General features: G+C 38.9%; 3 protein-coding genes across 5 annotated transcripts; all 3 read right to left on the bottom strand.

Moving 5' to 3' along the window:
• Nucleotides 1-2914: 2914 nt before the first annotated feature.
• nipsnap1 (nipsnap homolog 1 (C. elegans)) lies at nt 2915-12335 on the bottom strand. Of its 2 annotated transcripts, none has more exons than XM_079814469.1 (10): nt 12185-12335; nt 10601-10728; nt 10030-10075; nt 8815-8909; nt 6898-6968; nt 6666-6806; nt 6529-6560; nt 6354-6448; nt 6185-6268; nt 2915-3501 (listed from the first exon to the last, which is right to left on the bottom strand). In XM_079814469.1, the coding sequence occupies exons 1-10, from the start codon at nt 12262-12264 to the stop codon at nt 3437-3439; spliced, it is 837 nt and encodes a 278-aa protein (XP_079670595.1). In that variant the 5' UTR covers nt 12265-12335; the 3' UTR covers nt 2915-3436. The 2 variants fall into 2 exon arrangements, with proteins under 2 accessions (XP_079670595.1, XP_079670596.1); XM_079814470.1 differs by having other exon boundaries at nt 12208-12283.
• Nucleotides 12336-13597: 1262 nt separating this feature from the next.
• On the bottom strand, nt 13598-38483 carry lrrc74b (leucine rich repeat containing 74B; the record flags this gene model as incomplete). Its single annotated transcript, XM_079814220.1, has 10 exons — nt 13598-13711; nt 13795-13890; nt 14039-14117; nt 14467-14582; nt 17123-17232; nt 21543-21749; nt 29261-29393; nt 29957-30099; nt 33195-33381; nt 38325-38483. The coding sequence occupies 10 exons, from the start codon at nt 38481-38483 to the stop codon at nt 13598-13600; spliced, it is 1344 nt and encodes a 447-aa protein (XP_079670346.1).
• A 14273-nt stretch (nt 38484-52756) lies between these two features.
• On the bottom strand, nt 52757-120710 carry nos1 (nitric oxide synthase 1 (neuronal); the record flags this gene model as incomplete). Of its 2 annotated transcripts, none has more annotated exons than XM_079814275.1 (27): nt 52757-52879; nt 53042-53236; nt 55251-55399; nt 55911-56032; nt 56120-56207; nt 58189-58399; nt 61194-61363; nt 70524-70717; nt 71237-71315; nt 71813-71951; nt 73474-73648; nt 74795-74911; nt 75186-75244; nt 75514-75618; nt 78548-78692; nt 81041-81126; nt 83327-83521; nt 85825-85926; nt 86634-86808; nt 88470-88609; nt 89108-89249; nt 92299-92390; nt 92736-92898; nt 93598-93743; nt 106289-106426; nt 116655-116781; nt 120004-120710. In XM_079814275.1, 27 exons carry the CDS (start codon nt 120708-120710, stop codon nt 52757-52759), a joined length of 4284 nt encoding a protein of 1427 aa, XP_079670401.1. The 2 variants fall into 2 exon arrangements, with proteins under 2 accessions (XP_079670401.1, XP_079670402.1); XM_079814276.1 differs by having other exon boundaries at nt 106289-106423.
• Between the last annotated feature and the right edge of the window lie 537 nt (nt 120711-121247).

Genomic DNA, 121247 nt, shown 5'->3' with positions numbered 1-121247 from the left:
TTCCTGCTCTGATCTCTGTTTCGCTCTTACAATGTTACCCCTGGCAACCGATAGCGTCGGATCCCGGAATGGTGTAGGGCTCAGACTCCGCCCACGACCATGACGTATCTCCTCATTCTCAATATTTCGCTTCAGCAAACATTCCAGGCAGTAATTTACACATGTAAAAACGACATGGAGAAACTGAGAAAAACGTTTGTTTTAAAATAGGATAATTATTATTTTAATCCTTCGAATCTTCGCGAAGCCCCGCCCACCTCGAGAAACCTATTTCCACGCCATTTGTCATTCTACCAGTTCATTTTCTTCGACTTGTATGGTTCGGCAGTTGTGTCACACGCCCCCCTTGTTCTTAAAGGGACAGCAGCAGCTAAGACGGCTAAGACGAAAAAAATAGTTGCTCATGAGGGGCATGAACTGTTAATATGTTCAGTTCATATTTTAAATATGAGTTCTCTAAAATTGTAGTTAAATTATTTGATTTAAAACAAGGCATTAATAATATAATATCCTCCACATTTTGTGCTTATGCAATATCATTAGCATCAAATGAAACGATTGTAAATCATCGTTTAATATGTTCAAAAGTTTTTATATACAGTAAGTGAACTCCAAACCCTGGAATTACTATGGCTTTCATTTAAACCTGCAAATACTATACTTTTTTTTTTGTGTGTGTGTACAGAAAATGGCATTTTAATTTAAAGAAATTAAGGGGATTTGGGGGAATAAAGAAGAATGGATAAGTTTCAGCACAGGTCTAAATATAGCCTATGGTTGTGATGTAGTCCCGTAAACTCTCTGCAAATAATATTTTATTTAAAAAATATGCACACATTCACTCTTGCTTGTACAACCCCAAATCAGAAAAAGTTGGGACAGTATGGAAAACGCAAAAAAAAAAAAAAAAGAAGTGATTTCTAAATTTACTTTGACTTGTATTTCATTGCAGACAATATGAACACAAAATATTTCATGTTTTGTCTGGTCAACTTCATGTCATTTGTAAATATGCATTCCTTTCCTGTCATTCAGACCTGCAACACATTTAAAAAAAAGTTGGGACAGGAGCAATTTAGGGCTAGTAATGAGGTAAAATGGTTAAATAATGATGTGATTTGAAACAGGTGATGTCAACAGGTGATTGTAATTATGATTTGGTACAAAAGCAGCATCCAAGTAAGGTCTAATCCTTTAGGAGCAAAGATGGGCCGAGGATCGCCAGTTTGCCAACAAATACGTGAGAAAATTATTGAAATGTTTAAAAACAATGTTCCTCAAAGAAAGATAGGAAGATATTTGGATATTTCACATTCAACAGTGCATAACATAATTAAAAGATTCAAGGAATCTGGAGGAATTTCAGTGCGTAAAGGACAAGGGCGCAAGCCTAAGCTGAACAACCGTGATCTCCGATCCCTCAGGCGGCACTGCATCAAGAATCGTCATTCATCTATAAGCAATATCACCACATGGGCTCAGGACTACTTTGGCAAACCTTTGTCAAGGACCACAATACGTACATCCACAAATGCCAGTTAAAACTGTACTGTGCCAAAAGGAAGCCCTATGTTAACAGTGTCCAGAAGCGCCGTCGACTTCTCTGGGCTCGGAGGCATCTGGGATGGACCATCACACAGTGGAAACGTATACTGTGGTCAGATGAATCAGTATTTCAGGTATTTTTTGGGAGGAATCAACGCTGTGTGCTCCGGACCAAAGAAGAAAAGAATCATCCAGACTGTTACCAGCAACAAGTCCAAAAGCCAGGGTCTGTCATGGTATGGGGTTGTGTCAGTGCCCTTGGCAAAGGTAACTTGCACTTCTGTGAAGGCACCATTAATGCTGAAAAGTACATAGAGATTTTGGAGCATAATATGCTGCCTTCAAGAAGACATCTTTTCCAGGGACGTCCATGCATATTTCAACAAGACAATGCAAAACCACATTCTGCACACATTACAAAGTCCTGGCTGCGGAGGAAGAGGTTATGGGTACTTGACTGGCCTGCCTGCAGTCCCGACCTGTCTCCAATAGAGAATTTTGAAGCGCAAAATGCGACAACGAAGACCCCGTACTGTTGCCCACCTTAAGACTTGTTTGCAGGAAGAATGGGACAAAATTACACCTGAAACACTTCATCACTTGGTGTCTTCAGTCCCTAAACGTCTTTTAAGTGTTGTGAAAAGGAATGGCAACATTACAAAGTGGTAAATGCTTTACTGTCCCAACTTTTTTTGAAATGTGTTGCAGGTCTGAATGACAGGAAAGAATGAATATTAACAAATGACATGAAGTTGACCAGACAAAACATGAAATATTTTTTGTTCATATTGTCTGCAATGAAATACAAGTCAAAGTAAATTTAGAAATCACTTCTTTTTTTTTTTTTCGTTTTCCATACTGTCCCAACTTTTTCTGATGTGGGGTTGTATGTCTAATATGACCATTTAAATATCATATTTTCAATTCAAAATGGAGAAATTACATTTAAAAAGTAGTTTTCATCACCCTATGTTACTGGGTCATTAAACATATCCATCATAAAACAGTTGTCGAATATTAAATGTTTAGACTTATGTCTTATCACGCACACACTTTGCACTGTAAAAACTAAAAGCGTTGTGTTGGATTTCACACTCATCTTCAGTGACTAGTTAGCCCCGCCTTCTTTGATCTGATTGGCCATCATTTTGACATTGACAAGCACTGGACCGCTGAGGGCAGACCAGCCTAAAAAACGCTAATGTTTAAGAAGAGCAGCAGCATTAAGAAATATGATATAGCCTATTGTGGTGGACAATTTGACCATTTCCAATTATTGGGGGGACTTGCTATGGTAGTTAAAACTATAAAAGTATTATAAAATCATCATAAATAAACATAGGATTTCCTTCAAGAAGAGACTGCAAGTCAACAGAAATGGATTCATTTATTATTATCCACCAAAAAGTTCAATATCTGTGCTCCAATTAAGGACATCCAAATAAAGTATTCGCATAGCTGCATTCAATTGAACAAATATGTTTTAATTGTAGATGTAAAGCTACCGACAGGCACTAGCATTTCAGATAAAAGTTTCCTCAAAAACAGGCCAGACGATGCACCAGAAAAGAGAACAATGACTAAAAACAAGACGGTAATTTATAAATTATACATAAACTACAAACAAATCTGCATTACGGTGTTAATTTTACACTCAAACAGTCTCATAAGGCAGTCATTGGAGTTTGTCATTGTAGTTCTCAGAATGGCTTCAACACTTGCATTTTGCTCTGCCTTCTTGCGAAGTCTTCTTCAAGAGGACCTGGAGACCTTGATCATCTGGTTCAGATGCGTTTGCGTCAAGTCAGAACAAAACTCTACATGAAATTCGATTTCCAGATGCATTGTCTACCCATTGAGTATCATCACCACAGGTGAAACACTGTTGATTTTACTGCAGAGGGGAGTGTTCCATTGGGATCATAATTCTCGATTCCATCTTTTGGATGAGAGGCACTGTCAAAAGAACAGACAAACAAATCAATGTACTGATCAAAAGCTTGTGCATTGCTTAGATGTGATGTCCTGTGGGTGAACAGTTCTACTGGAATTCACCAGATGGCGCCATTTACAAAGAAAACACTTTGATTACGCTTGGAATGGCTGTTCCAAACATTACAGAATATTGTGTGCAGTAAGCAAATTTCTGTATGCTTGGAATACTTTGAATTTCCTACAATTCCCAAATCTCCTTTCTGACTCAATTTGGTCAGACTGCCAAAAGACATTTTTACATGATTTGAAAAGAAACAGCAAAATATTTTATTTCAGAGATAATAAGTGGAAAATGTAGGATACCAACATGTACAGTTGCATATGAAACATACACAACTGTTCAGAGGTTTGGGGTTGGTAAGATTTTTTTTAATGTTTTTAATAAGTGTCTTAAGCTCACAGAGGATGTATTTATTTGATTGAAAAATACAGTAAAACATTAATATTGTAAAATATTATTACCATTTTAAATAAGTGTTATTTGAATATATATTTTAAAATGTAATTTATTTATGTGGTGGCAAAGCTGAATTTCCAGCTTCATTACTCCAGTCTTCAGTGTCACATGATCCTTCTGAAATCATTCTAAGGGGCCGTTCGCATTGAAAGCGTTTTTCCATTCCACTGCGCTACTTTTCCATTGTTTTTCAATGTAAACACACGCTAGACGGACATCTTTAACCTTTGAGCTCTTTTTTTCTTCCATTTTACTGACCTAAGAACAAAAAAAATCGAATGGTGTGAATGGAAAGCTACTTTAAAATGAAATGCATTGTGAAAAGTGCAATACAAATAAACATGACTTAACTTGGCATTCTTTTTCATACATAATGTATAGGCAGTATACACTATATTAACCTCTTAACTGTCACCCCCCTTTTTGAGAATAGTCACGAAAATGCACTTTCTAAAAAAAAAAAAAAAAGAATGCTTTGGAATATAGAGCTAAGTTTGGCCTTGTTTTAAAGAAGACACTCTGCAGATTAAGTGAAGTGAAAGCATTTAAAAATATGAAATAATTTTAAATTTACTGTAAATTAAAAATACTGTACTAAATATTTTTTTATTTTGTATAAAATATCTATTTTACAAAAAGTTTTACTCTAAAATTACTATAAAATCAAAGCCATATGTCTAACCAAGTTGTGTTACAAATTTGAAGTTGATATCACAAAAATTGAAGTCCCCATGAGATTTTGTTTAGGCGCAATACCAAAAATAGCCACTGGGTGTCACACATTCTATTGATCTTTAAAAAAAAGAAAAAAGCATTTTCCTGTAAATTTCTGTCCAAATATCAATTCCATCACAAAACAGTCACCAAATTTGGAACCTTGAGACTCAGACCTTTCCGACGATATGTGTTTTGCCAAGATTAGAAAAGATTTTGATTATAAAATAATACATTTTGTAATATGAAACATGACACCGCCCACTAGAAGGATTTAGAGTACCATTCCCATGGTAACGCAACATCTGATTTCAAAACGGTTTTCACAGGATGAATTTTGAGTTCGTAAGCTTTCGAATGATAACTAATTTATAATTACTAAAATATTTACAACGGGACATTGACAGTTAAGGGGTTAAAGGGATAGTTCACCCAAAAATGAAAATTAGGCCATGATTTACTCACCCTCAAGTCATCCGAGGTGTATATGTCTGGCTAATCCAAGCGTTATTATAGCAGTAATAGTTGCTCTGTTTTTGAAGTCCATAAAAAATGCATCTGTCCGTCAAATAACGTGCTCGACGCGGCTCTGGGGTGTTAATAAAGGCCTTCTGAAGCGAATCGATGCGTTTGTGTAAGAAAAATATCCATATTTAAAACTTTATAAAGTAAACTTTCGGCCGACCGCCTTCCGTGTTCAATTTATGGAAAAGTGTTGAAAGTGCCTCTGCCGATCGAAAGACTAACTCAACCAGGTCCGCTCGTCATGACGTCTCGTACGCATCTTGAGTTTCACTTTCAACATTCAACACTTTTCCACGGAAGGTGATCAGCTGGAACTTTACTTGATAAAGTTTTAAATATGGATATTTTTCTTACACAAACGCATCGATTCGCTTCAGAAGGCCTTTATTAACACCCCAGTGCCGCATGGAGCACGTTATTCGATGGACGGGTTCATTTTTTTATGGACTTCAAAAACAGAGCAACTATTATTGCAATTATAATGCTTGGATTAGCCAGGACTTTTGTAATATAACTCTGATTGTGTTCGTCTGAAAGAAGAATGTCATATACACCTAGGATGACTTGAGGGTGAGTAAATCATGGGCGAACTTTGGAAGCGAGATATGCGCATCCATGCGGATGAAAACGAGGCTGTGAGGCTGAGACCTACAGTCTTTACAATAGCATTCACTGCATAAATGTCCAAGATCATGTCATTTTCACAACTTACAACTTTTAAAACTGTTTCATGGCGTTTTTGTCTGCTGAAAGTTTTCATTCAGAGAGATGTTTCGCCAGCTGATCAATTGGCATGTTGTTAAACAACAGTGCAATCCATGGAACGCACTGTACTTCTATTGCTCAGCCTTGTTTTCATTCCCAACAAAAATGAAATATGGCGCCACCCTGACTAAGGTCTATTATGCAGTATGCAATAATCAGTATGCTAATATTTTTTTTACTCACTTGTATAGTGCACATTGACATCCCAGCCCTCTTTTAACCAAGCTGTGTTTCTGGTCTCTTCTCTGGACTGCATATCTTTATAAGCTAAAACACATTAAATATATTCAGTCAACTATATGCCACTTATTAATATGCAATGATCAGAAGAAGAAGAAAAGAATGTTCCTACCCCACAAATGATGAACAACATACAAATCGCCGATCTGTGAGAAGAAGCCGCCCACCGCTTCATTGTTTCGCTGTCTATATTTGATTGCCCGAGCCCTGGAACATGATAAAACACGATTAAATATGCAACATGGGCATATATATCAATATTTTTCACAAATCACACACAAACTTACCAATGATTTCCCCATTCGATCATTGTGCCAGGCTTGATTGAGACATTTCAGGACAAACAAAAAAAGGAAAAGTACGTAAAAATACGTCAAATGCAATGCAATGTATTATAAAAAAAGAACAACTAAATGGCCTTTACTATAAGTTGATATGATCTCAGTTCATAAATGTTGGGGCCAATCCTGGGCGCAGGCTCGTTCCAGAAACTAAACTCCAGAAGAAGCTGGTTGCGTCGAGAGAGCAACATTTTGCTCCTTTCTTTTCGAAATGCAAGATACATCTGTACAGAAAACATTTTGGTAAAGGACACATACATGGATTGTGACATTATTAAATCCAATTTTTAAGAGCACAGAGCATGTGTTAAATACCGTATTGAGATTGAGTTTGCGCAAACACTCCATAAGAGCAGGATATCCACCAGAGTATCTCCAGAGGTGCACTACAATCACAAAACAGCATGTGTCACTCTAGTACTGTAACATCACACACAAAACATCCAGATGGTGCTGGAAAAACACTAACATTAAAAAGAATAAAAAAAACTAAGTCATTTCTATGTTAGTACTCAATTAAAACTTGTAGAAATTAAAGCGTAAATGCCAACTTTATAAAATTAAGTAAAACCTACTCAACACTCTCATACTGGTTTTCCCATCATGCACTGGGGCATGACAAATGAACAAGGCTGCATTTTTCACTGTTTTCCAGCTGTATTTACACTGTTTTATCATTGCTTTTGTTGTTCGGTTTAGTAACGTGCTGTTTTGTGACATCTGCTGTGAGTTCCTTTTCTAAAAAAAAATCACACATTCATACTCAAAAATTATCCAATGAATGTAACCGTTATTGTGCATTGTGTACCGAGTGAGGTCTTACTGTAAAAAGTGATCAGTTGACTTAACTTAAAAAAGGGAGGAAACCAGTTGCCTCAAAATTATTAAGTAAATAAACTTTGTTCTTAGTTATGTGGAATTGTCAAGTTCACATAACTTAATTTCTTCAATTACGTATGAAGTTTATTTACTTAATTTTAAGGCAGCGGGTTTCCTCACTTTTTTAAAGTAAGTTAACTAATCACTTTTTATAGTTTGTGTTCGAGTGTTATATTGTTTGAGTAAAATGTACTAGGGTATTGCAAAATAAACTTAAACTAAGTAGAAATTACCCAACAAACTTTAACTGGCCAAGTTAAAGTTACTTATTTTCTTTGTTAATTTTACTTAAGTTAGTTAGTAGATTGTACATATGTAATTAAGTACATTTTACTTTTAAAAAATCTGTGTGCTTAAAAAATTAAGTACATTTTATTTATTGTTTTTTTTTAGTGTATGAAAGTATATTTATAATGTTACAAAATATTTATATTTCAATAAAATGCTGTTCTTTTGAACTTATTAGTTATCAAATAATCCTGAAACAATGTATCATGGTTTCCACAAAAATATTAAGCTGCATAACTGTTTTCAGCATTGATAATAATAAGGAATGTTTCTTGAAATCAGATTGTAGAATGATTTCTGAAGGGTCATGAAACTGGAATAATGATGACTGGAATAAATAATTTACATTTTTGGGTTATATTTTAAATTCCAATAATATTTCACTATATTACTGAAAATTAATTCGGATTTGCTGAACATTAGAGACTTTTTCCAAAATATTAAAAATAACTGACCCGAAACTTCTCAATCTCAATGGTATATACAAAAATAAATTGTATTTAAAAGCACTGTACTGTACAACCAAACTTAAATGGATAGTCCAACCAAATAAAATGAAGATTCCGTCAATTTTCTCACCCTCAAGTTATTCCAAATGTGTTTGAGTTTCTTTCTTCTACTGAACACAAAAGAAAATAGTTTGAAGAATGTTGGTAATGATGGTCCCCATTGACTTCCATAGAATGGGAAAAAATACAATGGAAGTCAATGGGGACCATCAACTGTTTAATTACCCACATTCTTCAAAATATCCTCTTTTGTGTTCCACACAAGAAAGAAACTCATACAGGTTTAGAACAACTTGAGTGTGAGTAAATGACAGAATTTTCATTTTTGGGTGAACTATCCCTTTAAAATAGACATTGCCGACATAAGAAATTGCATATAAACGATATAGACTGCAATGCAATAAACAGAGGAAGCATCAAAACACTTATAAGATGTTCTACCTTGGACTCTAGAAGCAGTAGCTTAGATTTAAATTCAGATTCTGTTGAAACTGTTGAGACTATTCCACAGTTTCCCAGCAATGGAAAAAGCAAAATAGTTTGTTTTTCATCTCACCTGCTTGATCCTGTTCACCATACCAGGTGTTCCAGCTTCCAACGACTTCACATGGATAATCTGCATCACGATGGAGTTCTTTCTGTACCTCATCCCTCAAATTAAAAAGTGGGAGTGATTTTTAAAAACATGGTTATTAATCATACACTATATTGCCAAAAGTTTTGGGACGCCTGCCTTTACATGCACATGAACTTTAATGATATCCCATTCTTAATCCGTAGGGTTTAATATGGAGTTGGCCCACCCTTGGCAGCTATAACAGCTTCAACTCTTCTGGGATGGCTTTCCACAAGGTTTAGGAGTGTGTTTATGGGAAATTTTGACCATTCTTCTAGAAGCGCTTTTATGAGGTCAGGCACTGATGTTGGACAAGAAGCCTGGCTCACAGTCTCCGCTCTAATTCATCCCAAAGGTGTTCTATCGGGTTGAGGTCAGGACTCTGTGCAGGCAAGTCAAGTTCCTCCACACCAAACTCGCTCATCCATGTCTTTATGGATCTTGCTTTGTGCACTGGTGCAGTCATGTTGGAACAGGAAGGGGCCATCCCCAAACTGTTCCCACAAAGTTGGGAGCATGAAATTGTCCAAAATGTCTTGGTATGCTGAAGCATTTAGTGTTCCTTTCACTGGAACTAAGGGGCCAAGCCCAACCCCTGAAAAACAACCCCCACACCATAATCCCCCCGGCACCAAACTTTACACTTGGCACAATGCAGTCAGGCAAGTACCGTTCTCCATCGGATTGCCAGACAGAGACTGCATTGCACTTGGTGATGTAAGGCTTGGATGCAGCTGCTCAGCCATGGAAACCCATTCCATGAAGCTCTCTACACACTGTTCTTGAGCTAATCTGAAGGCCACACAGAGTTTGGAGGTCTGTTTTCACGAATGGACTTATTGCACAGGTCAGGTGGCAACCTAGCACGGTACCACGCTTGAATTCACTGAGCAACCCATTCTTTCACAAATGTTTGTAGGTGCTTAATTTTATACACCTGTGGCCATGGAAGTGATTGGAACACCTGAATTCAATAATTTAGATACTTTCGGCAATATAGTGTATATAATATGGTGAATAGGCTATTACGGTCACATGGGACAATCAAAGAATCAAAGTACATCAAAAAAAGTCTCATACTGAAAACAAGGCTACATACGAAGAAAATAGACTTGATCAGCATGTATATGATTGCAAAATCTTAAGAAAGCTTACGACAGTTTGTTGTAGGCCTCCATGCACTCTGGCTTGACATTGTGAACTGAAAGAAAAACAGGATTTGAAGAAGTCAGGAAAGACAAATAAGGCATTTCTTAAAATATGTCAGTGCCATTGTTTTGTCTCAAGATGCACACCAGTAATGTTTTTTTCTAAGGCACGTTTAAAAAAGCGACTTAAATGTCCTAATTAAACTAAGGCCTAACCCTGGCTTAATCGAAGCCCTGAATTTAGTGAAATCCCTTGTGATTTTATCACTCAAATCAACCGTTTTATGAAATATCACCCTCATTTTTCTAAAGCCAATTTTCATTACAATTCTCCATACAGCTGGTCTCTTGAAAACAAATGAATTCTTCAAATAAACTCTTTGGAGGCTGATTTATTAAAGCAATTAGTATAAAACAAACAGTTTAGGCTGTTTTTCTGGAGCGAGACGACAAGAAAGCACATCATTCATGCATGGGAATATTTTTAGCAATTCCTATCAACTATATGTCATGCACAATTTCTCCCAAGGCCTGAACATTTGAGCGCATCCTAGAAGGTTTTAGATGGATTGGCTCACATTGAATCTTGTAGAGGTTGCTGGTTTCTTTCTTGGAGAGCAGATTGGAGTGGGCATCTCTCCTGGCATCCACTTTGTGTGCAAACATGGAACTCAACCAGCCTTCATCACTTTTATTTGCAAAACCTCTAAAGATTCACAAGCAAAACTGTTTCAGCAAGTGTTTAATAAATATATAAACGATGCATCAGTAGTATAAAAACTTGGGGGTAGCTGAGGTGACGTTTCAACGAGTGACAGCAATGACACGCTAAATTCCATCTAAAATAATTATTATGCGCACATGACTTAATATGAACTTTTATAGCTAAATAGCTAACCTCCCCCTACAGTGCATGTGTGGGTCAAAATTAATTATATGCATAATTTTACATAACATTTATTTTGTCAATAAAAACACATTTAATGATAATTTACATGTGGAGAGCTTACTTAGCTATACTTTGGGGACAAATTTGCTCCCAGTGGAGACCACTGAGTCATGTTTTATTAAATCATGTTTTTTACACTAAATATGCAAAAGGTTTTCTTTGGTAGAATTGGCCTTTTGATATTATTATTACAGCTTTATTTACAGGCAATGGCAGTCTATGTACTGTATATCTTCATTTAGATAGGAAAGTGTGTGTGTGTGTGTGTGTGTGTGTGTGTGTGTGTGTGTGTGTGTGTGTGTGTGTGTGTGTGTGTGTGTGTGTGTGTGTGTGTGTGTGTGTGTGTGTGTGTGTGTGTGTGTGTGTGTGTGTGTGTGTGTGTGTGTGTGTGTGTGTGTGTGTTTCAGGTTAACCCTATGGTAAGGGGACAAAATATCCTCACAAAGACAGCAATATCCGAAATCCTTGTCTTTGTGGGGAAACTTTTTTGGTCCCCATGCATGAGGAAGTGATGGGAAGGTTTAAGGTTAGGGGATAGAATATACAGTTTGTAAAGTATAAAATCATTATGTCTATGGAAATTCCCCATAAAACATGGGAAACCTGTGTGTGTGTGTGTGTGTGTGTGTGTGTGTGTGTGTGTGTGTGTGTGTGTGTGTGTGTGTGTGTGTGTGTGTGTGTGTGTGTGTGTGTGTGTGTGTGTGTGTGTAACCTCAGGTTGCTCCAAGCATACTGTAAATTGCTATGGTTAAAAGCATAATAATATAAAGTTCAACAACAATAATAATCGTTTTATGATTATACAAGCTCAAGTTGCAGTTGCAAACTATGCATGTTAAAACTTAGTGCTCAAAGAAATATTATTGGAATGTCAGAGGAAAATATTTTCTGTGAATAGGCTAATCTAGCAATATTACATATGCATTGTGGGCGCAAATTCAGAGAAGGCTGTATTTAATTTTTTGCACTCTTAGAAATTCCCTCGTCAAAACGCAGGAATTTCATACAGCACTAAAACCTACTTTCACGTGCATTTTTAACATAAAACACCTGAGGTAAAAATATACATTAGGCTATATATCAACTACCCACACACTGAATATATGACTGAATTGACTCTAGATCTGAGCTTTTACTTGCATTGCTGATTAACTTTAACAAGCAAAGTAGCCTATCGTGTTACATGCATCTCTCAGTGACGAATGCGCATTACCTGGCCACCCATGCTGAATGCACCTTGTTAAGGGAATGCTGCTGTCTCTTGATGATATGTAGAGAGCGTTGTGTCGCCATTATTCTCGATGTTGTTTATAGGAGTTGCGCGTCTATATGAAGTTGCTGGAGTTGCGACACACTCGTTTCTCGAGTTAATGTTTGACAAACTTTTGGACTTCAGCTCCATGTGCGCCTTTGATTCACGAAACTTTTTTAGAAACTCATTAATCATGATGATTAATCTGTTGATTTGCTCGCTAATGTAATTAAAATACAGTAAAAAAAAAACAAAAAAAAACAACAACAACAAAAACAGACTGAGCTGTTTTGCCCATCTTAACTTGTCTGTAGACTAGTTTTAGTGGGATTTGAAAAGTGAATGAAAGCGGACCAAATGCAATAGGCAAGCACATTTGCTGCCTGAATAGGCTACCATAGATATTATGGTAAACATTTGTAAGGAATATGTGACACTGTTCACTTTAGTCTTAGTTTTAGATATACAAATATCACTTTACAAATTACAAATATGTAATCTCCAATGTATTATGCCATGAAACTGCATGTACTCGTCTCCTACCGTTCAAAAAGTTTGGGCAGCACAGTGTTTTTAAAGAATAATTGTGTGTTTTATTCAAAGAAGAAGGATTATATTGACCAAAAGGTACAATCATTTATTGAGAAACTACAACAACTTTCAAATAAAGGCTGTTCTTTTTGAGTTTCAATTCTGCAACAACAACAAAAAAATCCTGAAAAATGATTAAAACTTGTAAGCAGAACAATTGTTTTCAACATTGATAATAATAAGAATTTGAAATGAGCATATTAGAATGATTTCTGAAGGATCATGTGACACTGAAGACTCAATGATGCTGAAAAATCAGCTTTGCCTTCATAGGAATAGAAATATTACAATAAATTACAATGCAAAACAGTTATTTTAATTTGTAATACTATTTAATAATAGTTACTGTATTTTAAACAAATAAATTCAACCTTGGTGAGCATAAGACTTCTTTTAAAAACATAAAAAAATCTTGCAGACCCCAAATGTTTTTAACGTAGTATAAAGAAATTAGATAAATGTTGTTTACAATAATTTTACCCAAAGTCTAGCTTGTCATTGCTCCACACGTCATAAAAACCACCCATTTTGTTGGGTATGCTTTAAAGTCTAAGGTCACTAATGCCATCAATCCTCTTCTAAACATCATTCTACTGAAACATTGTTCCCTTAACGCCAGAAACCGATCCATCAACTATGACTTGATCCAATTTACCATGTGGAGGAGTGTGAGGCTAGATTCAAATCAGTTTAGTCTCAGCTGTATGCAAGTTCAAAAATACATTTGCAGTTTTGCATGCCTATATGGATTATTCAGAATGATTGTTTTTTTGTAAATAAATTTCAGCTCTTTTTAACTGCAGCATTCATTTTCCCACCATGTTTCACTTGGAGGTTTGGGAGTGTTTCTTTGGTGCTGTTGAGTAAGTCTTCAAATTCTTGGTCCACGCAAATGTCCTACAAGAAAACGGATGTTAAATAAAAGAAAACCTATAAATATCAAAGGAAATGTGAGAAATGAATGGGTACGAGTAACTCACAGAGAAGTCCAAGAACTCGACTGCAGATTCTGGGTTTGCTTGAACTGATTTTAGAATGGCGAAGCATCCCGCTGACTGCACTGGGTTCCTAGACATCTGGATCACACCGAAAACCAACACCATTAGTCATAACAAATATAGAAATGCTATAAATCTCTTCTGACGCAGACTTGAACGTTTACGCTTAAAATCCACTTTAGTACTTCAATAATTCATCTGCTGTTTCTATTCTAGTGTTTCGTACTTTGAGAATCCGTACAGTTGCGTTCACTTTGAGGCCCAGCGCAAAATGGATGGCTCCTTCAAAGGGTATGCGATTATTGCTGCAGACAAAAGAAAAAAGACAATACTGAAGTATTTTTTGGCAATGGAAGTAAAAGTGTTTATGAATGCGCTTGACTGTTTGCTAAATCATTTCACCACTGCAAATAAATCATGAATAAATGTGCATTGTGATCATTCAAACAAATTTAGCAGACAAACACTGAACAATTTTCAGTTGTCTATACCATCTCATAATTACGGCAATAAATCAAGACAACTGTCCACGTGTACACGTAAAAAAGAATAAGTGAGGGCAGTTTGTGCCTTCAAAACATTGACTCTGTAAGCACATCCTGCAGTCCATAAATACAGTTATGATATATAACCACCATACTATGACAACAGTACCTAATGTTCAGATCCTCCAGTGTATTGTTGTTTTTGAGTGCTTGCTCCAGAGCCACGGCTCCTTCTTTGCCCAGGCCGTTGTATGACAAATCCAGGGTCCGCAAGAAGATATTTCCCTTAAAAAGGTAAATCCAACAGACCGACTATAATAACATATGTGCAGAAATGAAGTTCTCCTTTTTAAAGGGGTCATATCATATATCATAAAAATATATTTTATTTGTCTATTTTTGGGCAACTATCTAGTTCAGTCATGAAACTCTGGAGGGCGCAGTCCTTTACATACAATCTGTAAGCAATCGCATCATTACAGACTGTCCTCCAAAAAAAAAACAGACAGTCTCTAGGTCGTTTTTCAAGCACCTTATTATGACCTTTATTTACGTTTTAAGATCATGCGCCCTCTAGCTGGTGAAAAAATATTGACAGTGTCGTGTTACGTCTGTCGTCATCATGACGTATGACTGTTACCTATCAAAATGCGTGTTCATTTAAATGCAATGTGTGGACTTTTTATCACCATTTGTCATATTTCCATTTAGCACAAATATTTTTTTATTAACAACTACATACCCACCCCACCCCTAAACCTACCCAGTGATTTATAGTGCATATACACTTTATGAGCACATGTGTTCCCTGGGATCGAACCCATGATTGCATGATCACATAATTACATGATGTTGTATTCTGCAGTGCTCTATCAATTGAGCTACGCAAAACCCGAAATATGACGCAAATAAAAGGAAACAGCATTAAAATGAAAGTGTCCTGTTGTCGATAGGGGCACACATTTAGTAAACGCTCCTATGGGTCGTATTTCATGAATTAAAATAAAAAAGTGTCCTGTTGTCGATAGGGGCGCAACTTTGGTAAACGCTCCAATGGGTCGTATCGGTATTGGTTGGAGGACATGTTGCATCATTACCACATGGCACAAGCTGATTGGCCTCTGCTGACCCTGCAGCCAATGAGATTGCTTGCTCAACATTTAAACAGTCTGGTTCATTGTTTGCTAAAAACTAGTCCTGAAGCACGCAATAAGAGTTCCTCTGAATCCCTCCACCTCCCCAGCTCCACCTGCCTATATCTGCTATGGGATTTGCTGTATGTATGTCTATTTATGCAGCATATTATTAGAGTGTCTGTGTATCTATTAGCAGTATTCATACTTGTTCATACTTATACTTGCAGCAATAATCAGCAGCAGCAGCAGCGACGTAGCAGATCTAGGGTCCGTTATTTGTATCTCAAAGATGATTTGAGAGATGCCAGATCTTCTAATCGTGATAACTGATCTCTGGCTGATTTGGAAAGAATTAGTGGATTTGATTAAAATATCTGGATTAAGTTGTCTGAGATTACTGCGCATTCTTGTGTTCATTGGAAAGGTCAGATATATCGATACTCGAAACCATGATCAGCAATGCAGCGATTTGCTGGTGGCAAAAACGCAACGTAAAGAGCTGGGAGGTGAAAATGTTTTCAATTTGAAGATCAAGGTAAATTGTACTTATGTTGGGTTCCAGGCAGGTTTTTGAGCCCGTAAGTTACGACTTCAAACCACGACTCAAAGTCACGCCAAACTGCCTGAGCGGTAGCTAGATGTAAACAAAGCATGGCGGACATTTGCGGATAAATAACGTTAGAGCAATACCTTCACCACTTTCACGGGTGGAAGGTTGAAAAAACACGGGTCACGAGTTGCCTGGAACGCGGCATTAGTTTGTCTTCCGGGAAACATGTAAGTATCTTCTGTTGCTTCCAAAGGGTAGTAATAAATTAAATCTTCATCCTGTTCAAAAGTTTTCACCCCCCTGCTCTTAACGCATCGTGTTTCTTTCTGGAGCATCAGTGAATGTTTGAACCTTTTTTACTAGTTGTGTTTGAGTCCCTCAATCGTCCTCGGTGTGATAAGATGGATCTCAAAATCATACAGTCCCTGCTAGAGAGGGTTCAAATATGCACAAGATGCGGGAACACTGAAGAATTTGCAGGACCTGGAGGATTTTTCTGAAGAACATTGGGCAGTTTAACTGCTCAGGACAAACAAGGGACTCAAGAACAACCATAACAAACAAAAAAAAAAAAAAAAAAAAAAAACAGTACTCCCCTTTGTGGTCCGCTGCAGATTTCTACCCGACAGTCAAAGCGGCGTTACGGCACGGAAGTGCAGAGTCATAGAAAGACCTCGAGTGTTTAGGGTGGGAGGGTTTAGTTTATGGGTGTCCCCCATTTGGGACAGGGCCTAAGAATCAAGGGTACGTCAAATTTTGAACAGGGTCATTTTTATAAATCCAGCTATTTTTTGTTTACATATTTGGACTATATGTAAACATCTTTTATATAAAATATCTTATTCAGGACAGTACGAAATAAATAACATGCATTTTTGTATGATCTCTCTTATTTTCGTAAAATAATTAACATTTTGCAGATTCTGCAAGGGGTATGTAAACTTTTGTGCACGACTGTAACTCTTTTATCTCAAAACATCAAGTAAACTTTGATTCCTGCATGATAAGACCCCTTTGCTGCATAGAATGGGGGATTTAATGTTGTTAAATGTCGACTTGATCAATGGGTTTTAGGCTAAAGTAAATTCTTAGCATGAGTGAATGACTCTGGCAGAGGATGGACTTTATTTTTCTCTTACCCCCAGGCCTTCAGCAAATGCAATGGCTCCTTTTCCTCGAATGCAGTTCCAAGCCAGATTGAGTGACTTCATTCCCGTGTTCTCGGCAATAGCAGCACCCAGGATTTCCCCTGAGGGGAGGAGAAAGATGGAGAAGAGCAACATGGGGGAGTTACTGTTATTAATTCAGTGTATTGTTGTGCCTTTCACTTATAATTTGATTTCTGCATGATCTAACCGACTAGTAACAAGTAATTTAGGCTCAAAATATGGTGGTGCCCTTGTGAGTGACCCTCTTCCTTAAATATAATAATATATGTATATATATTATAAATATGAGTCAAATGTGTTAAATTAGACTGTTTTTTATTTATGGCCACCCATAGATTAGGCTACCTTTAGATGCATAATCCTAAGAGAAATAAAATTCAATAATTAAATTTTTTTATATATAATTGAGCAGTCTCTAAAAAAATAAAATGGGTCCTGATTTGATGCCCTTGATGTAAAATCAAGGGTCCTGAAGCAAAACCAGTTGAGAGGCACAGATTTAGTTGAAACTTTTATCCAAAGCATCTTTAAAAATGACATAGACAACCCCACTGGAGTAACCTGAGGTCAAGTGCTCAAGCATGCAATGGTGATCATTTATATTTCACTCATTGCTGGGATTGAACATGCAAACATGCAGTTCTGAGATTTAGCTTTTGGCCTCCACCATTCAAAATAAATTAATACTTTTATTAAACAAGTTTGCATTAAATTGATAAAGAGTGACAGTAAAGACATTTAAGGGATGTGAAATACAGTCATGCAGAATAAGGCATTAATATGTGCTTTATAAAGTCCTAATAAACAGCCAATATCCAAGTAACATGCATGCTAATAAGCAAATACTTAATTGCAAGAATTGAACCCTAAAATAAAGTGTAACCATTATATCTATTTTTTTTAATGCTATTCTTTTTAAACTTTCTATTTTCCATTCAGCGAATTCTGAAATAAATATAAACAATTATCCACAAAAATATTAAGCACCACTGTTTTCCACATTGATTGGATATTAGAATGATTTCTGAAGGATCATGTGACTCTGAAGACTGGAGTAATGATGCTGAAAATTCAGCTTTTTCATCACAGGAATAAATTACATTTGTGAATATATTCAAATAGAAAATGGTTATTTTAAATAATAATATTTAATAATATTATGAACAAATTTTGAACAAACAAATGCAGCATTGGTGAGCAAAAAAAATCTTACAGACCCCAAACGTTTGAAAAGTAGTGTATTACGTACACTCACATAAAGGATTATTAGGAACACCTGTTCAATTTCTCATTAATGCAATTATATAATCAACCAATCACATGGCAGTTGCTTCATTGCATTTAGGGGTGTGGTCCTGGTCAAGACAATCTCCTGAACAAACTGAATGTCAGAATGGGAAAGAAAGGTGATTTAAGCAATTTTGAGCGTGGCATGGTTGTTGGTGCCAGACGGGCCGGTCTGAGTATTTCACAATCTGCTCAGTTACTGGGATTTTCACGCACAACCATTTCTAGGGTTTACAAAGCAGCAAAGCATTTGTGAAGCCACAACACGCACAACCTTGAGGCGGATGGGCTACAACAGCAGAAGACCCCACCGGGTACCACTCATCTCCACTACAAATAGGAAAAAGAGGCTACAATTTGCACAAGCTCACCAAAATTGGACAGTTGAAGACTGGAAAAATGTTGCCTGGTCTGATGAGTCTCGATTTCTGTTGAGACATTCAGATGGTAGAGTCAGAATTTGGCGTAAACAGAATGAGAACATGGATCCATCATGCCTTGTTACACTGTGCAGGCTGGTGGTGGTGGTGTAATGGTGTGGGGGATGTTTTCTTGGCACACTTTAGGCCCCTTAGTGCCAATTGGGCATCGTTTAAATGCCACGGCCTACCTGAGCATTGTTTCTGACCATGTCCATCCCTTTATGACCACCATGTGCCCATCCTATGATGGCTACTTTCAGCAGGATAATGCACCATGTCACAAAGCTCGAATCATTTCAAATTGGTTTCTTGAACATGACAATGAGTTCACTGTACTAAAATGGCCCCCACAGTCACCAGATCTCAACCCAATAGAGCATCTTTGGGATGTGGTGGAACGGGATCTTCGTGCCCTGGATGTGCATCCCACAAATCTCCATCAACTGCAAGATGCTATCCTATCAATATGGGCCAACATTTCTAAAGAATGCTTTCAGCACCTTGTTGAATCAATGCCACGTAGAATTAAGGCAGTTCTGAAGGCGAAAGGGGGTCAAACACAGTATTAGTATGGTGTTCCTAATAATCCTTTAGGTGAGTGTATACAGTAGCTAATAAATAGCATTTCCTCAAACTGTTTCCATTTTCAAAGCTCTTAAATAAAAAAAACTCAGTAAATATCATATTTGATTTATATAACTATATCAGGCATTATTGAGCACATTTCCAATGGTCACCAGGGTAGCCTGCCAGGAATAAGCAAGCAGCGTGTGATTATAAAAATAAAGCCATCACCATATGTAATATGAACAGAGAAGTGCCAATGGAATCTGTTAAGGATGTATGAATCATGGCAGGTCATGGAGGAGTTCCTCTTGATGATTATTTGCAATATTTTATTGAGGCAATTTCCCTATTTTCACACTCTGTCATTCATGCTGACAGCTATGGGGCCTTAGGACTATATTCTATATCCCTCATCATCATACCCTCATAGTTTCTGATCATTTGAGATCCAGCCCTCTGGATATCTCAGATGCTTGCAAATAGGAAGATATTGTGCTTGTGTTGAAGCTGAAAATCATTTCCAATTTGCATTGCAGTTAAGAAGAGAGCACTTAGCTATAATAAAAAAAAATTACATTATTTAGAAAAATTGCTTTTCCATACATTCTCACAGAAAGATAATCTTTGGTGAGCCAGATGTGTTTGAAAACAGCAGATTTGAAGGGATTCATCAGCAGATTTTCCACTCTGACGTAATATCTATATTTGTCAAAATATAAAAAATTATTTAACAGTGTAGGTGAAAAAAGCTTTAATAAGATAACTTGAATGCTGCTGTTATATGCACTGGCGAGGCGATAAATATGGTGGGCTGCAAATGCTGGGTTAAAAACAACCCAAGTTGGGTTGAAAATGGACAAACTCAGCAATTGGGTTGTTTTAACCCAGCGATTGGGTTGTTTTAAGCATTTAACCCAACCGCTGGGTTAAAACAACCCTTTCACTGGGTTAAAACAACCCAATTGCTGGGTTTGTCCATTTTCAACCCAACTTGGGTTGTTTTTAACCCAGCATTTTTAGAGTGTGTGTACAGCTCACTGAGGGCGGGGTCTATACTAACAGGACAGAGTCCGTCAGCATCGTGGGCGGGGCCTGTGCAATGTGACACATTGTATAGCAAACGGCTTATTCTGAGACACTGCTTGTGATTTATGGGGATTAAAAAAAGGAGTGGGTGGATTTTTACCATTATAGGCGTGGTTGTGCACACACACTGCCGACACACATTTATGTTCAAACACTATGTAAAAGTGAATTTTGCAAAATAGGTCCCCTTTAACGTTCGCATAAGCAAGTTTTCACGCAGAGTTTGCGCTGAACTGACTGACAGCTTCAGTAATTATACAGGAAGCGCTATTTACTCACTGTGTCATTTCAGAAAGGTTAAAGAAAAGGTTTTGTTATTTAATGAGACTTTGTGGCGTTTCCTACATACTTATGTACTAAAGTGACAAAATGATACGATTTTAAATGCTATAATAGTGATTTGATAATGTCTAAAAATAAATTTGCAAATAAGTGCTCCCCTGATGCCATCTACTGGTTATAGTGGTAATTTTTCATTTTAAAATACGTTTTTGTTCTTCATACGTGCTCGTTTTCATAACTTAATAGGAACATTAGCTAAATGTTCTTAGAACATGTTTTTGTTAGCTGGGTTTATCCACTATGGAGAGCATCTTCAAAAAGTTACGTTTTCACTCAACAAAAATGTTCTCAATGTGGACAGAAAGCCAAAATGAAAAAGATGCTTTTTCGGATGCACCCTTGGCTTGGATATCTTTTGCCTGGTGATTTGAAACGAAATCATCCAAATTTTGCGTCTAGACATTTTATTTTATTACACTCAGGAGTGCTGTGGTTAATGTGTTTCTATTGTTATGCATGTTTTAGGTCAAATCTCAAGATGTTTTCTTCTAGTACTTGTCCTACTAAGTGGCCATGCAATAGTCTTCCAGTTCAAGTGTTATGTGCAACCATTCAACCTTGACAACCTGTCAAATACCACTAAATGCCCAATTAAAAGCAAAGTTATTATAGAAGAGATCAGCCGTAATCATGTCTAAGCTCAAGGAGTGAACCTTTCACCGCAAGCTTTTCACATCATCTCACACCTGCTATATCTCCCAATCTATTGTGACTCAGGTCGAGGTGCTGAAGTTTCTGGTTGCCTATCAGAGCTGGAGACAGGTGTCTGGCCACTCGCTCATCCAGATGGTTCCCGGAGAGGTTGAGAGAGGATAGGGTAGTGTTTTCCAACAACATGCTGGACAAAGCCCTGGCTCCATATTCTCCCATCCGGTTTTCAGACAAATCAATTTCTGGGAGGGAAAAACACAATCAACTGCGCAATCAAAAAGGTTTTACTTTTAAACTGACAACATAATATCTCATTTACTTTTTCAAATTAGTAATGCAAGTTACTTTTGACCTCATCCTATTCTTTCCTAGACTGGGTAATCCCAGTCCGATCTGCCGGCGATTTGATTTCGCCCTGCAGCTCAGGCTGGAAACCTGTACATATTTTTATCCTGCTTCTGTTACAAATTTGCGGGGACCAATCACAAACCCACCTGGCACGCTATTGGTGGGTTTAACACAATGACGGATAGAGAAGCGATGGATCGTTGGTCTGATTGGTTGAAGGACTATCCAATTGCATACAGAGTCATTTGAACTATGCTGTTGATCATGCCTCTTGTGCAGTAGAAAATACAGAGCAGACTCCCCAGACTAATGTTCAATCTTAAAAGATTGAGCTTGGTCTGGTGTTAGCCAGACTAATTCTTTCCCATCCAGCTGAAAAATTAGCTTGAGCTGCACCCTCTACTGTACAGCCGTGAATCTGCATTTCCTTCAGCCTGAGGCCTGTTTATTTCACTTTTGGTGAAAGGGCCTTTAAATTTGCCAAAAATAGAACTTTTATTTGTTATTAAAAAACAAGCAAGCAAGCCCGGCCTGGGTAAGAAAAAGTAACGCAAAAATAATTTAACGCATTACTTTACATTAAAAGTAACTAACGCAATTAGTTACTTTTTTTTAGAGAGTAACTCAATATTGTAACACATTACTTTTCAAAGTAACGCTTTTTGACTTTCTCAGTTTGTGTAAATCCAATTGGGGTTCAGAGTATTTATTTTTTCCCTCATTAATTGCACACATGTCTAGTACAATTATGTGGTTTTGTTTCATTAATATAGTGTATACTTTTTTATTGATTTACCCCGAAAGAATGGAAGTGAAATGTGACAACATGCCCCATAGGTGGGGTACATTGTAACATGTGGTGGGGCACAACGTAACATGACCAAATAACAGCTTAAAATGTTATCTGATATAATCGAAAAAATATACAAGACAAACTCAACTTGTCAATAAAATACAATTATTAACTTTTTTAAATAAAATAATGGCATTTTTTAATCATTAAAAATATAAGCATTTTTGAGTTTGACTACAAATACATTGCTAAATACAGCTATACAGCATAGTTCAAAACATAATAATAATTAATAATTTCTGAACATTAACTCTCAGTCATTATTCACACTTTTCTCATGGTTTCTCAAAAGAATTAATAAAAGTATAGAATATAATGGCATATTTCTAATAGGGGCTCATTGTAACGCAGTGTTACAACGCACCCCAGCTGCGCAACTGGGATTTAAACCGCGGCTCGTGTCTTCTGCTGGTTAGATCAGCATTAAAGAACTATCTCAACTGTTAAATAACAGATATAAGATTACAATAATATCGGATTTGTCTTATTTTAAATAAACACAAAAAACAGAGATGAAAACTAAACTTAAGTAAGAAATTTACTTTTGCTATGGTTAAATACATGTTCAGTAATATCTTCCAGAGATTTTTTAATTTTGGAGCAATTTTTTCTCTAAATAATGTTGATATGGCAACTAGTAAATACACTCAGTTCCCCTTCGAGGGAACTCGAACTGCGTCATCGTGACGACACTCTGGGGAACGCCCCTTCGCGTAAAGCGTCTGAAGAAACTGTAGAATCAGCCCAATCCGATTGGTGTTGCGTGATGACGTCGTATGTGACGGCATACCCGGAAGATACAAAGAGACGTCTGAACGAAACAGAGATAGCTTTTTTGCTCTTCAGCGTGAGCGCTCTGTTTGTTCAGTCTGAAGGTGTTGTTGCAGTGAAAGTAAGTGAAATATATTTACTATGGCGAGCGAGCGTTTCAGGCTGTGTGTGCACCCGTGTCCGCGCTATATTACGGGCACGGACACACATCAGCTTTGTGTGCAGTGTCTCGGCGTGCAGCACGCCCAAGCCGCTCTTGAGGGGGCGGCTTGCGGTGATTGTGAACTGCTGCCGCTGAGGGTGCTGCGCTCGCGGCTGGCCGTCTTTGAGGAGACCGGTCAGCCTCGTGAGCCCCGCGGTTCTGGGCCTGCGTCTGTTGAGGCAGCGCGGCGCCGTAGATCGTGGGGCTCACAGCGGGATCTGTCAAGAGGATATGGGACTGCTGAGGCATCCTCCCTATCCTCCTCTGACGATTCTGATATCCTCCCGCCCCGTGTGGAAGCCCGCGATGCGGCTTCTTCCCGCGGGGCGGAGGATCCGATTCTCAGGCTGTCTGATTCTGAGGAATCAGACAATTTGAGGATCGAGGTGGATGATGTGGGGCTTTCGCCACCCCACACACCCGCTATTGAGGAGCTAGTGGAGGTTTTAGTCCGCGCTGTGGCCAAACTGAGTTTGGATTGGCCACAAGAAATAGTGGACATCCAGCCACCATCTAAGCTGGATGAACGCTTTTTCAGGCGTCGGGTTCAACCTCCACGGCGGGGTCTTCCTTTTTTCCCCGATCTGCATAACGAGTTGTGTAGATCGTGGGAAAAACCCTTCTCAGCCCGTGTAGCTAATCCCCCAGTACTTGATTTTGCTAATGTGCTGGGGACGGCTGAGTTGGGGTATGCAGCGTTGCCACAGGTGGAAGAGGCGCTTGCGGGCCACCTCTCACCCGGGGCCGCTGCATCATTGAAGGCTCCGTCGCTGCCCACTAAACCTTGCCGCGACACGTCCAAGTTAGTCGGCAGGGCTTTTAGTGCGGCAGGTCGAGCTGCTGGTTGTCTGCACACCATGGCGGTCCTGCAGGCATACCAAGCCGACCTCCTCAAAGAACTGGATGAGGGCGAGGGACCATCTCCGGATGACTTCACTGAGCTCAGGAAGGCAACGGATTTGTCTCTCCGCATTACCAAAGAGACGGCTCGCGCTGTGGGCCGCTCTATGGCTGGAATGGTATGCGTTGAGAGGCATCTCTGGCTGACGCTGTCGGGAATCAAGGAGAGAGAGAAACATTTTCTCCTTGATGCTCCGATCTCGCCTTCTGGCCTCTTCGGCGGGGCAGTGGATACTGTCGTCGAGAGGTTTCAGGAGGCGAGGAAGCAGTCAGCCGCCTTCCAGAAGTTCTTCCCTCGCCGCTCGGGCTCTGCAGTTACAGCAGGCCCGGGTGGGCAGCCCGGACCCTCATCCAGCGCATCACACCGCGATGCGCAGAGGCAGAGTGTCGCCTCCCGCGCCCCTCCCGAGGGAGCTTGGCAAAAGAGACGGCGCTCTCGCAGGAAGCCTTCTCAGCCTAAGAGCGACCTGAGGGACGTTATCCAGGCTAAGAAGGCTCCCAAGCGGTCCTAGCTTCGGCAGGACCGCTGAGAGTCGTCCCCCACAGGGTGGAGCGATCGAGGTCGTTTCCACTCTGGGACTCTCGGGGAATCGTTGCTGCGCTCCCGCCGTCCAAGACGTTTCGGGCCGCATCGGTTCCCTGCGCGCGCGCACTGAACCAGTCGCCTCCATTAGGACTTGCGACAGTTCAGCAGCCGCGTGCGCCTCACGGACCTCTTCCCCGACGACACCCTGCCGGTCAGCCGCTTCAGGGCGTTGGGGTAGGGGCTCGAATAACACCCGAGGCTGGCCTCGAGAGGCTAGTTCCCTTAGTAGATTATCTCGGCGCATGGTCATGCCTTCCGAGTATATCTGCATGGGCCCTGCGTACTGTGGAACGGGGTTACAGACTGCAGTTCGGTTTCCCTCCCCCGAAATTCAACGGGGTGGTTCGAACTGTGGTCGGTCCCGAGCAGGTGCGGGTGATGGAGCAAGAAGTACGCTCTCTGCTGGTCAAGGAGGCTATAGAGTATATTCCTCCACCAGACAGGGAGTCCGGGTTCTACAGCCGGTACTTCATAGTTCCCAAGAAGGATGGGGGGTTGCGTCCAATTCTAGATCTCAGGCACCTGAACCGGTCTCTGAGGAGATACAGGTTCAGGATGCTCACAATTCCAGCCATCGTGACTCAGATCCAGTTCGAGGACTGGTTCGTCACGATAGATCTGAAGGACGCATACTTCCATATCTCCATCCTTCCAGCTCACAGGAAGTTCCTGCGGTTCGCTTTCGGGGGCAAAGCGTACCAGTATCGGGTTCTTCCGTTCGGCCTAGCTCTCTCCCCTCGCACCTTCACGAAGTGTATGGATGCAGCACTGGCTCCGTTGAGACTCCAGGGCATCCGTATACTCAATTATATCGACGACTGGCTGATTTTGGCTCAGTCGTACGATATGGCGGTTCGACATCGAGATGTCGTTCTAGCCCACATAAGGTGCTTGGGTCTCAGACTCAACACGAAGAAGAGCGTGTTGACGCCCTCCCAGAGGACCACGTTCCTGGGGGTTGTATGGAATTCGACTCTGATGCGGGCACAACTGTCCCCCGCACGCGTGGAGTCCATACTGGCGATGGTCTTGAGAGTGAAACTGGGCCGCAGCCTCACTGTGAAGCAGTTTCAGAGACTGCTGGGTCTCATGGCAGCAGCAGCCAACGTGATTCCGTTCGGTCTGCTCTACATGAGACCCCTCCAGTGGTGGCTGAGAACCAAGGGGTTTTCCCCCAGGGGGAATCCTTTCCGCATGATCAGGGTAACGCGCAGATGCCTTCGTTCCCTCGTCATGTGGAAGAAACCTTGGTTCCTGTCCCAGGGGCCAGTGTTGGGAGCGTCGTGTTGCCGGAAGTCCGTTTCAACAGACGCTTCCCTCACTGGTTGGGGCGCGGTCATGGAAGGCCGCTTTTCCAGGGGTCTGTGGGGGACCCGGCATTCTTCCTGGCATATCAATTGCCTGGAAATGCTGGCGGTCTTCAAGGCTCTGAGGAGCTTTCTCCCGGACCTCCGCGGCCACCATGTCCTGATACGATCCGACAACATGTCGGCGGTATCGTATCTGAACCACCAGGGGGGCCTGAGGTCGCGCCCTCTTTGCAGACTGGCGCATCAGGTCCTTCTGTGGTCCCAGGGGAAGTTGTCATCCCTCAAGGCGATGTACATTCCCGGGGACCAAAATCAGGGAGCAGACATCCTGTCGAGGCAGGGGCTGAGGCCCGGGGAATGGCGGCTCCACCCCGAGGTGGTGGAGGCTATGTGCGAGCGGCTGGGCCCGGTGGAAGTGGATCTATTTGCGTCTCGAGAGACGTCCCACTGCCCGCTGTGGTTCTCCCTCACTCATCCGGCCCCTCTGGGGCTGGATGCCATGGCACAGACGTGGCCGAGGCTGCGTCTGTACGCTTTTCCCCCGATTGCTCTGCTCCCGGGAGTTCTGGAACGTGTCCGCCGGGAGGGCGTCAGCCTTCTCTTAGTAGCACCCCGGTGGCCCACTCGAGTATGGTTCTCCGACATCATCGACCTGCTGGACGGTCCCCCATGGCAGGTCCCTCTGAGGAGGGACCTGCTGTCTCAGGCCAGGGGTACGATTTTCTACCCCCGGCCAGAGGTATGGGATCTCTGGGTCTGGCCCCTGAGGGGGCTCAGTTCCTAGCAGAGGGCCTGTCGGCAGGTGTTGTGGAGACCCTACTCAGTTCCAGAGCTCCATCCACCAGGAGGTTGTACAGCCTAAAGTGGAATGTATTTTCCACTTGGTGTAGAGAGCGGGAGGTGAACCCAGTTAACTGCCCAGTGGCTTCAGTGCTGGAGTTCCTTCAAGACCGCTTCTCCGCCGGTCTTTCCCCGTCCACACTTAAGGTGTATGTGGCTGCCATTGGGGCTTTCCACGCACCTTTAGGTGATGCGACGTTGGGAAGGCACCATCTGGTTGTACGTTTCCTCCGTGGGGCTCGGAGGATGAGGCCTGCGGCTCATTCCAGGGTCCCAACCTGGGACCTGGCAGTGGTGCTCGAGGGTTTGGCTGAGGCCCCCTTTGAGCCGCTGGAGTCGGCTGAGGCGAGAATACTGACCTTCAAGGTGGCTTTTCTCCTTGCCATCACTTCTCTGAGGAGAGTGGGGGACCTCCAGGCCTTGGCGGTCACGCCGACTTGCCTGGAGTTTGCCCCTGGCATGGTTAAAGCCATCTTGCATCCCAGCCAGGGCTACGTGCCCAAGGTGCCATCTAGCAGGGCAAGGTCAGTGGTTCTCCAGGCATTCCATCCTCCACCTCACGTGACGGCGGAAGAGAGCAGACTTCACCTCCTCTGCCCCGTGCGGGCATTGAGGATTTATCTGGAGAAGTCTGCTCAGTGGAGAAAGTCAGACCAGCTGTTGGTGTGTTTTGGTTCACCCAAGAAAGGGCTGCCTGCGTCAAAGCAGACGATTAGTAACTGGATTGTCCAGGCTATAGCCATGGCTTATCGGGTGCGCAACCTGCCTTCACCCTTAGCCGTGAGGGCCCATTCTACCAGGAGCATGGCCTCCTCGGTAGCCCTCCTTTCTGGGGCCTCTATGCTAGACATCTGCGAGGCAGCTGGGTGGGCCACTCCTCACACCTTCATTCGTTTTTATAGTCTGCATCTCCCTGAGACGCCTGGCGCGAGAGTGCTCGTCCCCTAGTTGTGCCTGGTTCCAGCTTCACACTGGGGTGGGTATGATTGGTGCGGGATAGTTGGTACTCGTTCCCCAGAGTGTCGTCACGATGACGCAGTTCGAGTTCCCTCGAAGGGGAACGTCTCGGGTTATGACTATAACCCTTGTTCCCCGAGAAGGGGAACGAGACACTGCGTCTCGTGTCCACCCAATCATCAGAGCGCTCGCTTCATCGCAAAGAACGCTATCTCTGTTTCGTTCAGACGTCTCTTTGTATCTTCCGGGTATGCCGTCACATACGACGTCATCACGCAACACCAATCGGATTGGGCTGATTCTACAGTTTCTTCAGACGCTTTACGCGAAGGGGCGTTCCCCAGAGTGTCGTCACGATGACGCAGTGTCTCGTTCCCCTTCTCGGGGAACAAGGGTTATAGTCATAACCCGAGACGTTTCGTCATTCTGGGATGTGTGGAAAGGGTTAAAACATGCATGTTACAACTAACCCCGCGTTAGGCTGTGCCCCGCGCTCCCCTACATTTTACAAGAAAATACTATTTCAGTCTTTCTACTTAATACATGTTTAATTCAGTGTCTTTCTTGCCATTTCTTTGTAATAATTTGTGAAATTTATTAGCTATTTCTGAGTGAAAATGGTTTCAAAGTTTTTTTTCAGTGAAAGTGTGTGTTTTTTATGACATTACTATTGTATGCTTTGGGGGCTACATCCACACCAACAGAATTATCGCCATTTTATTATTTGTATAATTTGAACTGGATAATTTCTATCAAATTTTCACCAGACAACACCGTTGTATGTTCGCTCAGATATCACAATGTAGGACTGAAAAATTCCAGACTATCCAATCACCATGTTCTTCTCGTGACTAGACTTTCTCACAGATGAGATCAAACAGACTTGAAGTTCACACTTCTAGTGAATCCCAAATAAAAGTCCAGCAGAAAACAAGGCAGTACTGTGAAGTAGAAGTAGTGTGTGGGACGAGGCTGGAGAAAGTCACCTGTGATGTAACAATTCTCTTTGAGCATGTCAGCGATGGCAGCCGCGCCCATTCCCTCCATACAATTATCTCGCAGATTCAGTTTCAGGATGGAGGTGTTGGTTACCAAGGAAACCGCCAAAGCTTTGGTACCCTATAGAGGGGAGTTTTTCAAATGTTGAACATTGTTTTGTTACCCCTTAGGCCGTGTGTCCACCAAAGCATTTTTCCCAAGGCCAGCTTATTTTTATGAATTGTTTTAGTTTAAGTCCCTATGAAATCAAAATGGCCTTGTTTTGGCTTTTAGTATGAATATGTTAGTCTTACTGTTATCTATAAGCTGGTGTGTTTCAAAACAATGACGCAATTCGCATTTAGAAGATAAAAGCATTCAAAACTTACAATCTCTCACTTCCTTTAACTTTAACTGTCACAGAATGGATTGTTGGATATCAAAGGCAGCGAAGGACTGCTTTCAGAAAGGGTTTGGATGTGCCTCGATGCTTTCCTACCTTGGCTTGCAGCCTCCGAAGGTAGGATGAGGCTGAGTTTACTAATGAAAATAGAAAATGGCCAATTGTTGAGACCCTTAATTGTTTATCATGGCTTTTAACTCTTCAAAAACATCCTATGGGAAAAATACTTCCTGAACCATTATAATGCATTATTTCATCACCGTTTTAAAGTTTGACATTAAATCTGCTTCTTTGCTCTTACCTGTGAGCCCAGTCCATAATGCATCATGTTGAGTTCACTCTGGTTCATATTTCGGAGGAAGTAGGATACAGGAATTACGTTCAGCATTTTACAAGCCTCTCTGTAGCCAGACTGGCCTGTAGGGTCATATTCTTTTTTTCCATCTAAAACACAATCAGAATACCTCTCATTCTCAAGATATCTCTTGTATAAATAATGCAAATTGGTAAAATATTTCTCAAACTTCGCATTGTGATGTGGTTGCTAAAGTGTGTGAGTGGTTATTTCTATGTGGTTATAGGGTGTTTACAAGCCCAAGCAACGAGTCAAGGTTTGGATAGTTAGCATTTCTAGTTAGCCCTTTCGCTTAATGGGTTAGTTCACCCAGAATTCTGTCATCATTTACTCACCCTCGTGTCGTTCCAAACCCGTAAGACTTCCGTTCATCTTTCAACACAAATGAAGATCTTTTTTATGAAATCGGAGAGATTTCTCTCCCTCCATTGACAGCTATGCAACTACCACTTTCAAAAAGTGGTAGTTCATAAAGAGATCGTAAAACGAATCCATATGAATCAAGCATTTTAGTCCATCGCTTTATATGATGAACAGATTGAATTTAGGCTTTTATTCACTTATAAACATTCATCAAAGCACATCAGTTGTGGTAAATGGAAGCTCAAGCATGTTCGCTTGATTTTCAAGAACCTATGAGGTTCATTTTTGTGTTACGCATCACGTTTGAGCTTCTGTGAGAACCAATGAGGTTCATTCTCGTGTTACGCATCACGTTTGAGTGTCTGCAAGAACCAATGAGGTTCATTCTCGTGTTACGCATCACGTTTGAGTGTCTGCAAGAACCAATGAGGTTCATTCTCGTGTTACGCATCACGTTTGAGTGTCTGCAAGAACCAATGAGGTTCATTTTTGTGTTACGCATCACGTTTGAGCTTCTGCGAGAACCAATGAGGTTCATTCTCGTGTGTTACGCATCACGTTTGAGCTTCTGCGAGAACCAATGAGGTTCATTCTCGTGTTACGCATCACATTTGAGCTTCTGCGAGAACCAATGAGGTTCATTCTCGTGTTACGTATCACGTTTGAGCTTCTGCGAGAACCAATGAGGTTCATTCTCGTGTGTTACGCATCACGTTTGAGCTTCTGCGAGAACCAATGAGGTTCATTCTCGCCTGTTATGCATCACGTTTGAGCTTCTGCAAGAACCAATGAGGTTCATTCTCGTGTTACGCATCACATTTGAGCTTCTGCGAGAACCAATGAGGTTCATTCTCGTGTTACGTATCACGTTTGAGCTTCTGCGAGAACCAATGAGGTTCATTCTCATGTGTTACGCATCACGTTTGAGCTTCTGCGAGAACCAATGAGGTTCATTCTCGTGTTACGCATCATGTTTGAGCTTCTGCGAGAACCAATGAGGTTCATTCTCGTGTGTTACGCATCACGTTTGAGCTTCTGCGAGTACCAATGAGGTTCATTCTCATGTTACGCATCACGTTTGAGCTTCTGCAAGAACCAATGAGGTTAATTCTCATGTTACGCAGCACGTTTGAGCTTCTGTGAGAACCAATGAGGTTCATTCTCGTGTTACGCAGCTCGTTTGAGCTTCTGTGAGAACCAATGAGGTTCATTCTCGTGTGTTACGCATCACGTTTGAGCTTCTGTGAGAACCAATGATGTTCATTCTTGTGTTACGCAGCTCGTTTGAGCTTCTGTGAGAACCAATGAGGTTCATTCTCGTGTGTTACTCTCGTGTGTTATTCGTGAACACCGGACGATACTCAGGGCATCAGAGAGGAAATGACATAAATCGAACCACCCATCTGATCTAGCTAAGTATCAGTCTCTGCTCTCATCCTTCTCAGATGAAGTACATGCAACTAAATCTTCTTATTTCCAAAACAAAATAAGCAGCACCTCAAACTCACGCACACTTTTCAGAACATTTAACTCTCTGCTCTGTCCTCCTCCACCACCTCCCTATCTCCAGACAACTTTGCACAATTCTTCACAAACAAAACGACAACTATCAGCAATCAGTTCTCACCCCCGCGCACTGTGGATTTATGATCAGCCACATCCACAAGCGAACATACCCTCTCCTCATTTTCTACACTCACTGAGGCCGAAGTATCTAAACTTCTCCTCTCCAGCCATCCTACCACCTGTCCTCTCGATCCCATTCCCTCACATCTCCTTCAAGCCATCTCTCCTACACTCCTACCAGCACTCACACACATCATCAACACATCTCTCTCCGCAGAAGTTGCCTCAATGTGGCTGTGGATAAGGAGAGGAGAACCATGGGTGGGGTAGGGCTACCTGGACACAAGCTGGGGCCTGATCAACCCCCGCTGGGTCGCCTGGGTGAGAGTGTATGATGCTTGAAAGACCTGAAACACTCTGTGACCCCAGGTAACATCACTGATGATGTGTCCAGGTTGCATCAAGTTGATGTATGTTACAAGAGGTACTGTCTCTTTTCTGTCAGTAGTACAAACAGCGCAGGACAAATTACTCATTGACATTTAAAACATAAAGTTAGGGGTTGACTATTATTGTTATGAGTAAAACTAATAATGATGCTTTCCTCATCAAGCAACGTTAATCAGTCGATACAGAAGATAACCAATGTGGCGTATTCACACAAGCAACCTTACAGCTCAATGGAGATGAACTGGTGTGACTTTGTAAACCAAATACAACAACAATGTATCATTGTTTCTCATTGAGATGCGCAATTATCATGAATGTGGAAAATTCCCAAGCCATTCATTAAGCTATGCGGAGGCACACAGCAGTAATCTAGCAGATGGCTATCTCTAATAAGCTGAATAAACAGCCATCAGAGAGATAGTGAAAGATGGATCGAGCCGTGATTTATGTATATGTAGAGGATTGTGTAGGTGTTTCTGTGGTATCTGCAGAACAAGCAGGTGAAAATGAAAGAGAGAGAGAGAGAGAGAGAGAGAGAGAGAGAGAGAGAGAGAGAGAGAGAGAGAGAGAGAGAGAAGCCTGTCTGAAATTACAAGCATGACTCACGGCCGTTTGCCTGTTTTATTCTCCATTGAGTGGAAACATCATATTCTCTGCCCCTTAGCTCTTTGACACCCTCTATCAGAACGTGCATCACCCACGTCCCCCCGCCAGCCCACTCTCTCTCTCTCTCTCTCTCTCTCTCTCTTTCTCTCTCTCTCTCTGTGTTCATATTCACACTTTCACTTTTAATAAGAACTCTCACTGTGAAATCTGTCGAGTTCCAGGTCTATGTCAAAATCTTCGTCACTGATGATACACTCTCTCTCCTGCTGCTGTCCATCACCTGGGAGGCCTCCACCTTCATCCACCTCGTCTTCTTCATTTGTACAATCTTCATCCTCATGGGCCATTCTCATGCTTTGATGCTGGATGGGGGATCTAGGCACTCTCTGAGCAGAAGGATGCAAATTTTCAGGCAGGGAACATGCTTAGAAATGATAATTCGTCATTTAGCGTGTGTCCAAAGTTTTACTATTTTGCCTACAAGTCTTATAAACCTCCCCGGCTTTTTCAACATCTATCTATATATCTATTCTTATAAACCTTCAAACTTTTTAAGGCTTTTTCAATATTATTCAAAACTTTCCAATAACACTTTATCATTTCTAAAAAAATTCTATACAATTTAATTCCATCCATCCATCCATCCATCCATCTATTATTGTTCACTTATGTCTATTGTCTACAAGTCTTATAAACCTTCAGAAATTTCCAAGGATTTTTTGCCATTATTCAAAACTTTCTAATAAGAGTTTGTTGCTTTAGTAAAAAAAAATACATTGATAACATTTCCATCCGTCCATCCATCCACCCATCCACCCATCCACCCATCCATCCATCCACCCATCCCTCCATCCATCCATCCACCCATCCCTCCATCCATACATCCATCCATCCATCCATCCATCCACCCATCCATTCATCCATCCATCCACCCATCCCTCCATCCATACATCCATCCATCCATCCATCCATACATCCATCCACCCATCCCTCCATCCATCCACCCATCCATTCATCCATCCATCCACCCATCCCTCCATCCATACATCCATCCATCCATCCATCCATACATCCATCCATCCATCCATCCATACATCCATACATCCATCCACCATGTTATTGTTCACTTATGTCTACAAGTCCATCCATCCATCCATCCATCCAGCCATCCATCAATCCACTGTGTTTTTGTTCACTTATGTCTACAAGTCTTATAAACCTTCAACATTTTCAAGGATTTTTCGACATTATTCAAAACTTTCTAATAAGACTTTGTTGCTTTAGTAAAAAAATTATATTGATAACATTTCCATCCGTCCATCCATCCACCCACCCATCCACCCATCCATCCATCCATCCATCCATCCACCCATCCATCCATCCATCCATCCACCCATCCATCCATCCATCCATCCATCCATCCACCCATCCATACATCCATACATCCATCCACCATGTTATTGTTCACTTATGTCTACAAGTCTTATAAACCTTCAAAATTGTCAAGTATTTTTCAACATTATTCAAAACTTTCTAATAAGACTTTGTTGCTTTAGTAAAAAAAATTATATTGATAACATTTCCATCCATCCACCCACCCATCCACCCATCCACCCATCCATCCATCCATCCATCCATCCATCCATCCATCCATCCATCCATCCATCCATCCATCCATCCATCCATCCACTGTGTTTTTGTTCACTTATGTCTACAAGTCTTATAAACCTTCAACATTTTTAAGGATTTTTCGACATTATTCAAAACTTTCTAATAAGACTTTGTTGCTTTAGTAAAAAAATTATATTGATAACATTTCCATCCGACCATCCATCCACCCACCCATCCTCTGTCACATGGTGTTTTGGTGTTGGTTCATGTTTCATGTGTTTAGTTCATCAAGTTTACTGTCATGTTTCTAGTTTGTCTTGTCCTTTCAGTTTCCTGGTTTTGTCATGTGTTTCATTGTCATGTGACTCCCATGCCCTTATGTAATCTTGTGTCTTGTCCTGTCATTGGTTCATTGTTTAATCACTGTTCACAGGTGTCACTTGTCTTGTCATTAGTGTGTGTATTTAAGCCCTCATGTTTGCCATGTGTCTTTGTCTGTTATTAACGTTGTAACCTGCTGGTGGTGAGTTTTGTTTAGCCATGCCATGACTTTGTTTTATGTTTTGACCAAGTTAAGCCAAGTCTTTGTTTTAAGTTTTGTTTATTGTTAATAAATGCTGCACTTGGGTTCAAAACACTTGCCTCCAGTGGATCTACCTGTTACATCCACCCATCCACCCATCCATCCATCCATCCATCCATCCATCCGCACCCATCCATCCATCCACCGTGTTTTTGTTCACTTATGTCTACAAGTCTTATAAACCTTCAACATTTTCAAGGATTTTTCGACATTATTCAAAACTTTCTAATAAGACTTTGTTGCTTTAGTAAAAAAAATATATTGATAACATTTCCATCCGTCCACCCATCCACCCACCCATCCATCCATCCACCCATCCATACATCTAAAGGGTCAAGGGTCAAGCCAAACATTACTTGTCTCTTCATCAGACACATATCCTTCAAGAATGATTTTATGTTCAATATTAAAATAAGAATTAATGATAATCAAGTTATAACCATTTCCTACATTTGATTAATCAGTTCTCTATATTCAAGGAGTGATTTTGGATATTGAAGTGTTTTAGGTGCTGTGTGCTTTTGAATCCACATTCTTTAGGTGCTGCTCTGATGTCTGTGTCAAGACGTGCTGACAGGCAAATGTCCTTGGTGTTTGACACTCCAGGGAGTGAAGAGTGCTCAGCATGTGTTAACTGTATGTCTTACTAAAGTGACCCCTGGGGTCATCTATGTCACAGCTATGGGACTCTTTGGGGACTCAGAGAAATGTACCTCTTTGATATACCTTTCTTTCTTTATAGAATAGAATAAAGTCACTTCTGAATTAGAGTTAGTATCAGCATGTTTTGGAGAAGTGCTTTGTTGATAGTTAGTTAAGATGTTCCAAACCTTGAGGGAAACTGCTATTCTGTGGAGCATTGTGTGTGCGTTTCATGATTCTGTGCAGATCCAGTATTGGATATGGGCCTTCCTGCAGGCGATGCCAGACCTTTAGACGCTTTTCTGTGACCTCCGAGGTCACTGGGGACTAATCTGGGCCTGGGCGACATCAAGTCTACGCATTTTTAGTGATATATGCTCCTATCTGTCTACGTGTGGAAAGTTGCTTACATTGCATGTTGTTAGAACCAATCAGAATCATTCCACATGGTGGTAATGACATGTCTAGACCTTGAAAACAGTATAACTGTTCAGAAAATTGTATGTACGTTAGACGGAGGCGGGGAGACTGTTAGAGGGAGCGCGGCCTACGAACTCCTCATGAGCTGGCTTCTGCTGATGAAACTGCAAACTATTCTTATGTAAAAATTTCCTTTAATTAATCTGACTCCTGACTCCTGGTCTTCAAGGATTTTTCGACATTATTCAAAACTTTCTAATAAGACTTTGTTGCTTTAGTAAAAAAAATATAGTGATAACATTTCCATCCATCCACCCATCCACCCATCCACCCATCCATCCATCCATCCATCCATCCATCCATCCATCCATCCATCGTGTTATTGTTCACTTTTGTCTACAAGTCTTATAAACCTTCAAACTTTTTCAAGGCTTTTTCAACATTATTCAAAACATTCTAGTAGGCCAAGCAAACATTCCAAGCAAACTTTGCTGTTCTAGTTAAACATTACCGTTATTTGAATATGCTTCACTTCTGAATGGTGCAGTCCTATCATTTTACTTCCACAATGTGACACATTTCCAAATGAAACATACTGTGTAGGGTATATGACTTGAATTTTTGGATAGTATAAAGTACCAGATACCAGAATGAAGCCAGATGGTTTGTGGTGAGTGGTTGAAAAGTAACTGTATGTGCCCACTGGTGCTGAGATGAGCGGGCGTTTACAATTCATTTTCTATGGGAGCTGAGCGACAGGCTCATGCGGGGGATTGAGGGATTGACAGTGGAGCGAAGCAAACGGTGAGAGCATCAAAAAGTTGAGAAAGCATAAACTATATACAATGAGACGAAAACAAACACTGGTCAACCACATTCCCATCAAGTTCAAAATATGCTGATGATAATAGAGAGTGAGTTTGGTGCTTAAATTACATCATTACTGTCAAAAAGATTGTAAGAAGTCTCTTATGCTCAAGGCAGCATTTATTTGATAAAAAATACAGTAAAAACAGCAATATTTTGAGATATTATTACTATTTAAAATAACTGTTTTCTTTTTGAATATATTTTAAAATGTAATTTATTCCTGTGATGCAAAGCTGAATTTTCAGCATCATTACTCCAGTCTTCAGTGTCACATGATCCTTCAGAAATCATTCTAATATGATGATTTGCTGCTCAAGAAACATTTATGATTATTATCAATGTTGAAAACAGTTGTGCTGCTTAATATTTTTGTGATTTTCACAAAAAATATATTTTTTCAGGATTCTTTGATGAATAGAAAGTATAAAAGCAGCATTTATTTTAAATATAAACCTTTCGTAACATTATAATTGTCTTTACTGTCACTTTTGATCAATTTAATCCATACTTGCTGAATAAAAGCATGTTTATTATTATTTATTATTATATATTATACTTTTGAACAGTAGTGTATTTTTTATTATTTAATTCAGTTTGTATGCTTTTATGGTGGTTATATTTTGGATGGGTAAAAAAGTGCATTCAATTGACACTGTATATGTTTACTTTGAGTATTTGGAAATTAAGTTTGCGCACAGTATTTCCCCCAATTAAATTCATGCAAATTTATTGACTGTGTATTTTGAATGTATATTCATAAACCACACTGAAGTCATTCACACTTACTACTTCCACAACAGTGGACACGATAGAATTTTTTTGGGATGTCAGCAACCAGTGTTCAACCTATCGTAGGCCAAACCATGTCACTTCCCCTAAACCCTAAAATCTGATTGGTTGAAAGGATGTTGATCCAGGAACATGCACTTGTCATCATGTGTTTTCTAACAAGCAAGCATAAGGAACAGGTTAACACTTTACAATAAGGTTTGTTTGGTTAACTACATGAGTTAACTTGAAGTAACAATGAGCAGCATCATTACATGAACCAAAATCAAAAGTTGCATTTGTTAACATTAGATAATGCACTCTGAACTATCATGAACATGAGCAAAGATGAATAAATACTGTAAGAATATATTGTTCAGAGAGTTAACCCTAAAGTGTTAACAGAAATGGTGAAATATGAGCAGGGACACTCACTTGGCCATCAACACTTCCTCTGCTGTAGAGACTTCTGGGTCTGCTGACCGGCCTGCTTGCAATTTCTTCCCAATCCTCTTCTTTTCCACCTTCATCTCCATTATCTTCACACACAGATGGAAGAACACTTTCTTTTGTCACCTTTTTACCCACTACCATTCTCTGTTTTGAGACTTTGTGATTGTTTTGTTCAAACTAAATCACATTTGATTCCCTCTGGTTTCCTAAGTCAGACAGGATCGATCTCCTTAAATGAAATCAAATCTATGAGAAAGCAAATCAGTGCATTGCTGTCTCCTGTTGCCCCACAACCTACTCTGTTTGAGGATCATATTTGACTGACAGTCACTTTGACTAATTGCAGAGCTGCATTTTTGGACAGTTTGTCCAATCAGCAGAGGAGCCTGAACAGGAGGGCGGGCTATTGTTCAGCTCATTTGTTTTGTTGACTGGTTTCCATGGTGTTATTTCTCCTCTCAAAAAGCCACACTCAATCTTTTTCTGCAGTGAGGGGTGTACGAGAGAAACAATTAAATAAAACAAAGAATATACTTCTCTCAGTACAGGTGTCAGTTTCATTATAAAGCTAAATAATCAGCTGCTCTCTGCACAATTTAAATTAATATAATTTTATAATTCATATACCTCTTGATTTATTATTTATTTGTATCTGTTTGAATAAATTGAACATTTTGGATTACTACAAACTACTGACAACATTTCTTCCAAATGTCAAATAAAAAATAGTAATTTAGAGCATTTAGTTGCAGAAAATGACAACTGGTCAAAATCACGGAGAAAATAAAAGGCCATGTTTTCGGATCTTGAGTTACGTTTATATTAATGGTTAAACAACACAATACTAATGTTTTAACTTGGGAAGAGTTCAGAAAATTTGGTGGAATAACCCTGATTTTCAATCACAGCTTTCATGCGTCTTGGCATGCTCCTTATCAGTCGGTCACATTACTGTTGGGCGTCTTTATGCCACTCCTGGCGCAAAAATTCAAGCAGCTCTGCTTTGTTTGATGGCTTGTGACCCCCCATCTTCCTCTTGATTACAATCCAGAGGTTTACAGTGGGGTTCAGGTCTGGAGATTGGGCTGGCCATGACAGGGTCTTGATCTGGTGGTCCTCCATCCACACATCGATTGGCCTGGCTGTGTGGATTGGAGCATTGTGCTGCGGGATAAAAACAATCCTTTGTGTTGGGGAACATTGTCAGAGCAGAAGGAAGCATGTTTTCTTACCGGATAACCGGTAATAATTTCACAGTGGGTGTGAGAGATTGTGGGTTGTCCGCCTCTCCAGATCTCTGTCTAACCATTAGAGGACCAGGAGCCTCATGTATAAAACTTTCCGTAGTTTTCATCCTAAAAGTGTGCATACGCACATAAGCTAAAAAGTTTTCTCTGAATACTTTCTCTGAAATGTATTTTATACAATTTTGATTTATTTATTTTAAATCAAGACAAGGATACTGAATGTTTTTTTAGCCATGTAATGTGACGCCATAGTCTAGTAATCCATAGGCCATCTCATATTTTCCTAATGTCTTGTACCGTTGTTAATCATGGTATCACATGGATGGAAATATGTAGATGACGTTATGCATAATAAAATTAGGCATTGTAAGCTCCATATATGTTTATTTTGGGGAGGAGACGCGCATGTACACACAATCTTCCATTGACTTTATAAAGGGAGTTTTGAGCAGGTTCTGGCGTATATGCTTGGTTTAATAAACCTGAAAACGTTTGTGCTTCCACAAAATCTAGCTTTTGTGATGAAATCTTTCAGGATGAAATCTGCCTGAAAGAAAAATTGCTTCCTTCTGCTCTGACAATGTTCCACAACTCGAAGGATTGTTTTTTCCCACAGGACTATGTTCCAATCCACATACATATAAATATACATACACATATTCTAAGTTTTTATGGCCTATGTATATATATATATAGTATTGAAACATTTATATATGTGTCTGTTTCTCCAAAGAAGTTGTCACTTAAAAGGCCTATATGTAGAATTCAGAAACCCTCGTTATTAGCGACACCGGTGGACGTTAATTGAACTGCAGCCTGCAACGTATTGCTCATGCTCGCACTCAATGATGTTTTAGTAACAAAGTTTGGGAGGAACACGTTCTAATTACCCACTCAATCAGTATGAGAGGAGGCCTATATATATATATACATAGCCGACTCACGTTCCTTGACAGTTTTCTGCATCCCTCCACCACCCCGTCTCCTTATACTCATCTGGTTACTATCCTAACCAGAGATACGGGGGAAGTAGGCTACTCTGGGTTCAGCCCAAATTCCGAGCTTGGAGCCCTCCCCTTGGACATCACGGCAAATACACACACGTTATACTCTATCTGTTTATTTGTAAGTGTGAACTCGTGAAACACACAAAGTGACTGAATGTGATTCAAGGCCCCAATTTACTCATGGCCAGGGGCGTTGCTAGAAGCTTTTTACTGGGGTATGAGCCTCAACGTTTTGCTGTTCCCCTAGTCAAATTTGACTGACAAATCATTATCTGATAAGGTAGATTAGGTTACAGTAGATATATCCGAAAATATGCTTTCCTATTCATTTTACTTTGTCGTTTAAATAATTTGAATTATTTAAAACTTGAAAATCTTGTGCATCCTCTTAATCATATGCCTAAGCCCGCACACTCACTGTGATCCTCCTCCTTCACTTTTCCCCCAGATCCCCCAATAAAGTACTTTGGTAACATTTAGGAATCGCCGCATCCTGCGGTGCACATCCAACTCCGCCCACATCCAATACGTCATCTTGTGATTCCCCATCCCTCGATTTGTTGTAGGTTTCCGATTGAAAGGGTTTTTAGGCTTAAGGTTTTAGGTGGGTTTCAGTATGTAGGTTCCAGATTAAAATGTTTTAGTTTTTTTTTAGGTGTAAGGGTAGGTTTTAAGTGGGTTTTATCGTGGTTTGTCATAAAAAGAGAAGTATAAAGTAAAACAAATATAAGAAGTAAATGAAAAAGATTTGTGTGAGTCTTCTCGATGCTTCTTCCTCTTTCCAAGTTAATGAAGAAGCACGATTTTTCTTTCACAAACCACTTCACTAGAAATCCCGCCCTGCTGCATTTAATTGGTTAAGGTTAGAGTGATGGGTAGATTTAGGGATCAGTGTTTGGTGTAAGCAATCAGTACTGTGACTGACATTACCAATACAATCTTAAGAAACGACTGCAGGGTGGAGTTTCTGCTGAAATGGTTTCACAAGTTCACACTTACACACAATTAGAGGGAGTAAAGTTTAATGCGCATTTGGCGTGATCTCCGGGGGGAGGGCTCCGAGCTCGGAATTTGGCCCGAACCCAGAATACTCCCCCCTGTATGTAAATGGTTAGGACTAGAAGTGTGGAGAAGGGGTGGTGGAGGGATGCTGCTAAACTGTCAAAGAATTGAGGTGAGACTGCTGAATATGTATACACCCCTTATCATTGATTGCTGAGTGCTCTCCACTGTGGTTGGATGTCCAACGCAGGCGAGATGCACTCACTGCAGAACACAAGATCCAGGGGGTGGGGTTGGATCTAGATCCAGATCCAACTCCTCACACTTTACATACTTTGCTATATTACTGCAACAATGGAGCCGCAAACTTCACATACTTTTGAAAATCCAGCATTTAGTTGATCCTGGTAAGCGCTGGATCCAACCCTAAACCTACCCAACTCCACCCCTGGATCTGGATCCAACCCTAAACCTACCCAACTCTACCCCTGGATCTGGATCCAACCCTAAACCTACCCAACCGTACTACGTACGTTCAGCCACCTACTCCAACCCTAAACCTACCCAACTCTACCCCTGGATCTGGATCCAACCCTAAACCTACCCAACTCTACCCCTGGATCTGGATCCAACCCTAAACCTACCCAACCGTACTACGTACGTTCAGCCACCTACTCCAACCCTAAACCTACCCAACTCCACCCCTGGATCTGGATTCAACCCTAAACCTACCCAACCCTACTACGTACGTTCAGCCACCTACTCCAACCCTAAACCTACCCAACTCCACCCCTGGATCTGGATCCAACCCTAAACCTACCCAACCCTACTACGTACGTTCAGCCACCTACTCCAACCCTAAACCTACCCAACTCCACCCCTGGATCTGTATCCAACCCTAAACCTACCCAACTCCACCCCTGGATCTGGATCCAACCCTAAAGCTACCCAACCCTACTACATGTGTTCAGCCACCTACTCCAACCCTAAACCTACCCAACGCCACCCCTGGATCTGGATCCAACCCTAAACCTACCCAACCCTACTACGTACGTTCAGCCACCTACTCCAACCCTAAACCTACCCAACTCCACCCCTGGATCTGTATCCAACCCTAAACCTACCCAACTCCACCCCTGGATCTGGATCCAACCCTAAAGCTACCCAACCCTACTACATGTGTTCAGCCACCTACTCCAACCCTAAACCTACCCAACGCCACCCCTGGATCTGGATCCAACCCTAAACCTACCCAACCGTATTATGTACGTTCAGCCACCTACTCCAACCCTAAACCTACCCAACTCCACCCCTGGATCTGGATCCAACCCTAAACCTACCCAACTCCACCCCTGGATCTGGATCCAACCCTAAACCTACCCAACCTTACTACGCATGTTCAGCCACCTACTCCAACCCTAAACCAACCCAACGCCACCCCTGGATCTGGATCTAACCCTAAACCTACCCAACTCCACCCCTGGATCTGGATCTAACCCTAAACCTACCCAACTCCACACCTGGATCTGGATCCAACCCTAAACCTACCCAACCTTACTACGCATGTTCAGCCACCTACTCCAACCCTAAACCTACCCAACGCCACCCCTGGATCTGGATCCAACCCTAAACCTACCCAACCGTATTAAGTACGTTCAGCCACCTACTCCAACCCTAAACCTACCCAACTCCACCCCTGGATCTGGATTCAACCCTAAATCTACCCAACTCCCCCCATGGATCTGGATCCAACCCTAAACCTACCCAACTCCACCCCTGGATCTGGATCCAACCCTAAACCTACCCAACCCTACTACGTATGTTCAGCCACCTACTCCAACCCTAAACCAACCCAACGCCACCCCTGGATCTGGATCCAACCCTAAACCTACCCAACTCCACCCCTGGATCTGGATCCAGCCCTAAACCTACCCAACCGTACTACATACGTTCAGCCACCTACTCCAACCCTAAACCTACCCAACTCCCCCCATGGATCTGGATCCAACCCTAAACCTACCCAACCGTACTATGTACGTTCAGCCACCTACTCCAACCCTAAACCTACCCAACTCCACCCCTGGATCTGGATCCAACCCTAAACCTACCCAACCATACTACGTACGTTCAGCCACCTACTCCAACCCTAAACCTACTCAACTCCACCCCTGGATCTGGATCCAACCCTAAACCTACCCAACTCCACCCCTGGATCTGGATCCAACCCTAAACCTACCCAACTACACCCCCTGGATCTGGATCCAACCCTAAACCTACCCAACTACACCCCCTGGATCTGGATCCAACCCTAAACCTACCCAACTACACCCCCTGGATCTGGATCCAACCCTAAACCTACCCAACTCCACCCCTGGATCTGGATCCAACCCTAAACCTACCCAACTACACCCCCTGGATCTGGATCCAAACCTAAACCTACCCAACTCCACCCCCTGGATCTCGTGTTCTGCAGTGAGTAGCTACTGCGAAACACTTCTCGTGTCTGTGCCCCAGTGATGAACAACTTTAAAAACGACCCCTTTTCATTCTTTGCTTAGAATAAAAAATAAGTTGGAAATACTTTTGCAACAACATACTGTTAACAGACTGTTAACTGTTAACATTTAGATGAATATGTAAATAAGAGCTGCACGCTTTCCTCTCAATAACAAAATAAACATACAATGACAGCGGTCAGAAGGCAGCAGTTAAAAAAGCATCCGATCGAAGCGATGTGTATATGTTTGTGGATCCATACCGGCATCATTTTGACAGATGAGGTAATTAAAATTACACTGTTATGATAGTTTGATTATAAAGTTTGTTTGAGACTATAGTTTGAATTAATTTGTTTTCTCACGTCACATCCTTTTCATTTTCCCGGCAAAATGGTCCCGAGTCCTTAACATAAAAATCAATCAACAGGCTTTCGTTGACATCAAAGAAGGACTCTTTTAAGTTTCGTTACAAGCTGTTCACACATTGGTACATTGAGATCAGAGTTTGCCACATTAGCATTGGTTCACACCAAAAAAGAGATTAATACATGAGAATTCTTACACATAGCTCCTTTAAATGAAACACACCATAATCTCCTAAAATCAAAAGTTCACCTTTCTTTTCTGCATTACCTTTAATGAACATTTAAGGACATGCATTTTAAAATGGTTCTCTTTAGAAAGAAGAGCAAAGAACTCCACAAGTTTTGACATACAAATGTTATTTTATTATTAAGTAGATGCAAAGTTCTTGCAGTATATGCATTAAAATGGCAAATGTTTCAATGTTCAAAGTTCCACAATAGAAGATTCACAGCGGAAATTGATCGGAACAGTTTCTTTTAGCAGCAGCAAAGAACAAACACAAAAAGAGAAAACAAAATCCTGTAAGCTTCTTCTCGGTCCAGTCACAGAAGAAGGACGCGATCACAACAGTTAAACAGACACAGTGCAGGTTAAGAGAAAAACAGGACGGTAACATCATGCATTCAGAATAATGCTTCAGGTTCCCCCAAACTAAGTCAAGATTAGACATCATATTCACGTAATATATTACAAGCAACTCAGAGGGACAAAACCAAATCAATACCCATAATCAAAATACATTCTTAAAAAATTCTCATATATATTTAGATATTTACTGTACCTTTTAATATATGCATGTGAGTGTTTCTTTTTTGCCAGACTTTTTATAATCACAGAGTTTAAACGGTGCAAAACCCAAATGTGGGGAAGGAAACATTCAGTGTTAACAGCATACATAGAACAAGAATATTCGACAACAGAAAGCAAAGTCCCTTAAAATCAAATTACCTCACGTAATATTTTTCATGCCAGAGGTCACTCATAACTCAAAGTTTCCCTAGCAAATCCAAAGCAAGCTAGGATCTAACCGAACACACATTTCAGAAGCTTAAAGGATTCATCTCCAGAAACCTGTCCTTTTAAAGCCATCAAAAAGGCATTGCATGCAAAAATTGAACTATGCGCACCATTGATTTTTTGCTCTCTGCTGCAAGCGTTAACCCTTTAATACGAAACAACAACTACAACGGTTGCTCTTAAACCTCAAGAAGAAATCCAGGTCTCAGTTGGATTCAAAGAAAAGGGTCATCGTAGCCATCTCTCAGAAAAAGGGATATAGAAGTATAATAAAGCATTTTTGCCAATTTCTCCTGGATACTGAAAATCAGAGTTTCAAGGATGTTTCATAAAAGAACCAGCCTAGAGAGATTTTTAAAACTCCTGAAGTCTTTTCAAGGATGTTTCATAAAAGAACCCGCCAAGAGATTTTTAAAACTCCTAAAGTCTTTTCTTACAGTTTGCTTGAGATAATTGCACATTGCATGATATTTAAAAGTGGCCTCATCTTAGTTTTATTGATCTTAACTCGTTCCCCACCAGAATTTTTGGAAAAAAAAATTGCCAGCCAGCGTCAGCATTTTTTATAAAAAAAAATGTTAGGGCCCACAGAATTTTTTTTGTATGAACATACAATATAGAAAAAGAAAGAGCAGACCCTCTGCTTTTAAACGACAACAAAAAACAGTTGAATTTTGAGCATTTCGACATTTTGAGCAAAAAGCTTTAGAGACCCTATTTTAACGATCTGAGCACATGGTCTGAAGTGCTTGGCGCAGGTGCACTTAGGGCGTGGCCAAATCCACTTTTGTTAGTTCAACAACGGAAAAAACAGTCGGCGCACCAGGCAAATGTTCTATTCTCTTAATGAGTCATGGATGTGTTTTGGGCATAATGTGCAATAAACCAATCAGAGTCTCGTCTCCAATTCCCTTTAAAAGCCAGCTGCGCTTGCACCATGGCGGATTCGCTATTTACATGGTTATTTTACACCATTTTTGTTGGTCAATGGCACAGTCGTTTTTAGTTGCTTCAAAATAGCAACGTGCCAACAATGCGTCTGAACACACCTCATTTTCAGACCAGCACGCCCATGGGCGAACAGATAGGCGCGAGTGCATTTGCTTTTAAAACAACGTGGCGCTGTACGTGAAAATGATATCTGCGGCAGACTGAAACTAGCAAGAAACACTTGCATCGCGCCTGGCGCCACATTGCGTTGCTGATCGCATTATTTTACATATTCATCTTCTTACATATGCTATCCCTTGTTTCTGCTTCTTTTTCGCCTGCGTTTTGATGAGGAGATTCTGTACTAGAAGATGCATAACAACAGTGAATAATACACAGAAATCCGGAAAATTCCTTCAATGGCGGGGAAAGAGTTAAAATCCAACCAGTTTTCTTCAAATCCACAATTATGTTTTTATTCACTGAATTAATTTCAAAAAGTAAGAAGTTTTAGTGTATCAGGAAATAATAATAATAATAATAAAAAAAATGATATTGAGGGCTAGTTGTTAACAAGACAAACATTAAAAACTAACCACTTTAGCACGTTCAGATCCTACGGTTCAGATGCATGGTAACCAGTGTGCCGTCAATTAGCAGTGTGTGTCATTTACATGCGATGATATTTTAAGGTTTCCTTTTTCCAGTGTAATTATACATTCAAGTACTGAGTAATATTAATTAACTACATGTACTTACTATAGGGTTAAGTTTAGGATTAGGGTTTGGTTTAGGGTTAGTTGCATGTAATTATGCATAATTTACTTAATACTATAGTAAGTACATGTAATGTGTAACAAGGACACTGTCAAATAAAGTGTTACTGTAGTGATAATTTATAAAGCGTAGTTTTCTAATTTGTCTTCTACACAGATGGCAAGCTGGCATACATTAACTCTTTCCCCACCAGCGTTTTTGACAATTTCATGGCCTCCAGAATGTTTAGTTGTATGAATAAAGAACAGTCTCTGCTTTTAAACAAAAAAAAATTCTAGCCACCTAGGTAGGTTTTATTCTAGCTTCATGCACTCTTTTTCTTTTATCAACACTTGAATGTGGGTAAATTTCATAAAAAAGGCAATATTTTGAGCAAAAAGCTGAGAAAAATCACAATTTTGTCAAAGACTACATCTGGATCTTATTCAGAACGATGATCAAACCATAGATGGAGTAGTTCGAGTCCATCAACACCCCCAAAGCTTCACAGTCCTATAGCTCGTCCTGGGTCGGCATTTCATTCAGTAACATTAAGCATTTTGATTTATATGCTGTTCAATGTTGGTGATCGTGTTATTTTGCATATGCATATGATTACATATGATATCGCTTTTATCTGCGTCTTCTTCACCTGTGTTTTGATCAGGAGATTCAGTACCCTTCAGAAGATGTGTAATAGCGCCCCCTACCGTACAACACTGAAAACACGGAAAGCTGGAAAATTGCCATCAATGGCGGGGAAAGAGTTAAAGTTGCCAGCCAGCATTTTTTATCCTTTTCCCAAAACTCTCATGGCCCCCAGAATATTTTGTTGAATGTCTGAACATACAACATATCAAAGAAAGAAACTCTGCTTCAAAAACACACACACACACACACACACACACAAAACATTTTACTCTAACTTAATGCATTCTTTTTTTTGTCAACACTTGAATGTGGGTAAGCTTCATAAAAAAAACCCAACATTTTGAGAACAAAAGTTGAGAAAATCATGTTTTTGTGAAAGATTATGTCCGGATCTACTGGGCCCTAAAGGGATATGGTGTTGGGGAAAAAATATAATATAACAGGGAAAACACAGAGTGCCGGAAAAATCCGTCAATGGCGGGGAAGCGTTGTGTCGTAAATGACAGAAAATTCCATCATTGGCGGGGAAAGAGTCAATTCATTCTCAGTCAAATTTTCAAATGTATTTTTTTTTTTACATTTTGTTCATATTAGGGGTCAGAGATATATTTCTATTATGTAACATGATTTTATATTCAATAAAATTAAAATAATAACAACACTTTACACTAAGGTTCCATTTGTTAACATTAGTTAACTACATAAGTTATTACTATAAGCACAAACTATCAATCAAAAAAATCATTTATTAATCTTAGTTAATATTAATTCAACATTTACTAATACTTTATCAAAATCAAAAGTTATATGTGTTAATATTATTTAGTGGACCTGACCTATTAGAAATTTTATTTTTATTAACTATCAAAGATGTTAACAAAGATGAATAAATACTGTTAACGTGTGCATTAACTAACATTACCTAATGGAACCTTATTGTAAAGTGCTACCATATAATATAATAATATTAAATTGAATATAAAATTATATATTATTTTGAAGAAGAGGAGGAGGAGGAAGAAGAAGACAAATTAATATGATAATTAATAAAACTGATAATCTAATCGACTCTTTCACAACCAAAACAAACTAATATGGACCAAAATGAGATCTGAGCCCACTTTTAAGGTCAAGGACAGTGTGAATGCAAAGCAAACTGGGTATGTTTATCTCTTGGTCTGTGTTTGGTTCTTTTAAAGATGACTCACACTTAGTAAATTATAGCACACCCTCTCTTTTTAGCATGATAGAGACTTGGTCTTTAATGAAAACAGATCATAATGTGCATAATAATCCCGAGACTCACTAACCAAACCAAATACTTCCCATCTCCTAATGGCAAAGTCAATATCTACGCAAGTTTGTACATCAGGAAAGCCACTGATCTTGCTTACACGATAAAAAGGCAGGCCACGTCTAAGTGCACGCAGCCCATTGAGGACAAAGCATAAAGACACACAAAAAAGTGCATTCAGAAATTCAAGTGAAAGGTTCTTGTAATAATGCAGATTTTGATCGTAGAGATGCACATCAAACAAGACCTAGCAAAGAAAATGAAAAAGAAAGAAAAGAAGAAACTGCTTTTTAAATAGACAAACTTGGCACAGTTTTCCCGAATCATGGTTGTTGTCCCATCATGCTTCTGGTTGGCTGATTATGAGCAAAAACCAGCGATATGGACTGAAAATGAGACTATGAGCAAAACACCCTGTAAAAGAAAGAAAATAAAGATTAAAAGAGATTAAAAAGAGAGAAAAAGGGGCTGTGTAGAGAGGGTATGCATACAGGGTATATAAATCACAAAATATAACAATTAATAGATTTATATTTTAATTAATGATAATTAAATGCATCATACTGCAGTTAAAGGTGCACTATGTAACATTTCCGTCCGCTAAAGGACGCCTATTCAAAACAAAGGCGTATTTGATGATGCCAAGTTTGAGCAAAGAGTCTTGGGACATGTGGTCTTCACCTCACAGCCAGTGGAAAAGAATCGGGATAGGACTCGGGCAGAAATCATGTTCATGGATGCGATTATTAACGTTACTGTAGTATGAAGCAGAGCAGGACCGAGTGTTGTGGAGCTGAGCAAGGCTGCAGGAGCGATTGTTAATAAGATGAAGGCAACACACGCCTCGCGAGCAGTGGGACTTTTATTATGCCACAGTCGCCGGCGCCATTTCTGCTTTTCCAGTCATGAGTATGAGTTAACGCAGCTCTGTTTATCATATTAGATACATTTGAGCGTGTTGAAAATTGTTATGACGTTACTCTGTGCGTTCGCTTGGCGGCTGCTATGACACTTGTTGCACACTGAGTAAAGCGTTTCTGCTAAATAAAACTGGAAACCGAGGGTAACGCAGATATGACGCAATTGACAGGCGACTCCCTCACACGTCCCGGTTCCTTGGTTTAAATAGTAATTTTCTCACGATTTACAAATAGTTGGAAACATTTGGGATGTTGTAAGTACTCAACTGAACAAAATATATAACACTGGCCTAGTGGTTTTTGGATATTTTACTGAAAATGTTTTACATAGTGCACCTTTAACTATTTGCATAAACACATTTATTTACATAAATGTATTCCACAACTTACATATGCCCACAATTTACTGTATTTTTAGTTATTGAGTGCATCTTTATGATATACACTACCATTCAAAAATATGTGGCCAGGAAGATTTTTTTCATTGAAAGAAAGAAATACATACTTTTATTCAGCAAATATTAATTAAATTGATCAAAAGCAACTTTTTACGTTGTTACGAAAAAAAAAGGTGTCTAACATTGATAATTAGAAATAAAATTAGCATATTTGAATGACTTCTGAGTAATGATGCTGAAAATTCTGCTTTACAATCACAGGAATAAATTATATTTTAAAATACACTCACCTAAAGGATTATTAGGAACACCATACTAATACTGTGTTTGACCCCCTTTCGCCTTCAGAACTGCCTTAATTCTACGTGCCATTGATTCAACAAGGTGCTGAAAGCATTCTTTAGAAATGTTGGCCCATATTGATAGGATAGCATCTTGCAGTTGATGGAGATTTGTGGGATGCACATCCAGGGCACGAAGCTCCCGTTCCACCACATCCCAAAGATGCTCTATTGGGTTGAGATCTGGTGACTGTGGGGGCCATTTTAGTAAAGTGAACTCATTGTCATGTTCAAGAAACCAATTTGAAATGATTCGAGCTTTGTGACATGGTGCATTATCCTGCTGGAAGTAGCCATCAGAGGATGGGTACATGGTGGTCATAAAGGGATGGACATGGTCAGAAACAATGCTCAGCTAGGCCGTGGCATTTAAACGATGCCCAATTGGCCTAAAGTGTGCCAAGAAAACATCCCCCACACCATTACACCACCACCACCAGCCTGCACAGTGGTAACAAGGCATGATGGATCCATGTTCTCATTCTGTTTACGCCAAATTCTGACTCTACCATCTGAATGTCTCAACAGAAATCGAGACTCATCAGACCAGGCAACATTTTTCCAGTCTTCAACTGTCCAATTTTGGTGAGCTCGTGCAAATTGTAGCCTCTTTTTCCTATTTGTAGTGGAGATGAGTGGTACCCGGTGGGGTCTTCTGCTGTTGTAGCCCATCCGCCTCAAGGTTGTGCTTGTTGTGGCTTCACAAATGCTTTGTTGCATACCTCGGTTGTAACGAGTGGTTATTTCAGTCAAAGTTGCTCTTCTATCAGCTTGAATCAGTCGGCCCATTCTCCTCTGACCTCTAGCATCAACAAGGCATTTTCGCCCACAGGACTGCCGCACACTGGATGTTTTTCCCTTTTCACACCATTCTTTGTAAACCCTAGAAATGGTTGTGCGTGAAAATCCCAGTAACTGAGCAGATTGTGAAATACTCAAACCGGCCCGTCTGGCACCAACAACCATGCCACGCTCAAAATTGCTTAAATCACCTTTCTTTCCCATTCTGACATTCAGTTTGGAGTTCAGGAGATTGTCTTGACCAGGACCACACCCCTAAATGCATTGAAGCAACTGCCATGTGATTGGTTGATTAGATAATTGCATTAATGAGAAATTGAACAGGTGTTCCTAATAATCCTTTAGGTGAGTGTATATTAAAATAGAAAACAGTTATTTTAAATTGTAGTTTAACAATTGTATTTAAACAAAATATTACTGTTTTACTGTATTTTTGATTAAATAAATGCAGCTTTGGTGAGCACAAGTGTCTTCTTTTTTAAAAACAAAACAAAATAAAATACTTACTAACCACAATCTTTCATACTTTTTCATTTTACATAAGAAATCGTGGGCTGTAATTGTGATTAATTAGATTAATTAATCTGCATATAATGAAAGTAATTTGAATAATAAACACCTTTCATGCTTTATTTAATCACCCTCACATTTCATATTTTTATGCATTCATTGCAACATTTCATTATGATATTTAACGAATAATGTTGTGATATATTAATTTATTCATTCAATTTTGCCCACTGTCCAACAGAGTACCAGATGACACATGGCGAGGGATTGTAAGGTACCTCTCGTCCTCCAACTCAAGGACTTTCATCATAAAACATAAAAAAGCGACACCTCTCACAGGAACTACGGTGGCCAAGCGGCGAAAAAAGGCCAGTTAGGCGCGCTGCGGTTAAAGCACTTCTCCCTCCCTCCGCTCTTACGGCAAGTGTGCAATGAACAAGCTCTTATCTGTAAGAGCACAAACAGAGAATAGCGCAGCCACTCTCTTCTCACTAATCCTGTTACGCTGCAGCCTCTTCTCAGCCTCCGTCTCTATGGTTACCGCTGGCATTCAGTGATGCTGGTCCAGAGGCAGTATCTACAGTAATCTACACAACACAAGGTCCTCCTACAAGCATGGATAACCTAAGGCAACTCAAGGAGAGAGGAGGACGGATGGAGAATAAACAAACAGGACTTACTCATCCGTGTCTTTCTTGCTCTCTTCGATGAACGCGATAGACTCCGACCTTAGACGGTTGGTGACCTCGTAAGTCCGCAGGGTAACACCGAAAATGTCCTCGTGGTATCGATTCTCATCCTTCAATAAGAAAGAGGAGGACAGTTTGAAAAAGTACCTGGAACTTCTCAGGTGTCCTTGTACTTGATATACCTTTGCACACAAAGGACCCGTTTTTTAAAATAAATGGCCGTATAGCACCACTAACTATAGTGTAAAGTTTTGAAAAAAGTATGATCTAACCCTTAGTTTGCTGATATAGAAGCCGGCATCCTCCAGGGACATGTTCCCGTGCAGTTTAAAGATCTGCTGGACTGTTTTCAGTACGTCTCCGGCCATGGTGACGTCCCCGCAGACGTAGATGTGTCCTCCTTCTTCTCTTAGATACTTGTACACTGTTTCAGACAGCTGCTCGCGAAGCACATCCTGGACGTATTTCTGAGAAAAGAATGCGAAATTGTGACGTAGGGGACTAAATAGACATCTATGAACTAGGGGTTGCACATACTAGTCGACTTTAATGCTCTACCATGATGTTTTATGCCTGCTACTGACCTATCCTATAAGATCATTACAAATCACATGTACGACATGGATCTAATAAATCTGGGTATGACATGTATAGTAGACCGTACAATGAAGACACCTATTGAATCGTAGGCTACGACGCAAGTTAGTACAGAAGAATAAAACATCATCAGCATGTGCTAGTGGTTAACAAGTAGAGCGAGAAGAATCGCACTTTGGTTTTAATGTGCGCTGAAAAAAGAGGAGGAAGCGAAAGAGGAGAATATGGATGCGGTCGTGGCAAGGGAAAAGAGGCCAATATGGCTTGCCAATTTTGAAAATGAGGCTTCAGGCAAGTAGCTTTAAGTTTTAGTGCCATGTCGCATTGATCAATTTAAGTTGCTTTTCTATTGGCTAGTCAGTAGACGTAGGTCGTAGCAGCAAACACACTGTGAGATCATCACAGTCAATTTCTGATACCTACGGGTGACGTCACGGACACTACGTCCATATTTTCACACAGTCTATGATAGTAACGCACACAGAAACATTCAGGAGTGCAGAAACGTACTGGTAATTGTGATTTATCAATGAAGTAGCTTAAAGGGATAGTTCACCCAAAAATGAAAATCAGCCTATAATTTACTCACCCTCAAGTCATCCTAGGTGTATATGACATTCTTCTTTCAGACGAATAGAATCGGAGTTATATTAAAAAAGTCCAGGCTAATCCAAGCATTAGAATTGGATTCATTGTTGCTCTGTTTTTGAAGTCCATAAAAAGTGCCTCTGTCCGTCAAATAACGTGCTCCAGGTCTTCTGAAGCGAATCGATGTGTTTGTGTAAGAAAAATATCCATATTTAAAACTTTATCAAGTAAACTTTCGGCCGACCGCCTTCCCTGTTCAATTTATGGAAAAATTGTTGAAAGTTCCCCTGCCGATCGAAAGACTAACACGAACAGGTAGGCTCGTCATCACCTCACGTACGCATCTTGAGTTTCACTTTCAACATTCAACACTTTTTCACAAAAGGCGGTCAGCTGGAACTCTACTTGATAAAGTTTTAAATATGAATATTTTTCTTACACAAACACATCGATTCACTTCAGAAGGCCTTTATTAACACCCCAGAGCAGTGTGGAGCACGTTATTTGACGAACAGATGCACTTTTTATGGACTTCAAAAACAGAGCAACTATGAATCAAATTCTAATGCTTGGATTAGCCTGGACTTTTGTAATATAACTCCGATTTTATTCGGCTGAAAGAAGAATGTCATATACACCTTGGATGACTTGAGGGTGAGTAAATGATGGGCTAATTTTCACTTTTGGGTGAACTATCCCTTTAAAACTGAAAAGTTCTAGCATATGTTCCTTTCTATTTTTGAAGTAACTAAAAGATTCAGTAGAGAGACGTTGCACAGCTAGGATTAATTCACATATGCAATCGCGCTCTCACTAATGCATTCAAATAAATGTACTCTTACTGTGCTACTTTCTCTGTATCTGATTCAGAACCAGCAGAAATCTGTAAGAAATATAATAACCCATAGACAAAAGAACTGATAAAAATAAGCAGTTATGTAAGAGCAATAGTCTTGTGTTGCAAAGCATTCCCATCTCGTGTTTTTATTAATTATGTCATCGGCTATTAGTCTACGTCGACTTGACTTTAATCACATGATTTTGTTCAACCCCTGCTGTGAACCACATGGCATGGTACATTAAATTTTGATTTACTCCACTGTTATTTGATCAGTCAGAAAGCCATTGCTTTGCTCACTAAAAAAAAAAAGGAGTTTCTTCAAAAAGGTCATTTTCTCATTTTCACATTGATCTCTATAATTCACATGGGCAATCTAGCTAAACCCTCACTAATGCTGGAGTATTAATGGATTTGAAACATCCTCAGTGACATTTGCCAAGGCATCATATTCTAACCTTTGGTCTCCCAGGCTCTCTGGAGTATGCGGTGAAAAGCTCTTTAAACACTTCCTTGTTCTTGGCCTGGATGGTCTCTTCCTTGTAAATGTGGTCAATCTGCGACTGCCGACAACCGAAAACCAAGATCATGGGGCATGCCTTGATTCCTGGTGAAATAAAACATGCCAAAATTAAGTTTGAACTCAATGACAAATGCCAAAGTATATTAAACAAACATGATTATGTTAATGATATGCACACTATTAATTAATCCCAAAATTATAAATAAATAATTCAAATTCAAATAAATAATACAAAAAAGAATTATGAATATATTTATATTGATTATTTTTTTGGGGGGGAAATATAAAAACGATTATATATACACACAATTGCATAAATAAATAACTAAACTTTAATTTAATTTCATTCTACAAAAAATTATGGAAAGCCACTGCACCCTTCTCAGATTCACAAATATAAATGAATAAATAAATGTTCTACAACAATTAGAACACACAAATAAATGTTAAAAGTCCCACTTGAAAATGTATTAAAAATCAAATTAAATATCAATAAATATCAAATGAACAAATTATTCAAACTAAAGATGCTTTCCTTTCTTAGAACTGTCCATTTAGAAGCACAATTTAGACTTCGAAGCAATCAAAAGCCTACCCTTGTTTTCAATATCATAGAGTCTCTGCTGCCAGAAGCTTCTGAATGGAGCAATTCCAGTGCCTGGGCCAATCAGAATACACGGAACCTGGCTGTCTTTTGGCATACGGAATGTTGGAGCCCTGAAACACAAAATGCATTCCATCAGATCGTAAAAAAAACCCAACTACCCTCAGTGGACATATTTGAGAAATGTATAAATGCTTTACCCTCTGACAAAGCACGGCACTGTATCGTCTTCTTCCAAGCTGTTGAGCCAGGAGGAACACACTCCGTGGTGTACGGGACCCTCTCCATCTATCCGGAATTAAACAAATAATCCTTTAACCTGCCACCCTCTGACACTGTTCTAACGCCTGGCAATTTAGAACTGCACAGGGCTGACATGGCTTGCTTCAAATGGAGTGAAATTGCTATATTTTAACCGCCAATTACGCCATTATGCACATGATTACATGTTTACAATGCATTAAAAATGTGGAAACGAGATTAGAGCACCATTTCTCTTGTGCGCATGTTAACAAAAAAGGCTTATCAGCGAATGAGCAGTTCCAGAATTAATTTGATCTTTTAATTTTTATGTCGTCCCCATCTTTAAAATAAATGAGCAGTTATTAGATGAACAGTCTAATACCACAGACAATCAGCCCGGCTTCTCTTCTGACAATACGGATTATTCACAATTCATTAGGCACTTCAGTCAAATTGCTAATTAAGTTCATAGTCTCTTATTAAGCACCCAATTATTCATACGATACCGCTGTTGGGGAAATGTGAGTTTTCAGGCTGCATGTCATTGCAACTATTGAAAGTGAGAGGCTGTTTAGTGTGACACTCTCAGTTTGAAATGAGTGACAAAGAAGCACGGCAAACGTTTAACACTGTGAAGTGGATCGCATTGATTAAACATAACATCAGGTCCTGTTTACACATGCTCTGAACACCAGGGGCCTGTACCATGATGGTAGTTTAACATACTCGGGGTTACACGATTAGTTTCGAGTTGACAAAACCAAACCAATCTATTCAGGCTTTGTTGGTCCCATGATGCTGATCATCAGCTTTCTCTGTCAACTCAGGCTTTGATCCTGAGTTTAGTTGTGACATCAGTAGTGAACAGCCAATCACATGCTGTGGATCAGTGAAACTGAGATTAATTTCTCTCTTCTGCAGAATATTACATGATTGAAAAATATTAAGAATTTAAACACAGCAAGAAGAAAAGATCTGTCTACGAAAGAAGATAACTTAAAGAAAAATCTTACTACGTCAATGCAAGTAAAAGTTATGAAGTTAGTTTAGTTGATATATAGAGAGAATTGAACATTTAAGCTCACATGCAGTAATTTTTAAAGCTTTATTTATTGATTTTAAAGCTTATTTGTATGACCTTTATATAGGCTATTTATATTAATTTGAACAAAGTGAGTGCCTATTAATGATTGATTAACTAACATGATACATGTGTAATTGATTAAGGGTATAATAATTACATCAATTATATCTAAATCATTCAAAATTATTATTATTATAAATAAACATTATTAAAAGCCAGTCGCTTTAGTCTTTAAAAAACATTTGCTATGTAGTGACCTTAAATTTGGAGTAGAAACAGGGGGAGTGACTTTATTGCATCAGAGGTGTGTCACTTTGCTCACAGCTGATTGGTCTAATTTCAGTTTGAGATCTCTTATCCAGAACATAACCTGCCCTGGAGAAAGGTTAGCCGTGGAGCGTAAGTTACTATGGAGATGAACACTGCTAAAAGCCAAACCACTTTAATGGTACCTAAAACCCAGGATTGGCACAAACTAAGCTTAAACCGGCTTCATGGTATAGGCCCCTGGTGTTAAAGTGAATAGCTGAGATATAATACTGTTAACACCAGGCACAAACATGCATCTTAAATGTGTTTCTGGTGACCATTAGCTTTTTTTTCTGCATATTGATAAATAAAAAACACAAACTAACAAACAAAGAAATTTGAGTTTGCTAATGTGGTGCTCAGATCGGCCAAGATACCAAAATCTGCAATCTCAAGATATCTGAATATGAACTCAAACAGTTCTCATAACATTCATCCAAAATATATGGATAGAATCAAATTAGACAATAGCTGATAGAAGAGTCATGGGTAGATTTAGTGATCTGCAGGATTCATATTTAAATTAAAAAGGTTTTTAAGGCAACCCGTCAAAATAAAAGTTTGGCTATAATACTCTTGAACAGTATAATGTATGTTATACCCCTTTGCAATCCGCTGTAGTTGTTTTTTTACCTTTGGGCCGATAGGACACCACCGCCACAGTGAGGTGGATCTCTCCTGGATGGAGGTCTGGAGAGGAGCTGATGGAGTAGTACCGTGGCTGTAGGAGTGGTAGCTGGGTCAAGAGAAGGGTGGAGGGGATCTGGAGGGACGGGAATTCCTCCAGCACCTCCACTATGGTGGGGTTATTATACCACTTCCACTCCTCATACTCCTGCAAACCCTGAGGAGAGACAGAATGAAGCGCACGACATCAACATGATGCTCTCAGTAGCTCTGGTTTGGCACATGAGCGCTGGATGAGTGGCAGTGAATGGCAAACGTTCCAAAAATTCTGAAAGCCGTGAACTGACAGCAAGAAGTGAGTAAAAAAAACTGTCAACGTTGTAATTTGCATAAATGTGTTAGTCATGTGAGAGTAAAACTGAGCCAGAAAGGTCTTTTTCTGATCTCTCCTTTTAAAGAGATAGTTCTGACACCACGTACGCACCATCAAGTCTCTCCTAATCTATAGTATGTGATATTTTGAACATAAATTATTATACAATGAAAGTAGAGTTTTACTAGAAAACTCATAAGGTACCAAAAACTCTACCATTATTGCCTTATTGTGTTTGATAGCAAATAATGAATTTTAAAAACAGTGGGAGACGGAACTGAACAATTATGTTTATAAGTAAACTATTCGCAGAAACTCAATGGGAAAGACAATGCTTGTCAGCAGGGCTTGACATTAACACCCGCCAGCCCGCCAAATGCGGGTAGATTCCTGCTGGTGGCACTCCCACTAGCCACTTTGGCGGGTTAAATATAATTTCTGCCTACAGCCAAATTAAATTAGCCTAGAAATCTAGACGTACCCTAGCGGCAGCAAATCTAATTTGCAGCCAGGGTAGTCTAGCAACTCTCCGTTGGCGTGCGAGCTGGAAAAACCAAACTCTAGTCAGGCCAATCACAGCGTGTATAGAGTCGGTGGGCGGGCTTAACATAATGACGGCAGAGTTGCGTCGGTTCCGCGTGCCACTTGTAAACAAAGAAGCTGGCGAACAGCGGTCTTTCGAAGCGGCTTTGGCCACGACTCTGGAAGACTTGACGTTAAGCTTTTCTTTGAGAAAAGAACAAAGAAAAGCACTGAAGTCATTATTAAGAAAAGAAGATGTGTTCTGAGTTTTGCCGACCGGATACAGCGAAAGTTTAATCAATCAACTTCAACTAGCTCCGCTTCACCTTCTTCGCTGCTCTGGTTGGTTGTAGCGCTATCCTATTGCGTGCAGAGGGAATTTGAAAGACAACCATTTACCTGCCCCTCGGATTGAGCCCTACCAATGGTGAGTTCCCAGACCCAACATCTTGATGTGGGTCTGGCTTGTCAGGCTAAAATGAAATGCCAAGACCGTCGTATCACAAAATTACAATTCAATTACAATTCTTTATCGATTAACTTGCAGTTAGTGAAGGCGGGATAGGCGGAATCGCACTCTCTCTCTGTCTGTTGTAATTAAACTACAGATGTTAAATAAATGTATAGGCTACATATGGCTTTCCTGTAGCTCAAACAGTAGAGCGTGGCGCTAGCAACGCCAAGGTTGTGGGTTCGATTCCCAGGGAAAGCAAGAACTGACAAAATGTAAAAAGTGTACCTTGAATGCAATGTAAGTCGCTTTGGATAAAAGCGTCTGCCAAATGCATAAATGTAAATGTAAATGTACATATTAAATAAACTACTGTATCTGAATTTTTTTATTTTATTGAATATTGTTTTTGTAATTTGTTTCTTTGTTCTTTTATATAGCCTAACCAAAATATCTTATTAGCCTATGCTCATATTGCCCACCCCTTGTCCACCTGCACATACCAGATGATATACAATGTAGTCTTGATTTGGGTGGTCACTCTGCATTTGAAAGTTTGAAAGGGTTTTAAATCTTCTAAATAAAAAAAAGTCAACTTTAATCATATACAATGTAATTTCCAAACAGCAAAATTGTGGCCAGTGGCTAGTAACTTTGGAAAACCACTTGCCAGAGTGGCTGGTGAGCAAAAAAGTTAATGTCAAACCCTGCTTGTCAGTAAAAAAAAAGTATGAAACTTACATATATTTAGCAAGGATGTGTTAAATTGACAAATGTGACTAAAGACATTTAATAGAACAAACATTTTCCATTTTAAATGAATGCTGTTCTTTTAAAGCTTACTATTCATCAAAAGTACTGAAATATAAATGTATCATGGTTTCCACAAAAATAATAAGCAGCACAACGGTTTTGAACATTGATAATAATCTGAAATCAGCATATTAGAATTATTTCTGAAGGATCACGTGACACTGAGTAATGATGTTGAAAATTCAGATTTGATCACAGGAATAAATTAAATTTTTAAAATATATTAAAAAAGAAAAACTGTTATTTTAATTTCTAATAATATTTCACAATATTCAAATTTGTACTGTATTTTTAATTAAAAAAATTCAGCCATGGTGCCTTTTTTCAAAATCTTACAGACCCCAAACTAGTGTATTCCAAACAAATGATTAAAATATACATAATTGTATGCTTATTTTAATCAGGCAGAGTTGCCATCCTCATTGACGTGAACCCTTCTCCTCTGGTTCACTCCATTCCTTCATCAGAATCATTTGAACTAACTAAGCATCCATTTTTAGGAACATATCGAAAAATTGTTTCAGTGGGAAGCAATGAAAGAGAAATATTTCCATGTCTTCGTGTTGACACTGAGAGGCTTGTGTGAGAGAGCAACACAGGCATGGGAGAGGAAAAAAAGGAAGTGGGGAGGAGGGGGTTGATTTTCAGAGGTAATAAGTTATCAAACTGAGAAAATGACTGCCGATTTGAGGCGGAAAAGGCAGGGACCCATGTGGAGACGTGACGCCTTTTGTCTAATATGGAAGAGGTGTATGAAAATGGGTCTTAGATCATTACTGAGCTTTAGCACGCCTTGTATTGATGCAAATGGTATTTAGAGAGTGTGTGTGCAGGCATGCAGTGTTTTCTTACCTTGCTGAGCACCTCTAGTCTCTTTCTCTGTTTCTCATTAGTCGCTAGAGGAGCAAACTGTTGCAATAGTTGAGGGCTAGGAGTGGTTGTTATGTCCAAGAAGTATTTGAAAGCCTGATAGATGGTACAGGGCGGAATACGACTCTCATCCGTCCAGTTACTTATCACACCTGCAGAAGATGAAGAGGTTCTGATTTATTAAGAATGCAGATATAACGGATTTGTCAATTTAATCCTGATTGAGGCAGTGATTTACTCATGTTTAGAGTAGCAGATACTTCACACTAAATACTGCAATACTTTAGATTACTTAAACAGATAGTTCACCCAAAAATGAATAGAAATGCAATAAAAGTATGATGTGTGCACTATATTTTACTCATATTATAGGATTGTGCAGGATATGACAATAACTTTTCTGCTCACCAGCCACTGTGGCTAGTGGTTTTCCAAAGTCCACTCAGCATTTTCACTGGCCACAATTTTGATGTCGCTACCATGGGGGAAAACTGCCATATAGATACTTTTAAAGGGGTGGTTGATTATGATTTCACTTTTTTAACTTTAGTTAGTGTGTAATGTTGCTGTTTGAGCATAAACATCATCTGCAAAGTTACAACGCTCAAAGTTCTAAGCAAAGGAAGATATTTTCTTAGAGAAATAGCTTTTTAAGGACTACAACAAATGGCTGGTAGGGACTACAACGAGTTTATTCACAGGTTAGTGACATCACCAACCCTAAAATGTACACAAACCCTGCCCCAGGAAACACACAAAACAAAGGGGGTGAGCCCATTTTGAGAAGAGGAAGAGTTGTTGTAGTAGAGCACATGTGGGAGTCTGCTAAAGCTGTCGCATCAGTCTTTTCACATTTATTGCAATACGGTACGTAACACAAATGCAATTGCATGTCATAAAATCAAGATGACAACATAAGTTATAACCGCAATTAAACTAAACTATACCTGTTCTATCTTCACGCAGCATATATTCTCTGAAGGCTTCTTACAACAGTTCAGTACAACAGTGATTTATAGATTACAGAATATGCTAATCGATGGCTTGAAGATAGTTAACTCCACATCAGCTACATAAATTATAACCATTACAACTAATTCAGAAACTTCCTGTTGCATTCTACATGTTGTCCCTTCTTTGTGCGTCTCTTCATTATTGTCCTATATTAACATAAAAGGCTGAACATTTTCTGACATTTTCAGTTTATGTCTGTGTGAGGTAATAGGAGCTGCTAACATGAGCTCTTGAAGCTCCACCCTCTGCTGGAAAGGGGGCCAGGAGCAGCAGCTCATTTGCATTTAAAATAACACACAAAAACTGCGTATTTAGGTTCACCCTCAAAAAATTACATTTTTAACATGCTATAAAAATGATCTGTGGGGTATTTTGAGCTATAACTTCACATACACACTCTAGGGACATCAGAGACTTATTTTACATTGTGTAAAAAAATGCCTTATAGGACCCCTTTAATAGTATCTCCTAATTTGGAAGCAGCTATATTAGGCTGCTGTCACTTTAAGAACTGATGCACGGATCCATTATACTGTTACACATGCTTTTTCTTTCTCAACTGTTCTCTTATAACATAACTGACTGTTTTTCTACATGAATACTCGCCGAGACGACATTATTTTGTGTGTATTGGACTGTTTAAGTGTGATAAGCAGCAAATAAGAAATTAGCATTGAGAGGCGGCTTTATGTGCGCGTACTTTCGGTGTGTAAGCACAAAATCTGCGTGAATGAGTAAAATTATGCGCAATACGCGCAATCCCACGCCGAAATTCAAGCCCTGTAACACCAACAATATTCATCCGGAGCAAATGAAACGAGCGAGGTGTCAAATTGGTGTCAAATTGCTGTCGGAGAGTAGCCTGGTCTTACCAGACTCTCGTACATTTCATTTGTTGAAGTTTAACACTATTGGATCTGCCCAGAGCCACTCTGGATCTGCCATAACCAATCGCTAACGTTTGGTCCTGACGTATGTCATGCGCCGTTCGCCTCAGTTTCTCAAATGGAAATCCGTAAAAATAACCTCAGTGATAAAACCTAAAACTTGTGCATTCGGATTGTGATTTACGTACGTAGGAGGGCAGAGCCAGGGTAGTCAGAGATGAGAGAGCTTGAAAGCGCTGTGGGTATCATGTATCTATTCTGCAGAAAATGAGTATTGGAAGCTTTTCAGATATTTCAGTATTGATATGTATCGAAAAATCGATATTTTTGACACTACATTGAGCATAGTTTATTATTTCAGATGCCTTTTTAAAAAACTACAATTTAAAAAATGTATATATATTATATACAATTCAAGCCGCCAAAGTGGCTAGTAAAAGTGACTGCATTACACGCCACAGCTAAAATCCACCTGCATTTGGCGGGTTGGTGGGTGTTAATGTCAAGTCTTGGGTCTGTGTGAGGAAAACACTCAAATTTAAGTCGTTATTCGCTGAAAATCTCACCGCCTTCTTTGGTTTCACTGATGTCTAACTTGATGTGACATTCAGATATTGACAAATGCAAATGAGATTTGTTATGGTTGAGGGGAAGATTTAAGTAAACAATGACTTAAATTTGAGCTTTGTTCCCCTACACATTAAACTATGATATGCCTTCAGAGGACTTGGAACAATAGCATACAGGTAATTTGGATTTCTTTCATGGTGCTTTTTTATATTTTTTTGAGGCCCTAGACTGTATTCCATAGAAGAAAGTAAGTTGTATGGGGTTAGAAGGACATGTGGATGAGTAAATGATGACAGAGATTTCATTTTTGAGTGAACTGTACCCTGATAATGTGCCCAAGGCACCTACTTTTGTTAAAATACCTCTTTTTTGCACAATAATGCAGGCTTCAATGAGACCACATCTGTAATGATTGTCAGATCAAGGGGAAAGAGTTGAAGCAACCACATATTCCCTCTGTAAAGGTCACTGACCAGTCTTCAGTCATCCTGACATATTTCTCAACAAGGAAGGGTGAGAAATCGCACTTGAGCTAACCTTTTTAAAGGCTGGGACACACCAAGCCGGGCAGTGTCAGACCGTTTTTGAGCACCGGCTTAGTTTCTTTGGTGTGTTCCACACGGTTGGTTCTCTAGTCGGACACTGTCTGGGTTTTTTGGGCAGATTCAGCATGTTTAATCAGCGCCGGGCCGTCGGTGAGAAGAGAGAACTCTGATTGGCTGTTCAGCTTAGCGAACGAGTCAGTGCACAAGGGTAAAAGCGAAAGTGATGAAAGCGAGCAAAGAAGTCAAGACGGTACACACAGAGAAAAAGAATGTTAAAATTGTACCTTTAGGGGTACAATAGCTTGTCACTGAGGCAGTACCCTTACAAGGACATCTTTGTACCTTTTTTACACCTAAAATGTGCATATTAGTACCCGAGAGTACAAATACGTACCTTAAGGTACTACTATGAATCCTTTGTGAAGTAAAAAAGGTACAAATATGCCCTTTAAAGGGTACTGCCCCAGTGACAAGCTGTTGTACCCCCTAAAGGTACAATGTTGACACCTTTTTTCTCTGTGTGTACAGACAGAAGGCTGTCATAATTTTACATCATGGTTACCGGAGCATTCGAATGCGCAAATATTTTTATAATAACATGAGATGACTGGAATGAATATCTGCAGTCCTAGCTTTGGTGTTCCTTTTTGAATGACGAAAATAGACTATTGATACCTGCTAATATAGACATATTTGTTTACACGCAGACGCAGAACGCACATGCTAGCTGACATTGGCCTTTAGTCCTTTTGGTGTGTTCAAGCACAGCTTTTTGGCGCAGCCAACTAGGCGACAACACAGTCAGCTTTCATCGCTACTAGTTCTTTGACGTTGGCTTGGTGTGTCCTGGGCTTAAAAGACACTGATAAGTAGGTCCAATATGATAGATCAGTACCACCAAACATGTATGTAGTCTCTCTTTAACACATTAAATAAATATCAAAAAAGGGCATCCTTCAGAGCTACCTGTAAAAACAATTGCCATGTTATTGTGACTTAAATATTCAGAGAGATATTTTTGAAAAAAGACCTTTGCTCTGTTCATGTCTGTACTTCAAAGCCCTATTAGTGACAGTATGAAGATGAAAAGCAAATAATTTCAATGCAAGACAACTGTAAAAAAATAATATTTTTTTCCCACGCACAAGGCAAGATAAATAACCTTATATGATGAGGAAAAACTTCAACAAAAGAGAACAAACGGAATGAAACGGCTCAAATGGGGAAATGGGACAGCGCCTCTAGCACAAGAGTTGAAACTCTGATAGATATGTGATTGAAAGCACATCATTTGGCATCAAAAATGTTTTTGATTCAGTCAGATTTGCAAGGGAATCAAACAATAGCATGTCAGCGTCAAAATCTTTCCTAGCAGATGAAGTTTTGATCTTAAAATTGTCTGTTTAATCGAAATATCTCTGTCAAAGATTATAATAAATCAAAGCAAACAAATCCTGCATTCATTCTTTAACATTATATGTGACCCGTGCTGGCAAAACGAGTCGAAATTAGTACAATTTTCAAAAAATGAGTTATTGTCATTTTCACATTCTATATTAAAAAATTATCTCCTTTCAAAATGATGCATGATTAGATTGAATCTGACAAAAAAAATTACTGAGCTACACCAGTTTGAAGTTGATAGAGTCAGCAAAGTCCATTTTGAGAAAAATCGAGTTTCAAGGTTCCAAAACAAAATCACCCGGCAACCATTCCTTAAAATCCCTGGTAATAACACCAAATTTGGGACACATCAAGTCGAACCCAAATGTTTTTTTTTTCCTATGATAGCACAATTGTTTGATTAACATTAATGAAACAGACAGGCAGCATATATATATAAAGATCTACTGTAACGCATAGATCTAAAATAATGTAACACATCAGATGTTTTTTCCCAACAGTTTACTAAACGTTAACATAAGGCATAACAGATAATGTGTGTGTGAATACTCGCCAAGACATATATTTTGAAATACTGTAATTCTGTGTATATCCGGATTGCGTGCTGTCTGAGGCGTCTTTGTGCGCACACATCTGTCAGTCAGCGTGAGTAAGATAATTTTCATGGACAAAGGAAAGGTACTCCTTTCCAAAATCATACAAATAAAGATACTTTTAGATGTTTCATTGTTATTTGCAGCATTGGGATTGCTAGATGAGGGCTTAATGAACTAATTTTTGTGAAAACCTCAAAATTGAAAATGGAAATTATCGCGTGCGTATTCCGACTCCTTTTGCCAGCACAGGTCACATGCAGAGAGAGATGAAGTTGTCATTTGGTATTTGAAGGGTAACTCAATCCCTGATCAGAGCCTAACTCCACCCACTGGCAATATTTGAAAAATGCTGGAACAGAGGGGACGAACCTAGGGCGGGGCTGAGCGGGGGGCGTGCACATGAGACCCGCAATGACGGATTGATTAGGGTGTGGTGAGCTCGTGCCAGGAGCGTGGGTAGTGAGCCGTTGGAAGAGCCAACATACGTCACGATTGCAAACAAAGTCCAAAAAGAAAAGGGCTTTTTTACATCATATATTGTAGAATTAAAACATTTTATACCCAAATGTCAAAACATTTACTCGAATCAATGAACTAATAACCCCCAGTCTTGCAGATCATTAACTAAAAAAAAGTTGTTTTAGGGTTTAGTTACCCTTTAAATGATGTTTTACGATTGATTAATAATTCGGGTCACACTTTAGATTTGGGCCCAATTAGGGTTAGATTAGGGTCCTAACAATTAACTATGACTTCTGCCTCAATAAACTCCTAATTACTGCTTATTAATAGTTAGTAAGGTGGTTGTTAAGTTTAGGTATTGGGTAGAATTAAAGGAAGTTGAATATGGTTGTGGCAAGCAGGACGAGGCAGAGGGACCGTGAGAACCGGTCTCACGGTCCCTCTGCCTCGTCCTGCTTGCCGCAATGGTCATGCAGAATAAGGCATTAATATGTGCTTTATAAGTACTAATAAACAGATGATATCCTAGTAATACTGTATGCATGCTCATAAGCAACTACAACCCCAAATCAGAAAAAGTTGGGACAGTATGGAAAACGCAAATAAATAAAAAAAGAAGTGATTTCTAATATTTACTTTGACTTGTATTTCATTGCAGACAATATGAACACAAAATATTTCATGTTTTGTCTGGTCAATTTCATGTCATTTGTAAATATGCATCCTTTCCTGTCATTCAGACCTGCAACACATTTCAAAAAAAGTTGGGACAGTAAAGCATTTACCACTTTGTAATGTTGCCATTCCTTTTCACAACACTTAAAAGACGTTTAGGGACTGAAGACACCAAGTGATGAAGTGTTTCAGGTGTAATTTTTTCCCATTCTTCCTGCAAACAAGTCTTAAGGTGGGCAACAGTACGGGGTCTTCGTTGTCGCATTTTGTGCTTCAAAATGCGCCACACATTCTCTATTGGAGACAGGTCGGGACTGCAGGCTGGCCAGTCAAGTACCCGTACCCTCTTCCTCCACAGCCAGGACTTTGTAACGTGTGCAGAATGTGGTTTTGCATTGTTTTGTTGAAATATGCATGGACGTCCCTGGAAAAGATGTCTTCTTGAAGGCAGCATATTATGCTCCAAAATCTCTATGTACTTTTCAGCATTAATGGTGCCTTCCCAGAAGAGCAAGTTACCTTTGCCAAGGGCACTGACACAACCCCATACCATGACAGACCCTGGCTTTTGGACTTGTTGCTGGTAACAGTCTGGATGATCCTTTTCTTCTTTGGTCCGGAGCACACGGCGTCCATTCCTCCCAAAAAAAACCTCAAATACTGATTCATCTGACCACAGTATACGTTTCCACTGTGTGATGTTCCTTCCCAGATGCCTCAGAGCCCAGAGAAGTCGACGGCGCTTCTGGACACTGTTAACATAGGGCTTCCTTTTGGCACAGTACAGTTTTAACTGGCATTTGTGGATGTAACTATGTATTGTGGTACTTGACAAAGGTTTGCCAAAGTAGTCCTGAGCCCATGTGGTGATATCGCTTATAGATGAATGACGATTCTTGATGCAGTGCCGCCTGAGGGATCGGAGACCACGGTTGTTCAGCTTAGGCTTGCGCCCTTGTCCTTTATGCACTGAAATTCCTCCAGATTCCTTGAATCTTTTAATTATGTTATGCACTGTTGAATGTGAAATATCCAAATCTCTTCCTATCTTTCTTTGAGGAACATTGTTTTTAAACATTTCAATAATTTTCTCACGTATTTGTTGGCAAACTGGCGATCCTCTGCCCATCTTTGCTCCTAAAGGATTAGACCTTTCTTGGATGCTGCTTTTGTACCAAATCATAATTACAATCACCTGTTGACATCACCTGTTTCAAATCACATCATTATTTAACCATTTTACCTCATTACTAGCCCTAAATTGCTCCTGTCCCAACTTTTTTTGAAATGTGTTGCAGGTCTGAATGACAGGAAAGGATGCATATTTACAAATGACATGAAGTTGACCAGACAAAACATGAAATATTTTGTGTTCATATTGTCTGCAATGAAATACAAGTCAAAGTAAATTTAGAAATCACTTCTTTTTTTTTTTTTTGCGTTTTCCATACTGTCCATACTTTACATGCACACTGCACTGATAACAATCAAGTATAAGCAAGGGGATAAGCAAGAGAATTGATTTACATGAGATTAAAATTTTGTGACTTTATTGTTGCATGCGAACATTGTAATAAGCTGTCATAATGCCAGTAAAGTTAAAGGGTTAGTTCACCCAAAAATGAAAATTCTGTCATTAATTACTCACCCTCATGTCGTTCGAGACCCGTAAGACCTCCGTTCATATTCGGAACACAAATGAAGATATTTTTGTTGAAAGCTGATGGCTGAGAAAGGCCTCCATTGGCATTCAGTACACTTATACTCCCAAGACCGATAAAAGGCACTTAAAACATCGTTACAAAGTCCATCTCACCACAGTGACTCTACAATAATCTTACGATGCGACAACAATAGTTTTTGTGCGCAAAAAAAATCTAAATAACACCTTTTTCCAACTTGTTACTGCCTTCCGTGTGTGCCTCCACGACGCATGCGCGAGAATATGACGCAGATCCGGCGTTCGGACAGATGACACAGAAGCGATTTGTTAACAATCAGAGGAAGACGCGCGTGTCTAAGCTGTTGGATTCTACATTGATCGTGCTTTAGGTCTCGGCGTAGTGCTCAAAATGGGGCTTAAGTGTGCATTTGATGGATTCCCAAACCCCGGCGCCACGTCATATTCTCGCGCATGCGTCGTGGAGGCACACGCGGAAGGCAATAACAAGCTGGATAAAGGTGTTATTTTGATTTTTTTTTGCGCACAAAAACTATTGTCGTCGCATCGTAAGATTATTGTAGAGTCACTGTGGTGAGATGGACTTTGTAACGATGTTTTAAGTGCCTTTTATCGGTCTTGGGAGTATAAGTGTACTGAATGCCAATGGAGGCCTATCTGAAGCCTTTCTCAGCCATCAGCTTTCAACAAAAATATCTTCATTTGTGTTCCGAATATGAACGGAGGTCTTACGGGTGTCGAACGACATAAGGGTGAGTAATTAATGACAGAATTTTCATTTTTGGGTGAACTAACCCTTTAAGGAAAAAACACTTTTTATCATTTACATGCTTGCACATTTTACATATTGTCAGGTTAAGCATAATGAGTTTGTGTATGCTAATCTACTCAAGGATGTCAGCTCATACATTTCCAGTAGTAAATTGAATAATTTATAAACCCTCAGAAGATACAACTGGTATCCTGATGGATATCAGTTGTAAGTGTTTTGAAAGTGACATGAGTGAAAGCTAGCTCACTTTCCAGTAAATGTGACATGATCAGCACTATGGACCAGGTTACCCTGATCCTTGGCTCATCATGAACACCAGAACACCTGATGAACACTGTTCGGCAGACAATGGCATATTGAGAAAGACTTTTCTCTGTGTTCACAGGGAAGAAAATCAAATAATGTTTGTATGATGGGGGGGGGGGGGGGGTGGATGGGGGGGCTGGCTGGCAGACATATATGGACAAAGTACTAGAAACATTGCACCTCTCTTCTCATTATGTTTGTTCGTCAAAAGTGATATGTCATTTCAGATTATTTTTTATATAGATTCTGTCATTTTCCATAAGACATAAGACAGTTGCTTTTCGTTTGTTGACATTTGCAAGAAATGACCAAACCGATGCTACTTCAAATTTTGAATTAGTTTGAGATATTTGCATATTTTTATTATGACAAGAAAAACATATTTGTATTTCATAGTTACCCAATGCTGTGTTTCTTTCCACTAAGAACTCCACTTTCACAATTTGATTGACAGGAGGAGCATCTACCAGTTTCTCGATAAGAGTTGTAACTTGATCTTCGTTGTTGCCGGGGTAAACGCCTAAATGGTCACCAGGCAAGTATTTCAGGCTCTCGTGGTTGTTGGCATCAAGACGCACAAATATAGTCGATCGGCTGATAGACAGGAAGTGAGAAAACATTGTAATACGAAGCAGTTGCAGTCATCTTTAAAGAGATTAAAAAAGATATATTCATACACAAGAGCAATTCGCTAAGCTGTGCTCCCTTGGGTACTTTTGCCAGAATAGGCATGGCAAAGCAGTTTATCTCCCATTTTTCTTAAAATAAATTGTTAAATTGTGCAGTAACATGATAAAGACTCAAGGCTTTCAAGTAAATATGAGGAAAGCTCAAGGCCTAGAAGGAAATGTGTTTTTTCTTATTGATTTTCTTAACTTTTCAGGGTTTAATAAACAATTGCAACAATATGGTGATATCATATTATTATTATTTTAAAAACTCAGAGTAAACCTATCCAAACACACCAATCCTCCATAGATTTACATTAGAAAAGAGTAAAAGCTTGGCAGTTGGCAACAATTGCTGATTTAAGGCAAGACTCAGTCAAGGGTAATGTGAAAGACTTTCATGATAAAAAATTCGAAATTGGACAGAATATTAGCAAAAACTTACTTCGATCTGGCACTTTGTAGGTTCTGTCTCAGCAGAAATTTGGCCCCGTAAACTTTCTTCTTATGGATGCTGTAAAGCGCTGAGAGTGGATTTAAAAACCAATCAACAGTTAAAAAAGTGCTGCGTGAAATTAGACTATACAAAAAAAAATCTAAAGGCAATTTAGCGGCCCTACAACTTGATTTGCTATAAAACTCATGATGGAGCCGAGCCGCCCATTTCAAGATCATTTTGAGGATTGTAAAAAAATAAAATAGAAAGTCTGTGACATAGAAAATCAGATCTGGAAGCCCTAAATGCATTGTTTACACTTTCAGCAATTGAATAAAGAAGTGTTTACAATCCTCTGGGTAATGCTGACACGGCGCTGAGACAATCCGTGTCAAGCTAATGAGCCACTGAAATGGCAGTTCCTTCAAGAGTCAGTTGGCATGCGTCATAAATTTTGAGGCAAATAAAAAAGCTTCTCCATTCACAGGGGAAGACTTTAAATATCTTTTAATTTGATACAAGCTTATTGGCTTTCTGAAATGAGTCATTCCTTAATAAATGGTAAGCACTAGAGCAGCAACGTACCTTGCGTTAGTGTCGGTGCCTCCGCCGTGTATGTCATCCGGAACTTGCTTTTCTTCCAGCTGCGATCGTTACTAATCAAGGAATCGTTCGCTTTCTCGATATTAACATCGTCGCCGACACAGAAAACGTCACATGCAGCCTGGGATAAAAAGGATCAAAAATTAATTTACTGCTTATATTATTATTAATAGTTAGTAAGGTCATTTAGGTATTGGGTAGGATTAAGGGATGTAGAATAAGGTCATGCAGAATAAGGCATTGATATGCTTTATGAGTACTAATAAACAGCCAATATCCTAGTAATATGCATGCTAATTAGCAACTGGATAATATTGAGAATTGGACCCAACTAATTCTTGACATTTTGATGTATCATGAGCTAAACCATCTGTACAAGTGCAGTGCAAGATTGTAAGGCTTAACAATGTCTAAATAATAATTAAAACAATTATTTAAAAAATCTAAATGAAGTAAAATTTGTTTTTTTATTGAACCCTGTAAAGCCTGATATATGAAACAAGTAAAAAAAAAACTTTAAAAGGGATAGTTCACCCAAAAATAAAAGATTAGCCCATGATTTACTCACCCTCAAGCCATCCTAGGTGCATATGACAATCTTCTTTCAGACGAAAACAATCTGAGTTATATTTAAAAATGCCCTGGCTCTTCCAAGCTTTATAATGGCAGTGAATGGGAGCCCAAAATTTGAAGACCAAAAAAGTGCATCCATCCATTATAAAAGTAATCCATATGGCTTCAGGGGGTAAATAAAGGCCTTCTGAAGCAAATCGATGGGTTTTTGTAAGAACAAGCCGTATTGAATACTTTTATAATGGATGGATGCACTTTTTTGAGCTTCAAATTTTGGGCTGCCATTCACTACCATTATAATGCTGGGACTGGCCGGGAAATTTTTTAATACAACTCCGATTGTATTCGTCTGAAAGAAGAATGTCTTATACACCTAGGATGGCTTGAGGGTGAATAAATCATGGGATCATATTTGGGTGAACTATCCCTTTAAATGGAATGCATATGTGAGTTTTTTTTTTATTTTAGGCGTATCATATTTGATGCATCATTTTATTTATGGTTCATATAGTATGATATAGGAGAATATGCACAATTTTACTCAGACTCAGCAAAAATATTCAATTTAGTGCAGTTGCAGATATTTATACAGCCAAAAGGTAGGATGAATACATTATAGTTTATACTAATAGGCCCTTTACTTGCTAAAAAAAAGTAAATTCTAATCTATCAATCAGACGGCAGAAGGTATGCAAGTAGATTTTATACAACAGCTGAACATGTTGATAATTTAGAGGCCTTAGAAATTTGCGTATATAAAATATGATACAGTAGCTTTTATATGCTACAGAATCAACATATTGTCTCTTTAAAAGAATACCTGATCCCAAATCTTGCCATTATTTACTTCCGAATAAAGAATCAGTGATTGTTAAGCTTCCAAAAAACACCATTAGCTATACTACTTGTGTGAGGAACAACCCAAATAATTATTTAATGCAAAACTTTTTAAGTAAAAACTGCGAATGTATCACTTCAGTGTAGTTAATTTTTTTGTCAATAGCATTGAATAAAACAAAACAATACATGCAAAGTAGTGACAGCAGCCCATTGCTTGCTTAGGGCAGTACCTTAAAGACCTTCTTGGCCCATGTTCTGAAGGATTCCTCCTGGCCGCAGAGTTCGTCTCCCTCTCCCATGCGCATAATTCGCTCCCCACCAAGCTCTTCGAACAGCGTGTCCACTGCGTGGGCAAACGCACAGAAGTGTGGGTATGCCCGAGAGCCAAGGCCAAACACAGAGAATCTACATGGGAGAAACGGAGTGTTGAAAACACTTGAAGCACATGAACACAAACAAAACAAACACACACACACACAAGGATACCGTATATACAAAACAAAGTGTATTATAAGAGTGGGATGGTTGTGGACATCAGGCCAAAGGCTATGAGCTTTGATCCTGAAACTATGAAAACAGGATGAAATTCAAGGCCAGAGAGGATGTTACGCAAGCATGTGCACACATACATTTGAAAAGTGTGACATTTCTTTTGATTGCTTTAGGATGGAATTTCTTTTCTGTTCTCTTTTCTTATACTCTTTGTATTTTAGTTTTGAAGAAGTAAATGAAGTTACATTTAGTGACAGGCATCAGAAAGAACGCATACACGTACATAAAGACAAATAGGACAAAAAAACAAGTCCAAGTCACAGCAAAATTGGAAATTGATATTTTTTTATGCGTTAGATAAATATGCCACAATGCAAAAACTTAAAAATAATAAATATATATTTCACATTAAAAAGCACAATTAAAGATATTTCCCAAGATAAAAATACAAAAGAAACTAGGAAAATATGTAAAAAATATTTTGCATAAAGATTTTAATTTTATGAAATGTTAGGACCATTAAGAGTTTTTGCTCTGCAACATTTTCCCTTAATCACATAATAATTTGTGTAAATTATTTTTTTCCCCCTTTGAAATGAGTTATCAATTAAAGAATAAAAGTACAATGACAATTCACATGATCAATAAATACTTCTATACTATTTCATAGAATATTTCATAAAATTTTCATAAAAATAGTAATGAAAATTAGTAATGTAATAGTAATGTCAGTAATGAGAATCGGGGGGAATAGTGCTTAATTGAGGTGGAATAATCCAGACATGTGCTTAAAAGAAAAGCTTTGTTTCACAGACAAGGCCTAAACGTATTCCTAGACTAAAAATGCATGTTTGAGCATATCTTAAAATATGTCTGTGCCATTGTTTTGTCCCAAGATGGACACCAGTAATGTTTTTTTTTTTCTAAGGCACGCTTATAAAAGCTACTTAATTTAACTAAGGCCTAATCCTGGCTTAATCTAAGACCTGTCTGTCTTAATGTTTTAAAGTATACACATCAAATCTACACCAAGGCACATACAAACAGGCACTTCAGTACCTGACATTAGCAAGTGGTCCAGTGCTCTCAAAGTTGGCTTTGATTTCAGGTTCGTCGCTGGAGGATTTGCGGGTATCAGAATATGAAGAAACGCTGTTAAAACGCACTTTGTACGTCCTGAGAGAGAGAGAGAGAGAGAGAGAAAGAGAGAGAGATTTCTTTGTGCATTTATGTGAATGGTTGGAGTGTATAGAGAAGAAATGCATGTTATGCGTTAATGTGTATGTCTGATGCGTATATGTTAGACTTTGTGTAGGTGTGTGAATTGAAACACCGGAAAAAATTAATTATGGGAAAGCAGATGGGTGGGAGGATGAGAAGAAAATCACTCGCTTGCGTCTCCACTTGTGCACACACGCACGCACGCACACACACACACACACACACTCACTTTCTGTCCTCTTTGCTAGTGGTGGGATGTCTCATCTCCATCAGTGTTGCACCAAATTTCTGTAGCGTGGAAAAGGGGAGAAAGAGAAACAGGAGAGAAGTTACTGGCCCTTCCCACGCATGTTCACAATCACAAATTCAACCAGGACCTGCCAGCATAATGCAGGTTCTCCATTGTACAGTATACGTGTGAAGTCCTTTATCATCAAGATGAGCACATTCTGTTGTGTTGTGAAGTGTTGACAATTTGATTCAAAGCAGAACAAAATGATTGATGTGCTCAGCGAAACACTAGCGCAATAAAGCAAACTTGTACTTTAATAACTCACCTCTCCATTTTCAGGAGGGTCCCCATTGCCGAACGTGCTTGTCACCACTAACACAAGAGTCTCGTGCTCCAAGTCGACTGTGTCATAATCATCCATGGACGTCACCTGCAGGATCATAAACATCACACAACTCACTTTTGATATCATGACCTAAGTAAACATCATCCACCTAAATAGTTGTATTAGTATTATTGTTGTGTTTTATGCCACTTTCATTATAGACATAAGAGAGAGGAGAGAAGAAGTTAAAGTGACACTTTACAATAAGGGTCCCACTGGTTAACATTTTTTAACTACATTAGTTAACATGAGCTAACATTTAAAAGAACTGAGAAATCAAATTTTCCTTGAGCTTTTGACATATAAGAGGTCGTCATACTATAAGAATATCCTGTACGTTTCAGAACTGAAAACTTTCTTGTTAGTCCAAAAACAGCTTTTATTGTAACCAAGCCCAGCGAACAACTCATTGTGGAGTGTGCCTGTCTATGGCGATAGGTGAAAGACCGCCTCTGCAGAAGATTATCAACACCAACTTTGGCCCCGCCCACTAGCGTGTTAGTGAGATGACGAGGTGAGAAGAGGATCACTCATTGGACTAAAGATAACATTACCTTCCAAAGGATCCTAATGCTAGGAATGCGGTTATTTATTTTCAACACTGTGAATGTCTCAGTTTCGAAAAAATACATTTCACAGTGGATTCTTTGGTGAATCAGCAATCGCAATTTCAATGCAAACAGACTTTTACGATATGGATTCGACAGTAATGCCACAACATGTAAGTAACCATGTTAATTCTAATGCCTGATCTGTGACCAGTGATTTCTGATGTGTAAGGATTCATGTACAGTCAGATGTTCTTTGTCTATGTGTCAGTAAATCAAACCAGTGACTAAACGGTCAACGTCACATTGTTTCTCTTAGTAGGATGAAATTAAACCGTTATTCAAACTGTGTTTAAATTATATATAGAAAGTGATCAAAGAACACTCCCTTTTACAATCACTGGAGCTGTCAATCAAACAGCACGAGTTTATCAGTGACTGAGTTCTGGACTCTCGCCAAAACTCCCCTTATAACAAAGTCCCTTTAATCTATAGTATTTAGTTATAATCAACGAATCTCTTATTTGTGTTGTGTTTGCACTGTTAGTTATGATGAAAGTATTCGTGAGAGTACAGAAATCAATTTGCAATGACGAGATCACTGCGCTCAACATGTCTGTGATTGGCTTATCCTCATCACTGCAACCTTTCATTCCAAGATCTAAATATAATGCCATAGACCTAAATATAATGCTATAATCAAAACTTTCTATTATTAGTTAACCTTGAGAGCTGTAATTAGCCTGATGTTGTCATACTCAGATTCTAGTCAGAATATGAGTCTGATACTGCTCCATTGGGCTGTGATTATGGGGTGTGTTTCAACCGAACCAGGAAAGAAAATGCCAAAATGTCAATTCGATAAACCTACAACCAATCTGATCTGATCTGTTGTAAAAAAGAATTTAAGGATACACGGAGTACTTACCAACACGATCATCATTTTTGAAAGAAATAGTAAAGGTGAATGCATATACGAAAAAGTTCTCCATTTAGGATTAGAACGAATTCAACCCAAGCGCTCTTTGGTGACGTGAATTATTAAGTTACTGTTGATCATCTGTCCATCATCGTATAAAGCCCGCCCTGACAATTTGATTGGTCCGAACAGCTCTGGTTCGAACATAGTTGCTCCACAACGGATCAAGTCCAGACCGAACTTCCCTGCCTCAAATGTTGTGGGCGGGACTAATTTTGGCTGGCATCCAGGCTAAGCTGTAATAGTAAAAACGTACTAAAAGTTTTCGAGAGAGTTCCACATATAATACTATCCATTTCATATGCATAGATGTCAGCCAATCACAGCAGTGAGTGTTTACACTGTCTCACAGCAGACACGCCCCTTCAACAGAGCATTCAAATCAGAGGGTAGGAAAAATGCCTTTTATTTCTATATTATGACAATTTTTTGATGTAAAAATCATACTAACGTTAAAAGTGCATCCCAGGAAACATTATAAAACAATGCAGTTCATGACCCCTTTAAAAAGTGCTACTGAAATTACACTGGGGTTGTCAGGGTTGTCAGCAAGCATGTAATCTAGTTACTAGTACTGTTTGCGAGAATATACATAATGCTTCCTCCACTACACATGATCATTTTGATGTGATTGGTTTTTCTGTCTCATTTGTAAGCCAGGAGCAAAAGTTTGGCTATTAGATCAGCGTTGGGAGAGATTTTAGGCAATGTTCTCGAGTGTGAAAAATCACACAATGTGCATCAAGAATGGGAGGCACGTTATCTCTTGATCCTGACGTACCGCCAAAAGGGGTGTAGCGGTAATGAACAGTTCGTACGGACCCTAACGAGCAGCAAATGCGCCATGATACAATTAACAGAAAAGACGCATCAGTGCGTGTGGCAGGGCAAACGCCTTCAGGACATGCAGAATGCGAGAGAAGCGCTATGTCTGCGTCATCTGCATGTAAATCACGTAATAACAAGCGCACATGAACAAGATTGATTATTCTGCTAGATTATAAAAATAACTTTGCATTTAAATGCTATCCCAAGGCTAAATACTTGGTCTCGATACACTGGTTTCAGATGTCACATAGCTTGGAGTGTAACGTGATCTTATCTTTACCTACAGATCAATGCCTGGATGCATTGATTCTTGGCATTTTATGGCACAGGAGCAAAAGAAATTGGGTCAAAAGACATTTGCGCAAGCTCTCGCACAGCAAGCTTCGGTGTGAAAATAGCTTTCTCACTCTGCAATCTGTAGCTTTGAATTGGAAGAGGGAATCTAAGGGGATATGCGGATATACATGTCTTGTGTCAGTATTCTTTGTCATTTTCTTTACATCAATGTTTACGTGCAAATCCACTGGAGGCATTGATCTGGGATGAATGGCAAGGGTTTTAAGAATCACGCACGGATGTCAATCCATTATGTGTGGTTCAATAAGCCCGTCATTCTTACCTTGGCATCAAATGCGTGCTTGAAAATCTCACAGAGGGTTTTTGCATAGTCCTGCGATTTCCCAGTTTCTGTGGCGAACAAGATGGTGGCTTTGACTCTCTTGGCCATGGCCTGTCCCATGAGTTTGGCAGAGAATTTCACAGCCCTGCAAGTCACACACAAACATGTCAGACGCAGATATGTCAATATCAGTATGCCATTACTTCATATTTGGCTTTATGCAATACAGAGCAGCAATTCAAAACAGCTTCACAGTAGTAAACAAGAAAATAAAAATATCAATGATGCCACACTTTAGATTAGGGTCAAATTCTCACTATTAACTAGTGAGACTTTTGCCTCAATAAACTCCTAATTAATATTTAGTAAAGTAGTTTGCATATTGGGTCAGATTAAGGGATGTAGGGCTGCACAACATATCGAAATTATTGAAATACCGCAAATGTACATATCGTGATATGCATATCGCAACGGCACGCAATATCTGAATGATTTTAATAGGCTACTTCAACATTGTGAAAAGTGTACGTTTTAGGTCGACGCATATAGCAGAGAATAGACTGGGCACACGACTTATGTGACTTATGTGTACTTATGTGACTTGCTTGACGTTAAAGAGTTATGAAACGCAATAACAATAACTCCTTGCAGTCTCGCGCTGTCTGCTGTCTGACACACACACACCAAAACGTGCGCACAAGCCGACTCTCTGAAAGCGCGTGATCCCTCAGTTCTGTTTCGTGCCTTGTTACACACTCAAACTGTCAAATACATACACAGTTATGTCAAAATGGCTGTCTTGATGAGTATTCATGTAAACATGGTCGGTTATGATTTAACTGAACGATATCAGTTGGGGAAAGAAACCGAATGCGTGTTAATAGGATCCGTGCATTAGGTCTTAAAGCGACAGCCTGCTAATACAGTAAACCTGCCGCTGTCTGTCAAACAACAAAAGAACAAGAAAAAAATCACTCAGTGCTCTTGGCTGAATAACCTTTGTAGCTTTATTATGTATAAGTGTACATTTAATTAATGTGAAGACTACTGTTTTTTAGTTCTTATTTGTAATAACAAAGATAAATTAAAATAACAAAAATAATCGTCCACCCCTAGTTCAGGTGTCTTTGTTTACCTGGATGTTCTTGATGTTAAGTTTTAGGTTGATGTAACTATACATTACCAAGTCAAGCAAAGAATTTTTGGTATTTAAATATTGGCATTACATTTTTTTGTTTGTTTACATGGATGTTAAAATTATATTGTCAGATTTGTGACATTAATTTTTGTTAAAACGCGGCTGGTCACTTTCAGAAGTTGTAGCGATGCTTTCTTTTCCCAGAAAGAATGTGAAACACATAAATGGCATCATTCTCAGTTAAGTAATTTTTTTAAATATAATTTTTAAATAGATTTTACACACTTAAAGCAATATCGTATCGCATATTGAATATCGCATTATTTACCAAGGTATTGCATATCGCATTTTTCTTCAATATCGCACAGCCCTATAGAATAGGGTCATGCAGAATAAGGCATTAATATGCTTTATAAGTACAATATCCTAGAAATATGCATACTAATAAGCAATTAGTTAATAGTGAGAACTGGACCCTAAACTAAAGTGTTATCAACTTAATCAGATATGAGAAATTCAAATTCTGATGTAAACAGCTGTAATAAGACAATAGTGTCATTATTCAACTCAAGTCAGTTCTGTGTCGATTCAGTTCAGTTCAACAACTTTGTAAAGTTCATTAATTATGAAGCAAGCTCCTTTTGGAAGCTTTACAGAAGAAAATAGTGTCGTTATTCAGCTCGAGTTACATCAATGTTGATTCAATTCAGTTCAAACAGTGTCCATGTTGCAAAATTCATCAATAATGAAAAATGATTAAAAAGGTCAGAAGGCAATAGCTTCATCAGTTAGGGTTAGTTCTCATTTGATAGTGGCAGAGTAGTCAAATCAATTATATTCCTTTTCTTTTTTCTGTGTTACAGGTTATAATGTCAGTAAGGATGAATTGCCGCACTAAAAGTCTCATTGATTGTGACAATATGCATTGCAATTCCTGCATATTATCTCTTAGCGAGAGTTTAACACACTGACAGACACTTTCCACTCATTTCTGAGACCACACAATAACAAAAACGTACTTATATCCTGCGGGCAATTACTGTAATAACACAGAGGCTGAACGTTAAAGGGACACTGAAGGAAACCTGATTACACCTGAGTGTGATTCAGTGAGTTAGAATCACACTATTTTCAGCCATTTCAGCATAATTGTGAAGAAAATACACTGGAAAGCACTCTCAAATAGCCATTAAAACAACCACTTGCTGAAGTTCCCGAGCTATGGGTTAAAATTTCAACAAAAGGTTGGCAAAGATTCGAAGCGCTGCAGACGGCCGGCCTCATTGGCATTGTGCAGGTTAAATTCAACATACACAAGACAAAAACAAACTGAGTGAAGGTCTTCACCCACTCACTTGGCAAGTTTCTTGAATCCAATCGCTCTTTTCTTTGTGGGTGTTCCATTCACCCCTTTCCACACATGAGTATTCCATGGGTCAGGCTGGACAGTGAGTGAGAGAGATAGAGAAAAAATCTGCAGAGTTAATTTCAATTATGATCACAACAGGCTGATTGTGACCAATTGATAATACAAGAAAATATTCATAAAACCCAGAAATAAGTTAGCATTTTTTTAATGTCCAGTTTTGTCATCTCAAAATCAATGGTTTTTGGTAAAATGGTTGAAATAAGGTCTGTGGTTAGCACCAAAAACTCTTGCATCCCTTATCAGTGAATCTCCTAAATTCAGGACATAAGGTTAAATGAAATAAGGGTCTGTGTTGTAGGTACTAATACATTTATGTCGGCACTTTCACGTTTCTGTGTTTGTTAATGCACTATAATTGTGTGTATTTTTATGTGACAGCCTCTATGTCCAAGATAAATTTCCCTAGGGACAAATAAAGTAATCTTGAAACAAACTCAAGATATTTTCACGTTTTATTTCAAGACATAAAATACATGATTCTTTGAAGCTTTCGTGCATCTTGAAAACAAGTGGCTAAGTGGTCATCACACCAATCAGGTAAACTTGTATACTATTTAGTCTACTTTTACACCCTTATTCGAAGTCGGTGGGTGAACCAACTCGATTGTAAGGCTATTTGTGCTTCCCCCTTAAAAACACATTTAAATGGAATGTCATGAAATAGTTTCAAGTTACGTGTCATCTAGTCCTACACATTCCAGCATAAACGCTCCCGATAAATGATTTATTATTAAAGCGGCTATGTTTGCAAACCACTATAATTTGAACAGGAAAGCACTTACAGCGAGAGGATTTGCGAGTGTGCAGAACTCAGCACTAGACAAAAACTCTGGGTTTTTTGAGTAGTGCGTGGATTCTAATTTGAACACGTCTGATTGGCCACGTCTGAAGTCCTCATCCTTTGGAAGTGCCCGCAAAGTGGATTTGTTTTCACAGCGCAGAAAACAGCGTATTCCCAACATGTTGACAACACAAACTAAACTCTTCCAGGCCTCAGCTACAATGTTTGAGGACGGGTCAAAGTAGACGTTGTTCACGACAGCTAGTGAAAACCATAGGCTGGCATTATGCAAATTCGACTCGTTTCAGGCAATTGAGAATCGTTTTTTTCCTTTAATGTTCACAAATAGCTATGTAACACACAGTGCTGGGTAGATTACTTACATATCAGTTAGTGATTCCAAATTACATGACAAAATTTGGGTTTCACTGCATTTGAGTGATTCCTTTTACACTTTCTGTTGACTATAAGTACTGTTGCACTTAAATGTCTACTAACTCTCATTAGAGTATTAATAGAGTATTAGTAAACTGGTAGGTTTAGTGTTAGAATGTACATGCAAAGTTACTTATAGTCAATAGAATGTCTGTTGGAGGACCATCACAATAAAGAGTTAGAGGTAGATTATTCAGCAGACAGTCTACTAAAACTTTAATGAGAGTTTGTTGACATGTAGTTGCAAAGTTAAGGCTATTACATACTCCACAAGAAGAGAGAAAAAAAGTTCTCGCTCCCAGGGCTGCAAGAACAAGATGACGTCAAAGCCCTGGTTTGGGAGTTCTCGCAGCTCGTTCTCGACACGTCATCTGAGCAGAACACTTCTTGTGAGTGTGAGCAGAACTTTTTTATTGTGGGTGTCCGAGAACTATTGTGTGATTGATCAGAAATTTAAAGTGGCATCGGTTCGGCACCTGCTTTTCTCATGAAGTATGGAATGTCCTGGCCAGAACAAACTTTGTTCTTGTTCTTGTTCTTGCCACCTCGAGAAAACGAACACATTTCTTTGTTCTTGCAGAGTATGTACCAAGCTCTACTTATAGTCAACAGAATGTTCAAAAGGGACCATCAAAATAAAGTGTTACCAAAAATTGTAGTTAGTATCGTAATCCATTACATTACATATTTAAGGTAATCTACTTTAAGATTACTTTTAGATTACTTTTGACTAACTCGATCGTTTTTCACATTGATTTGAAAAGGATAATCTTGACACTCACAACACGCCGACAAACAAGACAGAGCAGGTTACTTTTGGTGTTCAAACAATAAATACCGTTTTGTGTCTCTTTAACGTGTCGTGACAGATCTCTGTAGCGCCTCAGTTCAAGCGAAACTTGAACCGATCATCTCGTCCTACTAGTTATAGCATGAAATAAACATGAATGAACATCAGAATGTATGTTGTTTCAAAGTATGTTGAAAAAGACTTACCTGGTACTCAAAGGAAGGTGTTAGGCGATAGTTGAGCATTTCCTGATGGAAAACAGGTGTAATGCTGCCTGACATGGGTGGCACTATCCAAACCCAGTCACCCGGGCAGCCTCCCCTCACTCTGTACTCATTCTCCATGTGCTTCATGAAGGACTCAGTGGCCGAGTGATGGTCTACTATGGTAACCTTTGAGACCTATAAAGGAAACATTGGAAAGAGTGAGGCTGCTTTCATCCTAGATGGCGCTTGCCTACAGAGCCACCACGCACTCATACTTGCATACTTTGACTCGATTCTACGTCGCCACACCCCCACCAGAAGCCTTCGTTCAACCAAGGAGCGAAGGCTTGTGGTACCTTCACAGAGAGGCAAAAAATCCCTTTCCAGAACATTTTCATTCAACGTTCCCAGCTGGTGGAACGATCTGCCCACCGCCATCCGAAATGCGGATTCATTGACAACATTCAAAAGTCAACTAAAAACTCATCTCTTCCGTGAGCACTTAACCTCCTAAAAAAAAAAAAAAAAAAAAACTTTCCTTTCCTCTTTTCCTCCTCTTTCCCGCCCTACTCTAGCCTGTGCAACACTGAGACCAAGTATTTCAGGCACTTGTTGCGCTCACTCGACTCTTCACGACCAATCGCTTATTGTACCCCCAAGTTGTAAGTCGCTTTGGATAAAAGCGTCTGCTAAATGCATAAATGTAAATGTAGATGAAAAAAAAAGCTCTGAAAAGACCATAACTAAGGTTAAATTAACTGACTTCAACTGAATTGAACTCTGTTTGTATTATTATTTTCCTGTCTATCACTGTAAGGTTGCTTTGCAACTGAAATCTGTATTGCATAAAGAGCCAAATAAATAAAGGAGACTTGACTTAAATCAACCAGTGTGGTCTTTTAGGGCGCAGAGTTGATGTGGTTAAATCAAGAAAAGAAATTTAAATAAAAGAGGTACATGTTTTGGGTTTACTTAGTATTCTAAAGTACTCGTTTTGAAAAGTCTTTTACTATAATATACAATTATCAGATATTTTCTCTAACAGAATCATGAAGTATTAAATGAAAAGTCCATAATATTGCCCAATCCCAAAAATTGTGTTGTTTTTTTTTCTATCTGACACAAATCCAGTTTGAACAGCAACAATGCACATCATTTTGTGCATTCAAGGACATGGTTATTTTCAAATGCATTTTAGCTTGTAATGCTTAATGCAGCATGTTGACGCAAGTCAATACAACCTGCTATTAAATCCTCAGATGGCTTGTACTGCAGCACGTCTAGTTTTCCAAGTAGATTGAATTGTTATCTGTCATTGTTTTGACTCCATCCGCAATTATGAAAGATAAGAAACTGAGCACAGCTACTTACTAACGTCTAATTAGTTTATCAGTGGTGAAACCGTACAGTAAAAGCCTTTTTAGTAAGGAATTAGGTCTTGTGGGTAAACAAACTGCAGAGGGTGTGTAATAAATATCAATAAACATGCTTCTTCAGTCACAGGAGCTTTCAGTTAAATGTCCAAGGTGCTTAACTCTAATAAATAGAACAGAAGGGATTTTGCAGAAGCCTTTTTGATTTGTGAAAGCCGGTTAATGTTTTGTCTGCTTGCACGAGTCTGAATGCTCCATAAAAGCGAACGCAGGAATTTGCGTTTAGGCTCTTGGAGAAGCTGTGTTAAAAGAGATGAGATGAGATACTGGCAAATATAAATACACAAGATTGAAAATAAGACTGGGTGTAAAATTACATGTGGGTGAACCTCACAAAGCCTGTCAAAAACATGTCTGGGTTGTGTTTGACAACAAAATGAATTAGAACTTATATTTTGTATAAAGACAAGGAAGCCAATTTTTTGGGCCTTTTTTATGTTGTGACGTTATTTACACTTGTATGCATCTTCATCACGGCACCTGTTAGCGGGTGGGATATATTAGGCAGCAAGTGAACATTTTGTCCTCAAAGTTGATGTGTTAGAAGCAGGAAAAATGGGCAAGCGTAAGGATTTGAGCGAGTTTGACAAGGGCCAAATTGTGATGGCTAGACGACTGGGTCAGAGCATCTCCAAAACTACAGCTCTTGTGGGGTGTTCCCGGTCTGCAGTGGTCAGTATATATCAAAAGTGCTCCAAGAAAGGAACACTGGTGGCCCGGCGACAGGGTCATGGGTGGCCAGTCAGACCAGTCAGGGTGCCCATGCTGACCCCTGTCCACCGCCAAAAGCACCAACAGTGGGCACGTGAGCATCAGAACTGGACCACGGATCAATGAAGAAGGTTGCCTGGTCTGATGAATCACATTTTCTTTTACATCACGTGGATGGCCGGGTGCGTGTGCGGCGCTTACCTGGGGAACACATAGCACCAGGATGCACTATGGGAAGAATTAAGCCTCATTGTCCAAACTAATGATACTATAATAGGCTGTATTTTTATTGATTTTAAATATGATTCTGACATGTTTTCATGAGATTCATCCATCCATGCGTGTTCATCCTACCTGGAAGCTATAAAGGACTGCGATGTTGATCTCCACCAGAGCCTGGTCCTTCCACAGGGATGAAGTCTTCCTTGTGTCCAGCCCCATCATTGTAGCTACTTCCTGAAATAGAGGGAATTAATCATCCTGTACAGGAAGACTATTCATACTGTATTCTCTCTGGATCTGAACCAAGGTTAATAGAACTGCCACTCGTGATCTGCCTCTATAGATCTGGAAGATCTGGAGTAACCAGCAAGACTTTCTAAAAATACACTTCCAGTCAAAACTTTGGACACACTTGACATGAATATGTATTTTCTCATGATCGTAAAATCCTTTTGATCAGAAGCCTGATTATTACACTTTTATAAATTAGTTTTGGAAATATAAAATCAAATGGGTTTGGAATAACATTAAGTTTTTTTTTTGTTTTTTTTTGATGATGATGATTAAAATTATATTTGAGTATATATTTTTATATGTGGTAAACAGTTGGGATGGTGCTGGCTCATTGTCTTTTAGAATTTATTTCATAGTACATTAGAAATGTTGAGGAGACAATGTAATACTGAATGAGTATAAAAACATAATGAATGAAAACAGCATGTTTATGACTTAAAATCTGCTTAAATTACAGAGAGCAATTAAAAAAAGGATAAATAAATGTGAAATACCATACAATTAACTTAATCCATCATAATGGATGATCAAACACAAACGTGTCTTTCCTAATTTCCTGCTGGGGTACAATATCTAATGCATATTATGCATGTTAATGAACAAATGTAATGCAGTTTGGGTTGATGATTTATGGCTGTCTGGTATACCTCAAGTATGTTGTATCGAGAGCTGTCGCAGAAGTCTCTGACGCCGATCTCTGTCCCCATGTACCAGCCGCTGAAGGGACAGGCGGTGAACTCCAGCCCTCCGATCTCTAACAGCATGCTTGACACGGCAGGAAGGCCGTACCACTTCAGATTCAGCTCCTTAAACCATTCAAACCTAGACAGATACAAACAGTAGGGTGGGCAATATTAAACCCAGCACAGGGAGAAAAGTTACTTGCGGAAATGTTTTGCAGAGAAAGGTTCTTGGGGTTTATTTGCATAACATAATGCAGTCAGCAAAATATCTTGGCATATGCAGATGTACACCATTAAGCTTGGAGAGCATTCCATTTACAGTTTATCATCATAATTTCTCTGTAAGTAAATGCAAAAACATAGTAAGCACCGCCAAAACTGTCATTATCTCTAAACCAGCACCTGCAGGTGTCTCAGGTGTTGCGCTAAAAGGCCAATTCCGCCTGTCTGTTATAAATGCAGAATGGCTGATCTACCCAGAAGTATTCACACAATTATTGCGCTAAATATTGCAGTGATCGATTCCATTGTTGTCACAGCATAATACCAGCATTTTCCCCCAAACAAAACCATATGCAAATGCATCTCCTCCATTTAGAAATGTTTGTTTGGCTGGTCAATTCTTTGAGCGTTTTGAGGCAAACTGTCAATAATGGGCATAATATCATTGCAAAAGTTGAGTGTTAACCGTCTCATAATGGTAGTGCTTCAGAGATGTGGCCATTTCCTCAGAATGTTTGATTTGTGTGCATTTGACTTCATAATGTCAAAACTGTTTGCATATAAAGACCTCCCACACATTTTAAATCACAGGAAGATTGCAGGTATAAAACAAGCACATTTTAGACAAACTTCAACACAGAATTCAAGGCAGCATGACTCCTAAAGAATGGCCTAATTGCACGATGTGTTGCTGCATTAATGGATTTTCTTGGATAAGAGTAGCAACACGGTCATTTAAATTAATGCTAGAAAAGTCTAGTTGTTTATAGTGGGCGGTGTATGAGCAGAAGAGAAAATGTTGTTTTACTTAGTCACTATAACATGTAGCTGACTTGTAGTGACTTACTTATTTCATTGGTATTGTTCATAATTTTTAATTAAATTTAAATGCATTTATCCACTATTACCCATCACTCTTAAAAATATAAGTTCTAAAAGGGCTTTTCCCAGCAATGCCTTAAAAGAACCATTTTTGATTCCCTCAAGAACCTTGCAGTGATCAGTTCTGAAAAGAACCATCTTTCTCTTAGTGTGAAAAACATTCTATAAAGAACCTTTGGTGCAATGGAAAGGTGCCATGGATGTTAAAGGTTCTTCATTGAACCATAGACGCCAATAAAGAACGCTAATTTTTAAGTGTTTGAGGAAAAGTATCATTTTATCTGCATGTCTTGTGAGATCTAGACCTATATCATACAGAGTATCTCAGGACCCAAGTATCTGATCACTCACCAGTGTCAAACTGAGAGCATTGCATAGCAAACTCATGCAAGATCTGGAAAAAAGGGCAAGTTTTACGCCAAATTAGCCCACGTTCCTGAATGTACGTGCATAAGAGGCACTCTCTCAGCTTGAGTTCTCTGTTGCTATGCATCCTGAATCTCTGCACATTACAGTCTCACTGATTTGTGATTTCCCTTTGGTATGTACTGTATGATGCAGATTATTATCATATCCTGGGTTGATGAACATTTCGTTTGTGATTGACTTGGTTCAACAACGTTTCCAAACATGTTTTATGACCATCAAACAGACTGAACCCCCAAAAAACTCTACAATATGTTTGGTTGTTCTTACTTTGGATGTAAGATGGGAACCTCAAGCACAAGATCATCAGGAATCTCAAAAAGCTCAGGATCGTTCCCATTGGCTTGGAGAAGAAGGGGCAAAACATCAAAACGGCTTTTTGGAGCTTTCCATCCTTGCTGTATACAGATCTGCAAGTCAAAAACAATCAAGAATACAACTTCTATAGGACCATCAAACAGAGCAACAAGATGAATTCCTGCAGGAAAATCCAAGCTTAAAATGTGTTAACTGTGGTCATTGGCTGGTAGACCACCTTGAACCAGCAACAAACCAGCTACCAGTCGGTCCATGTCAAGCTGGTTTTTGGAACATGTTGGTTGGTCACCCAGCTAATGACCATCTTAGACCAGCTGATAACTTGTTTAGCTCAACTAGAAATGTCCCAAAATACAGATTGCACAGCCCTAAAACAACTCAAGCACAACTAATAGCGTTAAATTAAACAAACTTCATCCCAATTATGATAAGAAATACCCATGATGCCACAAAAAGTCTTGATGAATCAGTTTGACTCTTTATTCTTGTTTGTACTGGTAACATGCTTCAATTAATATGTCAGTATGATACTTTTGTGATGCCTGTGACTCTGACAATCGAAGCTATTGCAGTGTAGCTTCCCATCTCACCTCTGTAAGCTCCACGGAAGCTGGATCTCCGAGAATTGATCCATCAGGCTGCTTGTAGCCTGCGTACCGGATCAACTGGCTGTTCCACACCCGGAAGTCATGCTTCCCGTCTGTCCTCTGAGGGAAGATGGTAATAGCCGATCTACACATCAGAGACAATAGATCATTGGGGTAATGTTGAGATCCCTCTGGTGGATTTACAGTTCTAATCCTCTAATTCAGGCAGTTTTACATACTCCATGAAATCAAACTTAAGTGACTCTCAGTCCATGTTTGTTAAGTCAAGGCAATTTTATTTGTATAGTGCTTTTTACAACATCAATTGTTTCAAAGCAGCTTTTAGACATTAGAGCTGGGCAATAATATGGTTTACATTTTGCGCATGTATGTATGAGGGTAAATTTGTAACTATCTATGTGTCACAGAGGCCAACTAGTAAGAGTTGTGCGGGTAAACCTCACTCCCCTGATCTCAAGAGGCAAACTAGTGACTGATGCAAGAGGCTGTGGTCTTTAGCGTCCTTGTAAGCACCCTCCCATGCCAAAAACGCTGGCTCGAATTTTGCTTGGAGCAGGTTGAGTAAAACCAGAATGTTTAATTGGTGCCGTGACCCGGATGAGGTTTAAGGGAGTGAGTGTAACGAAGGCAAGCTAGTAAGAGCTTTGCGGGTTAGTCTCACTCCCCTGATCTCAAGAGGCGCACTAGTGACTGACGCTAGAGGCTGTGGTCATTAGCGTCCTTGTTAGCGCGTCCCCTTCCCATGTCGGAAATGCGGGTTTGAATCCTGCTTGAAATCTGGGGTGAGTAGAATCGGAGAGGTTTCACGTGGGTAAAGTTGGATATACTTATATATCCAAAATTATATAATCTCTATATAAACTTCAGGTGTTAAATAATATCTTTTACATTTTGTGACAGTAAAAACAAATCATGGAGACAAGATTTGCTATGAAATCTGGGGTGAGTAGAATCGGAGAGGTTTCACGTGGGTAAAGTTGGATATACTTATATATCCAAAATTATATAATCTCTATATAAACTTCAGGTGTTAAATAATATCTTTTACATTTTGTGACAGTAAAAACAAATCATGGAGACAAGATTTGCTATGAAATCTGGGGTGAGTAGAATCGGAGAGGTTTCACGTGGGTAAAGTTGGATATACTTATATCACCAAAATTATATAATCTCTATATAAACTTCAGGTGTTAAATAATATCTTTTACATTTTGTGACAGTAAAAACAAATCATGGAGACAAGATTTGCTATGAAATCTGGGGTGAGTAGAATCGGAGAGGTTTCACGTGGGTAAAGTTGGATATACTTATATATCCAAAATTATATCATCTCTATATAAACTTCAGGTGTTAAATAATATCTTTTACATTTTGTGACAGTAAAAACAAATCATGGAGACAAGATTTGCTATGAAATCTGGGGTGAGTAGAATCGGAGAGGTTTCACGTGGGTAAAGTTGGATATACTTATATATCCAAAATTATATAATCTCTATATAAACTTCAGGTGTTAAATAATATCTTTTACATTTTGTTGCAGTAAAAACAAATCATGGAGACAAGATTTGCTATGAAATCTGGGGTGAGTAGAATCGGAGAGGTTTCACGTGGGTAAAGTTGGATATACTTATATCACCAAAATTATATAATCTCTATATAAACTTCAGGTGTTAAATAATATCTTTTACATTTTGTGACAGTAAAAACAAATCATGGAGACAAGATTTGCTATGAAATCTGGGGTGAGTAGAATCGGAGAGGTTTCACGTGGGTAAAGTTGGATATACTTATATATCCAAAATTATATAATCTCTATATAAACTTCAGGTGTTAAATAATATCTTTTACATTTTGTGACAGTAAAAACAAATCATGGAGACAAGATTTGCTATGGCCTATGTATATCTTTACATGAGTATAATGCATGTATGCAGATAACGTTGGATGTACTACATATCCAACTTCAAATAGCTTTATACCACTTTATACCACTGTTAGCTTGGAGGTCACTTCACAACAAAGACATGCACATTTAAAAAATTGTGTCCATCAAAATGCTGCCATTGAGATAAACAGGAATGCTAATAAATGGTGTTTTCCGGATGTAAAGAATTTGGGCGAGGGGGTTTGTTTGCTAGTCTTAAATATCTCAACGTTTGGTCATGTTGGTTTTAGATGAGTTTTGGGCTAGGAAACTAGCTGACAGCCCAGCTAAAAAAAACTTTTCCAGGCTGAAAGACCACCCTAAAGACCAACTAAGACCGAAAACATTAAACTGTACTATATAGTTAGCTATATTAGTAGGGTAATACTACAGAATCAGCTTTACCCTGCTGAAAAAAACACTGCTTGAATCAGCCTGGTTTGCTGATCTTAGCAGTGCTTTTTTTCAGCAGGGTGAAGCTAATTATTTAGTATTACCATCCTGACAATAGTAATTATATAGTAGAGTTTATAATTTTAAGTGTTTTTGAAATCAAACTACCCCATCTGTTCCATAAACAAACAGAAACATGCTTCACTGCTGAAAATACATCATCACACTGATGTCACGTTGGCGCTCCAACAGTGTTGATGTGCCTTTACTTGTTTACTGACTTCAACAGTATGCTAAGAGCGCAAAGTGTCAGTCCAACTAATCTAAATAACAAGTTCCGTCACTCTCGAAATATGACTGGATGAAATTTGGGTCACCAGCCTGTTCGCAAAAGCGCAGAGATTTTCTTGCTAACAGAGAAATATGCCTTGGTTTGTTTATGTACAGAAAAAGAGTGTAGGAGACCTCTGACGTTTATTCTGGCAGGTCCTGGTGATGTAAGAAGCAAGCGTGGGGGCTTTTGCCTGTATAACAGCGTTTGCTCTCTTCTTGTTTTAATTTTCCCTCTCCTCGCCCCTCTCTCTCACTCTCCCGGGCTCTAATCATTCTGTTAGACTGACACTAATTAAACAGAACAGAGAGTAAGTGTCGTGTATGATTAGCTTTGTAACGTGGCAGCGGTGCCAGCACTCGGCAATGCTGTGGCAGGTGCTGTACTGAGGGCTGTGGAACAAGGTGACAAAAAGCGAGAATGGGAACACACACTTTGACAGGGAAGAAGGCAAGTCTCAGAGAAAAGGAGTCGCAGAAAAAAGACAGAAAGAGAAAGGAGCAGGTGAAAAACGACCACTCTTACCTGAGGTTTCCTTTGTTGGTGGCGTATTTGATGTGGTTGCAGATGTAATTAAACATTCCGTGAGCGCTTGTGCAGTCTCGAGCGTCAAACACCTTGATGAAGAGAAATTCACTTTTTAGGATACATTCTTTTTTCTATTATCACTGCATTTCAATAGGTATCGCACGGTTATTGCTCTTGATGAGATGAAGGGAATAGTATATTGCATTTGTGGAAATACATAGTTTGCTGTTAGACTAATCAGGGGTTAGAGAATGTTTGTTTGTATAAAGAAAACTTTATGTAATTATGGCATGCATCTGGAAAAGAAATGACAATTTTCAGGTTAAGATTAGGGACTGGGTTTGGTGAATGGTTGTTTGATAGTAATGTTTCTGAGAACCATCCAAGCATCTGGGACGAAAAATCTTGTCATACTTTAAAAACTAGCTCAATACCTGTAATTTGGACCACTGGATCCGTCCCACACAGCGAGCCGCATTTCTCCATGCGTGTTTGGCCCCATAGATTAGCTCTGTGTCTTTCAACTGATATGTTCCAGAAGTTTCAATCTCTTTTTTGACCTCTTCTAGCCTGTCAACATGAGCCTTTGAGCCGCATCTGTTCAGACAGAAGCCAAACATATAGAGGTGCATTCATAAGAAAAAGTTTTTGAAAGTTATATTAAAAAATGTCCTGGCTCTTCCAATGGCAGTAAAGTGCATCCATCCATTATAAAAGTAGTCCACACTGCTCCAGAGGGGTTAATAAAGGCCTTCTGAAGCGTCCATATTTAACACGATATAAAGTAAAATATCTAGCTTCCAGCGGACCACCTTCCATATTCAACTTAAGAAGAAAGTGTAGCGCCTCTCGCAGTTCAAAATGCTTACGCTACGTCCGACATCATCATTGTGCCATTTACCCTTTTTCTTCACACCTTTATTTAGCCCCCTGAGCCGAGTGGATTACTTTTATAATGGCTGGATGCATTTTTTTGGGCTTCAAATTTTGGGCTCCCATTCACTGCCATTATAAAGCTTGGAAGAGCCAGGACATTTTTTAATATAACACAGATTGTATTTGTCTGAAAGAAGAATGTCATATACTCCTAGGATGACTTGAGGGTGAGTAAATCATGGGCTAATTTTCATTTTTAGGTGAGCTATCCTTTTAAGTGTCAATTTTAAAGCAAAAACATAAGATCTGTCTAATATATATATATATATATATATATATATATATATATATATATATATATATGCAGTGCATAAGGATGTTTACATATTTTTATGTATTAAATTTAAGTTGTTCTCCTGCCTTTTGATTGATGTGTAGTACTGGTCAATGAAATCCGTTGCAAGTGGTAGCAGTTCATCTTTTCTTCGGACTTCATCTGGTTTGCGACTTTGCTGGTTTGGCACCATAACAGAGCCTATACAAACACTCTCGGTGCAGATCGGAACCTGCAAATAGACAGCAACTAGCACAATAAGAAAACCAAGTGTGCAAATCCAAACATGCTACAGCACTCACGGAAATGTGCTACATTGTGCCTGTCTCACACATATTGTGTCCATAGGAGTTTTACTGCAACAGCAGACCGAAGTTGAGACACCTTTTCTGCTGTGTAACAGAAGTGCAGCTCTATACAGAAAATAAAGTGATGTCTGAGTGAGCACATTAAGTACTTCCTTTAATTACCACCATAAATTATAAAGTGTCATGAAATTTAAGTTACATAAGAAGGAGCAGCAAATTTACATCCAAATGGTATTATTTACATACACAGCTTGTTTTTTCCTAACAACTTTAGATTGCAGCAAAAAAGCCTAAATAAAAAGAATGAATAATATATACATGTATACATTTCAATGATGACAACTCTCAAAATAATTTTATCATGTTAATGAATATGGCAATGTTAATGTCTTGGTCTTGGTGGACTTAATTTGCTATGCTGCTGCAGAGCAAGTATGGACTTTCTACCGCTAATAGATACACTAACACGCTGCTGTGAGCATGTAAGATATGCTGCATAAATAGATAAATCCCTTAGCAGATATAGGCAGGTGGAGCTGGGGGAGGTGGAGGGTTTCAGACAAACTTATAGCGTGCTGCAGGACTAGTTTATATCAAACAATAATCCAGACTCTTTAAATGTTGAGCAAGCAATCTCATTGGCTTCAGGGTCAGGAGAGGCCAATCAGCTTGTGCCATATGGTAATGATGTGATTGCTTACAGATTGCATGTAAAGGACATACAGTATTAGCCTGTGCCCTCTGGAGTTTCATGACTGAACTAATATGCAAAATAACTCTTAATTTATAATTTTGTGGTGAACGCACGTTTTTCCATGTTTTCCAATACGAACATTGCAACTTGTTAATAAGGTTACAGAAATGAAAAAGGCGAATGTTGCCAATCATGCAACATGACCCTTGTCTGGCTATCACCAGAACAAGCTCAATTTAAGATTGAACATTGTCTGCTATGTATTTTCTACTGCACAAGAGGCATGATAAACGAGCATAAATGAAATGACTCTGTACGCAATTGGATAGTCCTTCAGCCAATCAGACCTCAAGAGTCGTGATAAACGAGCATAATTCAAATGACTATGTATGCAATTGGATAGTCCTTCTCTATCCGTCATCGTGTTAAACCTGCCAATAGCGCGCCAGGTGGATAAGTCAGTCTGTGATTGGTAGAAATTAATGTACAGGTTTCCAGACTGAGTTGCAGGGCGAAATCAAATCGCCGGCAGATCAGGCTGGTTTTACCCAGTTTAACATGAATCTTTTAAGGCAGTGAATAATAACAATACATTTTATTTATAATGAGCTTTTCTAGGATCCAAAGCTACATGTATCATATTCATATGGGCATGTGAAACAAACACACAGACCTTCAGCATTTATTTTACGTGTGTTTCGTGAGTATATTTCTTGAAAATGTATGAAAAACATATTGCTAAGTGATAAGTGGCTGGCTTCATCAGAGCTTGCAAGAAGAAGCAAAGAGACAAACGGAAGTCGCTCATTCCTCGCCTTGAGGAAAATACTCATATGGTCACTATAATAAGATTAGATTTGAAGTGCACTGTCACTTTCTGTAGCTGCTAATAAATTCAGTGGATTAGGGTGAATGCAAAGACAGAGCTGAAAAATAACAACAAGGCTGTCCAAGTTAGTGCTGTTTAATTAAGGACTGACTTGTTTTTATGTCCCAAATTGCCCTTTTAGTCTGGTGAAGCATTTAAACCACTGACCCATAACGTTCAACCAATGTTCCTTTAAAGAAAGTCAGTTCACAAGGTGGTCAACTTGGAAACACTCTTTTACTTAATGTATGCGCTCATGTCATGAACAAAAAAATAGTAGCTCAATCAAAACAAACTAAAAAATAGTTTGTACTAAATACATACAAACTGTTAATACATTAATGCACTATACGATCTATCCTTAATATTATTCAAATACTGAAGTTAAAATCATGTAAAATGGTTCACTACCCAGAATATAATGTTCATCAAACAACTGGTGTAGAAACTATTTTCTCTCAGAAATTGCTAGAAAATTTACAAAGAAATGGCAATGTACTGCTTTCTGCTGTTTCATCCTACGTCGTCCTCCATCCACCATATTGAAAGTTTCAATTTCTTCTAATATAATTTTTATTCTCCCCTTTTGCTGTCACTAAACTAACTTAACCATTTATCCTATCATGTGGCATGTAATGGGACACTTGTGTGACTAACCAAACAAGCATTTATACTGATGGCGCTTAGCATAAGAACGTTAAAAATAAAATAGGACTTTCATTAGTTTCTTCGCATTCACCCACCATAAGGAACTGTGAATGCAGTCTTGCAGCTGTCACATTCTGTAGAGTTGGAGATTCAACCCCAAAATCCTTCAGAATGTGATATATTATAAATCATACCATCTGTAATTAGCATCAATTAGCATGCAAAGCCATCCTCTCATGAAAGTGCGCAGAACTTCATAACCCCCTCTTTAAAAAGGATGATTCAGATTTAGAGAGATGTTGAGAGTTCTGCAAACATGTTGTCGTACAGACGCGGAAGGCAAAAGCCAATTTTAAACTTCAGTTTGTTCACAACATATGGATTCTATAGGAATAGCTAAATTGCAAGCAAGTGCAAATTCAAAAGTCAGCTCTGGTTCAACTTCATGTCCAATTAGGTTTCCGACTTATAAAAAATGGTTCATACTGTATTTTTGTTGATTTAATTTGTATGAATAATCCGAGTTCTTAAACTGGGGTTGTGGCATCGTGTAAAAGCAACCAAGAAAGCTACTTTATTGGCAACCTCTGTTTGATATGGCATTTTAACATTTTGCAAGAGGCGACCCTGGTGAAATAAAAAGTATACTTCATTGTACTTCAAATATATTCTCTTTTTCAATAGTATATTGGTAATATACTGACAAAAATGTGTACCATCTTTAAATATATAAAAAGTATTTTAGCATCATATTTTCTCAATGCAACTTTTAAAACACTTTAAAATAATTGTATTTTAGTATATTTTAGAAAAATATATTTTGGAAAATAAAATGAGTTTTGTGTACTTTTTTTAAAGTGTACTTATTTTAACATAACTTCAAATTTGTCATTGTAATGCACTGAAAGTATATTTTAAAAATACATATTTAATATCCTTAATTTGTAGTATATTTAAAGTTAAATTGGAGTAATGTTTAAGGTTATTTATTCATGCATAAGTGTTAAAATTAAGCATGAATAAATAAGTGTTAAAATATGACTAATGCATTAAAAGCCCATTTTTAGTGTACAAGCCCAACTGTAGTTGTGATTTAAGTGTAAATATGTTTAATGAGTTTACACTGGCAGAGAAGAATCGTGTTACAATCGTACACACAATTCGATATTAAACCCACAGCACACTAAAAAACAAAGCAAGAAAATATGAGTTGAGTAGTTGAGTATTATCGGAATTCAAATGTCTCTTCAACTTGGTCTGTGACCAATAAGATTGTGTTGTTCACTGCCTGCAGCCAATCAGAGGCAGAGCTGCTGACTGTACTCGTCTGTCTGATGCTCCCTCCCTCGTCGCTCACTCACGGGAGGTTTGCAGCTTGACCTTGATGGCGACGATAAACGATATACTGGCTCGAAAGAGAATGGCCTAACGTTACGCGATCCCGAAAAGAAATGGAGAAAAAGTCCTGCTATTTGGAGGTAAGTAATAAGTAAGACTAACGTAAATGTGAATAAAAGTTGTATGAACACGCTGTTTGACCTTATGTCTTGTATATTCTGTTTACAGATGCTGTTTCTTCACAAGTTTTTGCTGTCAACTGCCTCTGATTTGCAAGCGGCCATGAGACGCAAGTGTAAAATTGAGCAGCTCATCAGAAAATTGAATATAATGTGTAATTTATATTTGTGTATAGAGGGTCAGTGGAATCGGTCCAATAATATATATATATATATATATATATATATATATATATATATATATATATATATATATATATATATATATATATATATATATATATATATGATAAAAATTTTATTTATATATATATATATATATATATATATATATATATATATATATATAAAATATAAAATATATATATATATATATATATATATATATATATATATATATATATATATATATATAAAAATTTTATCATCCAGTGTTCTTTTAATGAAAAACATAGTAAGATCATTTTGTTTAGTTTTGCTGAAACCATGTGAAGTTTTTGGGCAATGTTTTCACAGCCTTGGTAGCACATTTAGACTACTGTGTTGTGTGACATTATGTAATTCAAAGTATAATGTATAAATTCAATGTATAGCTAAGTAATAATACATTATATTATTATTGACTACAAAGTGTATATTTTTTAGTATTTAGGGAAGTTAAATAAATTAAATAAATCAACCTGAAAATAATAATAATAATATATTAATTTTGCTTGTGTGTTCTGAAGACACTGGTAATTAATTTGTAATGTACTTAAAACACAAATAAAGTATACTAATAACACAAAGTATACTTATAAAACAAATAAAGTATACTTATAATAAAAATAAAGCACATTTAATATCACTAATCAAGCATGTAATTAGTCCCTATACTTAAAGCGTACTAAGTATACTTAAAGTTGTTCCATTTTAGCACATAAAAGTACACTAAATACACTTAAAGCTATGCTTTTGCACAACTTATTTACAACTAAAATATACTTAGTACAAAATTAGTTGTTTCAAAATAGAACACTTCAAGTGAACTAATCATTAACACACTTCAAGTATACTGATAATTAGTCTTGCTGCAAGTATACTTAGCATACTTTTTTTTCACTAGGGGAGTTAAGGTAGTGATACAGTATTTTCTCGGTCATTACCAACAAAGCCACACTTGGATCCATTTTGCTGTTATGAGTGTTTCCATAGAAACAGTTCATTCTTGTGGCTGTGAACAGGAGTAGAATCTCAGAGTTGTCATTTTGTAACTACGGTAATTCCGACACTATGTGAATCTCTCGCACTGAGCCATTCCTGATATTTCTTTCTTGTTGTCATCATATTATTTTGGACACACCTGAATAAGCAATGAAACAGGCCTAATGATTTTAAACACAGAAAATGTTTTAAAGGGATAGTTCATCCAAAAAGGAAAATTAGCCCATAATTTACTCACCCTCAAGTCATCCTAGGTGTGTATGACATTCTTCTTTCAGACGAATAAAATCTGAGTTATATTGCAAAAGTCCAGGCTAATCCAAGCACTAGAATTTGATTAATAGTTGCTCTGTTTTTGAAGTCCATAAAAAGTGCATCTGTCCGTCAAATAACATGCTCCACGTGGCTCCGTGGTGTTAATAAAGGCCTTCTGAAGCGAATCGACGCGTTTGTGTGAGAAAAATATCCATATTTAAAACTTTATCAAGTTAAATTTCGGCCGACCGCCTTCTGTGGAAAAGTGTTGAATGTTGAAAGTGAAACTCAAGATGCGTTCGTGACGTCATGACGAGCGGACCTGGTCGCCTTAGTCTTTCGATCGGCAGGGGAACTTTCAACACTTTTTCCATAAATTGAACAGGGAAGGCGGTCGGCCAAAAGTTTACTTGATAAAGTTTTAAATATGTATATTTTTCTTACACAAACGCATTGATTCGCTTCAGAAGGCCTTTATTAACACCCCGGAGCCGCGTGAAGCATGTTATTTGACGGGCAGATGCACTTTTTATGGACTTCAAAAACAGAGCAACTATCACTGCAATTCTAATGCTTGGATTAGCCTGGACTTTTGTAATAAAACTTTTTAATAAACCGATTTTATTCGTCTGAAAGAAGAATGTCATATACACCTCGGATGACTTGAGAGTGAGTAAATTATGGGCTAATTTTTATTTTTGGGTGAACTATCCCTTTAAGGTCCCTCTTTGGTTACAGAGTCTGAAAAAAGTAAAAGTAATAGTATCCATTTCATATTTTTCATAATCAAATATATAGAAAAGGTTAAGTTCCATGTGCATGCGCTACTTTCCATCAGTCATCAGCAGCAGAGACTCAGCGGGACTGTGTGTGCAAAAGTGTGCGTCAGTAAACAAATGTAAGTTGCTTGTTGATCAAGTACATGAAAAAGTGTGAATACAATGTTATCCTGTCACTAAGAAAGGCTATTTATCTGTGTTGAAGCCGTGTATCACATACTGGTAAACGCACATGATTGTGCTTTTCTATTATATACAATATTACTTGCCATTTGTGGTTTATAGCTTGCAAACAGTATTGATTATGTGTGTATCTATGTGTGATTATCTTATTAATATATGAAAACTTTGTTATTTAAATTTTATGTACATGATGTTTCTGATTACGTGCAGTTAATTTAAATTTCAGTTTTGAATTTTGTAAATTCAAATCCCAGCTACACTTAAAGTCACATTTTTCTGGTTAAATAAACAATACTTAATATCAAAAAGAAAGAAAAAATTTAACTAAATACAACTATATTTTGTATTTTTAAATTAAAATTGTTATTACGTGTTTTATTTCTCAAAACCAAGTATAAATCTCATCAAGTTAGTGTTTTCAAACATTTTTACATTTATTCAAAAATAAATACTTCAGGCAGTAACAATTTAAACAATATATTTTATTTATATTCAACTTATTTTCGGATCATCAGTCAACAAGCTCAGTAAAAACTGGTCACAGACATGGAGATCTATCTTTAATTTCACCAAGCTGATTGTGATCTCTCACTAACCCCATCCCCCCGTTAAAGGTGGGGTAAGTGGTATTTCAAAACTGCTTTAGAAAAGTGTCTCGGGACGAGGACCAAAACAAACTTGTAGCCAATCAGCAGTAAAGGGCGTGTCTACCAATGAGGGTGCGAAGAGAGCGCTCAGTGCACGTCATTATTCAAAATACACGACACAGGACGGACATTAGCCGAGCGACGACAGAAAGAGAGAAATGGCAGATAAAAAAACAAATGTGGAACAAAAAATGCTTACGATCAGGCAAGAAGTAGGACCCGTGTAAATATTGGATCAGCTTTCCAGCGCTGGAGAGAATTCAAGGAGCGAAGGCCGAGGTAGCTTTATTTCTTCTCGATAGGCGAGTAACATTGATTTTGTTTTGTTTCACAGAACTGATATATGCTAGCTTTTGCTTGAATATGCTCATGCGTCATGTTTACTTGCTTGTCCATTTGCGATCGTATTGTCATTCACTTCAGTTCATTTCCACACCGTATAAGCCTGGAGCGTCTAAACCTCCTCACTGTCTGTTTCAAGCATCAGCTGCCAAAGTGTGTCCGAAAAGTAAGAAAATATACTCCTAATATATGTTTGTTTTCCTTTGGTTCCTCTTTTAGTGATCACTATAACCGTCTAATCTTGTCATAATTGTAATATGTTGGTTAGTTGGACTGTCGTGCTTGTGTTATCGAGTTGTTCATGAGAACTGTGTTTGTGTTTTTGGGATGTATGGGATGACTTTTTCACTGAACATTCGACCTGAATTACCATAGTAACACACATTGCTTTCACTTATTGATGACCTCATACCCTTGGCCGGCTGGCACAGCAGATTCCACCATAGTCGTTGCCTGGGTTACGTATGTGTGGGACGGAGCTTTAAAAATAGGGGCGTGTCTGTTTTAGTGATTTGAAATCAACATCGGTTACCAGAAAGCACTTACCCCACCTTTAAATTAGTGATAAGTATATAAAATAATACGTTTTTCATTTGAGTTATCGTAAAGAAGCTGTCCTACATTCTCAGTCTACAGAAAAAGAAAGAAAAAGACATTAATAAATGTATAGGTATCAGTATCTGCGAGTACCAGAAAAAAAATATTGGTTCTTATACTCAGTCCTTAAAAAATGGTATCGGTGCACCCCTAGTATCTAATCATATCCAATCATAGCGCGATAGAGGCATTACCTCCTCTCACGTGACTTTCCCCCATTCATACTCAATTACCCCCCACTAAACCCACCACATGCTTTAAACAGTAATACGTCTTGGCTGACCACTTGTGATCGGATCACCGAAAACAAATCTAAATACCAAATGGAAACAGAGCCTCTTTTACGCTCACTTGATTTCCAGGATATTGTATATAATTAGCGGGCATCAGGGAGCCGCTGTCAATATGTGGGATGTCTGAAATGATATTTCTTCATATGCTCAATTAAATGGCAAAATAGATCATATACAGGTACAAAGCCTTCCTTTAAAGATTATAAAATACTGGATGACCTGTAATTTTCTTCTATTATATTCAGATAAGACTGAAGTATTACTTATTGGACCGAAAAACTATACACAGAATCTCTCAGAATACTATTTGCATTTAGAAGGATGTACTGTTACTTCATCCCCTTCAGTTAAAGACATGGTTGTTATATTAGACAGCCTTCGAAAACCATATTTCATATGTTACAAAAACAGCCTTCTTCTGCCTCAGAAACATTGCTAAGCTACGGAACATGCTATCTGTTTCTGATGCAGAAAAGTTTGTTCTTGCATTCATGACCTCTGGATTCATATAATGCATTACTAGTTGGTTGTCCTGCATCCTCAATAAACAAGCTACAGTTAGTCCAAAATGCAGCTGCTAGAGTTCTTACTAGGTCACAAAAATATGATCATGACACTCCAATTTGATCATCTCTACACTGGTTACCCATTAAGTTCCATATAATTTATAAAGTATTGTTGCTGACCTATAAACTCCTGTGTATTAAACTAATCTTTTATCACCCTACAATCCATCATGCTCTTCAAGGTCACAAAACTCTGGGCTTCTGGTAGTAGGATATCTAAGTCCACTAAAGGAGGGAGAGCATTTTCACATTTAGCTCCTAAACTCTGGAATAGCCTTCCTGATAATGTTTGGGGCTCAGTTTGAATCTAGATTAAAGACACATCTCTTTAGCCAAGCATTCACATAATGCATCTCATAACCTTGTACTCCAGTTTTATCAGATCAAATGCACATGAGTATCTTTGCTTAAAGGAACACGCCGACTTTTTGGGACTTTAGCTTATTCACCATATCCATACCATTCTCATCTCTGTGCGTGCCATAACTCTGTCTGACGCACCCACCGCTAGCCTAGCTTAGCACAAAGACTGGAGGTAAACAGCTCCAGCTAGCCTACTGCTCAATAAGTGACAAAATAACGCCAACATTTTCCTATTTACATGTTGTGATGTGTATAGTTACATCGTGTACTAAGACCGACGGAAAAAGAAAAGTTGCGATTTTCTAGACCGATATGGCTAGGAACTATACTCTCATTCCTGCATAATAATCATGGAACTTTGCTGCCGTACCATGGATGCAGCAGGCACAATGATATTACGCAGCATGTTTCTTTAATATTATGAACTGCAGCTACACTAAATTTCCATTTGCATCCAGGTAACTAGAGAGTCCATCAGCTCCAGTCTGGATCCAGCCTCTTATGAGGCTGGATGAAAGGTTTCTAAACACAGACTGGAGTATGTTTGCTTCTCAAGCCACCAGTGGCGCTCACACGGACATTGACTCCTACACCTCCTCAGTATTGGATCATATCAATACCACCATCGACAGTGTTACAACCCAGAAACAGATCACCACATACCCAAATCAGAAGCCTTGGATGAACAGGGAAGTACGACTCCTGCTGAAGTCACGCAATACTGCCTTCAGATCAGGAGATGCACAAGCCTACAGCGCATCCAGAGCTAACCTGAAGAGGGGCATCAAAAAGGCCAAGCACTGCTACAAGCTAAAGATAGAGGGTCACTTTTCCAACTCTGACCCTCGACGCATGTGGCAGGGCATCCAGGCCATCAGTGACTACAAACCCCCCCACTCCACCCCCGCAGCCACTGATGTCAACTTCCTGAATGAGCTAAATTACTTTTATGCTCGTTTTGAAAGAGACAACAGAGAAACTGCCACCAAGCTCAAACCCTCAGCTGACCACCCACCAATCACACTCTCCACCACAGATGTCTGCAAGGCACTGAGCCGGATCAGCGCGCACAAGGCTGCTGGACCAGACAACATCCCTGGACGTGTGCTCAGGGCATGTGCGGAGCAGCTCGCTGGGGTTTTTACAGACATTTTCAACCTGTCTCTCGCCCAAGCAGCTGTACCATCATGCTTTAAACGCACTTCCATTGTGCCAGTGCCGAAACACTCCAGCCCGAGGTGCCCTAATGACTACCGCCCTGTAGCACTCACACCCATCATTATGAAGTGCTTTGAGCGGCTGGTCCTGGAACACCTAAAAGACTCTATACCATCCACATTGGACTCACACCAGTTTGCCTACCGCAGCAATAGGAGCACAGAGGATGCCGTTTCCATGGCACTGCACTCTGTGCTCACCCATCTGGACAGTAAAAACACTTATGCACGCATGCTGTTTGTTGACTTCAGCTCAGCATTCAACACTGTCATCCCATCCAAGTTAATTGCCAAACTTGGAGACCTGGGCATCAACACTTCAATGTGTAACTGGATTTTGGACTTCCTAACTGACAGACCCCAGAATGTTCGATCAGGATCCACCTGCTCCACATCCATCACACTCAACACTGGTGTACCACAGGGCTGTGTGCTAAGTCCGTTTCTCTACTCCCTCTTCACCTCCGACTGCAAGCCTGTGTATGGAACTAATTCCATCGTCAAGTTTGCGGACGACACTACGGTGATTGGTCTCATCAGCAACAACGATGAGACTGCCTACAGGGAAGAGATCCAGCACCTGGCCACATGGTGCGCTGATAATAACCTGCTCCTCAACACCACCAAAACGAAGGAGCTCATCGTGGACTTCAGGAAGGAGTCAAGAGGCACACACGACACCATCCACATCAATGGAATGGCTGTTGAGCGTGTCTCCAGTTTCAAGTTCCTGGGGATCCACATCTCGGCGGACATGTCGTGGACGACCAACACCTCCAGCCTGGTCAAGAAGGCTCACCAGCGCCTCTTCTTCCTGAGGACACTGAGGAAGAATCAGCTCTCCTCGGCTATCCTGGTGAACTTCTACCGCTGCGCAATAGAAAGCATCCTGACCAACTGTGTGGCAGTGTGGTATGGGAGCTGCTCTGTTGCGGAGCGCAAGGCACTGCAGCGGGTGGTGAAAACTGCCCAGCGCATCACAGGGACTCCACTGCCTGCCATCGAGCACATCCAGAGGAAACGCTGCCTGCATCGAGCTCGCAGCATCCTCAAGGACTCCTCTCACCCAGCCCACAGACTGTTTTCTCTCCTGCCCTCCGGCAGGCGTTTCAGGATCCTCCGGACCAGGACCAGCAGACTAAAGAACAGTTTTTTCCCCAGAGCTGTCTCTTTATTGAACTCAAACCCCCGTTGATCCACTTCCCTCATAAACTGATAACTCTCCTACCTCACATCTGCCTTCACTTTGTTATTTGCACTACTGACTGTTTATTACAGTAACAACTGTTTACTTATGCATTCTGCACCACCATACCGTAACTGGATAATGCTCATCTGCACTGCCGACTGTATTTACAGTAACAATGTTTACATTTGCATTTTGCACCGTACTTCTAACTGGAATATGCAACCACTTTCCACTGCACTTTTACACTTTCTTTCGGATAGCTCTGTCCATAATTTATTGTACTAACTTAATCCACTGCTATATTCCTCATATTAGCCTAACATATTACTGTATACCTCTAACTGTAAAATTCTGTTCAAGTAATAACCGTCTGTATATTTATTCATAGTACATAGTCACCTGTAAATTCTGTTTATAGTAATAGCCATCTGTATATTTATTCATAGTACATATTCACCTGTAAATTCTGTTTATAGTAATAGCCATCTGTATATTTATTCACTGTATATATTCATCTGTAAATTCAGTTCTACTTATAGTAATAACCATCTCTCTACTTATACATATTTATATATATTCAGAACATTTTTATGTCCTGCACTTACGCAACCATTGTATATATCCTGCACTTGCTGCTATTGCACTTCTGGTTAGACCTAAACTGCATTTCGTTGCCTTGTACTTGTACTTGTGTAATGACAATAAAGTTGAATCTAATCTAATCTAATCTAATCTTATGAAGACTTCAGATGACCAACACCTGTGAAAAGTTGACTCCAACTCCTGCAAGGACTTCAGATGATGCAGCTCTGAATCAACATGCAACATTGCTAAATTTTTCTATATATCCTAATCATGTGTTAACATTACTTCAATGAGCTCATTGTTTCTGCCTTATATTAATACATTGTTAATGTGTACATTTTCGAAATACATAATTTGGACAAAGTCACCACTGATAACAGATCAATCTAAGATGTAATGTAGACATATGCATTTCCTGTAAAGCTGCTTTGAAACGATATGCATTGTGAAAAGCACTATACAAATAAATGTGAATTAAATTGAATTGAATTGAATTAAGCCTTGAGGTCAACATCAAACGTACCGTGCTGGAGCTGTGATGTAGAGTATCATTGTATAAAGATCCAGTTTCCCAATTCTTCACTTTCATGAATCTGGGACATTTAGAGGGACTTCCATTCTGTACAGTCTTAGTGGGAGAAACTCCTCCATGGGTTTGCGGCTGTGGAGGAACAAAAATCACACCTTATTAGCAACTTGCTTCTAATTTGTCTAACACTATTATCCAAAATTACAGGAACAATTCCCACAACACACTCAAGTACAGTTCAGAAGAAAGTTCAAAAAACGCCAAAAGATGTTATCAAAACCAGCCTATTACTTCTCGAAAAGAATATTAAATGGCATTAATAATGTAACATCTCCTACTAAAATACATGCAAATAACAAAATGAGTAACACTTTAGTTTAGGGTCCAATTCTTCCTATTAACTAGTTGATTATTATCATGCATATTACTAGGATATTAGCTGTTTATTAGCACATATGAATGACCATATTCTACATCCCTTAATCCTACCCAATACACAGACTTAACAATTACCTTACTAACTATAAGCAGTAATTAGGAGTTTATTGAGGTGAAAGTCGTAGTTAATAGTTATAGAATTGGACCCTAAATTAAAGTGCTATCCCAAAATTCTTTCATCACAATCATAAATATGCAAATATTGATTAATATAGGCTACTCACATATTCATACAAGTATGAGAGTTGTGCTAAAAGGCGATCACACACAGCATTTTCTAAATCAGTCATACATAAAAAGCATGATAATAATAATAATACATATTAAGCAGACACATTTCTATTTCTTCAACATAATATTTTGGCCATCAACACAGATGATATGTGACATCAATGAACTTTCTGTGCAAAGTTCTTTATTCTTAATTGGCAATTTTAACAACCAGTAGGTAAAGGAAAGAAATGACCTACTCAAAGCGTCAAAGGGATAATCGGCATTATTAAGGAAAGATTTCATTGAGCCTTGATTTTCAGAGAGAACAGAATACTCTCATTGACTGTCCATTCAAAAGATGACTGTAATTTGCTTCATGTTCAAATGTATCAGAAGTTGACATATTTGATCCAATAGAAATCAATCTAGCAGCCCTTATGAAGACTCAGTTCACAGGCCTCGGGCACAATATCACTGGCATAATTGTGATGGTTTCTGATGATAGGAATCCAAACTTCAATATCAGCCATGGACCATTATGTTCGCTGTCCCCTGGAAGAATAGCGGGCGTCCTTCTACTCAATCGATTTGATTCTCCTCAGAAGACACATAGGCTATGTATCTAGCTACACAACATGCATTGCACAACATACTTGATTATTATCTCAAAGCCAACACGCTGCCCTCGGCTGACACGGAAAGCGCCGCACTCATGTTTACACATGTGAGAAATCTGAAGTAGAACGGATAAGAAGAACAATCTTGTCACAAGTGAAATGTGAGGACAAAAGCGGATATGATACACCCTTACATAAACGTAGCCTACACTGTGACAGGAAGGCAGTGCAAAAGAAAAGGTGTAAAATTGAAAAAGGAAACTTCAACTGAGGATTTTGTGTACATGACAGCGTCGCCCCGAGCAACGACTGACACGCGCACACACACACACACACACACACACACAACCACGTGTACGAGCGGGGTGGAATAAACGGCGACATCATCGACACTTGGAGACCACTTACCCACACTAGAGCGCTTCAGAAACAAGCACTCGATACACTCACGCAACATTCACAGACCACCCGAGCCCACCTTCACTGCTCAACTTTGCTCGACAACAGGCAGTGCGGGGGTAACTGCTTTGTCTACGTCTCATCCTTCTCACCACAGCTGTATTAACACAAGCTGCGCGCAAAGCTTTATTATGTAAAAGAGTAACACGAGCTGATTTGTCAAACTAATTTCACAAGCTGCTAATAAATAAAACATTTTGGAATGACTAATCAGCTGAAAAGATTGTGTTTCTTTGGATGCCATGGAAATTGTCTGTATAAAGGCCTACCTAATATTAGCTTTATATATGTACATAGTATGGCTAGATAAGTCCATCAGTACTGTATATCGAATTATATCTATCTATCTATCTATCTATCTATCTATCTATCTATCTATCTATCTATCTATCTATCTATCTATCTATCTATCTATCTATCTATCTATCTATCTATCTATCTATCTATCTATCTACCGTGCCCTCCACTAATATTGGCACCCTTGGTAAATAGGCAGCTAATAATAACAAAGGCAGTGAAAATAAATCTGCATTGTTTATCCTTTTGATCTTTCATTTTTTTTAAATCACTAAATTCTATGCTTTCATTGAAGTAAAACAATTGAAAGTGGGGGGAAACTCACATGAAATGTTTTTTCTCCAATGCATGTTGGCCACAATTATTGGCACCCCTAAAAATTATTATGAGTAAAATATCTCTGAAGTATTACCATTCATATTTTATTTAAAAAAAAAATTGCACACCAGGGTGACTTTAGGAGCATGAACTTGTCCAGCCATGACTTCCTATCCTAAATATGAGGAAACACAAAGGCCCTTAATCATCCATCATAATGAGTAAATAGAAAGTGGCTGTGAAAATAGCTAAAGCTTTGAAAATCCCCATTTACACCATCAGGGCAATAATTACGAAGTTCCAATCAACTAAAGATGTTATGAATCTGCCTGGAAGAGGATGTGTGTCTATATCGTCCTAATGCACAGTGAAGAGGATTGAGACTGAATCAAATGTAAAAAATAAACTGAATCCATTTTCTCTAAATTCTCTGGGCGGGCAGAGAAGCAGAAAAAGGGGAGGTAACCTTTCCCCGTATGACGACATATAGGGAAGATTCCAGATTTGCCCATCTGAGCTTTCATTGTCTCAAAGGCAGAGCAGGAGACCCAGATACCCATTTCTAGCCACTGGGGGACCCATAGACAGGCTAGGGGAACTCATATTACAGTTTTTCTCAGTCGCTTTGGTACATTTCTCAGATCAGAATTGAAATTCTCAAAACTACCTGTTCAATTCGCACATCATTGTGTCACTTGTGCACATCAAAAAAGCAGTTTCTCATTTCTTTGAACAAGTTGCAAATGCTTGTGTACATCCATGCAAATGATTATGTACAATTTTCTGCTGTTTCCTACATTATCAGTTGCTTATGTCATGTTGAGCAAAATGTATTATAATGGGTCTCTGTTGAATAGTCTCACCCCCCACAACATTTAGGCATTAGTTCATAGCATAAGTCTTTACATGCAAAATGGTTGAACAAGTTGTCGTAATATGTCAAGCATATTTCTATGCATTTCCGTTAGACGTTCATATTTCTACTTTTGTTTTTCAGTTTTTTTTCCTTTGTGCTATGCAGTGCTGTCTTTTTCTCTCTGTATCGCAATGACATGGTCTGTCAACAAATTACAGTACAAACAGTAAATGTGAATCTTGTCCAGTCTCTTACAATCAAACTCACACATACACTAAGGTGTAACCAACAATTTACAATAATTGTCATCAAAACTTTAGCCATAGTTTACATCAGAACATCCCTCCAGAGTACAGTTATATTGACAACATGACTAAGCAATTTGACTGTCTTATCCGTACACAATGATACAAGGACTTGTCATTCTGATGGCACTGACATGTTCATTGACACAGATATTTACTTTTGAGAGATGAACTAAGGATTTTGAGCAAGAGACTGGCTTTTGCAGGTAATCCATGGTGTTTTGCTATTTGTACGAATTGTTTTAAGAAATGCACTTACTGTTTTGCAAATGTCGAGGATGATTCGAGAAATGTACCAAAGCGACTGAGAAAAACTGTAATGTTAAAAAAAAAACTCATAAAGTGAGTTAGACTTTAAATCACATTGAATTGGTGGAATGCTGTATTGACATTAGCATCCAGGAGAGGAACTATCTGTTTAATAATTAACCGTATATGGGCATGGAATTAACAAAAATGTAGACGAAAAATAATATTGCATATTTTCATGCAGAGCTTCAAAGGCAGCAACATCATTGTTTAATGATGTTAGCAGCTCATCTGTCCAACTGCTTCACACCACTTCCACTGGGTGAGGAACCTTATTAGTGCTTCAATAATTCAGGGCACTGCTGTTAAACTCAGCACATTTCTAAAAAAACGTCAACCACATCAGGCAGAATGAAAGGTTATTATCATCTCAAACATTTCAAAACATCGCACCTGTGTTGCTTTAATGGGTTTGCAATCACTAAAGCAATGAAACATGCATTCTGTCAAGTGTCAGCAAGGTTAGCTTTCCAGAGGACAGACATTTCTTACAAAAAACAAGCTGTTCCATTTACAGCTTGACATAGAAATGTAAAACAAGTTTGAAATTGTCTAAGGCAACCTAAAGAGAACACTTACTTATCATCATCTCAGCAGGAATATTCTGTAGATCTAACAGCGTGTCAAGAATATTCTGGGCATGCTCGAGCAAATTCATTACCCGCCAGTGTGTGCCAGTGAGAATATGCTAAAAGTGCAAAATGTCATATAAATGGTATATTATAGAGTAGCCAAGGTCTCAATCTGTCAGAGTGAAGAGAAGATTGGAAAGTACAAGGGAATGTGTTATCGACCCTTAGCCTTTGCAGATAATGTCATATCTGGCTAGCCAGTTAAGGTCAATGTGACTGAATAACACACTTAACCCTCATGTGCTGTCCGTTTATGCCTGCTATTTGAGATTTCGGCAAACCTATAAGATCATTACAAATCAATCACACTGTACGACATGGATCTAATAAACTTGGGTACGACATGTATGACTGTGTGATGACACCTATTGAATCGTAGGCTAAGACGCAAGTTAGTACAGAAGAATAAAACGTCATCAGTATGTGCTAGTGATTAACAAGTAGAGCAAGATGAATCACATTTTGGCAATTAAATTGTTTGCGCAAGCTGAGAAAATAATAGGAAGCGAATGAGGAGAATATGGACGAGGTCGTGGCTAGGGAAAGAGGCCAACTTGGCATTGCACATTTTGTAAACGGAGCTTGAGGTAAGTAGTTTTAAGTTTTAGCGCCATGTTGCGTTGATCAATACGCCATTTCATGTTGCATTTCTATTGGCTAGTCAGTAGACGTAGGTCGTAGCAACAAACACACTGTGAGATGATCATGCTAAATGTCTGACACTGTCAGAAAATGATCGCAGGCTATGTTTGGTCGCAAGACCGTGACAACCGGCATCTTTAAACGTCTCTCTCACCGTAAAAAAAATTAATAATATCACTCACTTTATTAGTTTTTACTCTCTTTTTACTTTAATGTTATGCGTGTTATACTGTAGGTGTATATGTGTGTGTGTTTGCATTTGTTCTCCATTGTGGATGAGTTGTGGTGTCAGCCCTTCATTTTTGTGTGTTTTCTGCATTGTAACGGACTTTTTCGACAAATTATGTAACCAAAAGCAATTTTTTTTAAAGTCTCAAATTGATGGGTATTTTGGAGGTGGGGTGTGTTGTGTGTGTGTGAGCATGAGCTTTACACATTGTGGATGTGTTATAGTGTTAGCACTTCAGTATTTGCATTCTGTGTTGTTGCTGATTTAGTGAAATTAGGGTATGTTTACACGAAAACAATGTACTAAAGCAGAAAAGTCTTTCACATACAGATGACAACAGTCAAAACGGTCCCCACTTACACTGATCTGTGAAAAAGACAAAAAAAGTTTCACTTTGTAAAGAAACACTACGTGTCTAGACTGAACAATTAACGAGAATAAGAGAGACAATATTTGCATTTTCAATGGCCAATAGCATAAAAACATTTTTAGTTGAAAACGAAGTTGTGGAAAAAGTATAAATTGTATAGTTTTATGCATTGCAATGTGGGGCCTGGGGAGAGCTTGAACATCCTGAGTGTGACACTAAATAAATTGGAATGATATCTGGTTGTATGTTATTTATTTATAGAAAGAAACTAGACTAGAAAGTGTTGACACACCCCAACATTTGGCAACAATGTACAATAAGGTCCCAATTCATGTTTTTTTTGGGGGCACAATTTTGGTAAAATTTTGAAGAAATCAATTTTAGTACAAAAAAAATTTGTAAACAACAATGCAAATTATAGTTGACAGTATGAATTTATTGCAATCCGTTCTAAATCTCCCTCCAAAAACTGATACCCCAGACCACCTTTTTAAGCAGACTTGGTTGGAATTGGTTGGTCAACTTCAAAACCTGCAGTGCATGATCCCAATCCAGTTCCTGAAGACCTACCTTCCTGCAAAATTCAGCTCCAACCCTGATCAAACACAACTGAACCATCTAATCAAGGGGTGCGTCTCAATACTCAAATGAATGCTTCCTTATTTCCTCACTCTTCCAGTTCAGTTTCACTTTAAAAACTTCAGCTTCTGTCCTAACCTGATGTAAATAAACGCACCAACAAGCGATAAAGGCTTAGTCTTAATCTGACATGTGTAAATCATAATATTTTGTTACACATTGCACTACACTAAATATTTTAGCCTACATTAGATGTCGTCTGATTGGCTGCAGCACTTTTGCACTTATTGCGGATAGACAAATTGTTTGTTGCTGAAAACTTTGTGCCTGGTTAGGACAGGCTCTAAGGGTTCATATATCATCTCAACAGTCATTGCATCTTTCTGTCTCACTAATAGTGTCAGGCATTGTGCGCAACAATCCCATGCTAGGTCCCATATCTTTCTATTTCTCTTGTACTCTCCCACTCTCCCCCTCCTCGTCTTACTCACTGACAATTAATCATCCACCAGACACTGTATTACGCGAAGGAGAGAGAGAGAAAGAGAGCAACTTGGACCACACAGCTGCATCCATTCATTCCTCTGCTTTTTTGGATCGCCTCCATCCATCCGGTTTCTTTCAGAGGGATAATGCGTCACAAGAGGCCAGATGAGAGAGTCATGTGCTGATGTGAAATGTAAGCACTGCTACCCCCACAACCAGGACGGTAGAAACACATGCTACACCAGCACTGTGCTGGCAGGTACAGAGAAGACCATGTGACAGGCTTTCATATAGATACTTGCAAGTAACCCTACTTAAAGAATTGAAGTACTTCTGCAGTTAATTCAGCTTGAACTTCTTGACATGCAGCAGACTCAATTTAAATCTTATTTTGTAGATAATTTCAGATGTGGGTGTGTATTGTATTTTAGCTTTTTTGTAAACATGGTAAATCTTTTTTAAATATAAGGTTAAATTCTCCCAAATGAATTTTTTTGCAGCAAATGTGAATTGGTTCAAGAAACCCATATAGTGTTTTCTATAAGGTTATTTTGAAAACAAGCTTGAAGTTGCATTTCTTCAGATCAGTCATAAAACTAAAAATGTTATAAAAGTGTATATACACTATATATTTATTAGTGCTGGGAATCGATTACGTTTTTACTAATTAATCGCATGGTTTTCTGTAATGAATCGCGATTAATCGCAAGTTTTTAATAATTTGGGAGTTTTTAATTTGTTGATATTGTAATAAGTTTAATAACTTTTCAGTTATTCGCCAAATTAATGTAGAAACTGTTTAAATACAGCATATTTTAAATATGTGTTGTAATGCATCTTTTTATGAATGAAGTCCAGTATCACTGATACTAATGTCTCTATGAAACATTAATGACATTACATTACAGTTAAAATGAAAGCTACCAATTTCAACATGTATTAAGCTTTAAAAAAACTACTTTTAATTTAAGTGAACTTAAAACAATCTTTAAATAAACCATTATTTAAATGGTGGCTCCTTCTCATAAATGTTATATTTACCTGTGGCCTTCCCTGTTAGACATATACAGAAATGTAATAGTTATCAAACACCTTTCTTAACTGCATAAATAATAAATTAAATATAGGTTAATCATCTCTGTTCTCGTTGTTCTTTGATGAACATTAATGACAGACATCATCAGTGCTACTGTCACTTTAAGATCGGCCGCTGCCGAACATGACGCGGATCTGACGCGCTCTCCCGCGCATCTCATTTAAGACTCCTATTATGAGAATACTCAACAAAACTGGCATTTTGGCAACATTCTCAGTGTTGTTATTGTTTGTTCAAGAGCGAAAGAGAACTCAATGTGTGCACGAGACTGGCGCAACTAGGGATCTGATTGAGATGCGCACACACACAGACAGGACACTGACATACAGCGCGTTCTCTTCTGTCTTGTCACGCTTAGATGGTTTAAAAGCATTTACATGAATAAGAGCGTGATCATATGATGTAACGCTGGGCAAAAATGTATATAAAAACAAACGCTGCGTTAATTGCGTTAAATATTTTGGTAACACTTTAGAATAATGGTCATTAGTTAACATTTGTTAACTACATTAGTTACCATTAACTAATAATGAACTGCACTTATAAAGCGTTTATTAATCTTTGTTAATGTTAATTTCAACATTTACTAATGCATTATTAAAATCTTGTTAACATTAGTTAATGCACTGTGAACTAACATGAACAAACCCTGAACAGCTGGATTTATATTAACTAACGTTAACAAAGATGAACTAATACAGTAACAAATGTACTGCTCATGGTTAGTTCATGTTAGTTAATACATTAACTAATGTTAACTAATGACCATTATTCTAAAGTGTTACCAATATTTGTAATGCGTTAAAATGAAAAAATTAATCGGCCGCATTAACGCATTAATATTTATACAACAGTTTGTTTTTATTTGAAAGCCACGTCCTAAGCCTAACCCTAACCCATCTGTAAAACCGCATTCTTCCACCTTAAAAAAATATATCTAAACTATGACATATGCTCTCAATGCAAAATACTGAACAGTTAGTTAATGCGTTCAAGACCTCAAGTCTAGATTATTGTAATGCTCTACTGGGTGGTTGCCCTGCTCGCTTAATAAAAAAACTCCAGCTGGTCCAAAACGCAGCAGTTCGAGTTCTTACTTGAACCAGGAAGTATAATCATATTAGCCCGTTTCTGTCAACACTGCATTGGCTCCCTATTAAATATATACATTTTAACATCTTGCTTATTACAAACAAAGCACTAAATGGTTTAGCTCCCCAGTACTTGAGCGAGCTCTTAATGCATAATACTCCCTCACGTCTATTGTGGTCTCAAAATTCTGGCCAGTTGATAATAGAATATCAAAATCAACTGCAAGTGATCGATCTTTTTCCTATTTAGCACCTAAACTCTGGAACAGTCTTCCTAGCATTGTTCATTATTCATCTATTACTTGTTCTACTATATTTAACTTAAACAAAAGCAGCGCTCTAGTACAGGATTTGTTTAACTGAATTTATTTCCTATTGTCTTTTATAATTGCTATTGTTGTCAATTTAAATATTGCTGTTTAATAAATACTATTTTATATAAATAATATGCCGTATTTGGAATTGAGAAAGGGTTCCGTTAGTGGACGTGATATGGACTTCATTAAAAGTTACATTATAAAGTCTTTATGAGTGACTGGTTGTAAACAATAAAGTTGTTTCTACGCTGTCAAGGAAAGACTTTTAAAAGCACAAAGACAAAGATATCGCTTTCTTCAGCGGACATTCAAACTGATTTTTAAAAATGGATATAATATTATGGACATCAACCTGAAGAATTAATGATTTATCAGATGGAGATAATACACTTGTTTAGTCGATCTCTCTCTTATAATACTCTACTCTACATAATACAATAAGCTTCTATAAAGCGACTCAACGTTTCTTCATTACGAATTAGTAATGGAGGCTTGGGCTCAACTGTCAAACTGTCAACTTGAGATTTGAAGCCGTGGCAGAAGGAAGTCATTCTGCAGAAACGGTCCCCACAAAGATGGCGATATCTGAAATCCTTGTCCTTGTGGGGACATGTTTTGGTCCCCATGAGGAAAACAAGTTATAAAACATACTAAGAGATGTGTTTTTTGAAAATGTAAAAATGCAGAACGTTTTCTATGAAGGGTAGGTTTAGGGGTAGGGTTAGTGTAGGAGGATAGATTATACAGTTTGTACAGTATAAAAATCATTATGTCTATGGAATGTCAATTAGCACTTATTTACACTGCTGTCCATGACCCAAGAGAATAGACCTATTGTGATCCATGAGTTGAGAACCTCTGCTTTAAAACCCCAGTACATTTTACAGTAAATTACAGGTAAATAAAAAAAAATGTTTGTGGACCTATGTCCTGTAATTATTTTTAAGAATAGGACATTGAATGTCTGCCAGCTGTCAAGCAGAATCGGCCATATTTGCAGTAAGTGAAGCTTCAATATTTCTGACAGAAAAACAAATAATGATAGATTACTGACTCACTCGCAGTCCTTCAAAGCCACATGTAAAGCCATTTAGACTGTATTTTACCTTGTCACTCTCTGAGTAAGGGTTGTTAAGCACCGTAGGCATGTTGTCCTTTCTCCAGAGGTCATCAAACACTCTGTCGTTATCCGACGCCAGCTGGGCGTTCTGTCCATTTCCCACACCAAGGTCCCTGAAAGTCACAAACAGTTCAGGTCACACCTCAAACATCAGCCAGAAGAAAACAAGTCTAGATGTATGCACAACTACTCAAAACACATTCGAAAATATATATTTTTTCATTTGTCTATTGTTATTCGCCTAGGTGTATTACGTCTATGTTAATAAACTGAGGGAAATAGTCCAATTATAGTCCGTCATAATCAACCGCATGCCTCAGATGCCGTCCATACAGCTTAACCTGAATTTCATTAAAACATTCAGGCTACCAATGTGCACTTGATGCCTCAATTCCATTAATACTCATTTTAATTTCACAATCAGATTTTCCTAGTGCCCAATAAACCATGCTATCAGATGTATAGTGCACATTTAAAAATGTAATCATCAAACACTTCTTTCTAGCTGACTTTGCATTGCATGATGGGACTTATAGTAGTGTGTGAAGAGTGTGAGAAGCATGATTTGTTTTAGATGAAATGCTGCCATTTTACCAGCCAGATTGAAATTCCAAGCCTAATTAGAATTTGTTTATACAGAAAAGAAATCTGGTGAAGTGTGTACTTTTTCAAACAATAAAACACTCTGAGGCCGTTTCTAATCATTGCTTTGTTTGTTTGAGCATCCAGACTTGTCCCGACAAGAGCAACAATGACTCAACCAATGAATTGAGTTTGGGGCGGGACTATTTGTTTGACCAACCAATGGCAGAAGGGAGGAGAGTGTTTGGGAAACCTGTTTGGAAACTGTCATCATTTTTACACACTTCAACTTTTTTGTACACTCAACAGAGGCAGTTGTCTAATCTAATCAGTTTTGTGCAATGAGGCATTTACAGAGTAGACGTTCATTTGATCATCACGTTCCTGACAGTAACTCTCATTCGTTTAAACAATATGACAACGCTACAGCACTAGAGTGTAACAAATAATTTTGGTGTAATTAATTAGACCAAGTGGTGTACTGTGAAAACTGGGGTGTGATCAAAAAATGACAATCATATTTATGTCTATATTTATCCATTCTATTTTTGATGTTGCTGGAAGCTTCTCACACTGCCTGTTTGTACTCCCTGTTCACTTAAGCGTAATATGAACATTCAATGCAAGAGTAATTTCAAAGACTGAATGGAATAAATACACTACAGATCACACACTTACGGCTCACCAAATAAACACAAAATGCACTCAACAAAAAGTATATGCATTAAGAAAAACTGAACTCTTCCAAAAAAAATTAGTTTTTGAAGCATGAAGCATCAAATAAAATCTGGCTAAATATTCGTAAACCATATTCCCATGTGAATAAAAATAGAGGAAATAGATTGGGGCTCCTTGTCACAGTCACAATACACAATAACCGTGTCAATCTGTTTAGCAATATTTAGAAGATATTTTTGTAACAAAGACAAAGAGTACATACGCGGGTATATTTTATATAAAATAGTAAAATTGATTCTAAGAGCAGGATGTCTTGATTTGTTTACAACATTAAACCAATAATGCTTTAAGAGAACTCTTTTCTTGAGTCAGTACCACTTGACGCTTTTAGAACAAGATATTTCTGGGAAAAAAGTGATGTTAAGTCAGGTTTGTAGACTCATCTTTGCTTCTTAAATGCCACTTCAGAACTTTAACCCAAAATAAAGAATGCATTCATAACCTATATTTGCACATATATTGTAAAGTTTAGAGGTTTCCAAGAAAGCCTAGATTATTTTGTACCCTAGTAAATGTAAGGAGTGGAATGTTGAAAGTGGAACTGAGAAAATTAATATTGGAGTTTGAAAAATTTTGACAGTTGACAGAATGTTTGACAATTTTTTTTCAAAATTTAAGCGACAACAAAAATCTCAATTTCTTGCTTTTATTTGCAATCTACATGGTTACCCCCCCCCCCCCCCCTCTTTTTTTTGCATTATCTATCTATGGCCGCCTATACTCTACAAAGACGATGCCGAGTTATTTGTTGATTCTCGTGCACAGGGCCACCTTTAATCTACAAAGACATTGCTGCGTTATTTGATTCTCATGGACAGTCAACAGAAAACGAGACCTGGGAGTGTTATGACGATGGTAATGATAACTCTGATATAGCATAAAAACGTTAAAACTACAGCTAAAACATTGGCAAAATTAACTTAAAAGTTATCTGTGTGAGACCACTAATGCATCCCAGGATCATTGGGAAAAACTGTGATTCTGTGAAAAAAATGCTGTATTGAGTTTGAAAATAGCGTACCACATACATACCCTAAATCTAAAGACCTGTTCACACCAAGAACGATAATTAAGAAGATGACTGTAATGAAAACTATTTTAGCATCGACACCAGTGGACAATGACATTCAGTTTATTGTAAGTAGTGTTGGGGAAAGTATGGTAATGCATTTACAATATTGCGTTACTTAGTTACTACTTACTTTTTATGAAAAGTAATGCGTTACATTACATTTGCGCTACTTTTTTCTCACCTGGGCTGTGCTTGCTTTTTTGTATTTTAAGTTTTTTTTTTTAAGTTTGGGCAAATGTTAAGGCCCTTTCACACCAAATGGTTGGTTGATTGGATCATCAAAAGTCAGCAGCAAAGACATTGGTTAATAAAGTGAGATTACATACATACAGTATATTTGTGTAATTTAACGTATTTAATCATTGCAGGTGTACGTAATATTCTGAGTTTGCATTTCACAGTTTTTATTCATTTTGAGGAATACTGAATCTGTTTTTGAGCAAGTGAGATGAGTAAATCCCTGCTCACATTAGTCGAATCATGTTTACTCTGCACTTCCTCCCGATTTCTCTCAACATGGGGACAGGAGAGCTGTCACTCAATAAATGGGAAAACAAAGTCTTTAATAGTTGATAATGTGCACCATGATAATCATTTGTGTGAAAGGAATACAATTTGTTGGTGTTTTACTGCAAAAAAGTAGGTTGAGGCATGTATTTCCATGTAATTCAAGTTAACAGAGTATGCGCTATAGTGTTTTAGGTCCTAATAACAGTATTGTGGATGGAACTAAGCAAAATAAGTCTTTACTAATTAATAATCTGCCCCTGTAAGTATAATTGGTTTGAAAAGAACTGCCTCTTGAGTTTATTTCAGCTGGAAACAGCATATTGGGGAAGGAACTGTGCAAAAATAAGTCTTTACTAATTGATAATCTGCCCTCGTAATCATCATTTTTTGGAAAAGTGCATGTATTTCTGTATGTTGCACTAAAGATACTCACCTCTCCACCTGCACCTCGACATCCTTCCTGTCTATGACTCTCTGACCTTCTCCATTGATCTCTTTTTTGCTGTTCTTGATGAGCTTCAGCACTGGCTCAATCTCCTTCAGCAGGTCGTTGTTCTCCTCCACCCCATTGAGGAGGAGGGCTGAATGGCCTCCTTCTCTGAGCAGAGAGTCCTGGGCCAGCAGGGGAATCAGGGGTTTGTTCTCCCGCGGTTCTTTCCCAGGAGTGTAGGCAGAGGACAGGTTCTCTATCGCCCTGAGCTCTTTGGTCATGTTGGGTGTGAGGGGCGAGCATCGTTCGCACGGCCTGCTCTGAGTGGGGTTGACGGGCTTGGTGACGCGAACCGTTCTGGGTTTACCGTCACTGCTCAGCGTGGTCTCCAGGTGAGTGGTAAAGCCCTCGGGTCCACGGAGGATCAGGACGGCGTGGCTCTCGGGCGACACGTTCTTCAGGGTCTCGAGTGCATGTTCGTAGCTCAGGTCCACCAAAGGCTTGTTGTTCACGGCCAGGACGATGTCTCCGACTTGGACCAGCCCGCATTCTTCTGCCGCCCCGCCCCGAATGAGGTCAGAGATGATGACGGGCGGCTTGCACACACGTTGTTTGACCAGAAAGCCCAGCCCACCGATCTTTCTTTTGAAGAGGCGCACTGAGATGATGTTGGGCTGCAGCTGACACACGCTGGGCTCAGATTCCTGCATTGTGTCTTAGTGTGCGTCAGCGCTGATCTGCAATTGAGTTGAATGTGACAAAAAGGAGAGCGACATGTCAAATGTGTCAGCCACGGCAGACGAAGACATGCAGAGATGCAAAACAATATAGGCTAGTAAAAGTCACTGTAATGGCATCCTGTGACATTTAAGAAAATATTCAGAACCTCAATAAGGTCCAACTATGTCTGAATATAATAAGAATTGTAAGAACTGGTTTAAAGGAATAGTTAGACAAAAATAATTTTTGTATTCCTTTATGGAACAAAAAGCCAAAAAATGACATGAAAGTAGTCCATATGACTATGCGTTGATCAGTCCGATTTGTGAATGAATTTCGAATTTTGTCAATGAACTCTTGATCTGGTTCACAAATCAGACTGAATGACTCGTTTATTATATCTTTCTGACTGGTTCTTGAGTTTTCAGCTCACTGGAGGGGACGTTTATCAGCAAATAATGAACATTATTCAATTCAATTTCAGTCTTGTTCTCATACAAAAAAAAAATATTGTACAGCTTCAGAAG

This window comes from Gobio gobio (assembly GCF_949357685.1).
Source record: "Gobio gobio genome assembly, chromosome: 4".
In the NCBI taxonomy this organism is placed as follows: Eukaryota; Metazoa; Chordata; class Actinopteri; order Cypriniformes; family Gobionidae; genus Gobio; species Gobio gobio.
This window is presented reverse-complemented; position numbering and strand designations above follow the sequence as displayed.

What these genes read in the sequence shown, in the direction of transcription:
- nipsnap1 (XM_079814469.1), bottom strand. Translation starts at nt 12,264, where the DNA reads ATGGCGACACAACGCTCTCTACATATCATCAAGAGACAGCAGCATTCC. An exon ending in CAACCTCTACAAGATTCAAT is followed by an intron (nt 10,076 to 10,600) that starts GTGAGCCAATCC and finishes TTTTTCTTTCAG; the next exon opens with TTCACAATGTCAAGCCAGAG. An exon ending in GAGGCCTACAACAAACTGTC is followed by an intron (nt 8,910 to 10,029) that starts GTAAGCTTTCTT and finishes TTTTAATTTGAG; the next exon opens with GGATGAGGTACAGAAAGAAC.